Source organism: Mesocricetus auratus, unplaced genomic scaffold (genome assembly GCF_017639785.1).
Source record: "Mesocricetus auratus isolate SY011 unplaced genomic scaffold, BCM_Maur_2.0 Super-Scaffold_100038, whole genome shotgun sequence".
Classification (NCBI taxonomy): Eukaryota; Metazoa; Chordata; class Mammalia; order Rodentia; family Cricetidae; genus Mesocricetus; species Mesocricetus auratus.
Window position 1 is genome coordinate 1,568,218 of NW_024429216.1, and position 144,179 is coordinate 1,712,396.

General features: G+C 39.2%; 1 protein-coding gene and 1 pseudogene across 1 annotated transcript; one reads left to right on the forward strand and one right to left on the reverse strand.

Annotated features, from left to right (window-relative positions):
* Window positions 1-30,029: 30,029 nt before the first annotated feature.
* LOC101831195 (sulfotransferase 2A1) lies at window positions 30,030-74,269 on the forward strand. The gene is made up of 6 exons (XM_005086750.4): window positions 30,030-30,231; window positions 31,699-31,907; window positions 33,477-33,603; window positions 64,763-64,857; window positions 69,589-69,766; window positions 74,059-74,269. The coding sequence occupies exons 1-6, from the start codon at window positions 30,102-30,104 to the stop codon at window positions 74,175-74,177; spliced, it is 858 nt and encodes a 285-aa protein (XP_005086807.1). The 5' UTR covers window positions 30,030-30,101; the 3' UTR covers window positions 74,178-74,269.
* Window positions 74,270-127,112: 52,843 nt separating this feature from the next.
* Window positions 127,113-128,879, reverse strand: LOC101831460 (annotated as a pseudogene).
* Window positions 128,880-144,179: the final 15,300 nt, after the last annotated feature.

Consider the following 144,179-nt stretch of genomic DNA (forward strand, 5'->3'; position numbering starts at 1 on the left):
GAGAATTTCAAGATTCCATTGTTTTTTTTCCACTGAGTAGTACTTCACTGTGTAAATGTACCACATTTTCTCTATCTACTCTTCAGTTGTGGGGCATCTAGGTTGCTTCCAGGATCTAGCTATTATATACAATGCTGCTATTAACAAGTGGAACAGACATCCTTGTTGTGTGAATGGGCAAATTTTGGGTATGTGTCTACAAGTGGAATTGCTGGATCTTGTGGTAGACTGAGTCCCATTTTCCCGAGAAATCTCCATACTGATTTCCAAAGTGGCTGTACAAGTTTGCACTCCTACCAGCAATGGACAAGTGTTCCCCTTTCTCCCCATCCTCTTCAGCAAAAAACAGTCATTGGTGTTTTTTATTTTAGCCATTCTCACAGGAGTAAGATGACATCTCAGAATTGTTTTGATTCGCATTTCCCTGATGCCTAGGGATGTTGAACACTTTCTTAAGTGTCTCTCAGCCATTTTTGACTCCTCTATTGAGGATTCTCTATTTAGTTCAGTCCCCCACTTTTTAATTGGATCCGTTGGTGTTTTGGGGACTTGCTTCTTGAGTTCTTTGTAAATTTTGGAGATCAGGCCTCTGTCAGATGTGCGGTTAGTGAATATTTTTTCCCATTCTGTGGGTTGCCTTTTTGTCTTGCTGCCTGTGTCCCTTGCCTTTCAGGAGTTTCTCAGTTTCAGGAGGTCCCATTTATTAAGTGTCCATCTCAGTGTTTGTGCTACTGGTGTTATGTTCAGGAAGCTGTCTCCTGTAGCAATTTGTTTAAGGGTACCACCCACTGCCTCTTCTAAGAGTTTCAGTGTGGCTAGATTTATGTCGAGGTCTTTGATCCATTTGGACTTAAGTTTTGTGTATGGTGATAGACATGGATCTATCCACATTCTTCTACATGCCAGCATCCAGTTATGCCAGCAACATTTGTTGAAGATACTTTCTTTTTTCCATTGTATATTTTTAGCTTCTTTGTCGAAGATCAGATGTTCATAGAGGCATGGGTTAATATCAGGGTGTTCAATTAGATTCCATTGGTCTACCAGTCTATTTTTGTGCCAATACCAAACTGTTTTCAGGACTACAGTTCTATAATAAAACTTGAGGTCAGGGATGGTAATGCCTCCAGATGTTGCTTTGTTGAGTAAGGTTGTTTTGCATATCCTGGGTCTTTTGTTTTTCCATACAAAATTGATTATTGTTCTTTCAAGGTCTGTGAAGAGTTGTGCTGGGATTTTCATGGGGATTACATTGAATCTGTAGATAGCTTTTGGCAGGATTGGCATTATTACTACGTTGATCCTACCTATCTAAGAGCATGGGAGATCTTTCCATTTTCTGAGGGCTTCTTTAATTTCTTTCTTTAAATATTCAAAGTTCTTGTGATAGAGGTCTTTCACTTGTTTGGTTAGCATTACCCCAACTTATTTTATGTTGTTTGTGGCATTTGTAAAGGGTGATGTTTCTTTAATTTCTTTCTCAGCCCTTTTATCATCTGTATATAGTAGGGATACTGATTTTCTTGAGTTGATCTTGTAGCCTGCCACTTTGCTGAAGGTGTTAATCAGCTGTCAGAGTCCCTGGTAGAGTTCTTTGGGTCATTTATGTAAACTATCATATCATCAGCAAATAGTGAAAGTTTGACCTCTTCCTTGCCAATTTGTATCCCCTTGATCTCCTTTGTTGTCGAATGGCTATAGCTAGAACTTCAAGTACCATGTTGAAAAGGTATGGAGAGTGTGGACAGCCTTGTTTTGTTCCTGATTTTAGAGGAATTGCGTTGAGTTTCTGTCCATTTAGTTTGATGTTGGCTGTTGGTTTGCTGTATATAGTTTTTATTATGTTTAGGTATATTCCTGTGATCCCAGATCTCTCCAAGACCTTTATCATGAAGGGGTGTTGGATTTTGTCAAAGGCTTTTTCAGCATCTAGTGAGATGATCATGTGATTTTTGCTTTTCAGCTTGTTTATATGGTGGATTACGTTGATGGATTTTCATATGTTGAACCATCCCTGCATCCCTGGGATGAAACCTACTTGATCGTGGTGAATGATTGTTTTGATGTGTTCTTGGATCCGATTTGCCAGTATTTTATTGAGTATTTTCGCATCAATGTTCATGAGGGATATTGGTCTGAAGTTCTCTTTCTTAGTTGTGTCTTTGTGTGGCTTGGGGATCAAGGTTATTGAAGCCTCCGTAGAAAGAGTTTGGCAAAGACCCTTCTGCTTCTGTTGCATGGAATACTTTGAGAAGAATTGGTAAAAAACTGTTCTTTGAATTAATGGTAGAATTCTGCACTGGACCTGGGCTTTTTTTGGTTGGGAGACTTTTGATGAATGCTTCTATTTCCATAGGGGTTATAGTTCTATTTAAATTGCTTATTTGTTCTTGATTTAATTTTAGCTAGTGATAGCTATCCAGGAAGTCGTCCATTTCCTTTAAATTTTCGAATTTTGTGGAGAACCAGTTTTAAAAGTATGACCTGATGATTCTCTGGATTTCCTCAGAGTCCGTTGTTATGTCCCCCTTTTCATTTCTGATTTTGTTAATTTGCATGTTCACTCTCTGCTGTTTTGTAAGTTTGGACAAAGTTTTGTCTATCTTGTTGATTTTCTCAAAGATCCAAGTCTTCATTGCATTAATTCTTTGTATTGTTTTCCTAGTTTCTACTTTATTGATTTCAGCCCTCATTTTGATTATTTCCTGGCATCTACTCCTCCTGGGGGAGTTTGCTTCTTTGTGTTCTAGAGCTTTCAGCTGTGCTGTTAATTCTCTAGTATAACTATTCTCCAGTTTCTTCATGTGGGCACTTAGTGCTATGAACTTCCCCCATAGCACTGCTTTCAAAGTGTCCCAAAGGTTTGGGTATGTTGTGTCTTCATTCTAATTGAATTCTAGGAAGTCTTTAATTTCTTTTTTTATTTCTTCTTTGACCCAGGAATGGTGCAGTTGTGCATTATTCAATTTCCATGAGTTTGTAGGTTTTCTGCAATTTGTGTTGTTGTTGAATTCTAATTTTATAGCATGGTGGTCTAATAAGATGCATGGAGTTATTCCAATTTTTTTTTGTAGCTGCTGAGGTTTGATATGTTGCCAAGTATGTGGTTGGTTTTTGAGAAGGTTCCATGTGGTGGTGAGAAGAAGGTATACTCTTTTTTTAACGTGGATGAAATGTTCTATAGATGTCTGTTAATCCCAGTTGGGTCATTACTTCTATTAGACCATTTGCTTCTTTGTTAAGTTTCTGTCTGGAATTCCTGTCTAGTGGTGAGAGTGGTGTGTTGAAATCTCCCACTATAAGTGTGTAAGGCTTTATATGTGATTTAAGTTTTAGTAATGTTTCTTTCATGAATGCGTATGCCTTTGTATTTGGGGCACAGATGTTCAGGATAGACACTTCATCTTGGTGGATTTCACCTGTGATGAGTATGTAATGACGTCCTTCATCTCTTTTGATTGATTTTATTTTAAAGTCTAGTTTGTTAGATATTAGGATTGCTACCACTGCTTGTTTCTTGGGTCCATTTGATTGGAAAAATTTTTCCCAACCTTTAACTCTCAGTTAATGTCTGTCTTTGAGGGTGAGGTGTGTTTATTGTATGCAGCAGAAGGAATGGTTCTGTCTTTGAATCCATTCTGCTAGCCTGTGTCTTTTTATGGTGAGTTAAGGCCATTAATGTTGAGGGATATTAATGACCATTGATTGCTCATTCTTCTTCGATTTGCAATGGTTGTTGTTGGTGGAATTATGTGTGGAATTTCACCCCTTTGTTCTTTTGGCTGTTGGTAGAGATGGATTCTCTAATACCTATGTTTTTCTGGTTGTAGTTAACTTTCTTGTGTTGGAGTTTTCCTTCCAAAACTTTCTGTAGGGCTGGGTTAGTAGATATGTATTGCTTGAATCTAGTTTTGTCATGGAATATCTTGTTTTCTCCGTCTATAGTGATTGAGAGCTTTGCCGGGTATAGTAGTCTGGGCTGGCATCCATGGTCTCTTAGTGTTGGTAGAATATCTATCCAGGACCTTCTGGTTTTCAGAGTTTCCATGGAGAAGTCGTGTGTAATTCTGATAGGTCTGCCTTTATATTTTACTTGGCTTTTTCCTTAGCTGCTCTTAATATTCTTTCTTTACCCTGTATATTTGGGGTCTTGATTATTATGTGGCAAGGGGACTTTTTTGTGGTCCACTCTATTTGGTGTTCTGTAAGCTTCTTGTACCTTCATTGGCATGTCTTTCTTAAGGTTGGGAAAGTTTTCTTCTATGATTTTGTTGAATATGGTTTCTGCCCCTTTGCGGTGGTTTTCTTCTCCTTCTTCTATACCTATTTTTCTTAGGTTTGGTCTTTTCATGGTGTCCCATATTTCCTGGATGTTTTGTGTTAAGGATTTGTTGAACTTAAGATTTTCTTTGGTTGATGAATCCATTTCTCCTAGTGTATCTTCAACACTTGAGATTCTCTCTTCCATCTCTTCTATTCTGTTGGTAATGCTTGTATCGGTAGTACCTGACCATTTGCCCAGCTTTTCTATTTCCTGCCTTTCTTCAGATTGTGGTTTTTTTTATTGTCTCTGTTTCAGTTTTCAACTCTTGCAGTGTTTGAATTTTTTTCTTGCAATTTTCGATTTATCTTTTCATCCATTTGTTGCCTTAATGACTCTTTTGGTTTGCCTTTTCTTCCATTTCTTGCATTTCTTGCTTTGTTTCTTCTTCCATGTCTTGCATTTTTTGCTTTGTTTCTTCTTCCATTTACTGCCTTTTTTGGCATATTTCTTCTTCCATTTCTTTCATTTTTTGCTTTGTTTTTTCTTCCATTTGTTGAATTTTTTGCTTCATTTCTTCTTCCATTTCCTCCCTTTTTTGGTTTGTTTTTTTCTTCCATTTCTTTGAGGGATTTACCTATATCCTCTTTTAGGGCCTCTATCATTTTCATGAAAGTGGTTTTAAGGTCATTCTCTTCTGCTTTGTTTGCATTGGAATGTTAGAGTCTTGCTGGTGTGGAGTCTCTAGAATCTGGTGGTGTCATATTTGTTTTTCTGTTGCTGAGTGTGTTTTTGTATTGTCTCTTTCCCATCTCTTCTTCTAGTGGGTGCAGAAAGAGCCCCTTACTGGTCTGGTGGTTAGGGGACCAGAGTTCTCTTTTGGTGGTTCCTAGCAAGTCTAATAATCTGGTAGTTCTTCTATTCCTTGTCCTTATTCTGGTCCTGTGGTTGGAGAAGTAGAACAGGAAACTGGGGCGCTTAGCTTCCCACCTGGTCTCCTGGACCCTTTGCTGGATCCACTGGTTTCCTGGTCTCTTTGGTGGGAGAGGAGTCCTGGAATCTGGGGTGCTTGGCTCCTGCCAGGATTGTAAGCTCTGTGCAGTTCCCAGGTGATCCCCAGTCACTGGAACACAGGCCCAGATGCAGGGTCTCTTTTACCTGGTCCTCCCGTAACATCTGGTCTCCTGGTCTCCCTGGATCCACTAGTTTCCTGGTCTTGTTGGTGGGAGAGAAGTCCTGGAGTCTGGGGTGTTTGTCTCCCACCAGGATTGGAAGCTCTGTGCAGTTCCCAGGCGATCCCTAGGCACTGGAACACAGGCCCAAATGCAGGCTCTGTTTTACCTGGTCCTGCTGGAACAGCTGCTACCCTGGTCTCCCTGGATCTGCTAGTTTCCTGGTCTCAGTGGTGGGAGAGAAGTCTTAGAGTCTGGCGTGCTTGGCTCCCACCGGAATTGGAAGCTCTGTGCAGTTCCCAGGTGATCCCCAGACACTGGAACACAGGCTCAGATGCAGGTCTTGTTGTACCTGATGAAGCAGGAGCAGCTGCTCCCCTGGTCTCCCTGGCTCCTCTGGTTTCCTGGTCTCGTTGGTGGAAGAGAAGTCCTGGAGTCTGGCGTGTTTGGCTCCTGCCAGGATTGGAAGCTTGTGCAGTTTCCAGGTGGTCCCGAGGCACTGGAACACAGGCCCAGACGCAGGGCCTGTTGTACCTGATCCCAGTGCCAGTCCCCTGGTCTCCCTGGTTCCTCTGGTTTCCTGGTCTCATTGGTGGGAGAGAAGTCCTGGAGTCTGGGGTGTTTGGCTCCCACCAGGATTGGAAGCTCTGTGCAGTTCCCAGGTGATCCCGAGGCACTGGAACACAGGCCCAGAAGCAGGGCCTGTTGTACCTGATCCCGCCGCCAGAACAGCTGCTCCCCTGGTCTCCCTGGCTCCTCTCCTTCTTGATAGTCTTAAAGAGCTAATTCTTTGTCTCATTGATTCTTTGTGTTGTTTACTTTGTTTCTTTTTTATTTATTTCAATCCTCAATTTGATTATTTCTTGCCATCTTCTCCTCCTGTGTGTGTTTGCTTCTTCTTGTTCTAGACCTTTCAGTTGTTATGTGATGGAGATGCCATTCTGTAAATTTGTCTCTCTTATTGGTTGTTGAATAAAGCACTGTTGGCCAATATAAAAGCAGGATAGGTGGGACTAGGCATCGAGGAGGATTATGGGAAAGAGAGACACAGGCAGACATGATGTAGGCCATCAGAGGAGTAAGAGGTCTGGATTCTTTTCTCCAGTAAGAGAAATACTTAGATTAACAATTATGGGTTAAATACTTAAGTCAGAGCTATCAAGTAAGAAACAAGCAAATGGCCAACAGCTTCATAATTAACATAGTGTCTTGTGTGTTCTTTGGGGACTGCAACTGTGACAGGGCTCAGGTGGTTGGCAAGGAAGACTACATGTTACAGTTATGAATATTTGCTAATGTGGAACTTGCCCACTTTCTTAATGTAGGCATTTAGTGCTATGGACCTTCCCCTTTAGCCCTGCTTTTATTGAGTCACATATTTGGATATGATGTGCAGTCATTTTCATTGGATTTTCAGAAACTTTAATTTCATCCATTATTTCTTCCTTGACCAAGTTTTGATTCAGTTGAGCACTTCTCAATTTCCTTCAGTTTGTGGGTTTTTTTCAATTCTGCTGTTGCTGAATTCTAACTTTAAGCCATGGTGATTCAGTAAGATACAGTGGGTTATTCCGAGTTTTTTGTACCTGTTGAGACTTGCTTTGTTATTGTGTATGTGGTCGATTTTAAAGAAGGTTCTATGAGTGTAGAGAAGAACACATTTTTGTGTGTGTGTGTGTGTGTTTGAGTGAAATGTTCTGTACATGACTATTAACTCCATTTGAGTCATAATATCTGCTAGCTCCTTTATTTCTCTGCTAAGTATCTGTCTGGAAGGTCTTTCACTTAGTGAGTGTGGCATATTGTGTTCTCTCACTATTTGTGTGTAGGGCTTGATTTGTGATTTAAGCTTTAGTAATATTTCTTTTACAAATGTGGGTGCCCCTGTATTTGGGGCCTAGATGCTCATAATTAAAACTCAATCTCAATGAATTTTTCCTGTGATGAATATGAAATGTCCTTCTTAATCTCTTTTGATTACTTTTAGCTTGACATCTGTTTTGTTAGCTATTAGGATATCTATACATGCTTGTTTCTTAGGTTCATTTGCTTGACAAACATTTTCCCATCCCTTTACTCTAAGATAATGTCTGTCTTTGAAGTTGAGGTGTATTTCTTGTATTCTGCAGAAGGATGGATTCTGTTTTCATACCCATTCTGTTAGCCTGTGTCTTTTTATGGGCAAATTGAATCCATTGATATTAAGTGATATTAATGACAAGTGACTGCAAGTTCCTGTTAATTTGTTTGTGTTGTTGTCAGTGGTATTGTGTATGTGCTTCCCTTAATGGTCTGAGGTTATCTATTGACTATGTTTTTGTGGGTATAACTAACTTCCTAGGGTTGGAGTTTTCCTTCAAGCACTTTTGGTAGGCCTGGGTTTGTGGATAGGTATTGTTTAAATCTGGTTTTGTCATGAATCATCTTGTTTTCTTTGTCTTTGGTGATTGAAAATTTTGCTGGGTATAGTAGTCTCAGATGGCTTCTATCATCTGTTAGTGTTGTATGACCTTCTGACTTTCATTGTTTCCACTGAGAAGTCAGGTGTAATTCTAATAGGTCTGCCTTTATATGTTACTTGGTCCTTTTTCTCTGCAGTTTTTAATATTTTCTCTTTATTCTGTATGTTAGTTGTTTTGATTATTAGGTGGAAAGGGACATGTTTTGTCCAGTCTAATTGGTCTTCTGTAAGCTTTTTGTACTTTCTTAGGCATGACCTTCTTTAAATTGGGAAACTTTTCTTCTATGATTTTTTTGAATATATTTTCTGTGTCTTTGAGCTGGACTTCTTCTGTCCCTTTCATTCTTAGTTTTGGTCTTTTCATGATGTCCCAGATTTCCTGCATATTATATATTAAGAATTTGTTGGATTAAACATTTTCTTAGACCAATGAATCTATATCCCTATTATATTTTCAGCACCTGAGATTCTCTTTTCAATGCAATCCTTTTACCACTTTAACTTACATATCTTAATGTTTATTCTTGATGTCCTTACATTCATGTGACCTGATTCTCACACTGTTGAAGCATGTAAATAATTGAAAGAATAATATTAAACATATACCTCTACACTTCCTGCATATATACACGTATTCTTTACTCATCACCAAGACTTGACATCTGACTCATTCAACCCTGAATCCTATCTCACCAATTATCCACTCTTTACATATGGGTGAAACTCCAGGTGTGTTTCATTCAGCATTCACTCTTCAACTTCACAATTATGAAGCCACACCCACAATTTACTCCCAGCATAGAAGGTGGCAAAGACATTGAGAAGTCAGATATTTCCATTCCAAGAGAGACAATTCAGAACAAAGAGAGTAGCCATAAGCCTGAAACAATCCAAATTTAGCTTGGCAAATATTTTTAAGATTTTAACACTGGAGAATAATTCTATTTGTCTTTTTGTGGTCTACTATTAACCTGTGATAGGTCAACATTCTTGACATGTTCAACATCTTTTCCAGCCATTAATGGAAGTGTATTTTGTCCTTATCATCTCAGATATATTATGGTTCTATTCATTAAATATGTTCTTTAGAGTTGAGGACTGTGATACAAGAAGCCTAACAAAACCTCACAGAAACATGTCTATTCTAATACCACCCTCTGAAATCACAAGAACCACTCCCAAAACAAATCAATGTTTGCAAAGTTCCTGAAGCCCATGTCATCACCATGGAAAGATTCCTCTGTAAAGTTGGTGAGAAACTAGGTATGATGAGCAATGATTGCTGACACATTTCCAAAAATTTCTTAAAGGTCCCATTGGAACAAAAATCTCTCAACATGTTCTGACATATTTTGGAGCTAAAGAGTTTCTCCACCTTTTCTCGTTATTAATCACATCTTTTGTGATAAGACTAAAATTGGACATGTTTTCCTTCATGGCTTTGGAGGAGCTGTACTTGAGGACCAGATATTTCTCTTCTGGCTCCAATTCATTCCACAGAAGTCACAGATCTTGTCTATCATTCTCCTTGTATCCTAAAAGAAAAAGAAACTAAAATGAGGGTAATAAACAGAGGGCTCTGAGAGAACAGATGCAGAAAATGGAACTACATATGGGTGATAAAAAGGGATATGTAGCTCATCAATTATGTTTGTGTTTGTGTAGCATAAGAATTGGGTTGAAGGTGCTATTGCTTTCTAAGGTAAGTTTTAAAGCTATGAGAATCCATCATAGATTTCCTGTCCCCCCATCATCTTTCACCTGCTTAAGAGACATGCCATCATTAAATCAGCCTTTTAAACTTATCATCAAAATCTACTGATTAATAAAAAATTAAAAACAAAAAGCAAAAGACAAAAAGGGATATGATAAAAGAAGTGGAATCATGAAATGAGAAAATATATGGGGTTTAGGGAAAACATGTTTTGTAGAGAGGGCAAGAGTCACACACAGTATTTGTATATTTACTAAGTTTGCAATGTGGTTGATCTCTGGCCCTTAAAATGCCAAGGCTGGTATTTCTTTTAGGGTGGAGAGGATATTAGAGACAGGGTATAAAATAATTGAGGCTGTTTTCAAACTTACTTTGTAGTGGATGAAGACCTTGATATTCAATTGTCATGCCTCCATTTCTGTAGGGCTAGAATCACAGGTGTGTGCCAATCCACCTACTAAAGGCACTGGAATATTTTTTCTTGAGACAGTCTTTTGCTATGAAGGGAACCTTGCTTGGGGTGATGGAAATTGCTATGGAACTCAGAATGACCTTATTCTCATAGAGATATATATATATATCACTTTGGCTATGAAGTACTAGCATTAAAGGTGTGCACCACCATACAAAACCTGCCCTCAGATATTTAAAGATACTTAAGGAAATAATTCTAGACAGTCACCAATGGAAATGATGATATGCACAAATAATTTGATGGAAATTCACGTTTACACCAAATACTACTGTTTCCTATTGGTAACTGAGAATAGTCATAAGAAATCAGAATTCTGGTATAATGAAGACTTTATTTGGAATCGAAATTTTAATAAATATTTTATGACAGAATCAGTTAATATTTAATAAGAAGGTAGATTAGTTGTAAGAATGAGTTGAATGATTGGAAAGAAGACCCTGAAAAATTCGAGGAAAAAAATGCAAGTGATATCTAAAGGCAGACCTATTAGCATTACACTGGAGTTTTCAATATAGATTCTAAAAGTCAGAAAAGCCTAATTAGACTAATTAGTCAAAGAGAACATTAAAGTCAGCAAAGTCATAGCACAAAATGTCCAGGATATCTGAGACACCATGAAAAGGCTAAACCTAAGAATAATAGGGATAGAAGAAGAATACCAGCTCAAAGGCACAGAAAATACATTCAGCAAAATCATAGAAGAAAACATTCCCACTATAAAGAAGGACATGCCTATGAAGATACAAGCTTATAGAACACCAAATATACTGAACAAAAAAGTGCTATTGCTACATAGAAATCTGTAGTTTGAGTTTCTTGTCCACTCTGGTCCCACATAAACACATAGATGTTATATTAATTATAAAATTGTTGGCCAATGATTAGGGCTTCTTATTTGCTATCTGTCTTAATTATTAATTCATTTCTATAAATCTCTGTATTTATATATGTCCTTATCTTACCAGAGAATTCCTGGAGCATCCTATCCTCCCAGTCTCTACATGGTATTTCTTTGAGGCTCCTCTCTGTCTACCTTTCCCAGACATCTCCTCATCTCCTAGTCCTGACCATCTTCCTGCCTCTTATGGCCAAACAGTATTTTATTCATCGACCAATAAGAGAAATACATATACAGAAGGTCATCTCCCATCATCTCCTCTTTTCTGCCTAAATAAAAAGAAGGGTTTTAACTTAAACAAAGCAAAATTATATATAACAAAACAGCTATAAAGTAAGAACTATAATTAACAATATTTAGTCCATTAAAATTTGGCAAAATTTAAAGAAAATATTCTATCATCTATCCTATCTTTATGAGTCTAAAGTCTTATATGTAACTTACCTTTTATCATAACTAAGAAAAATCATAACCGTAACTATCTCTCTTCAACTCCATCAAATACCCCAGAATGATAACATGTAAACTCTATAATTGACAGAGATATCTTGCTGCCTGGATAGTTACCCAAAGTTCCTTTGTAATGTTGGAGCATCCATCTTCAGCTTATAGGCCATAGTGTGTCTTGCAGACTTCTCAGCAAAGCAGGAAATTTGAAACTGTCCCAATCCTGTATTGGCAGTTTGTCAGTCATTTTTCTTTGTCCTGCATAATGTCTGGCAGACTCTTCCATGAAACAGGAACCCTGCAGGACTGTCCATCTTGTTTTGGAAAGTTCAGCAGTCACTTTCCTATTGGTCCTACATGTCCAGCTTATACAGCGCATATTCAAACAGTCCAGGAAAGTGTAGTTTCTTGGACAAATGTCTAGTCTCATCATATTGAAAACAACTACATATTGAGTTTCTTTGATGCCTATCTTCTTCTCTGATGTAATTGGTGATGCCAGGAGCAGTTGTGTCTCACTGTCATCAAAAACCCTAAACTATTTTAAATGCCATATTGTGTATTCTGTAGGCCTTTGAAACATTTGAAGACTGTCTATCCATCTCAAATATATCTCTGTATATAGGAAGTTGGGGCCCTGAGAAGAGCCCACACTCCACAAAAGGTAGTTTTTCTTTCAAGAGAAAATTTTTATTACATTTTATTAGAAAAGAGCTTGTTTCATATGTCAATACCAGCTTCCTCTAACTCCCCTCCTCCCACACCCCCTACAATCCCTCCATTCCCACCTCCCTCCACACAGGGAATATCCAGTCTATCACCTCACTCAGGGCAGGGTCCAGGCACGCCCCCAAGAGTCCAGGGTGAGAGAGCATCCCTCCCCGTGCCATGGATATATGAAGTCCATCTGTATGCTAGGGACAAACACTGATCAACTGCCCAGGGCCCCATAGGTTGCCCAGGCTTCCCCACTGACTCTTACACTCAGGGGGTCTGGATTAGTCCATGCTGGCCTCCCAGATGTCGGTCTAGGGTCCAAGAGCTCCCTCTTGTTCTGGTCAGCAGTCTCTGCTGGCTTCATCAGCCCATTCTTTGCCCATTTGCTCATTGCTCCACTCTCTTTGTCACTGTGTTCCAGTGGTTCAGGTCAGTGTTTAGCAGTGGGTGTTTGCCTCTGCTTCCATCAGTCACTGGATGAATGTTCTAGGATGGCATATAAGGTAATAGTGAAGTTCATTATCAGGAATGGGCATTTAGGGTAGTCTCTCCACTATTGCTTAGCTTGCCAGTTGGTGTCACCCTTGTAGATTGCTAGAAGTCTCACTGGTGCCAGATCTCTCCTCAAACCTATGACTCCCTCTATTATGGTATTTCTAATCCTGTTCTCCCCCTATTCTACCCCAACTCAACCTTCCTGTTTCCCCATGCCCTACTCTCTCCTCTTCTTCTACCCATCTCTTCTTCTCAATTCCTACTCCTCCACCCCCCACCATGTTCCCAATCTGTTCATGAGATCTTGCCTCATTCCTCTTCTCTGGGGTACCATGCATATCTGTCTTAGGTTCTTTCCTGTTTCCCAGACTCTCTATCAGTGGAATTGCAGACTGGCACTCCCCTGATCCATGTCTAAAATCCATATATGAGGGAGTACATATCGTGTTTGTCTTTTGTGACTGGGTAACCTCACTCAGGATATTTTCTTCTAGTGGCATCCATTCACTTGCAAATTTCAAGATTCCATTTTATTTTCCGCTGAGTAGTACTCCATTGTGTAAATGTACCACATTTTCTCTATCCACTCTTCAGTTGTGGCACATCTAGGTTGCTTCCAGGATTTAGCTATTACATAGTGCTCATACAATGCTTCTATGAACATAGTGGAACAGACATTCTTGTTTTGTGATTGTGTATATTTTGGGTATATGCCTAAGAGTGGAATTGCTGGGTTTTGTGGCAGATTGATTCCCATTTTCCTGAGGAACCTCCATACTGATTTCCAAAGTGGGTGTATGAATTGGCACTCCTACCAGCAGTGGAGGAGTGTTCCCCTCTCTCCACATCCTCTCCAGCATAAATTGTCATTGGTGTTTTTGATTTTAGCCATTCTGACAGGAATGAGATGGTATATCAGAGTTATTTTGATTTGCATTTCCCTGATGGTTAAGGATGTTGAGCATTTTCTCAAGTGTCTTTCAGCCATTTTAATGGATTTGTATTGAGTTTCTGTCCATTTAGTTTGATGTTAGCTTTTGGTTTACTATGTATTGCTTTTATTGTGTTCAGGTATGTCCCTGTTATCCCTGATCTCTCTAGGACCTTTATCATGAAGGGGTGCTGGATTTTGTCAAAGGCTTTTTCAGCATGAAGTGAGATGATTGTGTGGTTTTTACTTTGCAGTTTGTTTATATCTTGGATTACAATGATGGATTTTTGTATGTTGAACCATCCCTGCATCCCTGGGATGAAGCCTACTTGATCATGATGGATGATTTTTCTGGTGTGTTCTTGGATTCGATTTGCTAGTATTATATTGAGTATTTTTGCTTCCATGTTCACGAGGGAAATTGGTCTATAGTTCTCTTTCTTAGATGTGCCTTTGTGTGGCTTGGGTATCAAGGTAATTGTAGTCTCATAAAAAGAGTTTGGCAGGGAGCCTCCCTCTTGTATTGTGTGGAACACATTGAGGAGTATTGTAATTAGCTCTTTGAATTTCTGGTAGAATTCTGCACTGAAGCCATATTGGCCTGGGATTTTGTTTTTGGTTGGGAAACTTTTGATGACAGATGTTGTTTCCTTAAGTGCTATAGGTCTGTTTAGATTGTTTATCTGTTCTTGATTTAGTTTTGACAAGTGATACCTATCCAGGACATTGTCCATTTCCTTTAAATTTTTGAATTTTGTGGAGTACAAGTTTTCAAAGTATGTCCTAAGAATTCTCTGGATTTCCTCAGTGCCTGTTCTTATGTCCCCCATTTCATTTCTTATTGTTTTTAATTAGTGTGCTTTCTCTCTGCCTTTTGGTTAGTTTGGACAAAGGTTTGTCTATCTTATTGATTTTGTCAAAGAACCAACTCTTTGTTTCATTGATTCTTCGCAATATTTTCCTGGTTTCTACTTGATTGATTTCAGCCCTCAATTTGATTATTTCCTGGCGTCTACTCCTCCTGGGTGAGTTTGCTTCTTTTTTTCTAGAGCATTCAGTTGTGCTATTAATTCTCTAGGGTGACTCTTCTCCAGTTTCTTCATGTGGGAACCTAGTGATATGAACTTTCCTCTCAGCACTGCTTTCAGAATGCCCCATAAGTTAGGGTATGTTGTGTCTTCATTCTCATTGAATTCCGGGAAGTCTTTAATTTCTTTTTTATTTCTTTCTTTACCCAGGGATGGTGCAATTGAGCATTGTTCAGTTTCCATGAGTTTGTAGGGTTTCTGTGATTTGTGTTATTGTTGAATTCTAATTTTAATGCATGGTGTTTTGATAAGATACAGGGAGTTATTCAAATTTGTTTGTGTCTGTGGAGGTTTGCTATGTTTCTTTTTACGTAGTCAATTTTAGAGAAGGTTCTATGTGGCGCTGAGAAGAAGGCATATCCCTTTGTGTTTGGTTGGAATGTTCTATAGATGTCTGATAAAGCCAGTTGGATCATAGCTTCTACTAGTTCTTTTGTTGTTTGTTAAGTTTCTGTCTGGAGGTCCTATCTAGTGGTTAGCGGAGTGCTGAAGTTCCTACTACTAATGTGTGAGATGTTATGTTTGATTGGAGCTTTAGTAATGTTTCCTTCAAGATTGTGGGTGCCTCTGTTTTTGGGGTATAGATGTTCAAAATTGAGACTTCATCTTGATGTACATATGAAGTGTCCTTCTTCATCTCTTTTGATTGATTTTAATTTGAAGTCTAGTTTGTTAGACATTAGGATTGCTACACCTGCTTGTTTCTTGGGACCGTTTGATTGGAAGATCTTTTCCCAACCCTTTACTCTGAGATAACGTCTGTCTTTGATGTTGAGATGTGTTTCTTGTATGCAACAGAAGGAAGGGTTCTGTCTTTGTATCCATTCTGCTAGTCTGTGTCTTTTTATAGGCAAGTTGAGGCCGTTGACATTGAGGGATATTAATGACCATTGATTGATGATTCTTGTTTGTGCTTGATTTATTGTTAGTGAAGTTATTTTGTGTAGTTTCTCCTCCCTTTTTCTTTTGGTGTTTTGTAAAGTGGGATTATATATTGCCTGTGTCTTTGTGAGTGTAGTTATCTTCCTTGGATCTAGGTTTTCCTTCTAGCACTTTCTGTAGAGCTGGATTCATGGATACGTATTGTTTAAATCTGGCTTTGTCATGGAATATTTTGTTTTCTCCTTCTATGGTAATTGAAAGCTTTGCTGGATATAGTAGTCTGGGTTGGCATCCTTGTTCCCTTAGTGTTTGTAGGACATCTATCTAGGATCTTCTGGCTTTCATCGTTTTCATTGAGAAGTCAGGTGTAATTCGGGTAGGTCTGCCTTTGTATGTTACTTGGCCTTTTTCTTTAGCTGCTCTTAATATTTTCTCTTTATTCTTTAGGTTTGATGTTTTGATTATTATATGGCGAGGTGACTTCTTTTTCTGGTCCAGCCTATTTGGTGTTCTGTAATATTTTTGTATTTTCATAGGTATATCTTTCTTTAGGTTAGGAAGTTTTCTTCTATGATTTTGTTGAATATGTTTTCTGTACCTTTGAGTTATATTTCTTCGCCTTCTTCTATACCTATTATTCTCAGGTTTGGCTTCTTCACGGTGTCCCATATTTCCTGGATGTTTTGTGTTAGGGATTTGTTGGTTTTGAGATTTTCTTTGGTTGACGACTGTATATCCTCTAATGAGTCTTCAACACCTGAGATTCTCTCTTCTATCTCTTTTATTCTATTGGTGATACTTGCATCTGTAGTTCCTGATCATTTACCCAGCTTTTCTATTTCCAGCATCTCCTCATTCTGTGTTTTCTTTGTCATTTCTATTTCAGCTTTAAATCCTTCAACTGTTTGAGTAGTTTCCTTCATTTGTTTGGTTGTTTTTTCTTGGTGCTCCTTAGATTCTTTGAGAGATTTGTTTATTTCTTGAATTTTCCCCCCATTTCATGGACTTTTTGTTTGTTTTTTCTTCTATTTCTTTAAGGGATTTCCTTGTTTCTTCTTTGAGGGTCTCTATCATCTTCATAAAATAATTTTTAAGGTCTGTTTCCTCTCCTTCATCTATGTAGTGTTTTTCAGGTCTTGCTGGTGTTGGTTCCCTAGATTCTGGTGGAGTCATCTTGGTCTTTCTATTGCTGAGTGAGCTCTTATTCTGTCTTCTTCCCATCTCTTCTTCCAGTGGGTGCTGGTGGGGTCTTTCCGTCTCTACTGGTCTCCTTCCTTCCTGAAGCTGAAGCTGCGATGCTGACACTGAAGCTTAAGCTGAAGCTGGGGTTGCGGGATGTTGGTGCCTGGAAGGGCTGATGTCTTTCCTGAAGCTGGGCTCACTGGAATTTGGGGCCTGGAAGGGCTGATGTCTTTCTTGTGTGGGCGGGTCTTCTGAAGCTGGGCTTGCTGGAATTTGGGGCCTGGAAGGGCTGATGTCTTTCCTGTGTAGGTAGGTCTTCTGGATGCCAGGAGCGGCCCGGAAGATCGAGGGGATAGGTGTTAGGCAGGGGATGGGGGGTGTCCCTGCCGGAGACCCAATCTCATAAGGTGGTTTTCTTTACCTTCTTCTACACCTATTATTCTTAGGTTTGGTCTTTTCACGGTGTCCCATATTTCTGGATGTTTTGTGTTAAGGGTTTGTTGGACTTAATATTTTCTTTGGTTGATGAATCCATTTCTCCTAGTGTATCTTCCACACCTGAGATTCTCTCTTCCATCTCTTGTATTCTGTTGGTAATGATTGTATCGATAGTACCTGACCATTTGCCCAGCTTTTCTATCCAGCCTTTCTTCAGATTGTGTTTTCTTTTAATCGTCTCTATTTTAACCCTTGCAGTGTTTGAATATTTTTCTTGCCATTTTTGGTTTATCTTTTCATCAATTTGTTGCATTTTATGAATTTTTTAGTTTGTTCTTTCTTCCATTACTTGCATTTTTTGGGTTTGCTTTTTCTTCCAGTTCTTGCATTTTTTGGTTTGTTTTTTCGCCCATTTCTTTTAGGGGTTTTCCTGCATTCTCTTTTAGGGCCGCTATCAATTTCATTAAGGTGTTTTTTTAGGTCAATCTCTTCTGCTTCATTTGCTTTGGAATGTTGGAATCTTGCTGGTGTGGAGTCTCTAGTACCTGGTGTTGTCATATTTGTTTTTCTGTTGCTGAGTGTGTTTTTGTATTGTCTCTTTCCCATCTCTTTTTCTGGATCTGCTGGTTTCCTGGTCTTGTTGGTGGAAGAGAAGACCTGGAGTCTGTGGTGCTTGGCTCCTGCCAGGAATGAAAGCTCTGTGCAGTTCCCAGGCAATCCCCAGGCACTGGAATGGTACACATACTGAAAATGGATGACTTTGATTTAAACTAAAGGACAAAGTAAACTTATAATCATTAATGTTTAATGTCCCTTCCTATGTTTTAAGAGGGAAAATCCCTTGCTAATTGGCACAAATTAGTCTGAACTGAATTTCCAAATTGTGAGAGAGAACCTGACATCCCAACTCCATGCCACTGAATAGACTAATTTTCCTAGTTCCATTCAAAGGATGACACAGTCACTTTAGATGAAAGTGATTATATTTTTTTGAGAGAATCCATAAGAGTTATAATTTATTACTTTTCCATGTGAAATATTGATACACACTCAAGTGTCCTCATTCATTTGTTGCCAATGTATCCAGTCAGATTCTTTGTTGGTAACCCATATCTCATAAAAAGGCAGATATATGGAAAAGGTGGCATTCATCTCCTATTCCTTACATCCAAATGCATGAAGGCTATAAAACTTATGACAATCCTGGGTAGATAACCACATTTGAAAAGTAATATCTAGACATTTAGTTTCAGTACCCATACAAATAAGAATTGTTGTACTCCCACAATGAAATTCATGATTTACTAACCCACCTCCATATGTTTAGCACTTCCTCCTTTGTCATAAGCACCAGTTAACCAATAAGATACATTAACCATCACAGGGATATTCTCCACATATCCACAGCTTATTCCCATATCAACTAGAGTTTCAGGAATATTGGCCTAATATATGTGATTGGTCCCTATTACAGGTAGACTTAAACAGACAGCAAACAAAGGAACAAAGTTGCAGTATTCAAAGGTTCTTTTCTCATGAAACTATCCCTTCCCCTTCATCAGACAATTTAAGGGGTGCCAGAAAGGAAAATCAGCTGTCTGCTAAAAGGACTGTCCGTAACTCTTCATTCCCTGAGTCATGTCATGTATTTATCAGTCAGAGTCCATTAAACATCCCTAAATCATGCCAAATTTTATCAAGTTTGATGGTATCCACAACATTTTGTCTCCTGCAGAATAATAAAGCATAACCTTGGCCCCACTGTAACACTTTACTTGATTTTCATTCTGGTGTCAAAACATTTTTGTAGTACACATTCTGAACCAATTCACCATTTTCCACACTCCAGTGCCTTTCAGCAGATGTTATCCCTGTTTCATATAGCATGTGAAATTTAAAGTTAGAAACACATTATGCAATAGAATTTTGCGAGTCCTCATATTCCCTTTTTTCTTTTAAAATCACTTTTTCTCGAGTGTGATTAGATATTTCAAAAATTGCTTGTCCCGTGTGATTATTCAGAATCCCTGTAAGCTATTTTATGTTATAATATGCAAAAATGTTTCACATTATTTTAAAGAAAATCAGAGGCATTATCAGTTTTAATTTGTATCTGTATGCCCATTATAACCATTACATAAAATTCTTTTCAGAAATGAAAATATATGCCTGTTGAAACTCAGAATATGTATCAATAATATGATGTGTATATTAGTTTTCCAATTACTTCTAAATAAAACACATTCATTTACTAATTTTCATTTCTTTTTATACCTTTAGGGTTATTTCCTTCAGGAAATGGAATTTGATTATATAAAGAACAATGATGTCCAAGTTTTTTGTTGTAGTTGTGTAGATAATAAAGTTAATTCTGCTTTATCATGAATAAGTTCAGCTGTGCATATATTTAATACAAACTTTTCTGCATATTGAGAACTAGTAATTTTTTTTTATTTTTATTTTTATTTTTTCTTTTTATTTTATTTATTTAGGCTAGAAACAATTTTGTTTCACATGTCAATCCCAGCTCCCTTTCCCTCCCCTCCTCCCCTGCCCTCCCCACCAGGTCCCCCAGTCCCCCACTCAATCTCCACTCCAATCCCCAGGGAGGGTGAGACCCTACATGGTGGATCCCCAGTAATTGTCATTTTGAGAACTAGTAATTTTATTAAGATTCATTTAATCCTAATAAGACCACAAGAACATCATATAATTATGAATTTGTTTTTTTATTTTTATCATTTTTTATTTTAATTTTAAATAGCTTGTTTTACATGTCAATCCCAGTTCCCTCTCTCTCCCCTCCTCCCGCACTCCCCTTCCCCCCCTCCCTCCCACCCTATTGCCAAATCCTTCCACATAGGGAATATCTAGAGTCTGTCATTTTACTCTTGGTAGGGTCCAGGCACTCCCCTAAGAGTCCAGGCTGAGAGAGCATCCCTCTTTGTGTAATGGAACACGATGTCTGTTAGTATTCGAGGGATAAATACTGATCCACTGCTCAGGACCCCATAGGTTGTCCAGGCCTCCTCACTGACTCTCACATTTGGGGGGGTCCAGATCAGTCCCATGCTGGCCTCCCCACTGTCGGTCTGGGGTCCAAGAGCTCTCCACTGTTCAGATCAGCTGTCTCTGCTGGTTTTGCCAGCCCATTCTTTGCCAATTTGCTCATCACTACTCTCTCTCTGTCACTGGGTTCCTTGGGTTCAGTTCAGTGATTAATTGTGTGTTTGCCTCTGCTTCCATCAGTCACAGGATGAAGGCTCCCGGATGATTATAGACATCAAGTTCATTATCAGGGATGGGCATTCGAGGTGGTCCCTCCACTATTGCTTAGCTTGCCAATTGGTGTTATCCCTTTAGATCACTCGAGGTCACTCTGGTGCCTGATCTGTCTTCGATCCTATGATTCCCTCTTCCCCCTATTTTACCCCCACCCACTCAACTTCCTGTTCCCCTATGACCAACTCCCTTCCTCTTCACCCCCCTCTCTTCTTCCCAGGTCCCACTCGCCCCCACCCCTCGCCGTGTTCCCCATCCATTCAGAGGATCTTGTCTCCATCCTCTTCTCTTGGGTACTATGCATATATGCATATCTTTTAGGTTCTTTCCTGTTTCCCAGACTCTCTATCTGTGGAAGTGCAGACTGGCACTATCCTGATCCATGTCTAAAATCCATATATGAGTGAGTACATACCATGTTGGTCTTTTTGTGACTGGGTTACCTCACTCAGGATGGTTTCTTCCAGTGCTATCCATTTCCCTGCGAATTTCAAGATTCCATTGTTTTTTTATGCTGAGTAATACTCCATTGTGTAAATGTACCACATTTTCTCTATCCACTCTTCAGTTGAGGGGCATCTAGGTTGCTTCCAGGTTCTGGCTATTACAAACAATGCTGCTATGAACATAGTGGAGCAGATGCCCTTGTTGTATGAACCTGCCTCATTTTAATAAATGCCTAAGAGTGGAATTGCTGGGTCTAGTGGTAGAATAATTCCCATTTTCCTGAGGAATCTCCATACTGATTTCCAAAGAGGCTGTATGAGTCGGCATTCCCACCAGCAGTGGAGGAGTGTTCCTCTCTCTCCACATCCTCTCCAGCATAAATTGTCTTCGGTGTTTTTGATTCTAGCCATTCTGACAGGAGTAAGATGGTATCTCAGAGTTGTTTTGATTTGCATTTCCCTGATGGCTAAGGATGTTGAGCTCTTGGCCATTTTAGCCTCCTCTACTGAGAATTCTCTATTTAGCTCTGTACCCCACCTTTCAAGTGGATCCTTTGTTGTTTTGGAGACTTGTTTCTTGAGTTCTTTGTAAATTTTGGAGATTAGCCCTCCGTCAGATGTAGGGTTAGTGAATATCTTTTCCCATTCTGTGGCCTGCCTTTTTGTCTTTTTGACTGTGTCCTTTGCCTTACAGAAGCTTTTTAGTTTCAGAAGGTCCCATTTGTTAATTGTCGATCTCAGTGCCTGTGCCACTGGTGTTATGTTTAGGAAGTGGTCTCCTGTACCAACTCGTTGAAGAGTATCTCCCACTTTCTCTTCTAAAAGTTTCAGTGTGGCTGGATTTATGTTGAGATCTTTCATCCATTTAGACTTAAGTTTTGTACAAGGCGATAAACATGGATCTATCTGCAGTCTTCTGCATACCAGTACCCAGTTATGCCAGCACCATTTGTTGAACATGCTTTCTTTTTTCCATTGTACAGTTTTAGCTTCTTTGTCAAAAATCAAGTGTTCATAGGTGTGTGGGTTAAAATTAGGGCTTTCGATTCGGTTCCATTGGTCTACCTGCCTATTTTTGTGCCAATACCAAGCTGTTTTCAGGACTATAGCTCTATAATAGAGCTTGAAGTCAGGTATGGTGATGCCTCCTGAAGTTCCTTTATTGTATAGGGATGTTTTGGCTATCCTGGGCCTTTAGTTTTTCCATATAAAGTTGATTAATGTTCTTTCCAGGTCCTTGAAGAATTGTGATGGAATTTTGATAGGGATTGCATTGAATCTATAGATTGCTTTTGGCAAGATTGCCATTTTTATTATGTTGATCCTACCAATCCAAGAGCATGGGAAATCTTTCCATTTTCTGGTATCTTCCTTGATTTCCTTCTTTAAAGACACAAGTTCTTGATATACAGGTCTTTCACTTCCTTGGTTAACATTATCCCCAGATATTTGATGCTGTTTTTTGGCTATTGTAAAAGGTGATGTTTCTCTGATTTCTTTCTCAGTCACTTCATCATCTGTATATAATAGGGCCACTGATTTTTTTGAGTTTACCTTGTATCCTGCCACATTGCTGAAGGTGTTTATCAGCTCTAGGAGTAACCTTGCGGAGTTTTTTGGGTCACTTATGTAAACTATCATATCATCTGCAAATAGTGAAAGTTTGACTTCTTCTTTTCTTATTTGTATCCCCTTTATCTCCCTTTGTTTTCTTATTGCTGTAGCTAGAACTTCAAGTACAATATTGAAGAGATATGGAGAGAGTGGACAGGCTTGTCTTGTTCCTGATTTTAGAGGAATTGCTTTGAGTTTCTCTCCATTTAGTTTGATGTTAGCTGTTGGTTTACTGTATATTGCTTTTATTATATTCAGGTACATTCCTGTTATCCCTGATCTCTCTAGGACCTTTATCATGAAGGGGTGCTGGATTTTGTCAAAGGCTTTTTCAGCATCTAGTGAGATGATCATGTGGTTTTTCTTTCGCAGATTGTTAATATGGTGGATTACATTGATAGATTTTCTAATGTTGAACCATCTCTGCATTCCTGGAATGAAGCCTACTTGATCATGGTGGATGACTTTTCTGATGTGTTCTTGAATCCGGTTTGCGAGTATTTTATTGAGTATTTTTGCATCGATGTTCATGAGGGAAATTGGTCTATAGTTCTCTTTCTTAGTTGTGTCTTTGTGTGGCTTGGGTATCAAGGTAATTGTAGCCTCGTAGAAAGAGTTTGGCAGTGAGCCTCCTGCTTCTATTGTGTGGAATACTTTGAGGAGTATTGGAATTAGCTCTTCTTTGAATTTCTGGTAGAATTCTGCACTGAAGCCATCTGGGCCTGGGCTTTTTTTGTTTGGGAGACTTTTGATGACTGCTTCTATTTCATTAGGGGTTATAGGTCTGTTTAGATTGTTTATCTGTTCTTGATTTAGTTTTGGCAAGTGATATCTATCCAGGAAATTGTCCATTTCCTTTAAATTTTCAAATTTTGTGGAGTACAGATTTTCAAAGTATGCCCTGATGATTCTCTGGATTTCCTCAGAGTCCGTTGTTATGTCCCCTTTTTCATCCCTGATTTTGTTAATTAGCATGCTCTCTCTCTGTCTTTTGGTTAGTTTGGACAGAGGTTTATCTATTTTGTTGATTTTTTCTCAAAGAACCAACTCTTTGTTTCATTGATTTTTCTCAGTGTTTTCCTGGTTTCTACTTGATTGATTTCAGCCCTCAATTTGATTATTTCCTGGCGTTTGCTCCTCCTGGGGGAGTTTGCTTCTTTTTGTTCTAGAACATTCAGCTGTGCTATTAATTCTCTAGTATGACAGTTCTCCAGTTTTTTCATGTGGGCACTTAGTGCTATAAAATTTCCTCTCAGCACTGCTTTCAAAGTGTCCCATAAGTTTGTGTATGTTGTGTCTTCATTCTCATTGAAATCGAGGAAGTCTTTAATTTCTTTTTTTTTATTTGTTCCTTTACCCAGGATAGTGGAAACACTTGAACTTTGAATTAAGTTTTCCTGCTTTGTAGCCAGACATTCATAATTCCTTTTCCATTGGTATAAAATGTAAGAGCACCAGAAATAGGTGACATTTTTCCTTTCATGGGGAACTATACATTGTATTATTTTTATAGATTGAATTAATTTAATTTTGGGATATTTGTTGTTGATTTCTCCTAAGTAATTATTACAAGCTCTTTACCAGTCATCCTTAGTTAAACACAAGTCATAATTTCAGCATTAGTATTAGATACTAAAATTTCAAATGGATCCATTCTGGACAACTGACAAAGTTTTGTCCTTCCCTTTATAATTAGTTGTAATACTTTCCATGTAGGTTTTAAAATTTTACTATGCTTAGTGGGTAAACAAATAAATTCTAAAATAGTATCATCTGTTTCCATAATAAGTCAAGTAGGGGGATTGTTAGAAAATAACATAAATAAAATATACTCAAGTTTCATATCTAATTGATCCAGATATTCCTTTTGTAATCTTTTTTCTTTTTGGTCAATTCTATCTATGGTTCAGCTGTTAGATAACACAGACTATTTGAATCTGAATTACCATGCAAGGTTTGAAAGAAATTACTTAATTCTGGAGTAGTCATTCAAATATTGGGTCATCCTCAATTATTATTTTCCATAATGCTTGAAAATATTTAATAGTTTGCAATTGTTCTACTTTGACCTGAACCTTTGAAGTTGAACTTTCTGTTGACTTAATTTAAATTCTAATTGGTTTACATAACTCCCTCTCAGTAACATCTCAGGTGAGAATTGGTAATCCCCAACAAAGAATTTTTTTTCTGTTTCATTAAACACTTTTTCTAAGGTATCTGTATCAAAAGCATCCAACAAAATAGCATCCATTTAGTGGTAAGTAATGGATTGAAAAATTGTTTATGAACAACTTACAGTAGTTAAGGTACAAAAAAGATGACATCAAGTTGGACTGTTTAATATTTCTTTTGTAAGAATTTTTCACTAATGTCTCTTAAGTAAGCATTGTAAAAGCTAATCTCTATCTTGTTCTTGTAAATGATAGTAAAGAAAAAATGCATAAGTCAATAACTATAATAGGTCAGTAAAGAGGGTAAAGAATTCCAGGCTGTAAATATCCCATAGGATGAGTCACTTTATTAATAGCTCTTCAATTAGTTAACATTTTCCATCTTTCATATTTCTTTTTATTTCAAATATGGGTGAATTCCTGGGACTGGTATTTTCCTCAAAGAGTTTAGCATCTCACTGATTCTTTAATAGCTGCTCATGGGCCTGCAATTTTTCTTTAGTTAGGGGCCACTTCTCCACACAAAAATGCACACTAGTTAACCATTTTAAAGGTAGAGCAGTTAGTATTATAGAAGTGGTTCCTACGTCAACTTTGTGTACCCAGACCATGTTTTGCCCTGCTGCTGAAAAACCAGTATAGCCTGCTATTTTCTCAATGCCATTTATTTGCCATTGACCTCTTATCATTGATAACAAGATGTATAAATACTTTTATTCCAGTTCTTCCATATTCCCTTGACCTGCACTTTGGAGCTGCTTTATCTTTAAAATATGGGAGTAATAAAAATCAATCAACTCTATCTTCAGCTTCTACTTGCAAAGTCATTTTTTACATAAAGTACAATTTAATTTCTCCATTTTATTCTTCATCTATAATTCCTGGATATACCATAAGTCCTTGAGACAATAATCTACTCCTTTCAAAAATTATCCCATTGTCTTTGAGGGAAGAGGGCCATATACCCTAGTGGCTATTTTACAAATAAATTGTAGAGATTATGTAAATTTATTAATCTCAACCAAATATAAACTAGTAGTACTGGAAGTAGCATGCATTAATTTTCTAATACTGAGTCTATATTCTTGATTAATTTGTTAATGAGCTATTCCATTGCTGACATGATGTAAGTGACTCATAGTGTTTGTTCCCTGGCCATGAGCTATCCCCTTTATCAGGTTTCTCTGTGGTAAAGATTGGCATGCACATATTTCACTGATTTGCATTTATTAATCCAATATAATTTATGTTAAACTATTTCATCTAAAGGAGGAAGAGTAGATTCCAGTGTCTTGGTCCTTCACTTTTGCCTTACTCTAAAATATTCTTATTTTCCTATGAGACAAAATTCTCCTCTGCCAATGGAATATCCTTCTTACCTCCCTTTACCAGTATCAGTTGGGGCCTTTTTTGACTCTTCACTTTGTAGTCTCTCCAAAACATTGAGAATTAATTTACATGAATACCAGATCTCTCATAGTATAGCTTCTCTTCTTTGATGAGCTTTCCTGAAAGATCACAACACTTTCTACACTGTCAATATTATTTAAACATAAATAGCTTCCTGAAAATATCAATGCCACTTAATTAGTACTAAAATCACATTAAGTTGTTTTTATTTCATTTTCAGTACATTCCTTTTTGACAAGTATTTTAGCAACTGTACATATCACTGTGCCTGAAATGGGAAATTCCTCACGTCGATGCCCAATCTTGTCATTTCACTTACATGTGAATCATGGAGCATCAGGAACACTCATTTCTTTGAGCCCCATGGGTTGTGTGCCAAATGTCAGTAACTGTTTCATATGAGATTTCTGAATAAAGAGAGACATTGAAGGATGTATTGAAAATATGAAGATACAAGGGGAGTAATCACAGTTAATTGAAACCTGAGCAGCCTTGAAGGTGCATTTTATTAATTGTTATATAAAAATGATTTTAGAAAGTCAACTTCCACATACCAGAACCTTTGATCTGTTCTAGGAGTTGTCAGAAGGAACACATTATCTAAGAAGCTCTCAGGCATTAAATACTTCCTGGTTTGCTGTGAATATCTTGTTACTAAAATCATGAAAATATTCTAAAGCTCCGATAAGAAAAACAACTCCATAAATCTCAGATAATACACAATGCTTATTTGCAACAAAGTACTTCAAAGCCATATAAACTCTAGCTCTCAAGTATGTGATTGGGACAATGGCTCTAATAAAATTTCCACACTAGCCTGTGTGTTTGTTGTGATGTGACTCACTACTTCAAGTTTCTCTGCCTGACTTTCACACAATGATAGGCTGTATAGTAGAACTATGAGCCAAACATACCCTTTCTTGTTTAGGTTCATTTTCTTGGGGTATGTTAACACAGTACAGAAAATGAAACTAAGGCAGGTAGTTTGATCTGAGTTAATGCCCACCTCCAGCACAAAAGACCAAGAGGAAAATAAGAAGATTCCTCCAGACACTAGCTTGAATGAGAACTTCAAAAGGGGCCTCATCTCAGACACCCAAAGAATGAGGAAAGAGAGGATGTGATGATAAAGGTGGGCATAGACATCAAAAAATTTCTGACAATGGGGAGAGAACCTGCACTGAGGAATGACTTGTGCTGCTGTTTTTCCTCTTATCCAGAGGCTTAGCTGCCTGGAGATGAGATGGAATACAGGCTTTAGGGTATTTACCTGCTGTCTTTTCAGATTGGTGGCTCTCTGAATACTACACAATTGACTTCTTCTCTTCTATTGCTTTCTCATGGACAATTTGTGTTCAGAAGCTACCTAGGTTACATGTCCTGGTCACAAAGATAAGAAAGCATTAAAAATCTGTGCTAATACATTAAGGAAGAGCACTGACTGTCACCAGGCATAATGAGGTCTCAGTGTGGGCTTGGAACTGTGGGATAGGAAGGTTCTGAGTAGCTGCCTAATGAATTCACTCAGAGATGTTGTAACAACATCCACTCAAAGGCTGTTGTATTAAGCAATTGTGAAGTTATTCAGAGATTATTCTGCAGCATTTGTGAGCCTCAATTCATGACTCCAAGCTAGAAATGCAATACCAGGTGCTAGGATAGAGAAATGTGACCTAATTTAAAATGTTTTCTAATGCACTTTAGTCTTCAGATTGCTTTCAAATGTGAAAAAAAGTGAGAGCTCACATGAAACCTTGCCACATACCAGTATTTTTATTATCATGGAGTTTGTTTTGAGTAGCTCACATTGTCTTTGCTGCACTGTATGATTCCCACCCTACCCTCCTCCACTGCCTCCCTCCTTTGCCCATACTTATGACCTCTTCTATAGTTTTCATTGCTACATGTATATTCTCTCTCTCTCTCTCTCTCTCTCTCTCTCTCTCTCTCTCTCTCTCTCTCCACACACACACATCCAACTGAGTCCACTTCATTCTGTGTGTATGTGAATGCAAAGCCAAGCACTTGTGACTGGACATTCAGTATGTGATTTCCCCTTCTGAAGCAGATGACTGTGTCTTTATCTCTGATCACAAACTTATCATGAGTTTTTTCAATTTTTTTCAAACCCTAGAGCAAGGAAAAGTATACTTTTATACTAAGAGTATTATGACATGGCGAAGTGGTCTTTGTGGGTGATGTAGGATTATATCTTTAGCAACCTATTCAGGTTATAGTATCTCTTTAGATGTATAGAAGTAAAATTTAGAGTAGTATGTTTCCATATGGCTTTTCAAAACTGTATTTTAGTAATACTTATAGGAAACACTAGGCACACACACACACGTGTATGTAGAGAAGCATATTATCTCATGTATACCTAAATCACAAGTAACATATATATATGTATATATATTTATTAAAATGTATTTCAAAGATATGCCATTTGTACTGATAATATTCCCACTGTTTGCCATGGACTATATAGGAAAATGCCAGTACCATGCATGAGAAACCTTCTATCAAGTTGTTGGTCAGGTTAGTCCAAGAGACTTCCAAACCATTATCAGCTACTTCTGCCCTTGATTGTTTCACAGAGCTTGAAGATATGACTCTGTTGCAGAAGCCACAATACAATTCAGACTTAGAATTTAGAGGAATTCAACAGAAATTTACCTAGTACCTATTCCCAAAAAAGTGGCTTCAATAAAACAATAAGCTGAAAAGGGAAAGGAGCAATCACTTGACCTATCCAGATGTGATATATGTAAACCACAGCAAAAACTGGACTGGCAAGACATTCACAATGGTGCAATAGTGAAACTTTCACTTTGGGGGTTTCAAATGCTGTCTAGTTGGACTAAGGCCCACTCATCAAAAGGGAAGCCATGCCTGGTACTATAAACATTCTAATGACAGTTTCTTAAACTAGTATACTTTCTAGCTGTTTTCTAAATGCCTATTTTATACACAGGTAAATACAGTTCTGACCCCTCATCAAAGAGACTACTTTTTTGCAATATATGGAGACTATCACAAAATTTCACAACTGGTCAAAATGCAGAGAATAATTGACTAAATGGTGCCCAACCACAATTGATATACCTGCAATGAATCCCTTTAACACAAGGCTTGGGAAAAAACCAAAGAGGAGTGGAAGAAAGCCCCCTGAGGCACAGAATCCCTGCTAATAGTGTATATGCCCTAGATATGACAGGAAAATACACCTATTCACTTGCAGTAGTATTTTTACACTAATGAACCAGCAAAGTGGCACTTATAAGGATGGGTAAATTCTACATGGTCCTACCCACTAGATTAAGGAATATGGCAAGGCACTGGCTACTAAAAGAATCATCTGCTTTGGTGGGGGGAATCATACATTGGTTGTTCAGTCACAAGTGCTCAGCTCAGAATGCATTCAAATACACACAAAAGCAAATGGACCCTGTAGGTTATATGTACTTGTGATCATATACATGTATCAATGAAAAAATAAGGAAGAGATCGTAAATATGTGGGAGGGAGGCAAGTATTGTTAGGGGAGAGGGAGAGTGGGAGTCATACATTGCACTTAAGGAAATATTACCTTCTCATAAATGGCCAACACTCTTACAAAAGAAATACACGTGTTAAAATTTTGTATGATCTTTGCTATTTTTATGCACATTTCAAACCATTCTGAAAGCTAAACTACACTAGAAAACATTTTTAAATTATGCCCCATTTCTATGTGCTAGTACTTGTTACTGAGTTTCTAGTTTGAGGTCATGAACTCAGGCTCACAAATGTCATAGAATGATCTCTGAATGAGTTCATAGTTGCCTAATACAACAACCTTTGACTGGTTGTTTCAAAATCCCCTTTTCCCCAATCAGTATCTAGTTTTACAACAAACTATGCAGTGTTAATGATTTCTTTTGCCTGCTCTATAAATTTTACCCCTTAAGACTTGCTATAAGCTGAACAGTTGGCTACAGCTGGAATCCTAACAGCACCCACAAAGAGCACTTTGCCATGTCAGACTACTCTTGGTTTGAGGGAATACCTTTCCCTGGTCTAGGGTTTAAAACAAAAATAATTGAAGAAGCTCATAAGTTTTTGATCAGAGATGAAGACACAATCATACTGACTTACCCCAAATCAGGTAAGGAATATCAGTAAAAGTGATGCTAAGTTTTATGAGGAAGGTTAAGGCTTTGAATCTCATTCATTTGAGTGATAAAGGATGTGCTCTCTGTATCTTATGCTAAAAATGCTTTGTGAGAATGGAGAGATGTGTGTGAGTGCATTTCCACTCAAACTAAGATATCTAGACTAGTCTCTGTTGGTGGAGGATAAGTTAAGGCAAAAAAGCAATGGCACTGGATCCAAAGTCAGACTCTGGCATTGTGGATCTATGTGGAAGAGAGAGTGGAAGAGGGGGGATGATAAGAATAAACAGAAGAAACGGCATCAAGAAAAATGGTGTGGATAAAAGAATGTGTGGAGGAGGTGACACTGCCAGGTAGAAGAACTACCATGAACCTTGTCCAGGTAGTGGAAAAAGTCTTACAATTCAAGAAACCAAAACGAGGCATCATGGATGTTTTAGGGAGAGCAGTTAGATGGGTGTCAGTAGCACTGAACATTAGATAAGAATGAGATTGCTGTATAGCATGAATAATAATAAACCAGAGACAGATATTGGGGCTCAAGCTGAAGATCAGAAAAGCAAAGCTGCCAGCTAGTAGTTATTACCTATACCAAGTCTTCCCTTTGACTAGAAACTGAATCTTTCATGATATTATTTGCTTTTTCCTTATATACCTTGTATAAAACTGTGGGCTCTGTTACTCATTTAGACTGATTCACTCTAGTGTGGCACATTGTGGTCTTGGACTCACAGAGATTCATTTACCTCTGTCTCCTGGGTCCTGGGATTAAAGGTGTGTGCCACCACTTCATGGCATCTATGGTTGACTATTGTGGATAGACTGACCTTTTGATCCCAGTTAAGCTTTATTAATTATAAGCAATATATTGCCACATTGTTGACATCAAAAGTTCAATGACATGGAAAAGCCAAGGGTGTTGGAATACATGAAAAGACTCAGTTACAAGTCCAGAGAAAGAAGCTAGAGAAATATCCATTGAACAAATGAGCATGAAAAGAGAATTACAAGTGTGCATGGTAACTAGATTCAACAGGACTTATTTGCCTTAAAAGAAGCAATACTCATACATAAACTGCAGCATGGATGTATCTCAATAGCATTTTATTTAATAAAAGGAGCGAGTCTCAAGGACAAATTCCATGACTGCACTGCTGGGAAATATCTGAGATAGTCAGATTCCCTGCATCAGAATGTAGAATGATGATGACCCATGATAGAGGGATATACAATAGGTAGGTGGAGTTTATTGAGTATAGATTCTCAGTTTTTCCAATTTAAGCACTGAGGATGTAATGGATTAATATACTTTGTACTTACACTGTGTGGACCCTGTGAACACCACATGTTTGTGTGCTTGATAGAAGTTGCACTATCAATTGTATGGGCATGTATTCTACTTGAGGCTTTTTCACATGTACTGTTGAAGTGAGTTACCATATCTTTTCCTTCTTGTTCAGGAACTAACTGGCTGATTGAGATTGTCTGCTTGATTGAGAAAAAGGGGAATCCAGAGTGGGTCAAATCTGTGCCCATTTGGGAACGCTCACCCTGGATAGAAACTGAAATAGGATATAAAATGCTAAATGATAAGGAAGGACCTCATCTGATGAGCTCCCACCTTCCCTTCCATCGTTTCCCCAAGTCTTTCTTCAGTTCCAAGGCCAAGGTCAGTGTCCATTCATTGAGAAATCGTGACCAAATGCTCATTGTGCTTATTCTACTAGAGCTCTGCCTGAAGTGCAATCTGATTGTGGAGGTTGTGGGAGGTAATCTGGGATTCTCATGCACTAGGTGATACTGATGTGTCCCCTCCTCAGAATACATCAGAGTGCTAGGATGTCAACCACTACATAGTGGTCAAACAGAGTTCAAACTTTTATGTAAAATGAATACTACTTTTTTTGATGTCATCAAAGTCAATTAGCTAAAGTTTTGATTTTACATAAACCCCATGGATATTGGGTGAATCGCTCAAGGTGGAGTTGCTCATAGGGGAATCAGCCAGAACAGGCACCAATGGTTTAGTCATGGGCATTGCTCAAAGGATATGGGTCATATGTACCCACTGTGACTTGTGTCTAGCTGTCCATTGAGAATGGTAGCCACAAGAATCACCTACATCACTCATAGATGATCCCCAGAAGGGATTAGAGATAGCCAGGTTGTGATATATCATAGCATCTTGTTAGTTAGAAGGTTCTTTGGAAATTCACCCATCACAGAACCTAAAAATATTTTATTCTTAAACTACAAAGGTAAACTCAGAGAAATTATCTGTCTTGAAATTATCACAATAAAGTTATATCCTATATGTCTCAATTTGGAAACTCTTGGCTGGAGAAATTGAGGCCTAAGGACATGAATTCTAGAATAATGTCAAAAAGAACATTGGTACAAAATACAGATATTATTTAATTAAAATTATTATTTTTTCAATTTATTTATTCAATTTTTTGAGATATAATTACACACATCATTTCTCCTTCCTCTTCTTCCCTTCAAGTTTACCCATATGCCCCTCCTTTGTCTCCTTTAAATCTATGGTCTCTTTTTTTATTAATTGCTGTTACATGAAACATGATCTATATATTTCTCAATATTTAAATACAACTTGCTTCGTTTATACAAGGTCAGTTGTATGTATGTTTTAAGGGCTGTGGATTTAACATTATATAACCCATTGCTATGCTTTTCACAGGGGATGTTAATTCCTCTGACTCTACATTTCTTCATTGCCTGAATGCCTTGATGATTACCATTTGGCAATGAAACAAGCAATAGCTTTATGCTATGCACCATTATTCTTTTGAGAGATATATTTGATAGTTAAACTTACAGAAACCAACTGGCTTGCCATATTGAAGATAGACTTAGCACAGTACTCATTGCCCTGTGTAAATAAGATGTTCTTTCATAGCAGATGCATGGTCTTTTACTCTGTAATATATTAATCTTTACTAATATAGAGTCAATAATCTTGTATTTTTGTTATAATTGTTTTTTTACAGTATTAGTGATCTCAATCTTGCTGTTCCATTTTATAAACCAAATAAAATTGTATATAATAATTCTGTCTATAAATATTTTGTACTTACATATATATTTTGCCCAAATTAAAATAATAAGTGTTTTTAGAAACCTACTGGACATTTGATTGACATTTCATATAACTTGTGCTAGTTAAAATGTAGGGAATAACAATATTGACCTTTATGTACATGTTTTTCCATTTAAGATGATATATGTCATCAGAAATCCCAGAGATGTTCTTGTGTCTGGTTATTTTTTCTGGGGTAACTCAAACCTTGTCAAGAATCCAGATTCACTGACAACTTATTTTGAATGGTTCCTCAATGGAAATGGTGAGTGCCCTACTTAATATAGATGTTTGGGAAGAATCAGAGACATATTTAAGACAAGGTGAGATATAGCTTAGGCAGGTTTTGAACACTCTATATAGTCAGGGATGACCTTGGAGCTCTCTTTATTCTGAATCTCCCTCTTGAGCTCTTGAACTATAAATACCCACTGTCATGTTCTGTTAGTTTAATGTTGGGGATCAAGCTCATAATATCAAGAATGTTATCTAACTTGGCTACATTACTAGGCTTTAATATATTCTATTGTCTTCACTTGGTTCCCTATTATCTCTCTACATTCAATCAGTCTGTGGCTCTAATTTTGAATGTAATATTGAAGCCAACCTGTTCTCACATACCATTGCATAAAAGGACAAAGCCACACTTACCCCATGACACACCATCCTGGCAACAATGGTGTATCTGGTCTTCTCAATAATCATTTGTGGGTGTTAAATGAGAAATTCTCCAAAGACCATAAAATTTGAATACTTGTTTCCCAATTGGTGACACTGTTTCAGAAGTTTTATGAGGCATAACCCTGTAGGAAGAAGTATATCATTGAATGTGAGCTTTGAGAGGTTTTTAATTATTTGAAATTAAATTTATACTTTTATATTATAACCTGATCACAGTTTACTATCCCTCCTCTCATCCCATTCCTTCTTTACACCTCCCTTTCCAACCCACTCCCAATTCACTCATCTGTACAGAAAGGGGCAGGCCTCAACATGGGTGTCTACAAATCATGACATATCAATTCAAGTAGGACTACCCTCCTTTGCTTGTATTAAGGTTGGTCAATGCTACCCATTATGAGTAATATGTTCCCAAAAGTTAATCAAAGCAATATATACAGGCCTTGTTTCCACCATTAGGAGTCCCACAAGTAGATCACGCTACACAGCAATGACACATCTGTAGAGACCCTAAGTCATTTCTATGCAGTCTTTATAGCTGTCATTCCAGAGGGTTTGAGCTCCTATGTGCCCATGTAAATTGTTTCTGTGGGTTCTTGTCAGATGACCTTGGCCCCTGTGGATCATCCAATCATTTAGCTCTCTCTTCAGTGGTTGTCCTTAAGCTAGGTACAGTGCTAGGCTGTGGGTCTCTGTATCTTTTTTGTCAGCCATTGGATGAAGGCTCTCTGATGACAATGTGGGTATTTCCAATATGATTTCAGGAAATGGATAGTTAAGGCTACATGTGCACTATTGGTTACAGTCTTAGCTTTTGCCATCCTTGTACATTCCTGGGAGTGTCACTTTCACCAAGTTTCTATCTGACAACAAAATGCTCCACATTAAGATATTTCTTTTATTCCATGCCCTCAACATAATCTGTCACGTCCCCATCCACACCATTTCCCAGTCAAACCATGAGATCTGTTTCATTTTCCTTTCCCAGGCATAACCATGGATCCCAGTCCTCATTTGGGCACTCCTTGTTATCTAACCTGTCTGAGGATATGTATTGTAGCATGCTATACTTTACTCTATTTTAGTATTCATTTATGAGTGAGTACATATCTTGTTTGTCTTTCTGCATCTGGGTTACATCACTCAGGATGATTTTTTGCAGTACCACCTGTTTTCCTTCAAATTTCATGATGCCATTTTTTGACAGTTGAGTCATACTCCCTTGTGTAAGTGTACCCCTTCGCTTTATCCATTCTTTGGTTGAGGGCTCAATAAGTTGTTTAAATATTCTGGTTATTATGAAAAACACATAGTTCAACAATTGTCTTTGTGGAAAGATCAAAAAACCTTTGGATATATGCCCAAGAGTTGTATAGCAGTGTTGCAGCAGACTGGTTCTCAGTGGAGTTCTTCATTGGTCTAGTAATAAAAACCAGGATTCTGCACCCCATCTTTTTTGGATTGTTTGGTGTTTTGGTGGCTAGCTTCTTGAGTTTATTGTATATTTTAGAAATCAGCCCTCTGTTAGATGTGGGGTTGGTGAAGATCTTTTGCCATTGTGTGTGTTCCTGTTTTGTCTTGCTGACTGTGTCCTTTGCCTTACAGAAGCTTCTCAGAAGGTCCCATTTATTAATTTTCGATCTCAGTGTCTGTGCTACTGGTGTTATGCTCAGGAAGCATTCACCTGTATGAATTCATTCGTTCAAGGGTACTTCCAATTTTCTCTTCTAAGAGGTTCAATGTGGCTGGATTCATGTAGAGGTCTTTGATCCATTTGGATTTAAATTTTGTACATGGCGATAGATACAGATCTATCTGCTGTCTTCTACCTGTCCACATCCAGTTATGCCAGCATCATTTGTTGAAGATGCTTTCTTTTTTCCATTGTATAACTTTAGCTTCTTTGTCAAAAATCAGGTGTTTGTAAGTGTGTGGGTTAATATCAGGGTGTTCAATTCAATTCCATTGGTCAATCTGTCTATTTTTGTGCCAATCCCAAAATTGTACATTATGGCTGTACAATAGAGTTTGAAATCAGGGATGGTGATGCCTCCAGAAGTTCCTCTATTTTACAGGGTTATTGTGGCTATCCTGGGTTTTTTGTTTTTCCATATAAAGTTGAGTATACTTTTTAAAGATCTGTGGAGAATATTTCTGGGATTTTGATGGGGATTGCATTGAATCTGTAGATAGATTTTGACAGAATTGCCATTTTACTATGTTGATTCTAACAATTAAAGAGCTTGGGAGATCTTTCCATTTTCCGTTATCTTCTTTAATTTCTTTCTTTAAGGACTCTAAGTTATTATTGTACAGGTCTTTCACTTGTTTGGTTAATGTTACTCCAAGAATGTTTATGTTCTTTGTGGCTATTGTAAAGGGTGATGTTTCTCTTATTTCTTTCTCAACTCATTTATCACCTGTACATAGTAGGGGTACTGATTATCTTGAGCTAATTTTGTATCCTGTCACTTTGCTGAAGGTATTTATCAGCCATAGGAGTTCTCTGGTAGAGTCTTTCGGGTCACTTATATAAGCTATCATATCATCTGCAGATAATGAAAGTTTGACTTCTTCCTTCCCAATTTGTATCCACTTTTGCTATTTTATTGCTCTATCTAGGACTTCAAGTACAATATTGAAGAGATATGGAGAGAGTGGACAACCTTATCTTGTTGAGTTTCTCTCCTTGTCGTGCTGAGTTTCTCTCCATTTTGTTTGATGTTGGCTGTTGGTTTTCTGTGTATTGCTTTTTATCATGTTTAAGTATGATCATTTTATCATGAAGGGGTGTTGGATTTTGTCAAAGGCTTTTCAGCATCTAGTGAGATAATCATGTGATTTTTCCTTTTCTGTTTGTTTATATGGAGGTTACATTGATAGATTTTCATATGTTGAACCATTGCTGCATCCCTGGGATGAAGCCTACTTGATCATGGTGGATGATTTTTCTGATGTGTTCCTGAATTTGGTTTGCCAGTATTTTGTTGAGTATTTTTGCATCAATATTCATGAAGGATATTGGTCTAAATTTCTTTTTCTTAGTTGTGTCTTTGTGGAGTTTGGGTACCAAGATAATTGTAGCCTCGTAAAAAGAGTTTGGCAATGCCCCTTCTTCTATCATGTGGAACAGTTTGAGGAGTAATGGCATTAGCTCTTCTTTGAATTTCTAGTAGAATTCTGCACTAAAACCATCTGTCCCTGGGCTTTTTTGGTTGGAATACTTTTGATGACTGCTTCTATTTCATTAGGGGTTATAGGTCTGTTAAAATTGTTTATCTGCTCTTGATTTAATTTTAGTAAGTGATATCTATTCAGAAAATTGTCCAGTTCCTTTAGAGTTTCAAATTTTGTGGAGTAAAATTTTCCAAAGTATGACCTGATGATTTTGTGGATTTCATCAGTGTCTGTTGTTATGTCTCCCTTTTCATTTCTGATTTTGTTAATCAGCATGCTCTGTATGCCTTTTGTTTAGTTTGGATAAAGGTTTGTCTATTTTGTTGATTTTCTCAAAGTTTCAACTCTTTGTTTCATTGATACTTTGTAATATTTTCCTGGTTTCTACTTTATTGATTTCAACCCTCGTTTGTATTATTTCCTGGCATCTACTCCTCATGGGCAAATTTCCTTCCTTCTGTTCTAGAGCCTTGACTATTCTCCAGTTTCTTCAGGCGGGCACTTAGTGCTATGAACTTTCTTCTCAGCACTGCTTTCAAAGTGTCCCATAAGTTTGGGTGTGTTGTTTCTTCATTCTCATTGAATTCCGGGAAGTCTTTAATTTCTTTTTTTATTTCTTCCATGACCCAGAATTGGTGCAGTTGCCCATTGTTCAATTTCCATGAGTTTGTAGGGTTTCTGTAATTTGTGTTGTTGAATTTTAACTTTAAAGCATGGTAGTCTGATAAGATACAGGGGGTTATTCCATTATTTTTGTTGTATCTGTGGAATTTTGCTATGCTGCCGAGTATGGGTTGATTTTTGAGACGTTTCCATGTTATGCTGTGAAGAAGGTATATTCTTTTTTGTTTGGATGGAATGTTCTATAGATGTCTATTAGACCCAATTCGGTCATAACTTCTAGTTCTTTTGTTTCTTTGTTAAGTTTCTGTGTGGAGGTTCTGTCTAGTGGTGAGAGCAGAGTGTTGAAGTCTCCTGTGTGAGATTTTATGTGTTATTTGAGTTTTAGTCATGTTTCTGTTATGAATGTGGGTGCCTTCACATTTGGATCATACATGTTCAGAATTGAGACTTCATCTTGCTGGACTTTTCCTCTAATGAATATGAAATGCCCTTCTTCATCTCTTTGGACTGATTTTAATTTTAAGTCTAATTTATTAGATATTAGGATTGCCATACCAGCTTGTTTCTTGGGTCCATTTGTTTGGAAAATCTTTTCCCAACGGTTTACTCTGAGGTGATATCTGTCTTTGAAGCTGAGATATGTTTCTTTTATTCAGTAGAATGATTGATTCTCTCTTCAAATCGATTCTGTTAGCCTGTGTCTTTTTATAGGCAAGTTGAGACCATTGATATTGAGGGATAATAATGAACATTGATTGTTGATTCTTGTTTCTTTTGGAGTTGCTTTTGGTAGTGTTACTGTGTGTAGATTTTCCCCCATTTTTCTTTTGGTGTTTGGTAAGATGTTTTGTCTATTGCCTATGTTTTTGTGAGTGTAATTATCTTTGTTGTGTTGTAGTTTTCCTTCTAATATTTCTGTAGGGCTGCATTTGTGGATATGTGTTATTTAAATATAGTTCTGCCATGGAATAGCTTGTTTTCTCCATCTATAGTAATTGAAAGTTTTGCTGGGTACAGTAGTTTGGGCTGTCATTCTTGTTCTCTTAGCATTTGTAGGACATCTATCCAGGACCTTCTGGCTTTCACAGTTTCCATTTTAAAAAGTTGAGTGTAATTCTGATAGGTCTGTCTGTATATGTTAGTTGACTTTTTTCTTTTGCTGCTCTTAATATTTTCTCTTTATTCTGTAGGTTTGGTGATTTGATTATCTTGAGGCAAGGGGACTTCTTTTTATGGTTCAGTCTATTTGGTGTTCTGTAAGCATCTTGTACTTTCATAGGCATATCTTTCTTTAGGTTGGGGAAGTTTTCTTCTATGATTTTGGGGAATATGTTTTCTGTACCTTCCTGCTGTATTTCTTGTTTTATTTATTTTTCAGTTTAAATTTAGATTAGAAACAAGGATGCTTCACGAGTCAGTTCCAGGTCCCTCTCCCTTTCCCTCCCCTCCTCCCGTGCCCTCCTCCCAAGCCCCCCCCATTATTCCCTCATTTCCCCAGGGAGGGTGAGGCCCTCCATGGGGGTGTCCATAGTCTGTCATTTCATCGAGAACAGGGCCTGGAACCTCCCACAAGAGTTCAGGGTGAGAGTGCATCTCTTATTGTTGGATGGGAGTCCAAAGTCCATTTGTATACCCTGGATAAATACTGATCTACTGCCCAAGGCTCAATAGATTACCTAGGCCTCCTCACTGACACCCACATTCGGGGGGTCTTGATCAGTCCCATGCTGGATTCCCAGGCATCAGTCTGGGATTCAAGAGCTAACACTTGTCAGGTCAGCTGTTTCTGGGGGTTAAACCAGCCCAGTCTTAATCCATTTGGTCATCAGTACTCCCTCTCTGTCATTGGATTTCTTGAGTTCAGCTCAGTGCTTAGCCGTGGGAGTCTGCCTCTAATTCCATCAGCCACTGAATGAAGGTTCTGTTTTCCAGACTCTCTGGTCATGGGATTGTAGGCTGGCACTCCCCAGATCTATGTCTAAATTCCGTATATGAGAGAGTACATGCCATGTTTCTCCTTTTGTGACTGGGTTACCTGACTCAGGATGGTTTCTTCTAGGCCATCCATTTGCCTGCAAATTTCAGTATTTCATTGTTTTTTTCCTGAGTAGTACTCCATTGTGTAAATGTACCACATTTTCTCTATCCACTCTTTGGTTGAGGGGCATCTAGGTTGCTTCCAAGTTCTGGCTATTACAAATAATGCTGCTATGAACATAGTGGAACAGACATCCTCGTTGTATGAATGGGCATCTTTTGGATATATGCCTAGGAGTGGAGTTGCTGGGTCTCATGGTAGGTTTATTCCTATTTTTCTGAGGAATCTCTATATTGATTTCCAAAGAGGCTGTACAACGTGGCACTCCCACGAGCAATGGGGGAGTGTTCCCCTTTCACCACATTCTCTCCAGCATAAATTGTTGTGGGTGTTTTCGATTTTAGCCATTCTGACAGGAGTGAGATGGTATCTCAGTTGTTTTGATATGCATTTCCCGGATGGCTAAGGATGTTGAGCACTTTCTCAAGTGACTCTCAGCCATTTTAGACTCCTGTATTGAAGATTCACTATTTAGTTCTGTAGCCCACTTTTTAACTGGATCCTTTGGTGTTTTGGAGACTTGTTTCTTGAGTTCTTTGTAAATTTTGGAGATCAGCCCTCTGTCAGATGTGGGATTAATGCATATTTTTTCCCATTCGGTGTGCTGCCTTTTTGTTTTGCTGACTGTGTCCTTTGCCTTACAGAAGCTTCTCAGTTTCAGGAAGTCCCATTTATTAATTGTGGATCTCACTGTCTGTGCTACTGGTGTTATGTTCAGGAAGCTTTCTCCTGTACCAATTCATTCAAGGGTACTACCCACTTTCTCTTCTAAGTAGTTTAGTGTGGCTAGATTTATATTGAGGTCTTTGATCCAACTTAAGTTTTGTGCATGGAGATAGACATGGATTGATCAGAATTCTTCTACATGCCAGCATGCAGTTATGCCAGCACCATTTGTTGAAGATACTTTTTTTCCCTTTGTATATTTTTTAGCTTCATTGTCAAAGATCACATGTTCATACATGTGTGGGTTAATATCAGGGTTTTCAATTTGATTCCATTGGTCTACCTGTCTATTTTTGTGCCAGTACCAAGCTGTTTTCATGACTACAGCTCTATAATAGAGCTCGAAGTCAGGGACGGTGATGACTCCATTGGTTGCCTTGTTGAACAGGGTTGTTTTGGCTATCCTGGGTCTTTTGTTTTTTCCATAGAATGTTGATTATTGTTCTTTCAAGGTCTGTGAAGATTTGTGCTGGTATTTTAATGGTGTTGCATTGAATCTGTAGATTGCTTTTGGCAGGATTGCCATTTTTACCATATTGATCCTACCTATCCAAGAGCATGGGGGATCTTTCCATTTTCTGAGGACTTCTTTAATTTCTTTCTTTAAAGATTCAAGTTCTTGTGATACAGGTCTTTCACTTGTGTGGTTAATGTTACCCCAAGGTATTTTATGTTGTTAGTGGAAATTGTAAAGGTTGATGTTTCGCTGATATCTTTCTCAGCCCTTTTATCATCTGTGTATAGTATGGCTAATGATATTCTTGAGCTGATCTTGTATCTTGTCACTTGCTGAAAGCATTTATCAGCTGTAGGTGTTCCCTTGTAGAGTTTTTTGGATCACTTATGTATACAATCATATTGTCTGCAAATAGTGAAAGTTTGACCTCTTCCTTTCCAATTTGTGTCCCCTTCATCTCCTTTTGTTGTCGTATGGCTCTAGCTAGAACTTCAAATACAATATTGAAAAGGTATGGAGAGAGTGGACAGCCTTGTCTTGTTCCTGATTTTATCAGAGTTGCATTGAGTTTCTGTCCATTTAGTTTGATGTTGGCTGTAGGTATGCTTTATATAGCATTTTTATGTTTAGGTATGTTCCTGTTATCCCAGATCTCTCAAAGACCTTAATCATGAAGGGGTGTTGGATTTTGTCAAAGGCTTTCTGTGTGTCCAGTGAGATGATCATGTGATTTTTGTTTCTCAGCTTGTTTATATGGTGGATTACACTGATGGATTTTAGTATGTTGTACCATCCCTGCATCCCTGGGATGAAACCTACTTGATTGTGGTGAATGATTGTTTTGATATGTTCTTGGATCCGATTTGCCAGTATTTTATTGAGTATTTTTGCATCAGTGTTTATGAGGGACATTATTCTGAAGTTCTCTTTGTAAGTTGTGTCTTTGTGTGGCTTGGGTATCAAGGTTACTCAACCCTCATATAAAGAGTTTGGCAAAGACCCTTCTGCTTCTATCGCCTGGAATACTTTGAGAATAATTGGTATAAGCTCCTCTTTGAATTTCTGGTAGAATTCTGCACTGAGGCCATCTGAACCTGGGTTTTTTTGGTTGGGAGACTTTTGATGACTGCTTCTATTTCCTTATGTGTTATATGCCTATTTAAATTGCTTATCTCTTCTTGATTTAATTTTGGCAAGTGTTAGTGATCCAGAAAATTGTCCATTTCCTTTAAATTTTCAAATTTTGTGGAGTACAGGTTTTCAAAATATGACCCGATAATCCTCTAGATTTCCTCCTTGTCCATTGTTATGTCCCCTTTTTGTTTCTGATTTTGTTAATTGCAATGTTTACACTCTGCTTTTTGGTAAGTTTCGACACAGTTTTATCTATCTCTTTCTTTGTATTGCTTATATTTGCTTCTTTGTTATGTTTCTGTCTGGTATTCCTGTGTTGTGGTGACAGTGGGGTATTGAAGTCTCCCAGCATAATTGTGTGGGCTGTATATGTAATTTGAGTTTTAGTTGTGTTTTTCATGAATGTGAATGCTTTTGTAGTTTTTTCTTTATTGTTTTCAGCACACAGTTTGATTATTTCCTGTCATGTACTCCTCCTGGGTGAGTTTGCTTCTTTGTGCTCTAGATCTTTTAGCTGTGCTGTTGATTCTCTTGTGTAAGTATTCTCCAGTTTTTTTCTTGTGGGCACTTATTGCTATGAACTTCCCTCGTAGCCCTGCTTTAAAAGTGTCCCACGAGCTTGGGTCTGCTGTGTCTTCCTTCTCATTGAGTTCGAGGAAGTCTTTGATTTCTTTTTTATTTCTTCTTTGTCCCAGGAATTGTTAAATTGTGCATTTTTCAATTTCCATGACTTTGTAGGGGTATTTGCAATTTGTCTATTTGCTGAATTCTAATTTTAATGCATGCTTCTCTGATAAGATGCATGAATTTTTTCCAATTTTTTGTACCTGTTGAGGTTTGATATGTTGTCAATTTTTGAGAAGGTTCCATGTGGTGCTGAGAAGAAGGTATATTCTTTTTTATTTGGTTGGAATGTTCTATAGATGTCTGTTCAATCCATTTGGATCATAACTACTATTAGTTCCTTTGCTTCTTTGTTAAGTTTCTGTCTGGTATTCCTGTCTACTGGTGAGAGTGGGGTGTTGAAATCTCCCACTATATGTGTGTGGGGCTTTTTATGTTGTTTGAGTTTTAGTAATGTTTCTTTCATGAACATGAATGCTTTTTTCAGGGGGGCATAGATGTTCAGAATTGAAACTTCATCTTGGTGGATTTCTTCTGTGATGAGTATGCAATGACCTCCTTCACCTCTTTTGATTGCTATTTTAAAGTCTAATATTAGGATTGTTATCCCTGCTTGTTTCTTGGGTCCATTTGATTGGAAAATCTTTTCCCAACATTTTGCTCTGAGGTAGTGTCTGTCCTTAAGGCTGAGGTGTGTTTCTTGTATGCAGCAGAAGAATGGGTTCTGTCTTCAAATCCATTCTTTTAGCCTGTGTCTTTTTATGGGCAAGTTAAGACAATTAATATTGAGGGATATTAATGACCATTGATTGCTCATTCTTCTTTGATTTGGAATGGTTGTTGTTGTTGGAATTATGTGTGGAATTCTACCCTTCTTCCTTTTGGTTGTTGGTAGGATGGGATTATGTAATGTCTATGTTTTTCTGGTTGTAGTTGACTTCATCGGGTTGGAGTTTTCCTTCCAGGACTTTCTGTAGGGCTGGATTAGTGGATATGTATTGCTTGAATCCAGTTTTGTCATAGAATAGCTTGTTTTCTCCATCTATAGTGATTGAAAGCTTTGCTGGGTATAGTTGTCTGGGCTGGCATCCATGGTCTGTTAGTGCTGGTAGTACTGGTTTCCCGAGTTTCCATGGAGAAATCATGTGCAATTCTGATAGGTTTGCTTTTATATATTACTTGACCTTTTTCCTTAGCTGCTCTTAATATTCTTTCTTTATTCTATATATTTGTGGTCTTGATTATTATGTGGTGAGAGGACTTTTTGTGAACCACTCTATTTGGTGTTCTGTAAGCTTCTTGTACCTTCATTGGCATGCCTTTCTTTAGGTTTGGAAAGTTTTCTTCTATGATTTTGTTGAGTGTATTTTCTGCCCCTTCGACGTGGTTTTCTTCACCTTTTTCTATACCTATTATTCTTAGGTTTGGTCTTTTCATGGTGTCCCATATTTCCTGGATGTTTCGTGTTAGAGATTTGTTGGACTTAAGATTTTCTTTCGTTGATGAATCAATTCATCCTCTTGTATCTTCAACACCTAAGATTCTCTCTTCCATCTGTTGTATTCTTTTGGTTATGCTGGAATCTGTAGTATCTGACTGTTTGCCCAGCTTTTCTATTTCCAGCCTTCCTTCAGATTGTGATTTTTTAATTGTCTTTATTTCTGTTTTCATCCCTTGTACTGTTTGAATTGTTTCTTGCAATTTTTGCTTTGTCTTTTTGTCCATTTTTTGAATCTTTTGGTTTGGTTTTACTTCCATTTATTGCATTTTTTGGTTTGTTTTTTCTTGTATTTCTTGCATTTTTGGTTTGCTTTTCCTTCCGTTTCTTGCAGTTTTGGTTAGTTTTTTCTTCCATTTCTTTGAGAGTCTCTATTGTTTTCATGAAGTTGTTTCTGCTTCATTTGTATGGCAATTTTGGAATCTTGATGGTGTGGAGTCTTTAGAATCTGGTGGTGTCATATTTGTTTTTCTGTTGCTGGGTGTGATTTTGTATTGTCTCCTTCCCTTCCCTTCTTCTAGTAGGTGCTGAAAGAGCCTCTTCCTGGCCTGGTGGTTGAAGGACCAGACTTCCCTCTCGGTGGGTGCAAGCAAGTCCAATACTCTGGTAGTTGTCCTCTTCCTCGTCCTAGTCCTGGTCCGTAGGTAGAGAAGAAGATATGGGATCTGCGGTGGGTAGGCTTCCACTGCAATGGGATACTCAGTGGCAGTTTCCAAGCACTGGAGCATGGGCCCAGAAACAGACCCCGAATTCCCTGGTCCTGTGGGTGGAGAAGATCAAGAAACTGGCGTGCATATGCTCACGCAGGGAGGGAAGCTCAGTGGTGGTTCCCAGGCACAGGTCCTGTTGGCGGAAAAGAAGATCAGGAATCTGGGATGGGTAGCCTCCCTCCAGGAGGGGAGGCTCTATGACAGTCCCCAGGCACTTTAAGGCAGGCCAAGATACAGGGTCTGGTATACCTGGTCCTGTTCATGGAAAAGAAGACCAGGAATCTGGGGAGCATAGGCTCCTGCCAGGAGAGGAGGCTCTGTCCAAGCTCTTTTATTATTGTAGCTCTACAGTAGCAAGTCAAGGCTGGTTATGCATCCAAAAGTTCCTTTTTTTGTAGAGGATTGTTTTACTTATTCTTGTCTTTGTTGTTTTTCCACACGAACTTGAGTATTGTTCTTTTCAGATTTCTGAAGTATTGTGCTTGGATTTTCATGGGGATTGGACTGAATGTGTAGATTGCTTTTGGTAGGATTTCCATTGTTAGTATGTTGTTCCTATCTAGACAAGAGCATTTGAAATCTTTTCATTTTTGATATCCTCTTCAATTTATTTCTTTGGGACTTAAAATTCTTGTCATACATGTACTTAACTTTTTTGGTTCATATTATCACAAGCTATTTTATAATTTTATTTATTGTAATGGGTGTTGTTTCTCTGATTTCTTCCTCATATGCTTTATCATTTGTATTTGTTAGTGCTACTGACTCTTTGAGTTAATCTTGTATCCTGCCACATTACTGAAGGTATGTATCTGCTGTAGGAGTTCCCAACTAGAGCTTTTGAATCATTTATGTAAACTATTTTATAATATGTAAATAGTGAAAGTTTCCATTTTTCCTTTCCAATTTGTATTATCTTGATACCATTTTGCTGTATTATTGCTATAGCTAAAATTTTGAGTATAATATTCAATAGAAAATTATAGAGTAGACAGCCATATCTTCTTCCTGGTTTTACTAGAATCACATTAAGTGTCTCTCCATTTGCTTTGATCTGGCTCTTGGCTCGCTATGTATTGCCTTTATTATGTTTAGGTATGTTTTTTAAATCTATGTCTCCTCAACACCTTTATCATGAAGGTGTGTTGGAATTTTGTCAGAGGCTTTTTTCAGAATCTACTGAGATAATAATATGCTATTTTCTTTCGGTTTGTTTAAATGGTGGATTACATTAACAGATTTCCATACATTGAACCAACCTTGAATCTCTGAGCTGAAGCCTATTTAGTCATGTTGAATGGTTTTTTTGATGTGTTATCAGATTTGGTTTGCAGTATTTTATTGAATATTTTTGCATCAATGTTCTTGTGGGAGATTAATCTGTAGTTATCTTTCTTTTTGCATCTTTGTGTGGTTTGGGTATCAGGGTTACTGTTGCCTCATAAAAGGACTTTGGCAATGTTCTTTCTGTATCTATTGTGTAGAACAATTTCGCAAGTAGAGGTAACAGCTCTTCTTTGAAGTTCTAGTAGAATTCTGGGCCAAAACATCTGACCCTGGGCATTTTTTAACTGGAAGACTTTTGATGATAGGTTGATTTACTTATGGTTTATAGGTTAGTTTAAGTTGCTTATCAGGTCTTTATTTAGTTTTAGTATGTGGTACATATCCAGAAAATTGTACATTTCTTTTAGATTTTCCAATTTTGTGGAGTATATGTTTTCAAAGTATGACCTGATGATTGTCTGAATTTCCCCAGTGTCTGTTGTTATATGCTTCTCTTTTTAATTTATGATTATCTTTTTGATGTTGTCTTCCTGTCTTTTGCTTAGTTTGGAGAAGGGTGTGTCTATCTTGCTGGTTTTCTTAAAGAAACAACTTTTTGTTTCATTGATTCTTTCTATTGTTCTCTTTGTTTCTAAGTTATTGATTTCATCCCTCAATGTGATCATTTCCTGTCATCTACTCCTCCTTGGTGAGTCTGCTTCTTTTTGTTCTAGAACTTTAAGGTGTTCTGTTAATTTGCTACTGTGGGATTTCTCTAATTTCTTTATATAGGTGTTTATTGCTAAGGACTTTCCTCTTAGTACAGCTTTCATAGTGTCCCACAAGTTTGGCTATATTTTACATTCATTTTCATTGGATTCTAGGAAATCTTTAATGTTTATTTCTTTCTTGACTCAGGGGTGACAAAGTTGGGCATTATTCAGTTTCCATGAGTTGGTTGCTTTCTAGAATTTGGGTTTTTGTTTAATGTTAATTTTAAACCATGCAGGTTTATTCCAATATTTCTGTATTTGTGAGATTTGCTTTGTAAATGAGTATGTGGTCAATTTTAGACAATGTTCCATGTGGCACTGAGAAGGAGGTATATTCTTTTGTGTTTGGGGGTAATGTTCTACAGATGCCTGTTAAGCCCATTTGAGTAATAACATATGTTAGATCCCTTATTTCTCTCCAAATTTTCTGTCATGAGATCTGTCCCCTGCTGAGAGTAGGGTGTTAAAGTCTCTCACTCTTGGGGTGTGGGGTTTGATGTGTGATTTAAACTTCAGCAGTAGTTTCTATGAATGTGTGTGCCCTTGTATTTGGGACACATACGTTCAGGATTGAGACTTTTTGCTGGATTTTTCCTATGATGAATATGAAATATCTTTCATCACCTCTTTTGGTTACCTTTAGTTTGAAGTCCATTTTGTTAGCTATTAGGACAGGTATACCAGCTTCCTTCTTAGACCACTGTGATTGAAAATTCTTTTCCCATCCCTTTATTATAATGAAATGTCCATCTTTGACTTTGAGGTGGGTTTCTTTTTTTTTTGGTTTTTATGAGACAGGGTTTCTCTGTATTGTTTTGGAGGCTATCGGTCCAGCCCGGCCTCAAACTCACAGAGATCCGCCTGCCTCTGCCTCCCGAGTGCTGGGATTAAAGGCGTGCGCCACCACCGCCTGGCTGAGGTGGGTTTCTTATATGGAGCAGAAGTTTGGATCTTGTTTTTTTTTTATCTGTTCTGCCAGTTTTTTTTTTACAATTGAGTTGAGTCCATTGATATTAAGGGATATCAATTATCAGTGATTGTTGATTCTGTTATTTTTTTTGGTGGTGGTGGTGTGTTTGTTTCCTTTCTTTAGAATTTGATGGTATGTGTTCATTTATTGCCTGTGTTTTCCTGAGTATATCTAATCACCTTGAGTTGACATTTTCCTCCAAGTGCTTTATGTAGAACTGGATTTGTGGATAGGTATGTTTAAATCTGGTTTTGTCACAGAATATCTTGTTTCCTCCATCTGTGGTAATTGAACGTTTTGCTGGGCATGGTTGTCTGGGTTGGTATTCATGGTCTATTAGTCTCCATAGTGTCTGTCCAGGACTTTCTGGCTTTGAGCATCTCCATTGATAATTTAGGTGTTATTCTTATGGGTCTGTTGTTATGTGTTACTTGAGCTTTTTCTTCTGCAGCTCTTAATATTCTTTCTTTATTCTGTATATTTTGTGTTTTGAGTATTATGTGGTTGGAAGAATTTTTTTCATCCAGTATATTTGGTGTTCACAATCTTCTTTTATCTCCATAGGTATTTCCTTCTTTAGGTTGGGAGAGATTTCTTCTTTGATTTTGGCGTATATATTTTCTGTGCATTTGAGCTGGTATTCTTCTTCTTCTCTCACTATTCTTAGGTTTAGTCTTTGTGTTTATCTCCTGCTAGTTTCAATGTACTTTATTTTTTAATTATCATATTATGTTGGGACATTCTCTTCTGGTTGTGTCTGTGTCACATCATAAATTCCTCCTGTATCTGAATTGGCATCTGTTCTAGCAAAACCCACTTTTAGAAAAAAATGGATTATTTTGTTTAAAACTCCCTGTTTCAGTGTGTTTTGATGAGAAGTCTTGACAGGAAATTACAGCAAATGTTCACAGCAAAGAGCAGAAAGTCAATTATGTCTACCCTTGCTTTCTTTCCCTCCATGTGTTTCTCTTTCTTTATGCTTTTCTGGACTCCCAAGAGTAGTGGAGGTTACTGCCGACAATGTGATTCTTTATTGCTTAACAACCCAATCTTTCAATGACATGCCTACAGGTAATATGATCAAATGATTCCTCATTAAAACCCTCTTCCAAAATGATCATAGGTTGGTCAAGTTAACATTAGAAACTATGCAACACAACATCTGCTTTCCTAACTATGGGACATGATTTTTCAGATGTTTTCTATGCCTCTGAGCTTTAGATTTGGTGTTTTCATATAGTCACAGATACCTTGGAATTCCAACTCATATGTTCTTATTTTGTTATCTTTGTTCTAGATTGATTGTCCCATATCTTTCATCCAGAATTAATACTGTGATATTTTTCTTTTAATATATCCCATTTATTATAATCTTGTGCACATACATACATAAATGTCTGTGTAGGTACACACATGTCACAGAACTTTTGTGAGAACCTGAAGACAATTTTGTGGAGTCAATAGTCCACTTCTAATTTATGAGGGTTACAGATTGAGATTTATAGGATAAGCATTTTTACCCACTGTCTTTTCATAACCCCATCATTACTTTTGGTATCTCATTTTAATTACAATTTATTGTGTAAATTATTTTGTGCTGGTTTATATTTTTATTGTGCAATATAAGTTACTCTTTAAATTTATGTCTTTAAACTCTCGAGAGATGGCTCAGTGGTCACAAGTACCTGATCCTTCTTAAAGGAGGTCTCTTTGTTTCCCAGCACCCACAGAGAATGGCTCACAACAATTGGAGGGGAGCTACAGTCTTTTATTGTTTCTGCAGGCACACACAGACACAGACCCATACTCACATAAAACACACAAAAATAAAATGGAGTAAATCTTTTAAAAGTTATTTCATTAACCACAAGTTTCTACGGCCTTGCATATCTTCTGAATATTCACATATAAAATCTTTCTTTCTCCCTTAATTTTTAAAACTTAATTCTTGGGCCAGTGAGGGGGGCTCAAATGAACTCTCTGGGACTGTAATAAATGGAAAAAACATATGCATATCTTTAGTGTTTTTACATCACTTTCTCTCTCTGTTGTTCTTCTTTATCTTTTATACCTTATATATCACAACAAAATCTTTCAGGCAATACAACAATTATGATGTGGTATCATTTTAGTTTTCAAGTGAATGGTTATAATGAGTATAAATAAAACACATTTTTCATTTCCCTTATATGATTAAACATCCTATTATATATGAAAAACAAAATACTCCAAGAGTCCACGTATGATATCTAAACAACTTATTACATATTTTTTCTTAACATACTATGTGTTATAGATTTATTGTACATATATTAATGACCTTTAAAATCACTCTGTGGGATAGAATATCCACAATTTAGTCAATATACAAATATGAACATGCTTTCTAAGAAAATCAATAGCCACAATATGGCATCAATGGAATACCACCTGTTGCTGGTCGGTCATGGTTCATAAAGGGCCTGCCATCTTTCTCCAGACCATATTTTTTCTAGCCATTATATAAACTCTTTAAATGACAATAGATACTCTCAAATATTAGAAATTGTGGAATGAGTAGGTCTATCTCACAAATTAAATACCCATCCTCTGTAAGAGTGGTTCTCAATCTTCCTAATGCTATGACCCTTCAATGTAGTTTTTCATGTTGTGGTGATCACCAACCACAAAATTATTTTCACTGATATTTCAGATCACTATAATTGCGATCTGAGAAGCTCAGAATTATTTTTTTAAACTTTTAATTTTTTCATTTGTATCTGTTAAATCTATAGTTTGAATTTAATTATTTTGTGTGTTCTACCTCTCTCCACCTTTCTTATTTCTTTAGATGATTAAAAAATACAGTACATAGACTAAATAAATTGTTGGTTATAAAACAGATCATTAAGTATTGAAATGTTAATTATCTAACAAATGAAAAAGAAATGAAAGTGGTCTAAATGAGGCTGAGAAAGAAGTTGAAGTAGGTATTTTATCAGTGGTCCATTCTCCTTAGAGCACAAGTACTCTGACCTGTCACTCAGAACACATATTCAAATAGATCCTTGACAAAACTGCCTGTTAGCAAATTAATTAGAAACTAATTAAAGTAACTCAAATTGCACTTGAGCATTTCAGACCTCTGGAAAATTTCCATTTCCAATGTTTATTCAACACAAGGATGTCAAAATTTTTATTATTATTTAAAATTTAAAAAATATAATTATATTCCCTTCCCTTTTATATTTCCAAATCCTCCAGTGTATCCACCACTTGATCTTCCTCAAATTCATGACATCTCACTTCTTTTCCTCTAATTGTTGTTACATATGTGTATACATACATGTGGGGTGTGTGTGTATGTGTTCCTTGATTGCCTATAGTTCTTTTTCTGTGGGTGGGGCTTCATAAGAAGTTCCCCCCTTCCATTATAGTATATCTGTTGGTATTGTCCTTCCTCAGGTCTTGTTTAGACAGCCATGAGTTGAGACTTCATGAGTACACATTTCTCTGTGACATAACCTCATAGTGGATACCCTGTTCCTCTGACTGAAACAATCATTCCACTCCTTCCATATTGTTCACTGAGCCATAAGTGCAGGATTTGTGTTGTTGATTGAGAGATCAGTTCTGGTTTGGCAACACAGTATCACTTGCTCTCTGTTTTTGATCACATCTGTTGTAAAGATAATGTTATTTCTTGACATACATTTATTTGTGCATATAAATATTTAGAATGCAGTTAGATTTCATAAACTGACAGCTGAAGCTCCTGATAGTTAGTTTTATGTCAACTAAACACAAGCTATAGACATCAGAAAGGAGGGAAACTTAAATGAGAAATTGTCTTCTTAAAATGGGTCTGTCAGCAAGCCATATAGCACTTTAAAAATTAGTGATTGATGTGGGAGAGTCCAGTCTGCTGTGGATGGGACCACACATATGTTGGTGGTTCTGGATTCTAGTAAGCCATGAGGAGGAATCCAGTAAGCAACATTCCTATATGGCTCTGTATCAGCTCCTGATTCCTGACCTGACTGAGTTCCTGCCTTGACTCCTTCAGTGACTTACTATGAAATTGTAAACCAAATAAACTTCCCTCCCCAACTTGCTTTTGGTCATGGTGTTTTATCATAGCAAGAATAACTTTAATGAAGACAAAGTTCTCCCAGGTGATCTATGACCTCACTAGCCCTGGTTAGTTAGATAGGTTTCCAGCACCAGGTATGACTTTTTCCCTCTTGCTAAGCAGATCTTGAATTCAATTAATGAGACATTGGTTGCCATCAAGATATACATGACAAATAATCTTGAAACATATTTTTCTTAGACATTTATAACCAAAGAAATTGATGCTAGGTACAATGCATTTCAGAAAATTCTATCTTAACCAACACAAGAACTTCCCTGGAAATGAGCACAGTGAACCAGTAAGATTAAAAGCATGCCAAGCATAAATTGGTTCCTCAGAAAAAGAGTAAAACAGATTAGACACTTGAGAGATAGGTACAATGCCAAGGTCTGCTGGATAGAGCACCCTGAAAAGGAGGTAAAAACTAAATTAAAAGCAACATGCCTATAAAACAGCACAATTCAAGGTCCTCCTCACTTAAAAATCTACAAACATAAGTCATAGGCATCTGATTCATGCAACAAAACTTTGATCTCTTATTTTTTCACAGTGAATGATAATGTTAAAAGTTAAGGTAAAATAAATAAATAAATACATAAATAAATAAAGTTAAGGTAAAAAATGACCTGTCAAGTTAAAACACTAACAGTAAAGACAGTGTTAACGAGTTCATATTAAATGAATGCTATAATCCAGTGGCTTTGCAAATATAAACCTGTTTCTATGCACTGTCACATATGTACTTTGAATGATCCACTTCCCTAACACAATAAAATTCAGTTTGCAAGAGTGGCTTTGATTAGAGTTTAGTCATCTGACATCAAGAAGTATGAGTAGATGTAACAGAAACATTATGCCAGGGGTGGTGGAGCACATGTTTAATTTCAGAACTCAGAAGGCAGATCCAAGATCTCAAGTAGTGAGTTCCAGACTGCTGATTGTATGGTAAGACTGTCTCCAAACAAAGAAACATACAGGTAGCATTATATAGGTTTGACAAGATAATATTTATGTATTTAGGAATATCTATATTATAAGTGTGTGTGTGTGTGTAATAACAAAAAAGAGACAATGAATTTGCAAAAGAATAAGGGGGTATGGAGATGATGTTATTGTAATTTCAAAAATGAAAATTATTATAAACAATCAAAAATCACCTAAAATGAAAATGAATGTTATGCATGTAACATAAATTTCAAAGATTCTTTTTACTATCTGCATTCCAATCCCATTTTTAAAGATTTTAATTAAAAATCACTTTCTTACTTGTTGCAATTTGAATATAAATTTTTGCAATTTATATACATTGTTTCTTTTTATTTCTGTTCAAATGAGTTAACATCCTTCCTATACCTCATGGTATAAATTGTCTAAATTTAGGACTATGTCCTCTTGAGTCCTTGTTTTTTTAACACTTTTTAATTATATATTTAAATTAGAAGCAAGCTTGCTTCCCATGTCAGTCCCAGTTCCTTCTCCCTCCCCTCCGTGCCCTCTTCCCCACAGCCCCCCAAGCAATCCCCACTCCATTCCCCAGGGAGGGTAAGGCCCTCTATGGGGGATGTCTAACGTCTGTCATTTCGTTCTGGGGAGGGTCCAGGCACTCCCCCAAGTGTCCAGATTGAGAGAACATCCCTCATTGTGGGATGGGCACCGAAAGTCCATTTGTGTGCCAGGGATAAATACTGATCTACTACCCAAAGCCCCATAGATTGCTTAGGTCTCCTCACTGACACCCACACTCAGGAGGTCTGGATCAGTCCCATGCCTGCCTGTCAGCCATAAGTCTGGGGTCTAAGATCTCCCAGTTGTTCAGGTCAACTGTTTCTTTGAGTTTTACCAGCCTAGTCTTGACCCCTTTGCTCATCACTCCTCCCTCTCTGTCACTGGGTGCCAGGAGTTCAGTTCAGTGTTTAGCTGTGGGTGTCTGCTTCTGATTCCATCTGTCACTGGAAGAAGGTTCTAGGATGGTATATGAGATAGTCATCAAAATCATTATCAGGGAGGGGCATTTAAGGTAGTCTTTCCACTATTGCTTACTTTGTCAGTTGGTGTCATCCTTGTATATCTCTGGAGATCTCACTAGTCCCAGATCTCACCTCAAATTGAGTACTACTGAGTAGTACTCCATTGTGTAAATGTACCACATTTTCTCTATTCACTCTCTAGTTGAGGGACATCTAGATTGCTTCCAGGTTCTGGCTATTACAAATAATGTTGCTATGAACATAGTGGAACAGACATCCTTGTTGTATGAATGCACATCTTTTGGGTATGTGCCTAAGAGTGGAATTTCTGGGTCTTGTGGTAGACTGATTCTCATTTTACTGAGGAATCTTCATATTGATTTCCAAAATGGCTGTACGAGTTGGCACTCCCACCAGCAGTGGAGGAGTGTTCCCCTTTCTCCACATCCTCTCCAGCATAAACTGTCATTGGTGTTTTTTATTTTAGCCATTCTGACAGGAGTAAGATGGTATCTCAGAGTTGTTTTGATTTGCATTTCCCTGATTGCTAGGGATGTTGAGCACTTTCGTAAGTGTCTCTCAGCCATTTTAATCTCCTTTATTGAGAACTTTTTCCATTATTTTTTATTGCATTTTTTAGAAAAGAGCTTGCTTCACATGTCAATACCAGCTCTCCCTCCCTCCTCCTGCATGCCCTCACCTTCCCCCCCAGCCTCCCACCATATATCCCCACTCCCACATAGGGGATAATCAGAGTCTGTCATTTTATTCAGGACAGCTTCATTAGAATTTTTATAGCTGGGTATGGTGGTTCACACCTTTGATCCCAGGACTCAGATCCTAGCACTGCAAAATATTAGCTTTCCTCTTTGTTTGTAGTCCTTGCACCAATGTGGTTCATTCTCTTCCACTTGTCTTGTTTGTCCACTTTTTAATTGGATCCTTTGGTGCTTTGGAGACTTGCTTCTTGAGTTCTTTTTAGATTTTGGAGAACAGCCCTCTGTCAGATGTGGGGTTAATGAATATCTTTTCCCATTCTGTGGGCTGCCTTTTTGTCTTGTTGACTGTGTCCTTTGCCTTGCAGAAGCTTTTAATTTCAGGAGGTCACATTTATTAATTGTCGATCTCAGTGTCTGTACTGCTGGTTCAAGAATCAGTCTCCTGTACCGATTCGTTCAAGGGTGCCCCCCACTTTCTCTTTTAAGAGTTTCACTGTGGCTGGATTTATGTTGAGGTCTAATCCATTGTGCATGGTGATAGACATGGATCTATCTGCAGTCTTCTACATGCAAATATCTGGTTATGCCAGCACCATTTGTTGTATAATTTTAGCTTCTTTGTCAAAAACCAAATGTTCATATGTCTGTGGGTTAACATCAGGGTGTTCAATTCGATTCCATTTATCTACCTATCTATTTCTGTGCCAATATCGAGCTGTTTTCAGGACTATAGCACTATAACAGATTTTGAAGTCAGGGATGGTGATTCTTCTGAACATTGCTTTGTTTATTAGGGTTGTTTTGGCAATCCTGGGTCTTTTGTTTTTCCATATAAAGTTGAGAAGTGTTCTTTCAAGGTCTGTGAAGAATTGTGCTAGCATTTTAATGGGGATTGCATTGAATCTGTGGATTGCTTTTGGCAAGATTGCCATTTTTACTAGGTTGATCCTACCTATCCAAGAGCATGGGAGATCTTTCCATTTTTTGGTGTCTTCTTTAATTTTTTTCTTTAAAGACTCAAAGTTCTTGTGATACAGGTCTTTCACTTGTTTAGTTAGCATTATCCCAAGGTATTTTATGTTGTTAGTGGCAATTGTAAATTGTGATGTTTCTCTGATTTCTTTCTCAGGCCTTTTACCATCTGTATATAGTAGATTGACTGATTTTATTGAGTTGATATTGTATCCTGTCACTTTGCTGAAAGTATTTATAAGCTGAAGGAGTTCTCTGGTAGAGTTTTTTGGATCACTTATGCATACTGTCATATCATCTGCAAATAGGGAAAGTTTGACCTCTTCCTTTCCAATTCGTATCCCCTTGATCTCCTTTTGTTGCTGTATTGCTCTAGCTAGAACTTCAAGTACAATGTTGAAAAGATATGGAGAGAGGACAGCCTTGTCTTGCTCCTGATTTTAGAGGAATCGTGTTGAGTTTATATCCGTTTAGTTTGATGTTGGCTGCTGGTTTGTTGTACGTAGCTTTTATTATGTTGAGGTAAGTTCCTGTTATCCCAGGTTTCTCCAAGTCCTTTATAATGAAGGGGGGTGTTGGATTTTTTCTGTTCTTTTTTATTACTTCAATTTTAAATATCTTGCTTCACATGTCAATCCCAGTTCCCTCACCCTCCCCTCCTCCCCCAACCCCCAGCATCCCCGCCCAGCCTCCGACCCTATCCCTACTTCCTTCCACATAGGGGATATCTAGAATCTGTCATTTCACTCAGGGTATGGTCCAGGCACTTCCCTAAGAGTCCAGGTTGAGAGAGCATCCCTCTTTGTGTTATGGACACATGAAATTCATTTGTATGCCAGGGATAAACACTGATCTACTGCCCAGGGCTCCATATGTTGCCCAGGCCTTCTCACTGACTCTCACAATCAGGGGTCCTGGATCAGTCCCATGCTGGCCTCCCAGCGGTCGGTCTGGGGTTCAAGAGCTCCCCCCTTGTTCAGATCAGCTGTCTCTGCTGGTTTTTCCAGCCCATTCTTTGCCAATTTGCTCATCGCTCCACTCTCTCTGTCACTGGGTTCCATGGGTTCAGTTTAGTATTTAACTGTGGGTGTTTGCCTCTGCTTCCATCAGTCACTGGATAAAGGTTCCAGGATGGCTATAGGTATCAAGTTCATTATGAGGAATGGGCATTTAAAGTGGTCTCTCCACTATTGCTTGGCTTGTCAGTTGGTGTCATCCCTTTAAATCATAGAGGTCTCACTGGTGCCTGATCTGTCTTCTAACCTATGCCTCTCTCTTACCCCTTTTCTACCCCCCACTCAACCTTCCCGTTCCCCCATGACCTACTCTCTCTTCCTCTTCTCCTCCTCTCTTCTTCTCAGCTCCCACTCCCCGCCCCCACCCCTCGCCGTGTTCCCAATCTGTTTAGAAGTTCTTGCTTCATTCCTTTTCTCTGGGGTACAATGTGTATCTCTCTTAGGTCCTTTCCTGTTTCCCAGACTCTCTGTCAGTGGAAGTGCAGACTGGCACTATCCCGATCCAGGTCTAAAATCCATATATGAGTGAGTACATACTGCGTTTGTCTTCTTGTGACTGGGTTACCTCACTCAGGATGGTTTCTTCTAGTGCCATTCATTTACCTGCGAATAACAAGATTCCATTGTTTTTTTTCTGCTGAGTAGTACTCCATTGGGTAAATGTACCACATTTTCTCTATCCACTCTTCAGTCGAGGGGTATCTAGGTTGCCTCCAGGTTCTCCAGGTTCATATCAGCTTTATTTGTAATTTGTATTTATTACAAATAAAGCTGATATGAACACAGTGGAGCAGATGTCCTTGTATAAATTTTCATCTTTTGGATATATGCCTAAGAATGGAATTGCTGGGTCTTGTGGTAGATTGATTCCCATTTTCCTGAGGAATCTCCATACTGATTTCCAAAGTGGCTGTACGAATTGGCACTCCCACCAGCAGTGAAGGAATGTTCCCCTTTCACCACAACCTCTCCAGCATAAATTGTCTTCGGTGTTTTTTGTTTTAGCCATTCTGACAGGAGTAAGATGGTATCTCAAAGTTGTTTTGATTTGAATTTCCCTGATGGCTAAGGAAGTTGTGCACTTTCTTAAGTGTCTCTTGGCTATTTTAGCATCCTCTATTGAGAATTCTCTATTTAGATCTGTAACCCACCTTTTAATTGGATCCTTTGGTGTTTTGGGGTCTTGCTTCTTGAGTTCTTTGTAAATTTTGGAGATTAGCCCTCTGTCAGATGTGGGGTTAGTGAATATCTTTTCCCATTCTGTGGACTGCCTTTTTGTCTTATTGACTGTGTCCTTTACCTTACACAAGCTTCTTAGTTTCAGGAGATCCCATTTGTTAATTGTGGATGTCAGTGTCTGTGCTACTGGTGTTATGTTCAGGAAGAAGTCTCCTGTACCAACTCGTTGAAGAGTATCTCCCACTTTCTCTTCTAAGAGTTTCAGTGTGGTTGGATTTATGTTGAGGTCTTAGATCCACTTGGACTTAAGTTTTGTGCAAGGCAATAGACATGGATCTATCTGCAGTCCTCTGCATTCCAATACCCAGTTATGCCAGCACCATTTGTTGAAGATGCTTTCTTTTATCCATTGTATAGTTTTATCTTCTTTGTCAAAAATCAAGTGTGGTCTGCCTTTCTATTTTAGTGCCAACACCAAGCTATTTTCAGGACTATAGCACCATAATAGAACCTGAAGTCAGGTATGATGATGCCTCCTGAAGTTCCTTTATTGTATAGGGTTGTTTTGGCTATCCTGGGCCTTTTGGTTTTCCATATAAAGTTGATTATTGTTCTTTCAAGGTCTGTAAAGAATTGTGACAAAATTTTGATAGGGATTGCATTGAATCTGTAGAGTGCTTTTGGCAAGATTGCCTTTTTATTATGTTGATCCTACCAACCCAAGAGCATGGGAGATCTTTCCATTTTCTGGTATCCTCTTTGATTTCTTTCTTTAAAGACTCAAAGTTCTTGATATACAGGTCGTTCACTTCTTTGGTTAATATTATTCTCAGATATTTGATGCTGTTTATGGCTATTTTAAAGGGTAATGTTTCTCTGATTTCTTTCTCAGCCACTTTATCATTTGTATATAAGAAGGCTACTGATTTTTTTCGAGTTATCCTTGCATCCTGCCACTTTGCTGAAGGTGTTATCAGCTCTAGTCGTTCCCTTGTGGAGTTTTTCAGGTCACTTATTAAACTATCATATCATCTGCAAATAGTTACAGGTTGAGTTCTTCTTTTCCTATTTGTATCCCTTGATCCTCTTTTGTTGTCTTATTGCTTTAGCTAGAACTTTAAGTACAATATTGAAGAGATATGGAGAGAGTGGATAGCCTTGTCTTGTTCCTGATTTTAGAGGAATTGCGTTTGCAGGACATCTGTCCAGGATCTTCTGGCTTTCATTGTTTCCATTGAGAAGTCAGTTATAATTCAGATAAGTCTGCCTTCATATGTTACTTGGCCTTTTTCTTTAGCTGCTCTTAATATTTTCTCTTTATTCTTTAGGTTTGATGTTTTGATTATTATATGGCAAGGTGACTTCTTTTTCTGGTCCAGCCTATTTGGTGTTCTGTAAGATTCTTGTATTTTCATAGGCATATCCTTCTTTAGGTTAGGGAAGTTTTCTTCTTTGATTTTGTTGAATATGTTTTCTGTACCTTTGAGTTGTATTTCTTCGCCTTCTTCTACACATATTATTCTCAGGTTTGGCTTCTTCATGGTGTCCCATATTTCCTGGAGTTTTGTGTTAGGGATTTGTTGATTTTGAGATATTCTTTGGTTGACGACTGTATATCCTCTAATGAGTCTTCAACACCTGAGATTCTCTCTTCTGTCTCTTGTATTCTATTGGTGATACTTGCTTCTGTATTTCCTGATCATTTACCCAGCTTTTCTATTTCCAGCATCCCCTCGTTCTGTGTTTTCTTTATTATTTCTATTTCAGCTTTCAATCCTTCATCTGTTTGAGTTGTTTCCTTTATTTGTTTGGTTGTTTTTTCTTGGTGCTCCTTAGATTCTTTGAGAGATTTGTTTATTTCTTGAATTTTTCCCCCATCTCATGGATTTTTTGTTTGTTTTTCTTCTATTTCTTTAAGGGATTTCCTCCTTTCTTCTTTGAGGGTCTCTATCATCTTTATAAAATAATTTTTAAGGTCTGTCTCCTCTGCTTCATCTATGTAGTGCTTTTCATTTCTTGCTGGCATTGGGTCTCTAGATTCTGGTGGAGTCATGTTGGTCTTTCTATTGCTGAGTGAGCTCTTATTCTGTCTTCTTCCCATCTCTTCTTCCAGTGCATGCAGGTGGGGTCTTTATGTCTCCACTAGTCTCCTTCTTTCCTAAGGCTGAAGCTTGGGACCCTGAAGCTGAAGCTGGGGTTGCCAGAAGTTGGGGTCTGGAAGGACTGATGTCTTTCCTGTGTAGGCGGGTCCTCTGGATGCCAGGAGCTGAAGCTGGTGTTGCTAGAGGTTGGGGCCTGGAAGAGCTTATGCCTTTCCTGTGTGGGCTGGTCCTCTGGATGCCAGGAATGGCGGGGGTGTTGAATGCTTTCAAAGTCATTTTTAGCATCTAGTGAGATGACCTTGTGTTATTTCTCAGTTTGTTTATATGGTGGATTACATTGATGTATGTTGAACCATCCTTGGATCCCTGGAATGAAATCTACTTGATCATGGTGGATGTTTTTCTGATGTGTTCTTGGGTCCAATTTGCCAGTATTTTATTGAATATTTTTGCCGCAATATTCATGAATGGAATTGGTCTGACGTTCTCTTTCTTTGTGTGGCTTGGGTATCAAGGTTATTCAAGCCTCGCAGAAAGAGGTTGGCAAAGACCCTTCTGCTTCTATTGCATGGAATACTTTGCGCAGAATTAGTTTAAGCTGATCTTTGAATTTCTGGTAGAATTCTGCACCGAGGCCATCTGGACCTGGGTTTTTTTTCTTGTTGGGAGACTTTTACTATTTCTTTAGTGGTTATAGGTCTATTTAAATTGCTCATCTGTTCTTGATTTGATTTTGACATGTGATATCTTTCCAGAGAATTGTCCATTTCCTTAAATTTTTTGAATTTTGTGGAGTACAGGATTTCAAGATGACAAGATGATCCTCTGCATTTCCTCAGTGTTTGTTTTTATGTCCCCCTTTTAATTTCTGATTTTGTTAATTTGCATGTTCACATTCTGCCATTTGGTGAGTTTGGATAAAGTTTGGAAAATATTGTTGATTTTCTTAAAGAACCAACTCTTCATTATATCAATACTTTGTATTGTTTTCCTAGTTTTTACTTTATTGAGTTCAGCCCTCAATTTGATTATTTCCTGGCGTCTACTCCTCCTGGGCAAGTTTGTGTCTTTGTGTTTTAGAGCTTTCAGTTGTGCTCTAATTCTCTAGTGTTACTATCCTCCAGTTTATTCATCTGGGCACTTAGTGCTATGAACTTTCCTCTTAGCAGTTGTTTCAAAGTGTCCCATAATTTTGGGTATGTTGTGTCTTCATTGTCATTGAATTCTAGGAAGTATTTAATTTCTTTTTGACCCAGGAGTGGTGTAATTGTGCATTTTTCAATTTCCATGTGTTTGTAGGGTTTCTGCAATTTATGTTGGTTGAATTCTAACTTTAGGGCTTGGTGGTCTGATAAAATACATGGAGTTATTACAGTTTTTTTGTACTTTTTGAGGTTTGCTATGTTGCCAAGTATGTGGTCTATTTTTGAGAAGGTTACATGTGGCACTGAGAAGAATGTATATTCTTTTGTGTTTAGCTGGAATGTTCCATAGATGTCTGTCAAAGCCAATTGGGTCTTAATTTCTATTTGTTCTTTTGTTTGTTTGATAAGTTTCTGTCTGGCATTCCTGTCTAGTGGTGAGAGTGGGGTGTTGAAGTCTCCTATTACAAGTGTGTGGGGTTTTATGTGTGGTTTGAATTTTAGTAATGTTTCTTTTATGAATGTGGATGCCTTTGTATTTGGGGCATCTTTGTGTTTGGGCATAGATGTTCAGAATTGAGACTTCATCTTGGTGGATTTCTCCTGTGATGAATATGAAATAACCTCTGTCATCTCTTTCAATTGATTTCAGTTAAAGTCTAGTTTGTTAGCTATTAAGATTGCTACCCCTGGTTTTTTCTTGGGTCCATTTGATTGGAAAATCCTTTCCCAACCCTTAACTCTGAGGTAATATGTGTCTTTGAAGCTGAGGTGTATTTCTTGTATGCAGCAGAAGGATGGAGTCTGTTCTAATCCATTCTGTTTGTCTGTGCTTTTTTATGGGTGAGTTAAGTCCTTTAATATTGAGGATATTAATGGCCTTTGATTGCTCAATCTTGTTTGTTTTGGATTGGTTGTTTTTGTTGGAATTGTATGTGGATTTCCACTCCTTTTCTCTTTTGGTTGTTGTTAAAGTGGGATTATCTTTTGCCTATGTTTTTCTGGTTTTAGTTAACTTCCTTGGATTGGAGATTTCATTTCAGAACTTTCTGTAGGGCTGGGTAAGTGGATATGCATTGTTTAAATCTAGTTTTGTCATGGAATATATTGTTTTCTCCATCTGTATTGATTGAAAGCTTTGCTGAGTATAGTCGTCTGGGCTGGCATCCATGGTCACATAGTGTTGATAGAATATCTGTCCAGGCCCTTCTGGCTTTCAGAGTTTCCATGGAGAAGTCAGGTGTAATTTTGATAGGTTTGGCTTTATATGCTATTTGACCTTTTCCCTTTGCTGCTCGTAATATTCTTTCTTTATTCTGTATGCTTTGGGTCTTGATTATTATGTGGTGCGGGGACCTTTTTTGTGGTCCACCCTATTTTGTGTTCTGTTAGCTTCTTGTACCTCCACTGGCATGTTTTTCTTTAGGTTGGGAAAATTTTCTTCTATAATTTTGTTGCATATGTTTTCCGCCCCTGTGAGATGGGTTTCTTCACCTTCTTCTATATCTATTATTCTTAGGTTTGATCTTTTCATGGTGTCTCATATTTCTTGGATATTTTGTGTTAGGAATTTGTTGGACTTAAGATTTTCTTTTGTCAATGAATCTATTTCTCCTAGTCTTTCTTCAACACCAGAGATTCTCTCTTCCACCTCTAGTATTCTGTTGGTCATGCTTGCATCTGTCATACCAGACTGTCTCCCCAGTTTTTATGTTCCCAGCATTCCTTCAAACTGTGTTTTTTAACTGCCTCCATGTCAGCTTTCAACCTTGCACTATTTGAATTGTTTCTTGTAAATTTTGCTTTGAGTTTTCCTCCCTTTCTTGGATTTTTGGTTTGTTTTGTCTTCTATTTCTTTAAGGTATTTTCTCATATCCTTTTTGAGGGCCTCTATCATTTTCATTAAGTTGTTTTTAAGATCATTCCCTTCTACTTCCTCTGCATTGGGGTGTTCAGGTCTTGCTGGTATAGAATCTCTAGACTCTGGTGGTGACATATTTGTTTTTCTGTTGCTGAGTGTGTTCCTCTTTTGGTTTTTCGAGACAGGGTTTGTCTGTGTTGTTTTTGAGGCTGTCCTGGAGCTCACTCTGTAGACCAGGCTGGCCTCAAACTCACAGAGGTCCACCTGCTTCTGCCTCCCGAGTGCTGGGATTAAAGGCGTGTGCCACCAACACCCGTCTTCTGTTGCTGAATGTGTTCTTATATTGTCTCTTTCCCATCACTTCTTCCAGTGGGTGTAGAAAGATCTTCTTCCTCTCCCGGTTGGTAGGTGACCAGTGTTCCCTTTTGGTGGGTGCAAGCAAATCCAATACTCTCTGTCCTCTGCTGTCTGTCCTCTGCCCTGAGTGTGGGTGGGAGTAAAGTAGACTGGCTCTATATGCAGTGTCCTGATCACTTGGAAGTCTGGTGGCAAGCCAACCTGGCTGTGGTACCCAGGCCAGGAGATGTGACATAGGGTATGTGGGAGGAACTTGGGTCTAAGATAGGGATCTGGATCTCACCTCTGTCCTTTGCCCTGAGTGGGGGTGGGAGTAGCAACTTATTACATATTAATAGAGTGTAAGCAAGCAAGGTATTTTCCCAGCCAGTTCTTTTACTAATATGCTGCATTTTTCAGTTAAAAAGAAAGGATTAATTACTTCCTTTCTTATATCAAAAGATAATCTTAGAAAATTTAAGGAATCACAAATCTAAACTCATATATAGAAAATACTCATCTTTATTTTAGTTCCTCATAATACATACCCATGCACCCTGTTCATCGACAAATTTTTATATCAGGAAGTTGATGGCATAATTCATAGCATATTTGATAATCAACCCATCCTAACAAAAAAGTCACATTAGCTATAATAAATTGGCTGCTTATTTCTTGTTCCTTCACATCAATGATTCCCGCAACAGCTATGTACTTTTCTAAACTTTGGACTATTTCTCCATGTTTTTCACCTCAAAACTATTAACAATAACATTTTAACATTAACTTAAGTCATATTTATAACTTACTTTTAGCTATGATGCACAAGGAAAGCCATGAACACATCTCTCAACATTAAGATTAAAGAAAACAACCATTAGCTAACTTAGCTTCTGGTTTGCAATTGTTTTCTTAACAATTAACTTAAGACATAGTCTATATTTCTCCTCAAGAGAAAAGAACTGCCTGATAATTCCTTGTTCTTATTTTCTATCTTCTGTAGCCCCTGCTGTATCACAGGTAGGGGTAAAACCATATGTTGATTTTATCTACATTAATATTTCCATTAAGCTTTGCTTCCTGTGGTCCATTGTCCTGAAATTTTATTGCCATCTGATGTTCCTGTGACATGGCCATCAGCAAAACATCACATTGAATACTGTAAATGCTGGATTGATTTTTTCATAGTGAAACTATCTGACAATTGCAGAAAAGTAAAGACTATCAGGTAGAAATCACTTTCATTTTTTGTAAACAACTCTTTCTCCCTTCACTCAGTGGCATATGGATCATGGTTTGAGCACACCCGTGCCTGGCTGTCCATGCGAGAAAGGGAAAACTTCCTCCTGCTGAAATATGAAGACATGAAAAAGGTAACTCCCATTCTTAAAGCAACCATGCATCCTCTCACCTACTCAACCCACACAGCATACCACATTCCTCCATATCCCCATTCCACTTACTTTGTTAGGATTAGGCTCAAGAAGAATTCTTAAAAGTGAGATGATGCCCTATATCCTTTTATATCCTGAATGTGGCATTTCCTATCCAGCCTACATGTCCATCACCCTCATCTTATATCCTACTCAACCCTGAGTCAGGGTGGGATAGTTCACACTCTCACTACAGATTTTTTAAAAATTCTGTGTATGCAACACATTCCATACATGTGATAGCCCCAGTGGTGTGTGACAAATGGGTAAAGCAGGGTTGTTCCACACTTGTGTCCATATGTATGCTTTCACACTTTGACCACAAGTAGAAGCACAAAGTCATGAAATCCATCTCTGAATTCTGGGAAAGTACAAATGCTGGATATAAAAGGAATCTTTTTCATTGAGAGAAGCCTTTCCACCAGCCTGGTTCTAGAGCCACATCAGTCCCAAATAAACACACAGGAGGCTATATTAATTATGAAGCTGTTGTCCTTGCTTGTTTCTTACTGGCTACCTCTGACTTAAGTAATTACCCCATAATTGTTAATCTAAGTATTTCTCTTACCAGAGAATGGTTCCAGGCTTCCTACCCCCATCTTGACTACCCCCATTACATCTTGACTGTACTGTGTTTCTCCTTCCCAGAGTCCTCCTGGACTCCTAGTCCCTCCTATCTAGATTCCTATTGGCTCAACAGTACTTTATTGACAAATGTACAGGACTTCCCCCATCAGCTGGAGTCACATGGACAGTACTGAGTGAGTCTCAAATCTGACCAGGTGTGCAACTAATCAGGGAAGATGGTGTCCTGTGCTGTTCACTACAGAGGGCTCTGCATGGTAGGCTAGAATACACTGGAGTTTCAAAAGTTTTATCAAAGAATATAAAAAAATGTTTCATTATCACATAATGGCACATGTCTACATAGGTTGATAGGCTATACTCTTATCTGATCATGGTGAGTTTCATTTAACTGAAATTTCTCACAGAATGTTAGAAATATGGTTAAATACTGAGTGTATGACTCAAATGTCTCTTACTTTAAAAATTAAAAATAATCTTGGCAGGGTGCTGTATGACTGAGAGATAGAGACAGATTCAGGAGTTCTATGTCATGCTTGTTTGTGTGGTGGTCTTGAGGTCAACCTTTGATATGGACATTATTTCAAAAGACAATTAAGAAAAAGAATTTTTAAGTTCAACTGTGTATTTCATTTTCATTTAGTTAAAAAATTTTCCTCTAATGATGGAAATGTAATGACAACAAACAAAAAGAACAAAAATATTATTATTTGATCAGCAGCTCAAATTTAAGTAGCTTGGAAGTTTTGGGTGAAAGGTAACCATCATTTACATATCATCGATAAAGGTATCAATTTTGCTTCTAAATGCAAAAGAAAAAATGCACTAAGCATACAAACTGACAGAGAAGCACTAGCTCTTTGTTATAAGTGTTTTAAAAATTTATCTATGGAGGATAAGAAAAAGTCTTACAGCTATTGCTTACCTTATAAAAGTAGACTATGGTGATGATGGTTACTGATAACTGTGCATTCTTTGTGTTTTTCTTTTTTCCTATTACATTTTTACTATTTAAAACAATTTTTAAATGTAAACTTTTATGCTCATATTATTTCCCTTCCATGATTTCTTCTAAATCTTATCCAATTCCTTACCCACCCACCTTACATTCTTTCTCAAATAACAATCTAAAACCCAATAAAGCAACCCTGTCCCCCCAAATAAAACTCTGAAACAGAAAAAGTTAAGACACTGAACTGTAACCAAATAAAAGGGCATAAAACCGTGGAGTCTATTATATTTTGGTAAACTAACACTGACCATGAAGACTTCCCTGGAATGGTTGATATATCCAGTGTCACTACATTGGAGAAAACTGAGTTTTCCTCTCCCAGTAGGTATAAATGACAGTTCAGTTGTTAACCTTTACCACAGTGGTTATATTTCCATCCATTCATTTTAAAAATTATAAAAAAATAAGATGTAATATGATGGAACAATATTGTCACCTCAACATTGGACAAGACAAAAGTGCAGAAATAAAAGAGTGAAATAAAAGGCACAAGTAGGAAACCACATGTTCACACATTCAAGAAGCCGAGAAAACACTAAGCTGGAAACCTAATTTCTAAACAGAGAAGTGGTACAGGCTGGTGTCACTCTGTGCATATTGCTCCAGTTTGTGGGTTCATACTAGCTTTTTTCATGTTGATGTGGAGGACCTTGTTTCTTTGGTGTCCTTCCTCCTCTCTCACTCTTGTCTTCTTCTTCTTCTTCTTCTTCTTCTTCTTCTTCTTCTTCTTCTTCTTCTTCTTCTTCTTCTTCTTCTTCTTCTTTCATAGGGTTCTCTGTGTTCCAAAGGGAGGGATTTGGTAGAGACACACCGTTTAGGACTGATTGTTCAAAAGTATCTCACTCTGTGTATTGTCTGGATGTGGGTCTCTACAGTTTTTCCCTACTGCTTTGGGAGAAAGCTCTGATGATGGGTGAATAAGCACTAATCTGAGCTTAGCAGAATATCATTAGGAGTCATGTTGTCACTAATTATTTTATGCCAATATTATTTGGCTTCAATTGAGGGTCCGAGTCTATCTAGTCTTGCTTGCACTACACCATTGTAGAGCAAAGGATTTGTGGCTGGTTTAATGTTTACATTTGATAGTGTGCAGAGCACCTTCCTATAACAAAGAGGTTCAAAATATGGGTGAAAGTTGTATTCAGTCACAAGCCCATCATCTCCATGTTGAATGAATTATGCAGGTGTTGTATTCAGCAGTGGGGCCTTGCTGTCAGTTTTTCTAGGATAACCTGTCATCTTAGCAGTAGCTTATGTTATTTAGAGCTTCCCATGGGATACATTTGGCCAACAACTCATTGAGATGTACCCAGTCTCAGTACTGGAAATATGGCCATTTGGGACACCATCTCCCCATCAAATTATATTATTAAATTGACTTCATATGTGTGCATGTGTGTATACATCTATATTTATGACTTTTCTAATATTTTGGGTTTTATGTACATTCCTTCAAATATACATTAATTTTGACCATCTCTTTCTGTATTCACTCCCTAAATCTCTCTTATTTTCCCCTCCTCATATGATCCTCCCATTTCAGCCCTTGTCAATACTTCAATAACTTTTCCTCGGATTTAGGTTTTTAGTTACTATGAGCTGAGGGGACTTTCTTTCCCTACTCAGTCTATTTGGTGTTTTGTATGCTACTTTTACCGTGATAGGCATCTCCTTCTTTAGGTTAGAATATTCTTCTTCTTAGATATTGTTGAAAATATCTTCTGTGCCATAAACATTTGTTTTACTTCTTTCTCTATTCCTTTTATTAAATTTGGGATTTTCATAGTGTCCCAGAAATCTTGAATATTTTTGAGAGGAATTTTTTGGATTTCACATACTATTTGATAAATGTATATATTTTTTCTATGTTTCCTTAAATGCTTGAGATTCTCTTGTTGATCACTTAAATTCAGTTCATAAGGTGAGATCTGTGGTTACTTTTCTAGTTCCTAATTTTTTCCTTTGCAGATTTCCTTCAGTTTGCATTTTCTTGATTAATTCTATTTCTACTTTCTGGTCTTAAATTGTTTTAGTAATGACTTTGCATTGTGCTTTTATGGATTTATCTATGGGTTTTGTCCATTTCCTCTTTAAGGACCTCTGATAGCTCCATACAGCCTACATTAAGGTTCTTTTCTTGTTTGCTACCTATACTGGGATTCTTGGTGTCTACTGTAGTAGGGTTTCTGGGCTCTGTTTAAGACATCCTGTCCTGGATATTATTGATTCTATTTTGGGGAAGGGTGGCATGTAGTCATCTGTGATCAGGAAAATTGTAATTCTAGTTGCTCACATTGTAATTCTAGTCCTGTCTTTGTTGGATTACTGCTTTCTTCCTTATTTTCTGTTTCCTGTGTGTTGCTTTGGGGAGTATTGTGGCTGTGTGTTGCCTGTTAGCAAATTCTTCTGAGATCATGATAAGTGAGGCCACTGGCATTTCAGGTAAAATGTTATTTTGGATATAGAAAGATGACACTAATGAACGGAGATGCAATATGGAAGCATAATTAGGTCCACAAGAGGGAGGGATTCAGAATTTCCCTTAGGATTTGCTTAGTGATTAACATGTGAATGGGACCACAACTGAGGACATGCCACAGCAGGTTTGATATAAAGCTGTTGATGATATTTAGGACTGGAATTGGAAGAATGCAGGGAGAGCTGAAGATGTGCAGTTAGCCTAACTGCTTTCCTATTTTGAATGGCCTGTGGGTTCTTAGGGGGTGTCTTCTGTAATTCAGGTCCAGGACAGAGCAATGAGTAGGGAAAAGAAACTTTAGACAGAGAATTTTGGAGGAGGGAGGCTGTACCAGATGTTCTATTCAGAACTGTGAATGAGACTAGAAGACTGGTTTGGGTGAGCAAATTGAGAGGTGAAGATCTGCATTTAGTATACCTTATTCTGTGCCCACTTGTATCTATGAGTTCTCAAGGAAGGCTTTCTCATTTCATGGTGCCATTTCATTCTTCATGTCCCTTTCCCCATCATCCATTCATAGTGCCCATCTTTGAATCTGTTCTCTCAAATGTTTCTTTTTCTTAACCCCATTTTTGTTTTTTTCTTCATTTAGGACCCAAGAAGAACAATAGAGAAGATCTGTGACTTCCTAGAAAAGAAATTAGAGCCAGATGAGCTGGATATGGTCCTCAAGTACAGCTCCTTCCAAGCCATGAAAGAAAATAACATGACCAACTTTAGTATCATCAATTCAGATGTCATTCCTAGTGGTTTAAAACTCATGAGAAAAGGTAAATAAATTTTCTACCTTCAAAATATGTCAGAACATCTGTGGGGCTTGTTGTTCCAAGAAGAGTTTAAGAAAGAGTTGGGAATGTTTCATAATTCATTGTATTTCAAATCAGAGTTTCTGAAAGGCCTTATATAGGAGGATGTTTTCCATGGGGATCTTGTGGGCTTCAAGAACTCTGAAAATATTGATTTTTTTTCTTGGAGAGAACTTAAGGAATGCAGAGGGTCGTGTCCAATATGTTCAATAGCAAACAAAATTGTAGACCTATTGCAATGAGGCTTTGTAAGGTTCTCTGTATCTTGACCTCGACTGAAAAGAAAATGTTTAATGCGTGAGACCACAGAAAGTACTTCTAATAGCAGCTGAAAAAGATGATGAACATGTCAGAGATTGCTGACCCACACTATAAAGACTAAGTGAAATTTTGACCAATGTTTTAATCTGGTGGTATTTGGTAACCTAAATTTGGATTGCTTCATTCTCAGAGCTATTCTCCTTTTTTTCTGAATTGTCTCACCTGGAATGGTCATATCCATCTTATCTATGTCTGTGCTGGTTGAAGTTTGTCGTTGTGGTTTCATAGCTGCAATATCGAGGAAGTGTGTTGCCAGAATGAATCACACCGGGAGTCTCACCTGCATGTAATTAGCAAACAAATGTTGGTATAGGACTCAGGGTGGAAGAAGAAATGTATCAGATGTCATGTCTTTTTGGATGAGTAAAAAAGTGGGGTGTAGAGGCAGGATGTGGAGAGCCATGGGTTTATTTTCTTCTCTCAATCATTTACATGTTTCAGGCTTAACCTTTACTCCTTCTCCACTATAGAGTGTAAGGATCACGTCCTAGTATTTAAAGACATGAAGAGTGTAAACTGAAATAAATAAGTTAAAATTGTCAGTAGGTTATTTTTAATACATTACTCCTGATATCCTCCCAAGAGGAAGTTTGGACTCAGATTAGAGCACACATACATGTCACTTCAAGAATATGGTCATCTGTGCACTAAGGACTGAGGTCTTTGGAAGAATCCACTGCTGGTGACAGATAACCTCCTGTGTTCCAGACTCTGTGGAGACAGAGTTTTCTAAACTAGAACTGATGTTCTCACTTTGAAGAGGCAGTTCCCCATTATTGGATTTTCTGTAATGTACCAGAAACTGACAGAAGTAAAAAAGTATGTATTCATAAAAGCTGCAATGAAATGCCAAAAGGAATAAAGTGACTTGTTTAATAGCAGTCTATGGAAAGTAACAAGCAAAAGGTTTATCAGAGACATACAGAAGCAGATGCAATAGAATTTAGGACACACTTCCATGAGGACAACTCTCAATTTTTCCAGTTAGATTCTTCCAGGATGAGACCATGATGGGGTTTTAGTTTAATCTCTTTCAAAGCATAGTATTTTTCATGTGCCATATATGTTAGGAGAGGATACATAAATATAGTCATTCTGTAAAAAAACTTGATCTGATTCCATAAGTCATATATAATTCATTTATCATAGTGATTATATGTGACATCCATTTCTTTTGCATTTTGAAGGTAACATACTTTAGAGGACTGTTTTCATTGTATTAAAACTCATAAGTCATGGGTCTTACTAGAAACTGGATCATTGAAGGGAGCCTCCAAATTCATTACCCATCCTTCCCTGATTCATGACTTTAGGATAGAGGATGCTGATATGGATATGCTGTAAAACACTGTTTTTTGTTTTTTGAGACAGGGTTTCTCTGTGGCTTTGGAGCCCATCCTGGAACTTATTTTGTAGGCCAGGCTGGTCTGGACCTCACAGAGATCTGTCTGCCTCTGCCTCCCGAGTATTGTGATTAAAGTAATGTGCCATCATTGCCCAACTGCTGTGAAACACTTTTGAAAAATAAAATGCTTGAGGATACTTTTGGTATTTTCAAATCTTGCTTGAGATTTGTTCCTTCTTTTCAGTCTAGAAGACATGAGAAGATCAATGTTTAATTCATTTCTTACCATTACATACCTAATTCCCCAAAGAATAAGGCATGAAATGCTGTGTTATGTGTTATGCTGAACTTAGCTAGGAGGCATTCTCTAGCTCTATTTTCATTGTGCTTTAATTGCTCTACTCAGGATACAAGAAAAATTCCTTGTCTTGCCTCTGAAGAATTACTTTTTATCTGTGAGACTTAGTCAACTGCCTCGTTAGGATTAATATGATTTAATCATCAAGCAATAATTTTCCACAATTTTGATCATTATGATTCCATACTTAGATGCTGCAGAAAATACTGACCAGAGAGATGTTCATCCTAATTTAGACACTGTGTAGTTGACAGAACTTTTGTGATGACATTTTTATAATCAAGACATGTGAGAGGAAATGTCTTCTGACAAACTTCAAATGTAGTGAACATCATTAGTTCACAATGCTGTTTCCAAGACAGAGTGTTTGAGTCATTAAACATTTACACTGGTTTCCTGAGAAGACATTAATCTGAGACACAGAAGGAAGAAGACCTATGTAGAAATCCACTATCTTAAGACCAAAAAAATCCAGAGAAGGTCTACACAACAAAATTTTGCAGGAACTGATACCTCCAGAACTATGAGGTAGTTCATTCCTAAAAAATGTTACACCACCATGAATTAGGGTTATTCTGTCCCCTGACACACCAGAATTTGAGGAGATTTTAGGAAGAAGGAATGCTGCACAGGATTTTGACATAGCTGGACTTAGAACTTCGTGTGTGTACCTGTAAAGACAAGTTTCCCCAATATGAACTGATTTAGTCCAGTAGGCAGCCATATTGAGTTTGCTGATATTCTGGTGGCTTGGCTTCCAGTCTGTCTTGTCAGGAGCCAGGCATGCTGTGAGAAACAATACCAAAATTTATTCTAACAATGATAATAATAATGAAGCTGAGAGTAGCAATGTATATTAGAATTACCCATCTTAACAAATGACAATCTTATAGTCATATCAATTAGTGGTATTTTACTTGCATATGCTGTGTCAATACTCGCCATTTAATTATGAATACTTTATATTTTCTTTTAATACCACTGGGGATTTGACGTTAACTTATATGATACAAAAGAAATCTAATGAGGAAAGCATGACTTCTATTGCCAGTCCTTTTGACTTCAAATCCACATCTATCACTATCATTTTGGGTAACATCTCAAGGACTAATTTTCCTCATCAGCCAAGTGGGAAAAAGGCCATTGCCTAATTCACTCATTCATGAATGCTTTCAGCAATAACATATTGAGAATATACTGTATTTCTGTCATGATTTGATAAGGAAGCCTTTAGTGTTTTAGGAACATTTTACTTTTTAAATATATTAGATACACATTTATGCTTTTATACAAAAAGGAAATGTGTAAAAGTTTCATACCTATGAAATAAAATAAACAGGCATGTGGGTTTCAGAGTTCTAGTTGGAAGGAAGATAGGAAGAAGGGATCACAGTGTCATTAATAAGGGAAGAAAAGTACAAGAAGTGACTATATGGATAATATCAGCATTCTAGGGTGAAGAAACACACAATGCAATGTGAGCAGTTACACAATTTGACATCTCTATTGTCAAAACTAAAGACATACTAGAATGGAGTGATGAGAGCCAACATATTGTAAGAGGCATGGTAAAAATATCATGTAGATCTTCATGCATCACCAAACACCATATTGACTGAAACAGATATATTTACAAGTTCTCAGCTGGCAGTAGATGGGTCTCCTGAATCTGATGGAAGGATCATATGATTAGCATTTATCTCAGAATAGTGTGTATCTCCAGCTTTGGTGGATCTGATACCATCAGAGACACATGTATTCATGTTCACCTATGCATACATAATTAAAATTAATGATAAAAGATGTTTTAAAGGCTTATTTCATTCTTTGCAGAACTTTTATAAGTAAAAACTAAAATGTAAAAAGAACAACTAAAATCTGCTTTGATAGTTGATGTAAGAAACTCTGCTGGGTTGGATAGTATGAAGGAAGCAGGTGTAAGGGGATGCAGGAATAATCTGGACATATAAAAAGGTAGAGCCAGTTTTTATGCTGTTAGATTGTATAATTGATATGCTGGTACAGAAGAAGGTAAGACATTATTTCCTCACAGGTAAAAGTCAGTTTGTATATCATTTCTAGGCATAAGAGAATTTCTCCAGCAAGTAATTGTCAGTTCCACTATTAACTATGTTTCTTGTTAAGCAGATGCTAAGAACGTTTGAAGGAAGGATGGAGATCAGTATTAAGATCATCATTAACCCATCTATGCATCTGCTTCACATTTTCTAGGCACAACTGGAGACTGGAAGAATCACCTTACAGTAGCCCAAGCTGAAGCATTTGATAAAGCATTCCAGGAAAAAATGTCCGGTTTTCCTCCAGGACTTTTCTCATGGGAAACATCCTAAGACTTCATATATAGACAGTCAATTTTATTTTCCTGTACTTGTCCATATGAATGACATGTGAATGTGGTCATAGAATAAATCCTGTTACTGAATTGTGGAGTTGTGTTTTTTAAAAGATATTAATAGTAGCATTAGAAGTAGTGGCAGTAGTACAGCAGTAAAGGTAGTTCTAATGTGTGTGTGTGTGTGTGTGTGTGTGTGTGTGTGTGTTTACATTTCTTCATGGGACAGAAGAGTTCATTGGTTCTCAAAGAGTTGCAGTTACATGTTCTGTAATGCTCCTGCTTTGTGTCCAAGTAACTAAACTCAAATTCTCTACAAGAGTACTACAGTGCTCTAGACCTCTGAATCATCTCTCCAGTCCTGAACTTAGAGTCTTGAGTCATCAGATATTTGTTTCTTTTAATACTGGTTTGGTATGCATCTCTTAATACTGGTTTGGTATACAACATTAGCTGACACTAAAAGGTTTCATGGAATTTCAGCTTAAAAGCAGTCCTTGTAATATTTTAAGAATAAAACACAGTATGAGAAAGTAAGTAATTTTTATTCTGTGACATTTGGGCAAAAATAACCATCAAATGAATTTTATTTAATTTATTGATTGTGAAACCATATTCAAATAACCTACAGTGTCAGACATTGATAACTTAACATGTCTGCTCAGTATTTTATGTTTGTATTTCACTTTTTATTTTTTTGTAAATTTCTGAAGTTGTAAAAACAATGTGCTTCATATTGAAACTTTGATGCATACACACACATCATTGTAATTTACTCAATATTGCTTCTCTACTGCCCAGTCCTGTCCATTTGCTTCTGTTAGTAGTTTCTCCTCCAACAAACTCCTGCTCTGTTTGCATGTTATAGAGATGCACTTATATTTAAGTCAGAATTTTCTGAATGGAGAAAGAATATAATATGGTCTTTTCTTTTATGATTAAGCAGGAATTCATTATGATGGATAATACAGCCAGTACTATCTGGAAGTATTAGACTGAACATGGCCTTCAGAAGATGTCAGACACCATGAGGTGTGGAGCAAGAGAGGAGGACCGACAGAGAGAGCTGACATATATGTGTGTGTGTGTGTGTGAGAGAGAGAGAGAGAGAGAGAGAGAGAGAGAGAGAGAGAGAGAGGGGGGGGGGCCAGGAAGTCCAAGAGGACCAAGACGGTGCATGGTCAGACTGGCAGGGTATTACAGGAACCAGAAGCTGGGGACGGGAACCCTGTGATCTGCAGATATTTAGGGTAGATGCTGGGTGAGAAGAGTCGAAATTAACCATCATATGGATTCCCATTTGGACTCAGTAGCAGGTACTTGCTCATGGAGCTTGGAGAAATGCTTGCACTTTGGTATGGCAATAGGCCCCACAGCTTGCCATTTGCTCTGAGTTTCTTTTGGGCCTGGCATCTCACCCTTTTTGGTGATGAAAATGTCAATGTAATCTATTCTGTAACTCCTTCATAGCTGAAATTAGGATATCCTCAGGACCTAGGAAGTCTGGAATGCTGACCAAAGGATAGGAGGAAGGAATGGAAGGTAGGCTTCCCAGAGTCTGTGTTAGCAAAATGCAGAGCTCTTTGGAGCAGTCTGAAAATTCTGGTTAAAAACAAGACTCTGGTCAGTTAGGTAATTCCATTGGCAGCATTTAGTTTACATTGGTTTTTATTTATCTAGGGCTGTCTGCTTTCAGTTTGGAGAAGTTTACAATCTTTATGTGATTAGAAAACTGATGGGATAGAAAAAGATGAGAGAAAGAATATGTAATGTTAAGGAGTTTATTGGAAAATATATTTCTTGACTATGTCATTTAAACTTCCTGACCTGTACTCCTGGTACTTTGCATGTGGATGCAGTCTTAATGGTAGGGGTAGCAGAGAGGGAAAGTGAGAAAGAACCCACTATACCCAGTAGATAGGTGGGGAAGTTTAAGCAGCTGATTGACGGTACATATCTGCAGTCTGTTTCATCTGTGACAGGTGACTCTAAGTCATGACTCATTGAAACTTACATGATTTCTTTTAAGTTTACAAAGAGATAAACATTTTGGATACATAAGCATTGACACTGTTTATAATTTGTGCTGAAATTCTCACTGTAGAGAAATAATTAACAGTCATATAAATCAGCTATAGTGGACTCTACTAGACACATGCCTTAATGTCATACCCAAAACTATGGTTTTTGGTTAAAAGCAGGAACAATTTTTCCTCAATCCAGAGGTATGGATATATAAAGATTAGAATGAGACCTTTTCAGTACAATAAGAGGCACTATAAATCTATACCTTGAAAAGAAAAAAAGGAATTTAAAATTTTTTGTGTTGCTGGTTTCTTTCCAGGCTGGTCCCACCATCCTTTTCAGCCCCAAGTAAACATAAAGAGACATATATTAATTATAAAACAGTTGGCTGAAGACTAGAGCTTCATATTGCTTAGCACTTTTTGAAGTATTAACCCATTTATATTAATCTAAGTATTTCCACATGGTCTTACCTTACTGGAGAAGAGTCTGGACCTCTAACTCCTTTGGCAGTTACTTGTCATCTCTTTGTGTAGGGTTTTCTCTGCCTACCTTTCCCAGAATTCTCTTCTTCTTGTCTTGCCTATCTCCCTGCCTTTATTTGCCATAGTGTTGTATTAATCAACCAATAAGAGAAACATATACAGAAGAACATCCCCCATAATTTTCGAGCTTGTCACTATGACAATAGTTAGTATTTTATCAGGGCTAGATTAATCGTTTATCAGAATTCCTTTGATTAATGTTTAAACTCTAAACCTTTAGCAGAGAAAGACAGAGGGTATATGAATCATCTCTCATTTTCCACACCATTTACACTCCATAAATCACTTGCTTAGATGCTCCCCACTAAAGCTTTCACATACCCAGACATTTACACACTTGAATTTACTTCCTTAGACGTTGTTTCTGTTTCTGTGAAGAGATACTATAATCATGGCACCTCTTAAAAGGGAAAGCAATTACAATTTCATAACATTAGTCCATTATCATCATGGTGGGAAGCACAGATGAATGCAGACAGATATGGTGCTGCAGAATCAGCCAAGAGTTCTCCATCTTGATCTGTAGGAAAGAGGAAGTAAACTGTCTTCCACACTGGGCATAGCATGAGCATATAAAATCTCAAACCCTCCTCTCATAGTGAAACACCTCCTCTAACAAAGCCACACTTCCTAATACCTCCACTCTCTATAGGGCATATATTCTGAGGAGGTTTTCTAGCCTGAAGGCTTGAAAACTGCTAACAGGGACTGAATCCTGCTGGTGCCTGTGCAAAATTTCAACCCAAGAGGCAAACTAACTAGGCTCCATGAGAATCATTTTATGGGTAATATAGTCTCACAAGTTTGAACTAAGTAAAATCAGAAGCCATTCCTCCAATAAAGTAAGTTCCATATCACAACATAATGAGGGAAACAAACCAGCAAGGGAAAGACATTATTTTTGTTGTAGTTATTTTGTTTTTTTTTAAGTTTAGTTTTTAAATTTCATTTTGCATTCTGACCACATTTATCCCTTCAACTCTTCCTACTGCCCCCTTGCATCTCACCCTCATCCACTCCTCCCAAAGGCTAAGGGTACCCATGGGGTGTTGATAAAGCCTGGCCCATCAAGTTGAGGCAAGACCAACACCCTTTCCCCATGCATAAAGGCTGAGCATAACATCACAAAGTAGGGAATGGGCTCCAACAAGCTAGCTCAAGTACCAAGGATAGATGTTGTTCCTACAGTCTAACTGATGTTATTGTATTTTTAAATTTTTCATTTGCTTATGTCTCATAAACCTTTTTTAGGTTAGCATACAGACTGGAGCATTTCAGATGTTCTCATACATGTGTGCCACTGTTATTTATTTTTTTGTATGTTATTATTAACTTAAAATTTTTAAATTATGTGTGAAGCAGTCAGTGTGGGGTACTGTCCACATGAGTGAAGTGGCCATCGAGGCTAGAAGTGGTAATCATATCCCTTAGAAGATAAAGTTACACGTGATTTATAAACTACATGATGGAGTTGTTGGGAAGATAATTCAGCTATTAGCTCTTCTTTCATAGTTTGGTAGAGTTGGCAGAGCTTGGCTTTTCTTTGTTGGGAAACTTATTTCTATATCTTGCTGTTTGTGGAGAGCAATTAAGGCATAAGATACCCTAAAATAGAGTTGCCCGTTGGAGTGTTTTCAATAAAATAATGTTCCTCAGGCTCATAGGAAGGTGCAAAATTAGAAAGTGTGGCCTTGTTGGAGTAGGTGCGGCTTTGTAGAAGGAAGTGTGTCACCGGGGATGGGCTCACAATTTCAAGTCCTCAAGCCAGGTCCACTGTCACTCTCATCTCTTGATGCCTGCATATCAGGATGTAGAACTTTTAGCTACCTCTTCAGGATCATAACTACCTGTGTGCCATCATGCTTCTTAGAACAAAACCAATGGGATACATCTTGGAAACTGCAAGCAAGCTTCAATTAAATGTCTTCATTTATAAGAGTTCCTGTATTCATGGTGCCCATTTCATAACAATCAAAACCACACCTAAGTGACCTGTTGTGGGCACTGGAAACTTGGTCCAGATCCTCTGCCAGAATGGCAAATCTCATGTCTGTTTGTCTTGCAGTGATTATGTTGGGAGTGTGACGGTTTTTGAAAGGGTAATACAAGTATCTAAAATAAATCAATACAGCCTGACTTAAGGATGCCTCACCTACTAGATATAATTGGAATTTCCTGAGTAGTGGTACCTAAGCCAGGTCCCTTACTGTGTCCCCAAATAAATAATATGTATGCATGAAAATATCTCTCAGGTGGTGGTGGCTCACTCCTTTATTTCTAGCACTTAGGAGGCTGAGGTAGGCAGATCTTCTAGTCCAATGCCAATCTGCTCAACAGAGGGAGTTCTAGGACTACCAGTGTTACAGAGAGAAATCATGTCTCAAAAAGCTGAGAGGGAGGGAGGTGGGGGGAGAGAGAGAGAGAGAGAATAAATCCTTACAAAGCCAATTATTTGCTAGTGAATTTATAAAATGTTAGGCTTGCACAGAGACCAGAGCTTCCAGTAGTAGAACAGGAAGAATTTTCTGTTGAATAGAAGAAATGAGTCTTTACTGCTACTGTTACATCTCCTCACTGAAGAGGTAACACAAATATCTCTTAGGAACAAGATAAGACATCTAAGACAGCCTTTGAAAATCTCTGACATCTAGCAAGTTTAAAGCTGCCAAAGGCCTAAGACTCATGTTGAATGACATAAAGAGTGGTTGGATCCTCCCTGAAATAAAAGTAAAAAGTACACACAGAGCAAGACAGCATGGAGCTAAGCATGCAACTTGTGAAATAAATGGCCTAATTTTTTTTCTGTACCTAGGAAGGAACAACGAACAAAACAAAAATGCTGCAAATGTGATTCAAGGTGTCAAGTTTCTATCCCAAACTGGCCTCATACCTTGGCAATGATATCCATGTCATGCTGGATTTAGAGTCATGCAGAGTACATGAACAAAAATTTTGTGAAATCGTCCCACAATTTTTCAAAGAGCACCGTGTCCAGCCTTGTGGCAGGGGAGTATATAGGTGAAGGCCATGAAGGGTCATAAAGGCTATAGAGACCATTTAATGTTGCTGTGAAGGTAAAGTGAGGGGGCTGAATTTCAGACACAAGGATTTTGGAGATGCCAGAGCTGTGGGATACCTGCCAAGGAGTGCTGCACACAGGTATTGTAACATTCCTGTGAAAGAATTGTTTTCTTGCAAGCAGAAAAACCAGGAGTTTTGCTGACATGAGACATGGAGATAAATGATTTGGAGTTTACCCTGCTCAGTTCCAGTCTTCCTTTGGTTCAGTATTTCCACCCTACACTTCTGTCCTTGTCAGTGTTTTCTATGCTTTGAAAAGACACGTGACTGTGAGGAGCCGCCCTCGCTATCGCTATCGCCATTAGAAGATGGCGCTGACATCCGCTGTTAGTTGGAGTTCACCGTTTAAGCTGTGCCTCTCCCGTGGCATCATCTGGGCTGATGAGCAAACCACCAATCTCGGCTCTACACGTCTCACTCGGAGCTCCTAGGCTTATATAAGGGGCTGGGTTTCTTAGCTTGGGGTCTCCCTCTCAGAAGCTGATCATCTATCCCTCAAGATGTATTAAAGCTTTACTGCAGAAGGATCCGAGTGTCCTGCGTCATTCTGCTGGCGAGACGGTAGCGCGGGACATCTGGTGCCAAAACCCGGGAACTCTTCAACATCGCTGGCGCCGCGGGAGACCCCTCGGAAGACGGGGCGGATTCAGAACTGCAGGGACGTAAGTTCAGAGAGCTATGCTTGATCCTGAACACCCCTTTTCTCGACTTTGGCCTTAGTTTGTCATCACCGTGGGACGGGTCAGTGGAGGCTTTGGTGCTAGTCCTGTTTGTCCTTCTTCTTCATCGTGGCTGGTGCTGACAGAACGGTGCTGTCAGTCTGGTAAAGGAGTCGAGCGCCGTTTTTTAGATAAGCCGCTAGCGCGATGGGGTTGTCACAGTCAGTGGTTACTGCCCTACAGACTGTGCTAAAACAAAGAGATCTCAAAATTGCACCACGAACACTTCAAAATTTTGTGAAGGAGGTAGATAGAGTGGCACCATGGTATGCTTGTTCCGGGTCCCTCACTGTGGCCTCATGGAACAAGCTAGGTAAAGAACTAGACAGGAAGCATGCAGAAGGAGATCTCTGCTTAGGTACCAAAGCCATTTGGAAGCTAGTTAAAAACTGCTTGGAGGATGAGGCCTGTCACCCTGCTATAGTAGAAAGTCAGGGAACCTTAGAGGAAGTTCAGGATAGCATGTCAGAAACTGAACGGAGTGAGAGAATGGGAGCTCGCAAAAGGAAAGACATGTCTAAGAAAAAAGGCCCTCCCCAAGAAGTTAAAAAGGGGGAGAGAAAGAAGGGAGTGATCATTCACCCCCTAACAAATCTAAGAAAAAGAAAAAGCCAGAATCTAGCCTATACCCTACGGTAGAGCTAGAAGCCTTGGAGCTAGATAATTCCGATTCTGACACTCTGGATTCTAGCGAAGAAGGTGGTCTAGAGGAGGAGGTGGCACGGTATGAGGAAGAAAGATATCACCCTGATAGACACCGGCCGCTGAAAACAAAAATGAATGTGAGGCCACCGCCTATAAATCCGGCGGGCTCACGCCCTTCGGCGCCTCCGCCGTATGAGTTTCGACTGAATACTGGTACTGACTCCTTTTTACCTTTAGAGGAACGGAGAAAAATACAAATGGCTTTTCCAGTATTCGAGAATGCAGAAGGCGGAAGAGTACATACCCCCGTAGATTACAATCAAATCAAAGAATTGGCCGAATCCGTTCGTAATTATGGGGTCAATGCTAGCTTTACCACAATACAGGTGGAAAGGCTTGCTAATTTTGCCATGACTCCCACTGACTGGCAGACGACAGTGAAAGCAGTGCTTCCCAACATGGGACAATACATGGAATGGAAGGCTCTCTGGTATGATGCAGCCCAGGCGCAAGCTAGAGTTAATGCCATGGCTGAAGATGAGAATCAGAGGCAGTGGACATTTGAAATGCTGACAGGTCAGGGTCAACATGCCCTTAATCAAACCAACTACATCTGGGGCGTCTATGGTCAGGTGTCGGCCGCCGCTATTAAAGCATGGAAGGCCCTCACAAAAAGGGGAGAATCCAGTGGACACCTTACAAAGATTGTCCAAGGACCCCAAGAGCCATTTTCAGACTTTGTGGCCAGAATGACCGAGGCCGCCGGTCGTATCTTTGGTGATGCAGAACAAGCTATGCCCCTGATTGAGCAACTTGTCTATGAACAAGCAACCCAGGAATGTCGAGCGGCTATCGCCCCCTCGCAAAAGCAAAGGTTTACAAGATTGGCTCAGAGTGTGCAGGGAGCTGGGGGGGACCCCTAACCAATGCAGGACTAGCTGCCGCCATTTTACAAACGCACAGGCGTAGAGATTTATCTAGTCGAAAAGCTTGTTTTAATTGTGGGAAAATGGGGCACCTTAAGAAAGATTGTCAAGCCCCTGAAAGAACAAGAGAACTGGAGCTTTGCCGTCGTTGTGGTAAAGGTTATCATAGGGCTAGTGAATGCAGGTCAGTCCGGGATATGAAAGGGAGGCTTCTGCCCCCTATTGAAGAACCCAAGGTACCCCAATCAAAAAACGGGTCACGGGGCAGGGTCCCAGGGCCCTCAGAAATATGGGAACCTATTTCAGAAAAGCAATCAAGAGGAAGTAGAGGCTTCCGAGGAACCCCCGGAATGGACTTGCGTGCCGCCTCCCACTTCTTACTCATGCCCCAAATGAATGTTCAACCGGTCCCAGTCCATTCCCCTGGACCTTTGCCCCCTGCCACCATTGGGCTTATTCTGGGCCGTGGCTCCTTAACTTTACAGGGACTCATTATATATCCTGGGATTGTTGACCCGTATCATAAAGAGGAGATTCAAGTTCTCTTCTAGCCCTCGGGGTGTATTTTCTATAAACCAGGGAGATAGAATTGCACAACTGGTGTTGCTGCCCTCCCTCGGGGATGGAGAAACCTACACTTTACAAAAAAGGGCTATGGGATCTTCTGGAAGTGATTCAGCCTATCTGGCTATACCCCTAAATGAGAGACCTACAATAAAACTGTTAATTAATGGAAAAGAATTTGAAGGGATAATGGATACGGGAGCAGACAAAAGCATTATTTCACTCCATTGGTGGCCGAAGTCTTGGCCCACTGTTGTTTCATCTCATTCTCTACAAGGTCTTGGATACCAGTCCTCTCCTGCCATCAGTGCCTCAGCCTTAACCTGGCGGAACGCTGAGGGCAAACGGGGATGTTTTACCCCCCTATGTGTTGCCATTCCTTGTAAATTTATGGGGACGGGATGTGTTACAAGCCATGGGCATGACCCTAACTAAAGAATACTCCCCCCAGGCATCAGCCATTATGGCAAAGATGGGGTATACAAAGGGTAGAGGCTTGGGTAGGCAAGAACAAGGCAGACTAAAACCCATTACGCAACACGGAAATCGGGGTAGAAAAGGACTGGGTTTTATTTAGGGGCCGTTGAGGCTTCACGACCCATACCGTGGAAAACAGAGGAGCCGTTATGGGTCTCTCAATGGCCTCTATCCTCTGAAAAATTAGATGCTGTCACAAGATTAGTGCAAGAACAGGAACGGCTGGGGCATCTAGAGCCTTCTACCTCCCCATGGAATACACCAATTTTTGTTATTAAGAAGAAATCTGGGAAGTGGAGATTATTCCACGACCTGCGGGCCATTAACAATCAGATGCATCTTTTTGGCCCTGTTCAAAGAGGACTTCCTTTGCTTTCTGCACTTCCTCAAGATTGGAAGCTTATTATTATAGATATTAAGGATTGTTTCTTCTCTATTCCACTTTACCCACGGGATAGACCAAGGTTTGCCTTCACTATCCCTTCTCTTAATCATATGGAACCAGACAAGAGATTTCAGTGGAAGGTACTGCCACAAGGCATGGCCAATAGCCCAACAATATGTCAGCTGTATGTGCAGGAGGCTTTGGAGCCAATTAGGAAGCAATTTACATCTTTAATCATGATCCATTATATGGACGATATTCTTATTCGTCACAAAGAGTTAGATGTTTTACAAAAGGCTTTTCCCATGCTGGTGGCTGAATTAAAACAGTGGGGATTAGAGATTGCCTCAGAAAAGGTTCAAATTGCAGATACAGGCCTCTTTTTGGGCTCAATGATTACTCCCAAAAATATAGTTCCTCAGAAAATAGAAATTCGCAAAGACCACTTACAAACATTAAATGATTTTCAGAAACTTCTGGGAGATATAAATTGGTTGAGGCCCTTTTTAAAAATTCCATCTGCTGATCTAAAACCCCTCTTCGATCTCCTGGAGGGTGAGCCTCATATCTCCTCACCCAGAAAATTTACCCCTGCTGCCCACCGAGCCTTACAGATGGTGGAAGAGGCCTTACAGGAAGCACAATTACAACGTATTGAGGAGTCACTACCTTTTAATCTGTGTGTTTTTAAGACAGCTCAATTGCCAACTGCAGTCCTGTGGCAACATGGACCATTACTTTGGATTCATCTAAATGCTTCCCCTGCTAAGAATATTGACTGGTACCCTGATGCTGTTGCACAGCTCGCGCTTCACGGAATAAAAGCAGCTGTTACGCATTTTGGCAGGGATCCTGATTCCTTGATTGTGCCTTATACTGCTGCACAAGTTCAGGCCTTGGCAGCCACATCTAGTGATTGGGCAGTTTTAGTTACTTCCTTTTCAGGACAAATTGATAATCATTTTCCAAAGCATCCAATTTTACAGTTTGCCCTAAACCAGGCTATAGTGTTTCCACAAGTGACAGCTAAAGACCCACTCCCAGATGGGACTGTGGTGTACACTGATGGATCAAAAACTGGTATGGGAGCTTATGTGGTCAAGGATAGGGTTATATCTAAACAATATAATGAAACTTCACCTCAAGTTGTAGAATGTCTGATAGTACTGGAGGTTCTTGAGGCTTTTCCAGGACCCCTCAATATTGTATCAGATTCCTCTTATGTGGTTAATGCAGTTAATCTCCTTGAGATAGCTGGAATAATAAGATCCTCCAGCAGAGTTGCTAACATCTTTCAGAAGATACAAGCTGCCTTGTTAAATAGGAGATTTCCTGTTTTCATTACCCATGTCCGAGCACATTCTGGACTCCCAGGTCCCATGTCCTTAGGGAATGACTTAGCGGACAAGGCTACAACGCTGGTGGCTGCTGCCTTGTCTACCCACGCACAAGCAGCAAAAGAGTTCCATCAGCGCTTTCATGTGACGGCTGAGACCTTGCGCCGTCGTTTTGCTCTATCCAGGAAAGAGGCTAGGGAAATTGTTACTCAATGCCAGAATTGCTGCGAATTCTTACCTGCTCCCCACGTGGGAATAAACCCACGTGGCATTAGACCATTGCAGATGTGGCAGATGGATGTTACTCATATTCCCTCTTTTGGAAGGCTTCAATATGTTCATGTTTCTGTTGACACCTGTTCTGACGTAATGTTCGCCACGCCCCTAACAGGGGAAAAGGCCTCATATGTGATTCAACATTGCCTTGAGGCCTGGAGTGCTTGGGGAAAACCCAGAATTTTAAAAACAGACAATGGACCAGCATATACCTCTCAAAAATTCCGACAGTTTTGTCGGCAAATGGATGTTACCCATCTAACTGGCCTACCTTATAACCCTCAAGGACAGGGCATTGTGGAACGTGCCCATCGTACACTCAAATCATATCTGATTAAACAAAAGGGGAGTATTGAGGATGTTCTACCCTCGGTACCAAGAGTTGCTGTGTCCATGGCACTTTTTACCCTTAATTTCTTGAACTCTGATGCCCAAGGCCACACTGCGGCCGATCGCCACAGTTTAGAGCCTGATAGGCCAAAAGAAATGGTAAAATGGAAAGATGTCTTGACTGATCTCTGGAAAGGCCCGGATCCTATTCTTCTAAGATCCAGGGGAGCTGTGTGTGTTTTTCCACAGGAGGAAGAAAACCCCCTGTGGATCCCTGAAAGACTCACTCGAAGAGCTCCTTCACAACTCCAGAATAAGAAGGATGGAGGCCAATTGGGTGATGAAGACTCTCCTACTCGGGATGATGGTTCCTAGTATGATGGGAGAGTTACGGTGGGCCATCATGTCTACCTTCCCCCTACCGATGCCAGTGATGCATAATGCCCAGGAGTTCCCTAGATTTTTCACAACTAATAGAGAATTGGGGCTTGCCTTTTTGCCTTTAGATCCTCAGATACAGAGTTTTCAGGATGAGAGAACCTTTTCATTGGTAGGAAACTTGTGCTTTACTGTGATTTCTTCATTAAAGGATAATTTTATTCATATGGATCCAGAAAGATCTAATGCTAATCCTTTTGAATTAATGGAAGCTGTACTGATCTTTCTCCTATGGCAATGATTGCTGGAGGATATAGTGAGAAGGGACAGATTACTTTTGATTGGAAAGGGGCATTAGGCAACCTTCTGAGTGAGGGACAGAGCTCTGGATCATCTGATTGGTCCTCCTCCAATGTTAAGTATACCCCTTTTAAGAGAACTAATTATTCAGCTGCTCCAATTTGTGTTTGGCTGCCCTTTCTTTGGGTTGTGAGTAATGATACCTTAGGTAAGAATCAGAAAGAAATAAATTGCTCTGCTTAGAATTGTTTTTATGCATTATGCTGGGATGCTATTAAGCACCCTTTTGCTTTGGTAATGCGCATGCCTCGATTTGTTCCAGTTCCTGTTCAGGTGCCAAGTAGTTTGAGTTTGTTTAGGGAAAAGCAAGATTTTTGGGATCTCTGCTATTATTGTGGGCCTGATTGCCACCGCCGCGGTTACTGCTTTGGTTACCGCCTTGGCCCTTGCACTTTCCGCCACTGTGCAGACAACTCAAACCATTAATGAACTATCGGCCACTGTGACCATGACCCTAGATAAACAGGCCACTGCCAATTCTCAGATACAAGGAGGCCTGATGTTGGTAAACCAACAGATTAATTTGGTTCAGGAACAATTGGATATATTGTGGCAGATGGCCCAATTGGGATGTGAACAAAAGTTGCCTGGCCTTTGTGTCACTTCAGTACAATATGAGAATTTTACAAGAGCAGCTAACCTGTCAAAACCTCTGTCTCAACATTTATTACAGAATTGGACTTTTGAGTTTGAGCAGACACTCCGTGAGTTGAGAGTGGCGATCCTGCAAGTGAATTCGACGCGTCTGGATCTTTCTCTGATGGAAGGCCTCTCCTCCTGGATTTCATCTGCATTTTCTTATTTTAAGGAATGGGTGGGGGTGGGATCATTTAGCCTAGTTCTCTGCTGTGGAATAGTGTTGATGCTTTGGATGGTGTGTAAGCTCAGAGCCCAAACAAAAGAGACAAAGTGGTGGTGGCACAAGCACTTGCTGCCTTAGAACACGGAGCCTCCCCTGACATTTGGTTAACCATGTTAAAGCAATAGGTCGCTGGCCTCCCGGCTCTTGCACCCCACGAGGCTAGTCTCATTGCACGGGATAGAGTGGGTAGGCTTCAGCAGCCCAAGGAGTTGCAAGGCTAAGCACTGCACAGGAGAGGTCTGCGGTATAACGACTTTCTCCTGGGAGATAAGTCATCTTGCATGAAGGTTCTATGTCATGATCTCCTTCCCCCAGAAAAACGACATCAGGACTGGTCAGGGCTCCCTCTGGGGATAAGACCCTGGAGAGGAGCTTTGTACATGTTCCAAATTTGCACATGGGGATTTGACCTCTATCTCCACTCCAAAGTTGTGGGTGTCCTATGGCTTCAAAAATAAATGAATAGGGGGGAGATGTGAGGAGCCGCCCTCGCTATCGCTATCGCCATTAGAAGATGGCGCTGACATCCGCTGTCAGTTGGAGTTCACTGTTTAAGCTGTGCCTCTCCCGTGGCGTCATCTGGGGTGATGAGCAAACCACCAATCTCGGCTCTACACATCTCAGTCGGAGCTCCTAGGCTTATATAAGGGGCTGGGTTCCTTAGCTTGGGGTCTCCCTCTCAGAAGCTGATCATCTATCTCTCAAGATGTATTAAAGCTTTACTGCAGAAGGATCCGAGTGTCCTGCGTCGTTCTTGCTGGCGAGACGGTAGCGCGGGACACTTGACCACAGCAACTCTTATAACGGAAGACTTTTATGTAAAGTGGCAGATTACAGTTTAGAGGTATAGTCCATTATCATTATGGAGGAGAGAATGGTGGTGGGCATGCAGATGTAGTGCTGGACCTGAAAGTCCTAAATCTTTAAGTCAGCAGGAAACTTACTGGCTCACTGGGTGGTATCCTGAGCATAGGAAACTTCAAAGCCTTTCCCCAAAATGGCACATGTCTTCCAATGAAGCTTATACCCACTCCAGCAATGCCCCACCTCCTAGTAGTGCCACTTTCTATGAGAATATGGGGACCAATTATATTCACCTCTTTCAAACCTTTCATTAGAGTTGTAATATATACACTGTGCCACTGTATGTTCAAAGCATGTAATTTGCTTTCTGATTCTACATGGAGTTATACTGAAGAAATTCCCTATAAAATTAGAAAGAATATTGAATTTTTACACAGTATGGAAATGTGAATTATTATGGGTAACTTTTAAGTTGAGATAGGTGGTTTTTTACCATCTTTTTTAAAATTTAACTTTTTACACATGTTACTCCCACTTTTCTCTCCCTCCCCTTCTCCCCCTTCCTCCCAATATGCCCCAACACCCCACTCCATTACTCCTCTGCTCCCCAGGGAGTGTAAGGCCTTCTAGGGGGGATTTTCAAAGTCTGTAATATCAATTCCGGCAGGGTCTAAGCCCTCCCTCATGTGTCCAGGCTGAGAGAGCCTCCCTCCATGTGGAGTGGGCTCCCAAAGTCCATTTGTGTGCCAGGGATAAATACTGATCTACTATCCGTGGTGCCCCTAGATTGTTGAAGGCTCCTCTCTGAAACCCAGGTTCACAGGGGTCTGGATCAGTCCCATGCTGGGCTCTCAGTCATTATTCTGGGGTCCATGCATTCCCCCTTGTTTAGGTCAGCTGCCTCTGTGGCTTCACCAGCTAGGTCTTGATTCCTTTGCTCCTCACTACTCTTTGCAGCTGGGTTCCAGGACTTCAGTTTGGTTTTTAGATGTAGTTTTCTGCCTCTACTTCTGTCAGCCACTAGGTGAGGGTTCTAGGATTACATATAAGGTAGTCATCAATCTCATTATCAGGGGAGGGCATTTAAAGAAGCCTTAATGCCAGTAGGTGTCATTCTTGTAGATCTCTGAAAATCTCATTAGTTGCAGATCTCTCTTCAAATCTATAATGGCTCCCTCTATTATGGTTTCTCTTACCCTGCTCTCCTCTGTTCTTACCCTGACTCAACCTTACTTCTCCCCCATGTTCTCCTCTCCCCTCCTCTTTTCCCCTATCTTTACCCCATCTCTCTCTCACCATGCAAATCTCTCTTAGGGTTCTCCCTGTTTCCCAGACTCTCTGACAGTGGGACTGTAGGCTGGCAATCCCATGCTCCATGTCTAAAATCCATATATGAGAGAGTACATGCCATGTTTCTCTTTTTGTGACTGGGTTACCTCACTCAGGATGGTTTCTTCTAGTGCTATCCATTTGCCTGCAAATTTCAAGATTCAATTTTTTTTTCGTCTGAGTGGTACTTCATTGTGTAGATGTACCACATTTTCTCTATCGACTCTTCAGTTTAGGGGCATCTAGGTTGCTTCCAGGTTCTGGCTAATACAAATAATGCTGCTATAAACGTAATTGAGCAGATGTCCTTATAGTATGAATATACATCTTTTGGGTATATGCCTAAGAGTGGAATTGCTGAATCTTGTGGTAGACTGATTTCCATTTTCCTGAGGAGTCTCCATACCGATCTCCAAACTGGCTATACAAGTTGGTACTTCCACCAGCAGTGGAGCAGTGTTCCCCTTTCTCTACATCCTCTCCAGCATAAACTGTCATTAGTGTTTTTGATTTTAGCCATTCTGACAGGAGTGAGATGGTATCTCAGAATTGTTTTGATTTGCATTTCCCTGATGGCTAAGGATGTTGAGCACTTTCTCAAGTCTCTCTCAGTCAGTTTAGATTCCTCTACTGAGAATTCTCTATTTAGTTCTGTAGCCCAGTTTTTAATTTGATCCTTTGGTATTTTGGAGACTTGCTTCTTGAGTTCCTTGTAAATTTCAGAGATCAGCCCTCTGTCAGATGTGGGGTTGGTGAATATCTTTTCCCATTCTGCGGGTTGTTGCCTTGTCTTGTTGACTGTGCCCTTTGCCTTGCAAAAGCTTCTCAGTTTCAGGAGGTCCTTTTTGCTTATTGTTGATCTCAGTGTCTGTGTTACTGTTGTTATATTCAGGAGGCAGTCTCCTGTACCAATTTGTTCAAAGATACTTCCCACTTTTTCTTCAAAGTGTTCAGTGTGGCTGGATTGATGTTGATGTCTTCGACCCACTTGGACTTAAGTTTTGTTCATGGTGATAGGTATGGATCTATCTGCAGTCGTTTACATGCCACAGTCTAATGATGCCAGCACCACTTGTTGAAGATGCTTTCTTTTTTCCATTGTATAGTTTTAGCTTCTTTGTTCAAAGATCACATGTTCAAAGCTGTGTGGGTTAATATCAGGGTCTTCTATTCAATTCCATTGGTCTACTTGTCTATTTTTGTGCCAATATCAAGCTGTTTTCAGAACTATAGCTCTATATTAGAGCTTGAAGTCAGGGATGGTGATGCCTCCTGAAGTTCCTTTATTGTACAGGGTTGTTTTGGCTCTCCTGGGTCTTTTTTTCATATAAATTTTACTATTGTTCTTTCAAGGTCTGTGAAGAATTGTGCTGGGATTTTGATAGGGATTGCATTGAACCTGTATATAGCTTTGGTAAGATTTCTGTTTTTTACTATGTTTATCCTACCAATACAAGAGCATGGGAGATCTTTCCATTTTTCTGATGTCTTCTTTAATTTCTTTCTTAAAAGACTCAAAGTTCTTGCGATACAAGTCTTTCACTTATTTGGTTAGTAGCAGCAAAAAGAGTTCTATGGTTGGGATTCTCCAAAACATGAGGAATGGTAGTAAAGTATCTCAGCATTAGGAAGGTTGAGAACACTATTCCAGATGAAAACCTGAGGGAAATTCATGACAGAGAATGTTAAATGGTAGGTGAGAAAACAGGATTTGTATAGGGAATTAAAAAGGGAAGTGACCTGAGTGGTGGTGCATGACTTCAATCACAATATGCAAGAAAATTTCTATTGAGTTTGAGGCTCTCCTGGCTAACATATTCTATCCAGGACAGCCAGACCTATACAGGAAATACCTGAAACTAGGAAAGGACACTGTTGGAGAATATTTATTTAACTATGTGAAGGCATGTTTCACATGTTTAATTAAGTATCTAGTTCCAGGCACGTCTGAGACATACAGTGAGATGCTGTTTCACAAAACAAGAGGTAAAGAGGAATGGAAGAGTTGGATATTTGAAGGAGAGGCAAAAGTTCCAAGCCTTCAGGCAAGTTCCTTGAGCTTAGTGAACAGCCATCTTAGTAACTCCCCAAGTTGCTGAAACTGACCAGATCAATTATGCTCACTCATAGTAGGGATAAGAAGCACATATAAAAAGTAAAAAAAAACTACTCAGAGACATTCAAACCAACCAACCTTTCTGGAAGAAGTTGAAATCACCAGACACAACAAATGGACACTGCTGTAGAATACGTGTTTAACTATGTACACATATGTTACAGTTTTATTTTGCCTGTGTAAGGTACTTGATCAGTCTAATAATAAGTTGAACAGCCAATGGCAAGAGAGGAGGTATAGGTAGAACTTCTGGGCAGGAAGAATATATAGTAGTAGGAAATTAGGCTCTCAAGAAGGAAGAAAAAATATTTCAGGGGCCTGCCAGCCAGAAGTGGAGGAAACAGGATAGTAGGACATACAAAATGAAGGAAAGTTAAGAAGACCCAAGGCAGAACACAGATGAATAGAAACAGGATAAATGAAAAGAGTTATTGGGACAAAACTAACCAAAAGCCAAGCATTTATTATAATAAGTCTGTTTGTCTTTATTTATGAGGTGATTGACGGCACAGAGAAAGTTGCAACTACAGGAAATACTTCAACTTGTCATGGACTGCCTGTAAGCTATGCAGTGCACTCCAGGTTTTCAATTTTTACAAGCTGTATCCTTGCTGGAGTGTGCTTTGGTGATATAGTTGTCTCCAAGTTTTGAGTGATTTCTGCTCTTGTAAGAAAACCCTTCACCCATATTTTTGTGCATATCCCCAAGAGAGATCCTTGTTAAATCATGCTAGCCTTTGGTGATATCTGTACTTTAGTAATCTCCTCCTACCTGCCTGGGTTGAAGAAACATTTGTTCACATCTCCTCAGTAATAGTGTCACATAATGAAATCATGGCAAGACATTCCTAAGGCTGAATTAGTGACTCTTAAAATGTAGAAGAACCAAGCAACCATGTAATTGGACATAAGGTCTGCACAATAGGAGGGAATTATTGCCTGGGTACTTTAAACCTAACTATTGGTCTGAAGCTGCTGAGTTCATGGACCCTAGGAGAAGGAATTGCTGCTTCTTTCCTAATCCAATAGGATAACTAACTGCAATTTAAGTGTTTATACTGTCAAAAATGTATAGCCTCTACCTCTCAAGTGTTTTAAAACTAATAGAGACCTCTACAGAAAAAAACCCACCCATTAAAAATGCAGGTATAAAGTAATCATATAGTATCCAAGAACAACTGAACCATCTATAACACAACTACTACACCCAATGTCCAGGGAACATTGCAGACTGAGACCTTTAGTGAATGCCACAAGGGGTCAAATATAGATAAAAAGGGACAATCGAGTGCCCCACTCAATAAGTATATCACACCTATGTAAAAGATAGAATTGAATTTAATGGTACATGACTGTGAATAATAAAATTCAACAAAATTCAACATCATTTTAAATACCAGCCAGGACAAGCTTTAGCAATTATACAAGCTATAAAACCCCAGTTTTGAATGGCACGACATTAACCTCTTGAGGAAACCTGCACATGAGCACTTGGTACAACTCTGTCCAATATGATCAGCAAGAAAATCACCTGTTGCCAGCAACTTAGTTACTGGTCCTAGAAATCCAAGACCTTATTTATGTGATCTCCGAATGTAAGTAGAACATTAATGGCCAAAGATTAATAAGGACTGGAGCAGAGCTATGAAAGCAGCCAATAACCACATGAAGGAGGTTGGAAGCTGGTGGATTAGGAAACATGAACAAAACCAGGACTTCACCTGGAATCCTCAGAACTAAATAGGTAACAACCCACAACTACTAGTATAAGATAGAGAAATGTCATGGGCCCATATTTTTACTATGATACCTCTAATTTTAATAGCACTGTCTTCTCAAGAACCAAATAGATCCTAGAAATAATCTCTGGGTGAGTGGGCCTCGACAAAGTAGGGAAACAACACACTTGGGAAACAATACATTATCTAGGGAGATGTTGAAGATGTTGACTTTCTAGAGGCCATAAACCAAGAAGTGGTCAGGAAATGCAGATTGCTGTGAGCATCATCTCAAAGTAGGGAATTGGCTGGGTCTGCAGCCTTCACATTTGGTGGCAGCTTGAGCTGCGGCTGAATCTACAAGAAGAGGTACAAGAGCTTTGGCTGGGACTGGATTTTGTCAATGGAGCTGGCTCTGTTGTGTCTTGAAATGCTACTGATTGAACTGGGTCTGTGGTTTTTTAATTTTTATTATTAAAATTGAATGTAAATTAGAAACAAGGTTGCTTCACATGTCAATTACAGGTCCCACTCCTTTTCCCTCTCCTCACACACACTCTCTCCAACCCCCTCCAATATCCCCTCATTTCCCCAGGGAGGGAAAGGCCCTCCATGGGGTGTCCATAGTCTGTCATTTCATCCAGGGCAGGGCCTAGACCCTCCCCTGAGAGCCCAGAATGAGAGTGCATCTCTAATTGTTGGATGGGTACCAAAAGTCTTTTTGTATACCCGGGATAAATACTGATCTACTACCAAAGGCCCAATAGATTACCCAGGATTCCTTACTGAGAACCACATTCAGGGGGTCTTGATCAGTTCCATGCTGGATTACCAGCCATCAGTCTGGGATTCAACAGCTAACCCTTGTCAGGTCAGTTGTTTCTGGGGGTTAAACCAGCCCAGTCTTAACCCCTTTGCTCATCAGTCCTCCCTCTCTGTCACTGGATTCCTTGAGTTCAGATCAGCGTTTAGCTGTGGGAGTCTGCCTCTGCTTCAGTCAGCCACTGAATGAAGATTCTGTTTCCCAGACTCTCTGGTCATGGGATTGTAGGCTGGCATTCCCCAGATCTGTGTCTAAAATCCATATATGAGAGAGTACATGCCATGTTTCTCTTTTTGTGACTGGGTTACCTCACTCAGGGTGGTTTCTTCTAGTGCCATCCATTTGCCTGCAATTTCAGGATTCCATTGTTCTTTTCTGCTGAATAGTACTCCATTGTGTAAATGTACCACATTTTCTCTATCCACTATTCGGTTGAGGGGCATCTAGGTTGCTTCCAAGTTCTGGCTATTACAAATAATGCTGCTATGAACATAGTGGAGCAGATGCCCTTGTATTAATGTGAAGCTTTTGGATATATAACTAAGGGTGGAGTTTCTGGGTCTTGTGGTAGGCTTATTCCCAATTTTCTGAGGAATCTCCATACTGATTTCCAAAGTGGCTGTACAAGTTTGCACTCCCACCAGCAGAGGAGTGTTCCCCTTTCACCACAACCTCTCCAGCATAAATGTCTTTTTATTTCGGTAGCCCAGGTTTTAATTGGATCCTTTGGTGTTTTGGAGACTTGCTTCTTGAGTTCTTTGTAAATTTTGGATATCAGTCCTCTGTCATATTGCCATTAGTGAATATCTTTTCCTATTCTGTGGGCTGACTTTTTGCCTGCTGACTGTGTCCTTTGCCTTACAGAAGCTTCTCAGTTTCATAATTGTTGACCTAACTGTCTGTGTTACTGGTGTTATGTTGTTTAGGGAAGCAGCCTCCTGTACCAATTCGTTCAAGGGTACCACCCAATTTCTCTTCTAAGAGGTTCAGTGTGGCTGGATTTATGTTGCAGTCTTTGATCCATTTGGACTTAAGTTTTTTACATGGTGATAGACATGGATCTATCCGCATTCTTCTACATGCCAACATCTAGTTATGGCAGCACCATTTGTTAAAGATGCTTTCTTTTTTCCATTGTGTATTTTTAGATTCTTTGTCGAAGATTAGATGTTCATACATGAATGGGTTAATACCAGGGTGTTCAATCGGATTCCATTGGTCTACCTCTCTATTTTTGTGCCAATACCAAGCTGTTTTCAGGACTACAGCTCTATAATTGAGCTTGAAGTCAGGGATGGTGATGCCTTCAGATGTTGCTTTGTGGAGTAAGGTTGTTTTGGCTATCTTGGGTCTTTTGTTTTTCCATACAAAATTGATTATTTTTCTTTCAAGGTCTGTGAAGAATTGTGGTGGGATTTTAATGAATTTGTAGATTGCTTGTGGTAGGTTTGCTGTTTTTACTACATTGATCCTACTTATCCAAAAGCACGGGAGATCTTTCCATTTTCTGAGGGCTTCTTTAATTTCTTTCTTTAAAGTCTCAAAGTTCTTTCGATACAGATCTTTCACTTGTTTGTTTAGCATTACCCCAAGGTATTTTATGTTGTTTGTGGCAATTGTAAAGGGTGATGTTTCTCTGATTTCTTTCTCAGCCATTTTGTCATCTGTATGTAGTAGGGCTACTGATTTTCTTGAGTTGATCTTGTAGCCTGCCACTTTGCTGAAGGCGTTAATCAGCTGTAATTCCACCCCTTTTTTCTTTTTGCTGTTGGTAAATTGGGGTTATCTAATGCCTACATTTTTCTGGTTGTAGTTAATTTCCTTGGGTTGGGGTTTTCCTTCCAGAACTTTCTGTAGGGCTGGGTTAGTTGATTTACATTGATGAATCTAGTTTTGTCATGGAATATTTTGTTTTCTCCAACTATAGTGATTGAAAGCTTTGCTGGGTATAGTAGTCTGGGCTGGCATCCATGGTCTCTTAGTGTTGGTAGAATATCTATCCTGGACCTTCTGGCTTTCAGAGTTTCCATGGAGAAGTCAGGTGTAATTTTGATAGGTTTGCCTTTATATGTTACTTGGTCTTTTTCATTAGCTGGTCTTAACATTCTTTCTTTATTCCGTGTATTTGGAGTCTTGATTATTATGTGTTGAGTGGACTTATTTTTGTGGTCCACTCAATTTGGTGCTCTGTAAGCTTCTTGTACTTTCATTGGCATGTCTTTTTTAAGGTTGGGAAAGTTTTCTTCTATGATTTTGTTGAATATGTTTTCTGCCTCTTTGAGGTGGTTTTCTTCACCTTCTTCTATACCTATTATTCTTAGGTTTGGTCTTTTCATGGTGTCCCGTATTTCCTGGATGTTTTGTGTGAGTGATTTGTTGGACCTAAGATTTTCTTTGTTTGATGAATCCATTTCTCCTAGTGTATCTTCAACACCTTAGATTCTGTCGTCATCTCTTGTGTTCTGTTGGTTATGCTTGTATCTGTATTACCTGAATGTTTGCCCAGATTTTCTATTTCCATCCTTCCTTATGATTGTGTTTTTTATTGTCTCTATTTCAGTTTTCAACCCTTGCACTGTTTGAATTGTTTCTTGCAATTTTTGCTTTGCCTTTTCATCCATTTGTTGCATTTTTGAATTTTTTTGTTTGCTTTTTCTTCCATTTCTTGCATTTTTGATTTGCTTTTTCTTCCATTTCTTGCATTTTTGGTTTGTTTTTCTTCCATTTCTTACATGTTTTAGTTTTCTTGTCTTCCATTTCTTGGTTTGTTTTTTCTTCCATTTTTTGCATTGTTTGGTTTGTTTTTTCATCCATTTCTTTGAGGGTTTTTCCTTTATCATCTTTTAGGGCCTCTATCATTTTCATAAAGTTGTTTTTAAGGTCATTCTCTTCTGCTTTATTTGCATTGGAATGTTGGAGAGTTGCTGGTGTGGAGTCTCTAGAATCTGGTGGTGTCCTATTTGTTTTTCTGTTGTTGAGTTTGTTTTTGTATTGTCTCTTTCCAATCTCTTCTTCTAGTGGGTGCAGGAAGAGTCCCCTACTGGTCTGGTGGTTAGGAGACCAGAGTTCCCTTTTGGTGGGTGCAAGCAAGTCAAATACTCTGGTAGTTCTCCTCTTCCTGGTCCTAGTCCTGGTCCTGTGGGTGTAAGAAGCTCAGGAATCTGGACTGTAGTCTGTCACCTGGTCCCCTGATCATGTCGGTGGAAGAAATGCCCTGGTGTCCGGGGTGCTTGGCTCCTGCCTGGATGGGAGGTTCTGTGGAAGTCAATAGGCAGTCTCCTGGAAGGCAGGCCCTGATGTGGGACCTTGTTTACCTGGACCTGCTGGTCCCCTGGTCTTGTTGATGGAAGAGAAGAAATGGTATCTGGTGTGTGTGGCTCCTGCCAGGTTGGGAAGCTCTGTTGCAGTCCCTAGGCAATCCTCAGGCACTAGAAGGCAGGCTCTGATGCAGGGCCTGGCTTACCTGGTCCCACTGGTCCTGCTGCTCCTGCTGGTCCCACTGGTACCCTGGTATGTTTGGTTGAAGAGAAGTCCTGGGATCTGTGGTGCTTGGCTCTTGCCAGGCCAGGAGGCTCTCTGGAAGTCAGTAGGCAGTCCCCAGGCACTGGAAGGCAGGCCCAGATGTGGGGCCTTGTTTACTTGTACCTGCTCATCCCCTGGTCTCGTTAGTGGAAGCCTGGGGTTTTTCTTGATAGAAGTGGGCCAGTGGTTCCTGGAGCTGTGTCTTGGCCAACCAGCCCCATACCTTTAGTTTTTGCTAAAGCTTGATCAAAATGATGGAATGCCTAAGGCAATACTAGAGGGGCTCGTTTTTTATGAAGGTAGCCAACATCTGATAGGGCTGATCATACAGGACCACCAGTGGTGGGGCACTGATGGAGACATGAACACTTGTTCTGATGCACTGACAGCTAGCTTCTCATCCTTTATTCCCTGGCATTTCTAGATGTTCTTGTGGATGTTGCTCAATCACACCTGTTGGAAAAAGAAGGGCAGAGGTTATGGAAAGTGGTATAACACACTACTCTATGCCCCAGATATGATACTTCCAGGCTGGTTGAGTTGGGAAATGGAGTCCACAATGGATGTGCCTGGAGACATGGACTTTGCATTGGCAGAGATAAGGACAGATAAGTTACCATGACAATAGTTTGACCAAGCAGCAGTTTTAGAGTTTCTCTGGCTGTCCTTGAACATTCTGTGGCTTCTTCAGTTTGTATCTTGCACAATGGTTCTTAAATCAGTTCTGCAAAGACAAAGAAGATGTCCGAAGAAGACTGGTGTGCTTAATTGAACATGCTGTATGGAAACCTTGTCTCTAGCAACTATCACATAAACACAGATGCATGGGCCTATAAAGGAAGGCAGGAAGGTAGAAGCTTTATTATCTGACACAAAAGGACTAGGGAATATTTAGTTAGATTATCTGAGGTTTTACTAGGGTCCCTAATGTAGGATCCCTGAGAACCTGCCAAAGTGATAATGCAATTCTGGAATAGTAACCAGATTAAGGAGGAATAACCAGGCCCAGCCATGGGAGCACATAAGTCCACCATTCACAATTGTCCCAAGGTGCCCCAAGCATTGAGGTGTTACCAAGGGTGTAGGATTCTGATAATTGTAGAGGTACCATAACTATTTTTGCTGTGTGAGAAAGAGACAAGAGCAATACAGACTTGGATCTCTTGCTCAGTCACACCAATCATTAGTGCCAGCTCCTTGCGTTGATCAAAGCATGATTATATGCACTGATCAAAATGTTCTTGGAGGAGCAGCTTTTGATCTTTGAAGTAAATGGTGCATTTTCTCCGTTCGTTCTCTGTAGGGGCACAGCAAACTTGCTTGTCACCATATCGATGGGAAGGAAACAAAGAGCTCATGGTATTCTCCCAAGCACTCACTGAGGAGCTTGAGAGCATCTGTTGATTGGGGTACACTAATCCAGTTGCCAATGTTGGGGAACTTTGATGCACTGGTTGTCTTGGTTCTTGTGATGGTCCTGCAATCACTTGGGGAAACTTGTTTGCATTTTATTTCCTTGAGGAAGTAGGGAACTATGTAAGACTCTGTTTGCTTATATAGGATGGATGATTTTGAAGGCTTGATTGCACTGGAACTCCTGAGTGCACTAGGCGACTTTGAGACATAGGCAGACTTAACTTCCTTGCAGGATCTGGAGGCATCTGGAAGCCTATTTCTAATTGTGCATATGAAGATGGTCATAAATATGAATGCAATTTAGGGACCTGGATAATATGGGAGCATAAGTTTCTTGAATTGACTGGATCTGTTTGAAGAACTCCAGGCACTGGCAGATGTGGAAGCATACTGGGATTTGAGTCTACTGAAGGGCTGTATTCTACTGGGAAACCTAGGAGGAAGAAAATTCATAGAATAGTTCCATAATCCCCAGGTTTTCCTCATCATGTCCTCCTAGCATTTGCAAATTTGTTCCAAACTTTCTGTGCATCAAGGATAGTGCCTAATATTTTCTCTCTACCTGTCATGCTGTTTCCTCAGGCTCCAACTTTTCTAAACAGTGGAATAAACATATCAATATCTTCCATATTAATACAAGACTGTCAGTCCAGGAAAGTTGGTAATGAAGAGGAACCTTACCCAGACTATAGAAATCCCAGGTCTTCTGTTCTTTTCCTTGTGCCCTCTTTCTCCAACCAAGTAGTAAAGGGCCCTGGGGCAGGAAGCACAGGTGTTTCTACCTAAACTTCACCATTAACACAGGAGCCTTTTGGTCAATTCACTCTGGGTATCAGCAGTCTCTCCCATAATGACTAGATTCTTCCAGGTGAGGGAAGCTCTATTCCAAGAACCAGACCTTGAAAGTCTTCTCCATACAGGTCCTTATGAGTCTCTCCACCCATTATCTTCTCATATCCAGCAGACACTCACACATTGTGGCCACAACAATATGGATTTATTTGAGGACATCTTTTCATATTGGGCAGAAAACTATATGTCAGATTCCTAGCTTGCTTTCTAACAGGGTCTTGTCCAAAGCATGGGACTGGTGACCTCTTTGGACTGCAGTCCAGGAATAAACTGGCCCCCCTTGCTTCTATCCTGCTCAGTAGATATGTCTCTATTTAGTTTGCTTCCCAGGGGTCTTCTGCTCTCTGTCCTACTGCTGTCATTCCATCTTTCTTTCTCTTGATCACTTCCTTACTTTCCTACTTTCTTTTGTTATTTCTCTCATTTTTCCACTTTATAATTTTCTTATTTTAGAAACAATCTTATTTTACATATCAGTCCTCCCATTCCCTCAACCTCCCATCCTCCCATGCCCCTCACTGACTCTCCCAAGTCACCTGCCACCCACTCCCCAAGGATAGTGAGTCCTCATTTCTCTCATTTTTGCTTGCTTGCTGGATAGCTTATTGCTTTCCTACTTTCTTCCTTCCTTTATTTTATTTGTTTAATTGATACATGTTTTCTATATATAGCACTTGTTGTCCTATGTATAACTTACTCTATAGATTAGGTGGAACTCAAACTCAGAGATCCCATGGTCTCTGCTGCCTTTGTGCTGAGATTGGTATCCCCATTTTGATAGTGAATGGGGTGATCAGCTTTAGACTTTCCCTTCTTGTTTGTCACACATTCAACAATGGAGACAACACCCAGTTCATCTACCTGGGTCATCTTGAGCCTCACTCTGGTCCCACAACTATACTTTTATCAAGTACACAAAGTTGCCCCCAAGTACTAAAGGCATAGACCTGATGGTGGCTTAGTATATGTTTACAGATTATCCTAGGCTAAATGGATTTTCAGTAGGCAGGGCTGATCTTTTTGTGTCAGAAACTAAACAGCATTTCATCAGTACCAAGGAAACCTCAGTTTGCTTCCCAATGTCCTGTCACTCACAGCTGTATAAATAGAGAACATCCATCTGACCCTTTACTTGTTCAGGAAGTCTGTCTCAAGCAAGGACTCTGATTACTGGACCAAGTTCCAGGAAGCTTTGTGGATATCTATGGGCAATGTAATTTACCTTCTAAATAGAATGCAAATTTAATTGAGCAGGTACAGGTGAGGCTTTATTGATAGGTTTTTGAAAGCCCCTGGTTTCAACACCCAACACTGGGTGATAAAAAGAAATAAAGGAAATAGATAGAAAAATGTTATTATCTGTCTTCTGTTGTATGTGTATTTGGTCACAAGCCTACCAGGGCTCACATGTGGAGACAAACAGAAAACATGTGGGAAATGATTTTGCCCTTATACCATGTGAAACCTAGAAATAAAACTCAGATACCAAGGGCTTCTTATGTGCCCTCTGCCAAGCTTCAGTGCCCTTGAAGGCACTGGAAAGTGTAGAGGCTGGTCCCAGTCTTCTCATTTGAACTACAAACTTAAAACTCGAATGGCCTGTGGGTACTTACAACTAATTTTTTTTACAATTAATAGTCAGATCCTGAAAAAATCAGTAGTTAGGCCCATTTAATGGCTATACACATCAGGTTGTTACAACACATCTGTATTGCCCAAAGTGGAGAAAGGACTGTATTAGGCCAGCCTTGACTACACAGCCACTCCAAAGACTGCCTGGATTACAGGAAACCCTGCCTGAAAAGAAAAAAATACATCAAGAAACTCCAGACAAATCTGTACATTACCTAGATGCTTGAATGAGAAGAATAATCATAAACTCTTAACCTTATCAAAAGCTACTTAAGAGCCAGACCTGGGAGCACAGACTTGTAATACCAGGTACTTGGGAAACTTCACCTGGAGAAGTGTAAGCTCAAAAACAGACTGGACTATAGAGTGATTTTGAGGTCAGCCATGAATATGTGACCAGGACTTTTCATTTGAAAAAAAGGGGATGGAGAGAAGAAATTTATATGAATAGGGCATCACTTTCCATTTTTACTATGAGCCATTCTCTGGTTCAATCAGCATTCTTGAGGAGACAAAAATATAGGAAAGAAAATGTGGGCAAATGTCTAGTATGTGTAGACATGAAGCTTTAGACATTAACCTTACTCTCATGAATGCAACATAGCCTCAGAGAAACACTCAGTACAAGAAGATTACATTAACCTTTTAAAATTATGTCTTATCTCATGTGAGGTTTTCAGAGTTACAAGTGAATGAAAGTGAACAAGTTATAATTTTTTTCTACAAATGTCTTTAGCTGGTCAGCTAAATTTTGTGATACATGGAAAAGTTATTACTGGCTTTTGAGAAAATTATTGGATATAATATATTTTAATCACCTTGCATAGGGCCTACTTTTAGTCCTAAGCTTCAAAATGTAGGGACAGTAGGATCTGGCTGACTTCCTGATTACACATATGAATACAACACTTTCTAGGACAGGTGGAATCACACAAAAATGTCTTGAATATTTAAGTATGCATTTATGGATATATATAAACACACCCATATATATATGTATATATATACTTTCATAATTTCATATTCTTTCCATTCCCCACATCTTCCCCATGTTGTGATCATGCATCCTCAGGTTTTATTCTTTCATAAAAATAGATAAGCAGGTAAGTATGAATTAATGTCACATATGTACATATGCAAACTAATATAGAGTGCACTTAAGCCAATTATTGATTACCTGAATATGGGGTCTATACTATAGTGTAGTATATTTTCCAGGTATATCAACCTGTATGGACCAGATGGTAGTCATTAATTCCTCTAGTCTCAGCACTCTGGAGGCAGAGATAAGCTGATCTCTGAGTTTCCAACCACTCTTGTATAGAGAGTGAGTTCCAAGATATTCAAGGATCTACAGAGAAACCCTCTCTCTCTCTCTGGGGAGGGGAAACACTATTTTGGCTGTTAAGATCACCAGGTGCTCTTGCAGAGGATCTGGGTTCAATCCAAGTACCCCAAATTCACCTCACAACTGTTGGTAAATGTAGTTCCACTGATCAGACACCCTTACCAAGACACACACACACACACACACACACACACACACACACACACACACACACACAGAGGAAAAACACCAATGAACATAAATAAATTTTTTTAAGATAGGTAAAAATAAACCTGGCAGGAAGCCCTAAAAAAACTCATGGTTCACAAGTTGGCCTCTGGGGATATTGGTTCTTTTATTCTGTCACTGGTTCTCTAGAGTAGATATTTGTTTGTTGCATCTCTACAGGAAAAGTTTGACCACAAAGCATGATCCAACAGTGGAGAAATATCTATAATACACATCACAAAAAATTAAATGAACTGAAAGTACAAGCATCCCTAAGAGGGTGTCATGACACACTCAGCTTTAATGCTAGCATTAAAGACAAAAAGGCAGGTTTATCTCTTAGCGCTAGGGCAGCCTGGACTACCATGTTGTTCTATATGGTCTATGAGTTCCAGGAAAACCATGTATACCAAAAGAAATCTGGTAAAATGAATAAATGAAAGAAAACCATTAATAAACATTTTAAAAATGGAGTATGCAACTGAAGACAAATTCCCAAAAGATAGAACACAAATGCCTGAGCAACTGTTTTGGATACTCTTAAACATTCTTGAATGGTAGCTTACTACTTTAATCCCAGCACTCAGGAGATAGACAGGAGCTTCTTTGTGAAAGTCAACCCAGTCTGATGAACACAAAGAACTTCAAGACTGCCAGATCTATTTGGAAAGAGACATCAACTCAAAATGCAAACAAATAAGAGACTGGGCAGTTGTCATTCAGAAGACAGAGGAAGAACTATTTCTGAGTTTAATTCCATCCAGAATTACTTGGTTTACAGACAGCCAAGGCTACACAAAGAACCTCTACTCCCCTAAAAATATACCTACATCATATTTAGCAATAATGCCAATACAAATTAAAACTACTTTGAGGTTTCATTTTACCTAGTCAGAGTGTCCAAGATCAATAAAACTGTTAAATCTTATGCTGGTAATAATGTGGGCTAAGAGGAAAACTTCTTTTTGCAGGAAGAACAAACTGATCCAGCCACTACAGAAGCATTGTGGATATTCCTCAAAAGCTGACAAAACAAGACTTGTGTTACAGGCTTACAAGGTTTAACTTTATTAAGAGTCTCAGAGTGTCACTGTGCAATCAAATAGTTCACAACATACACACATGTGCATATACACATACATTAACATGTGCACACATGCACACAAGCACACACACACACATGCAATGACAATCAAAAGTCTATGAATGTGAAAAAGATCAAGCAGTGGTATATGGGAGGGGTTTTGAGAGAGGAAAGGAAATTGGGGGATGATGTTATTATATTATAATCTAGAAAATAACAGAAAAAATATCCAGGATTTGAGCTGTAGCACAGTGATAATACATTTGGATTGAACACATAATGCTCAGTGTTCAATATTCAGCCTCCTAAAATAAACAAATAAAAATGCCATCTGGAAGTGACAGTAATGAGAGTGCAGCATTAGAAATGGCTGGAGAGATGGCTCAGTGGTTATAAACACTGGATGCTATTCAGGAAGTCCTGCGTTTAATTCTCAGAAATGCCATGGTGGCTCATAGCCATCTATAATAAGATCTGGTGCCCTCTATACATTAATTTTTTTTTGTTTTTACGAGACAGGGTTTCTCTGTATTGTTTCGGGGGCTATCGGTCCAGCCCGGCCTCGAACTCACAGAGATCCGCCTGCCTCTGCCTCCCGAGTGCTGGGATTAAAGGCATGCGCCACCACCGCCCACTTTGGACTCCCATAGAACAATGTGAGGTGCACTCTCACCCTGAACTCTTGGGGAAGGGTCTAGGCCCTGCCCTATATGAAATGACAGACTATGGACACCCCCATGGAGGGCCTCACCCTCCCTGGGGGAATGAGGGGATAACGGGGGGGGTTGGGGGGAGGGCACGGGAGGAGGGGAGGGAATGGGAGAGGGACCTGGAACTGACTTGTGAAGCAACCTCGTTTCTTATCTAAATTTAAACTGGAAAAAAAAGTAAAAAAAAAAAAAAAGATCTGGTGCCCTCTTCTGGTTCCAAGCATATATGCAGGAAGAACACTGTATAAATAAATAAATAAATAAATAAATAAATAAATAAATAAATAGTAAAAAGAAATGGCTGCAGAAAGATGTGTGCAAGGAAGGTGGGAAGAGTTTGAGGGGGGATGAAGAAACCAAGAGGAGGAGGGGTCACAGGGGAAGAATATGTCTTGACTAAATATGAAAATAACATATTGAGGGGCTGTAGAGAAGGCTAAGTGGTTTACAGCACTGATTGTTCTTCCAGAGGACCTGGGTTCAATTCCCAGAGTCTACATGACAACTCATGTCTATCTGTAACTCCAGTTCCAGTGTATCTGATACCTTTATACAAATGAACATAAAATAAATAAAAGAGGAAAGAAAATAAACTATCATAATGAAAATATTACTTTGTATTCTTTTGTTTTCTTGTATTGAAACAATCTGTTACCATATAGCCCTTACTGGCTTGAAGCTATCTATGTATATAGGCTGTCTTTGAACTCAGAGATCTTTACATCTCTGCCTTTCAGATCCTGAAATTAAAGGCTGAGACCATATCCAGATCCTTTTTATCCAGTAACTCACTAAATCCAAATAGGCTGTCAGTATGTTAACGGTGTACACTAAATTATTAAATACATAATTTAAGATGAGCCCTGGTGGTGCACGTCCTTAATCCCATCACTTGGGAGGCATAAGTGGGGGATCTCTGTGAGGTTGAAGACAACCTGGTCTATAGAGCGAGTTCCAGGATAGGCTCCAAAGAAATACAGAGAAGCCTTGTGTCAAAAAACCCAAAACCAAAAAAAAAAAAACCAACCAACGAACCAACCAATCATTCAAACAAACAAACAAAAACCCCATAGATTAACCATAAAATAATGTAGTGGGGATCATCCGGGGCCGCTCCTGGCATCCAGAAGACCCGCCCACACAGGAAAGACATCAGCCTTTCCAGGCCCCAAACTCTGGTGATACCAACATCAGGTGAGCTTGGGGCTCCAGGGGGATACACCACATTCCCTGGCCAACACCCTTCCCCTTGATCTTCTGGGGCCACTCCTGGCATAAAGAAGACCCACCCACACAGGAAAGACATCAGCCCTTCCAGGCCCCAAACTCTGGCGATCCCAACTTCAGGTGAGCTTGGGTCTTAGGGGTGGGACACTCCCCATCCCCTGCCCAACACCCATCCCCTCGAGTTTCCTGGGACTGCTCCTGGCATTCAGAAACCCATACACACAGGAAAGACATCAGCCCTTCCAGACCCCAACCTCCGGTGACCCCAGCTTCAGCTTAAGCTTCAGTGTCACCGTCCCGAGCTTCAGCTTCAGGAAGGAAGGAGACCAGTGGAGATAGAAAGACCACACCAGCACCCACTGGAAGAAGAGATGGGAAGAAGACAGAATAAGAGTTCACTCAGCAATAGAAAGACCAACATGATTCCACCAGAATCTAGAGAACCAACGCCAACAAGACCTGAAAAGGACTACATAGACAAAGCAGAGGAGACAGACCTTAAAAATTATTTTATGAAGATGATAGAGACCCTCAAAGAAGAAATGAGGAAGTCCCTTAAAGAAGTAGAAGAAAAAATAAACAAAAAATCCATGAGATGGGGGAAAATTCAAGAAATAAACAAATCTCTCAAAGAATCTAAAGAGCACCAAGAAAAAACAACAAAACAAATGAAGGAAACAACTCAAACAGTTGAAGGATTAAAAGCTGAAATAGAAACAATAAGGAAAACATAAATGAGGGGATGCTGGAAATAGAAAAGCTGGGTAAACGATCAGGAACTACAGATGCAAGTATGACCAATAGAATACAAGAAATAGAAGAGAGAATCTCAGGTGTTGAAGACTCATTAGAGGATATACAGTCGTCAACCAAAGAAAATCTCAAAACAAACAAATCCCTAACACAAAATATCCAGGAAATATGGGACACCATGAAGAAGCCAAACCTGAGAATAATAGGTATAGAAGAAGGTGAAGAAATGCAGCTCAAAGGTACAGAAAACATATTCAACATAATCATAGAAGAAAACTTCCCTAACCTAAAGAAGGATATGCCTATGAAAGTACAAGAATCTTACAGAACACCAAATAGGCTGGACCATAAAAAGAAGTCACCTAGCCATATAATAATCAAAACATCAAACCTGAAGAATTAAGAGAATATATTAAGAGCAGCTAAAGAAAAAGGCCAAGTAACATATAAAATCAGACCTATCGGAATTACACCTGACTTCTCAATGGAAAAGATGAAAGCCAGAAGATCCTGGACAGATGTCCTATAAACACTAAGGGAACTAGGATGCCAGCCCAGACTGCTATATCCAGCAAAACTTTCAATTACCATAGATGGAGAAAGCAAAATATCCCATGACAAAGCCAGATTTAAACAATATGTATCCATGAATCCAGCTCTACAGAAAGTGCTAGAAGGAAAACCTAGATCCAAGGAAGATAACTACACTCACAAAGACACAGGCAATATATAATCCCACTTTACAAATCGCCAAAAGAAAAAGGGAGGAGAAACTACACAAAATAACTTCACTAACAATAAATCAAGCACAAACAAGAATCATCAATCAATGGTCATTAATATCCCTCAATCAACAGCCTTAACTTGCCTTTAAAAACACATAGACTAGCAGAATGGATACGAAGACAGAACTCATCCTTCTGATGCATACAAGAAACACATCTCAACATCAAAGACATATGTTATCTCAGAGTAAAGGGTTGGGAAAAGATCTTCCAATCAAACGGACCCAAGAAACAAGCGGGTATAGCAATCCTAATATCTAACAAACTAGATTTCAAATTAAAATCAATCAAAAGAGATGAAGGACATTTCATATTCATCAAAGGAAAAGTACATCAAGATGAAGGCTCAATTTTAAACATCTATGTCCCAAATACAAAGGCACCTACATTCGTGAAAGAAACATTAGTAAAGCTCAAATTGCACATAAAATCTCACATACTAATAGTACGAGACTGCAACACTCTGTTCTCACCACTAGACAGGACCTCCAGACAGAAACTTAACAAAGAAACAAAAGAACTAATAGAAGTTATGACCCAACTGGGTTTAACAGACATCTATAGAACATTCCACCCAAACACAAAACGATATACCTTCTTCTCGGCGCCACATGGAACCTTCTTTAAAATTGACCACATAATAGGAAACATAGCAAATCTCCACAGATACAAACAAATTTGAATAACCCCTTGTATCTTATCAGACCACCATGCATTAAAATTAGAATTCAACAATAACACAAATCGCAGAAAACCTACAAACTCATGGAAATTGAACAATATACAATTGCGCCATCCCTGGGTAAAGGAAGAAATAAAAAAGAAATTAAAGACTTCCTGAAATTCAATGAGAATGAAGACACAACATACTCAAACTCATGGGACACTGTGAAAGCAGTGCTGAGAGGAAAGTTCTTGGCACTAAGTGCCCACATGAAGAAACTGGAGAACTGTCATACTAGAGAATTAATAGCACAGCTGAAAGTTCTAGAATAAAAAGAAGCAACCTCACACAGGAGGTGCAGACACCAGGAAATAATCAAATTGAGGGCTGAAATCAATGAAGTAGAAACCAAGAAAACATTGAGAAGAATCAATGAAACAAAGAGTTGGTTCTTTGAGAAAATCAACAAAATAGACAAACCTCTGTCCAAACTAACCAAACGACGGAGAGAGAGCATGCTAATTAACAAAATCAGGGATGAAAAAGAGGACATAACAACGGACTCTGAGGAAATCTAGAGAATCATCAGGGCATATTTTGAAAATCTGTACTCCACAAAATTTGAATATTTAAAGGAAATGGACAATGTCCTGGATGGATACCATTTGCCAAACTAAATCAAGAGCAGATAAACAATCTAAGCAGGCCAATACCCCTTAATGAAATAGAAGCAGTCATCAAAAGTCTCCCAAACAGAAAAAAAGCCCAGGCACAGATGGCTTCAGTGCAGAATTCTAGCAGAAATTCAAAGAAGAGTTAATTCTAATACTTCTCAAAGTATTCTATACAATAGAAGCAGGAGGCTTACTGCCAAACTCTTTTTATGAGGCTACAATTACTTTGATACTCAAGCCACACAAGGACAAAACTAAGAAAGAAAACTATAGACCAATTTCCCTCATGAACATCGACGCAAAAATACTCAACAAATACTAGCAAACTGGATTCAAGAACACATCAGAAAAATCATCCACCATGATCAAGTAGGCTTCATCCCAGGGATGCAGGGATGGTTCAACATATGAAAATCCATCAATGTAATCCATTATATAAACAAGCTGAAAAACAAAAATCACATGATCATGTCACTATATGCTGAAAAAGCCTTTGACAAAATCCAACACCCCTTCATGATAAAGGTCTTGGCGAGATATGGGATAACAGGAACATAGTTAAACATAATAAAAGCTATATATAGTAAACCAACAGCCACCATCAAACTAAATGGACAGAAACTCAACGTAATTACCCTAAAATCAGGAACAAGTCAAGGCTGTCCACTCTCTCCATATCTTTTCAACATTGTACTTGAAGTTCTAGCCAGAGCCATACGACAACAGATGGAGATCAAGGGGATACAAATTGGGAAGGAAGAGGTCAAACTTTCACTATTTGCAGATGATATGATAGTTTATATCAATGACCCAAAGAACTCTACCAGGGAACTCTTACAGCTGATTAACACCTTCAGCGAAATGGCAGGATACAAGATCAACTCAAGAAAATCAGTAGCCCTACTATATACAGATGATAAAACGGCTGAGAAAGAAATCAGAAAAACATCACCCTTTACAATTGCCATGAACAACATAAAATAACCTTGGGGTAACGCTGACCAAACAAGTGAAAGACCTGTATCACAAGAACTTTGAATCTTTAAAGAAAGAAACCCTCAGAAAAAGGATAGATCTCCCATGCTCTTGGATCAATGTAGTAAAAATGTCAATCCTGCCAAAAGCAATCTACAGATTCATTGCAATCCCCCATTAAAAACCCAGAACAATTCTTCACAGACCTTGAAAGAGCAAATTTGTATGGAAAAACAAAAGACACAGGATAGCCAAAACAACCCTGTTCAACAAGGCAACGTCTGGAGGCATCACCATCCCTGACTTCAAGCTCTATTATAGAGCTATATACCTGAAAACAGATTCGTATTGGCCAAAAATAGACAGGTAGACCAATGGAATCAAATTGAAAACACTGATATTAACCCACACACGTATGAACATCTGATCTTTGACAAAGAAGCTAAAAATATACAATGGAAGAAAGAAAGCATCTTCAACAAATGGTGCTGGCATAACTGGAGGCTGGCATGTAGAAGAATGCAGATTGATCCATGTTTATCACCATGCACAAAACTTAAGTCCAAATGAATCAAAGACCTCAACATAAATCCAGCCACAATGAACTTCTAGAAGAGGAAGTGGGTGATACCCTTGAACAAATTGCTACAGGAGACAGCTTCCTGAACATAACACCAGTAGCACAGATAGTGAGATCAACAATTAATAAATGGGACCTCCTGAAACTGAGAAGCTTCTGTAAGGGAAAGGACACAGTCAGCAAGACAAAAAGGTATCCCACAGAATGGGAAAAATATTCACTAACCCCCATCTGACAGAGGGTTGATCTCCAAAATTTACAAAGAACTCAAGAAGCAAGTCTCTAAAACACCAAAGGATCCAATTAAAAAGTGGGCTGCAGAACTAAATAGAGAATTTTCAATAGAGGATGTCTGAGAGGCACTTGAGAAAATGGTCAACATCCTTAGCCATCAGGGAAATGCAAATCAAAACAAATCTGAGATACCATCTTACTCCTGTCCGAATTGCTAAAATCCAAAACACCAATGACAATCTATGCTGTAGAGGATGTGATAAAAGGGGAACACTCCTCCACTGCTGGTACAGCCACTTTGGACATCAGTATGGAGATTCCTCAGGAAAATGGGAATCAATCTACCACAAGATACAGCATTTCCACTCTTAGGCATATATCTAAAAGAGGCAAATTCATACAACAAGGGCATCTGCTCCACTATGTTCATAGCAGCATTATTTGTAATAGCCAGAACCTGGAAGCAACCTAGATGCCCCTCAACTGAGGAGTGGATAAAGAAAATGTGGTACATTTACACAATGGAGTATTTTTCTGCAGAAAAAAACAATGGAATCTTGAAATTCGCAGGTAAATGGATAGCACTGGAAGAAACCATCCTGAGTGAGGTAACCCAGTCACAAAAAGATAAACATGGTATGTACTCACTCATATATGGATTTTAGACCTGGATCAGGATAGTACCAGTCTTTACTTCCACTGACAGAGAGTCTGGGAAACAGGAAAGAACCTAAGAGATATGCATGGTACCTATGAGAAGAGGAATGAGACAAGATCCTCTGAACAGATGGGGAACACGGCGAGGGGTGGGAGAGAGTGGGAGCTGGGAAGAAGAGAGGGAGAGAAGAGGAAGAGAAAGTAGGTCATGGGGGAACAGGAAGGTTGAATGGGGGGTAAAATAGGGGGAAGAGGGAATCATAGGTTAGAAGACAGCTCAGGCACCAGTGTGACCTCTAGTGATCTAATGGGATGACACCATTTGGCCAGCTAAGCAATAGTGGAGAGACCACCTCGAATGCCCATTCCTGATAATGAACTTGATATCTATAACCATCCTGGAGCCTTTATCCAGTGACTGATGGAAGCAGAGGCAAACACACACAGTTAAACACTGAACTGAGCCCAAGGAACCCAGTGACAGAGAGAGAGGAGGGATGAGCTGAAGGAGTTGCCCCCAACACCAAGAGTGGCTATTGCCATGGCATTGTTTATTATGAATTTTTAAAATCTGGATGATAAGGGTCAAAATGCAGCAACAAGGCATTGCTCGGATCTGCAAAGACCCAAAGAATTTGTAAAATGGAAAGATGTGCTAACTAATGAATGGAAAGGCCCGGATCCTATTCTAATAAGATCCAGGGGAGCTGTTTGTGTTTTTCCACAGAATGAAGAAAATCCCTTTTGGGTCCCAGAACGACTCACCAGAACTGTTATGGAGCAAAAGGATGGCGAGACATTCCCGTGACAAAGAGGAACAACTTGACATTGATGGCACTAATTGCAATGAATTGGACCTATAATTGAGGGTCGCCATTGTTCAGATTAATTCTACCTGCCTTGACCTGTCCTTCATGGAGGGATTGTCTTCATGGATTTCTTCAGCTGTTTCATATTTCAAAGAATGGGTGGGGGTGGGATTGTTTGGAGCAGTCCTATGCTGCGGAATAGTGTTTGTTCTCTGGCTGGGCTGCAAGCTCAGAACCCAAAACAAAAGAGATAAGGTGGTCATAGCACAAGCACTGGCTGCGCTCGAGCAAGGGGCGTCAACCAATATCTGGTTGACTATGCTTAAGCAATAGGCTGCTGACTGAACAGCTCCTGCAACCCGGAACTTAGGTTCATTGCACAGGGTAGAGTGTTTAGTCTGGCCTCCCAAGAGGGGTGTTGAGCAAAGGCATCGCACAGAGAGTCATTTTCCTCTGAGAGACATGTTGTCCTGCATAAGGGTTACCTGCTGTATTTTTTCCCTTTTCCCAGAAAAAGGCAGAGGACAGGTCGGAAGCGTCCCGGATTTTGATGAATCTAGGGATAGGTTTCGTACACGTCTCACTAATTTTGTTCTTTGGGAAGTTCAACCACTGTCTCTACCCTCTAATGTCCTGGGAGAGCCTGTTTGCTATTAAAACAAAAAGGGGGAGATGTGGGGAGCCACCCCCACATTCTCCGTTACAAGATGGCGCTGACACCCGTTGTCAGTTGGAGTAAACAACCTTGGTGCGCACGTGCCTGGTACTTTTCCATCCCTTACTCTCTGCCTCTCCCGTGGCGTCATATGGGCTGACGAGCAGGAGCCAGTCAGGAGATGACACGTCCGAGGCAGGGACTGCTGAGCTATATAAGGGTGGGGCAAGAACGACGCGGCACACTTAGGATCCTTCTCCAGAACAGCTTTAATGCGTCTTGAGAGGGAGAGCATAAGCTTACAGAGCAGAGACCTGGGGAGCGAAAAGCCCCACCGCCATCAACTGTTCCAAAACAAACAAGAATGAGCAATCAATGGTCATTAATATCCCTCAATATTAATGGTCTTAACTCGCCCATAAAGAGACACAGACTAACACAATGGATTCGAACACAGAACCCATCCTTCTGCTGCATACAAGAAACACACCTCAGCCTCAAAGACAGACATTACCTCAGACTTAAGGGTTGGGAAAAGATTTTCCAATCAAATGGACCCAAGAAACAAGCTGGGGTAGAAATCCTAATAGCTACCAAATTTGTTTTTAAAGTAAAATCAGTCAAAAGAGATGAAGGAAGGCACTTTATACTCATCACAGGAGAAATCACATTGTTGGATGGGAGTCCAAAGTCCATTTGTATACCTGGGATAAATACTGATCTACTGCCCAAGGCTCAATAGATTACCTAGGTCTCCTCACTGATACCCACATTCAGGGGGTCTTGATCAGTCCCATGCTGATGCCTGGGAATCAAGAGCTAACCCTTGTCAGGTCAGATGTTTCTGGGGTTAAACCAGCCCAGTCTTAATCCCTTTGCTCATCAGTCCTCCCTCTCTGTTACTGGCTTTCTTGAGTTCAGCTCAGTGCTTAGCCATGGGAGTCAGCCTCTTCTTCCACCAGCCACTGAATGAAGGTTCTGTTTCCCAGACTCTCTGGCCATGGGATAGTAGGCAGGCACTCCCCCGATCTATGTCTAAAATTCATATATGAGAGAGTACATGCCATGTTTCTCTTTTATGACTTGCTCAGGATGGTTTCTTCTAGTGCCATCCATTTGCCTGCAAATCTCAGGATACCATTTTTTTTCTGCTGAATAGTACTCCATTGTATAAATGTACCATATTTTCTCTATCCACTCTTTGGTTGAGGGGCATCTAGGTTGCTTCCAAGTTCTGGCTATTACAAATAATGCTGCTATGAACATACTGGAACAGACATCCTTGTTGTATGAATGGGCACTTTTGGATATATGCCTAAGAGTGGAGTTCCTGGGTCTTGTGGTAGGTTTATTCCCATTTATCTGAGGAATCTCCATACTGATTTCCAAAGTGGCTGAACAAGTTGCCACTCCCACCAGCAATGGAGAAGTGTTCCCCCTTTTTTAAAATTTATTTTTCTGTTTAAATTTAGATAAGAAACAAGGTTGCTTCACAAGTCAGTTCCAGGTCCCTCTCCCATTCCCTCCCCTCCTCCCATGCCCTCCTCCCAACCCCCCCATTATCCCCTCATTTACCCAGGGAGGGTGAGGCCCTCCATGGTGGTGTCCATAGTCTGTCATTTCATATAGGGCAGGGCCTAGACCCTTCCCCAAGAGTTCAGGGTGAGAGTGCACCTCACATTGTTCTATGGGAGTCCAAAGTCCGTGTGTATACTTGGGATGGGTACTGATCTGCCGCCCAAGGCTCAATAGATTACCTAGGCCCCCTCACTGACCCTCACATTCAGGGGGTCTTGATCAGTCCCATGCTGGATTCCCAGGCTGATGCTTGGGATTCAAGAGTTAACTTTTGTCAGGTCAGCTGTTTCTGGGGGTTAAACCAGCCCAGTCTTAATCCCTTTGATCATCAGTCCTCCCTCTCTGTTACTGGCTTTCTTGAGTTCAGCTGAGTACTTAACCAAGGGAGTCTGCCTCTTCTTCGATCAGCCACTAAATGAAGTTTCTGTTTCCCAGACTCTCTGGCCATGGGATTGTAGGCTGGGACTCCCAGATCTATGTCTAAAATTCATACATGAGAGAGTACATGCCATGTTTCTCTTTTTGTGACTGGGTTACCTCACTCAGGATGGTTTCTTCTAGTGTCATCCATTTGCCTGCGAATCTCAGGATTCCATTGTTTTTTTCTGCTGAATAGTACTCCATTGTGTAAATGTATCACATTTTCTCTATCCACTCTTTGGTTGACGGACATCTAGGTTGTTTCCAAGTTCTGGCTGTTACAAATAATGCTGCTATGAACATAGTGGAACAGACATCTTTGTTGTATGAATGGGCATCTTTTGGATATATGCCTAAGAGTGGAGTTGCTGGGTCTTGTGGTAGGTTTATTCCCATTTTCTGAGGAATCTCCATACTGATTTCCAAAGTGGCTGAACCAGTTGGCACTCCAACCAGAAATGGAGGAGTGTCCCCCTTTCACCACATCCTCTCCAGCATAAATTGTCATTGGTGTTTTTGATTTTAGCCATTCTGACAGGAGTGTGATGGTATCTCAGAGTTCTTTTGATTTGCATTTCCCGGATGGCTAAGGATGTTGAGCACTTTCTCACGTGTCTCTCAGCCGTTTTAGAATCCTCTATTGAAAATTCTTTATGTAGTTCTGTAGCCCACTTTTTAACTGGATCCTTTGATGTTTTGGAGTCTTGCTTCTTGAGTTCTTTGTAAATTTCGGAGATTAGCCCTCTATCGGATGTGGGGTTAGTGAATAATTTTTCCCATTCTGTGGGCTGCCTTTTTGTCTTTCTGACTGTGTCCTTGGCCTTACAGAAGCTTCTCAGTTTCAGGAGGTCCCATTTATTAATTGTTGATCTCACTGTCTGTGCTACTGGTGTTATGTTCAGGAAGCTGTCTCCTGTACCAATTCAGAAGGGTACCACCTACTTTCTCTTCCAAGAGGTTCAGTGTGGCTGGATTTATGTTGAGGTCTTTGATCCATTTGGACTTAAGTTTTGTGCATGGTGATAAACACGGATCGATCTGCATTCTTCTACATGCCAGCCTCCAGTTATGCCAGCACCATTTGTTGAAGATGCTTTCTTTTTTCCATTGTATAGTTTTAGCTTCTTTGTCAAAGATCAGATGTTCATACATGTGTGGGTTAACAACAGGGTTTTCAATTTGATTCCATTGTTCCACCTGTCTAGTTTTGTGCAGATACCAAGCTGTTTTCAGGACTATAGCTCTATAATACAGCTTGAAGTCAGGGATGCTGATGCCTCTGGATGTTGCCTTGTTGAACAGGGTTGTTTTGGCTATCCTGGGTGTTTTGTTTTTCTATACAAAATTGATTATTGTTCTTTCAATGTCTCTGAAGAATTGTGCTGGGATTTTAATTGGGATTGCATTGAATCTGTAGATTGCTTTTGGCAGGATTGCCATTTTTACTACATTGATCCTACCTATCCAAGAGCATGGGAGATCTTTCTATTTTCTGGTGTCTTTTTTAATTTCTTTCTTTAAAGATACAAAGTTCTTGTGATACCAGTCTTTCATTGTTTGTTTAGCATTACCCCAAGGTATTTTATGTTGTTTGTGACAAATATAAAGGGTGATGTTTCTCTGATTTCTTACTCGGCCCTTTTATCATCTATATATAGTAGGGCTACTGATTTTCTTGAGTTGATTTTGTAGCCTGCCATTTTGCTAAAGGTGTTAATAAGCTGTGAAAGCTCCCTCTTAGAGTTCTTTGGGTCATTTTTGTAAACTATCATATCATCTGCAAATAGTGAATGTTTGACCTCTTCCTTCCCAATTTGTATCCCCTTGATCTCCTTTTGTTGTCATATGGCTCTGGCTAGAACATCAAGTACAATGTTGAAAAGGTATGGAGAGAGTGGACAGCCTTGTCTTGTTCTTGATTTTAGAGGAATTGCATTGAGTTTCTGTCCATTTAGTTTGATGTTGGCTGTTGGTTCGCTGTATGTAGTTTTTATTATGTTTAGGTATGTTCCTGTTATCCCAGATCTCTCCAAGACCTTTATCATGAAGGGGTGTTGGAGTTTGTCAAAGGATTTTTCAGCATCTAGTGAGATGATCACATGATTTTTGTTTCCCAGCTTGTTTATATTGTGGATTACATTGATGGATTTTCCTATGTTGAGCCATCCCTGCATGCCTGGGATGAAACCTTCTTGATCGCGGTGAATGATTGTTTGGATGTGTTCTTGCATCCGATTTGCCAGTATTTTATTCAGTATTTTTGCATAAATGTTCATGAGGGATATTGGGCTGAGGTTCTCTTTCTTAGTTATGTCTTTGTGTGGCTTGGGGATCAACGTTATTGAAGCCTCATAGAAAGAGTTTGGCAAAGACCCTTCTGCTTCTATTGCATGGAATACTTTGAGAATATTTGGTGTAAGCTGTTTTTTAATTTTCTGATAGAATTCTGCACTGAGACCATCTGGACCTGGACTTTTTTTGGTTGGGAGACTTTTGATTACTGCTTCTATTTCCATGGGGGGTTATAGGTCTATTTAAATTGCTTATCTTCTTGATTTAATTTTGGCAAGTGAAAGCTATCCAGGAAGTCATCCATATACTTTAAACGTGGAGTACACGTTTTCAAAGTATGACCTGATGATTCTCTGAATTTACTCAGAGTCCATTGTTATGTCCCCCTTTTCATTTTTGATTTTGTTAATTTGCATGTTCACACTCTGCTGTTTGGTAAGTTTGGACAAAGGTTTGTCTGTCTTGTTAATTTTCTCAAAGAACCAACTCTTCATTCCATTGATTCTTTGTATTGTTTTCCTAGTTTCTACTTTATTGATTTTAGCCCTCAATTTGATTATTTCCTGGTGTCTACTCCTCCTGGGGGAGTTTGCTTCTTTGTGTTCTAGAGCTTTCAGCTGTGCTGTTAATTCCCTAGTATAACTGTTTTCCTGTTTCTTCATGTGAGCACTTAGCGCTATGAACTTCCCCCGTAGCACTGCTTTCAAAGTGTCCCATAGGTTTGGGTATGTTGTGTCTTCATTCTCATTGAAATCTAGGAAGTCTTTTACTTCTTTTTTTATTTTTTTTGACCCAGGAATGGTGCAGTTGTACATAATTCAATTTCCATTAGTTCTTAGGTTTTCTGCAATTTGTGTTGTTGTTGAATTCTAATTTTAAAGCATGGTGGGCTGATAAGATGCAGTCAGTTATTCCAATTGTTTTGTGGCTGCTGATGTTTGATATGTTGCCCATTATGTGGTTGATTTTTGAGAAGTTTCCATGTGGTGGTGAGAAGAAAGTATATTCTTTTTTATGTGGATGAAATGTTCTATAGATGTCTGTTAATCCCAGTTGGGTCATTACTTCTATTAGAGCCTTTGCTTATTTGTTGAGTTTCTGTCTGGTTTTCCTGTCTAGTGATGAGAGTGGTGTGTTGAAATCTCCCACTATAACTGTGAGGTGCTTTATATGTGATTTAAGTTTTAGTAATATTCCTTTACGAACGTGGGTGCCTTTGTATTTGGGGCATAGATTTTAAGGATAGACACTTCATCTTGGTGGATTTCGCCTGTGATGAGTATGTAATGACCTCCTTGATTTCTTTTGAATGATTTTAGTTTGAAGTCTAATTTGTTAGTATTAGGATTGCTACCCCTGTTTGTTTCTCGGGTCCATTTGATTTGAAAATTTTTACCCAACTTTTAACTATGAGGTAATGTGTGTCTTTGAGGTTGAAGTGTGTTTCTTGTATGCGGCAGAAGGAAGGGTTCTGTCTTCGAATCCATTCTGTTAGCCTGTGTCTTTTTATGGGTGAGTTAAGGCCATTAATGTTGAGGGATATTAATGACTATTGATTGCTCATTCTTCTTTGATTTGGAATGGTTTTTGTTGTTGAAAGCATGGGTGGAATTTCACCTGTTCTTTTGGCTTTTGGTAGAGAGGGATTCTCTAATGCCTATGTTTTTCTGGTTGTAGCTAACTTCCTTGGGTTGGAGTTTTCTTCCAAAACTTTCTGTAGGGCTGGGTTAGTGGATATGTATTGCTTGAATGTAGTTTTTTCCATGGAATATCTTGTTTTCTCCATCTATAGTGATTGAGAGCTTTGCTGGGTATAGTAGTCCGGGCTGGCATCCATGGTCTCTTTGTGTTGGTAGAATATCTATCCAGGACCTTCTGGGTTTCAGAGTTTCCATGGAGAACTCAGGTGTAATTCTGATAGGTTTGCCTTTATATGTTACTTGGCCTTTTTCCTTAGATTCTCTTAATATTCTGTCTTTATTCTGAATATTTGGGGTCTTGATTATTATGTGGTGTTGGGACATTTTTTGTGATCCACTCTATTTGGTGTTCTGTAAGCTTCTTTTACCTTTATTGGCATGTCTTTCTTAAGGTTGGGAAAGTTTTCTTCTATGATTTTGTTGAATATGTTTTCTGCCCCTTTGAGGTCATTTTCTTCATCTTCTTCTATACCTATTATTCTTTGGCTTGGCCTTTTGATGGTGTCCCATATTTCCTGGATGTTTTGTGTTAGGGATTTGTTGGATTTAAGGTTTTCTTTGGTTTATTAATCCATTTCTCCTAATGTTTCTTCAACACCTGGGATTCTCTCTTCCATCTCTTGTATTCTGTTGGTAATGATTTTATCTGTAGTACGTGACCATTTGCTCAGCTTTTCTATTTACAGCCTTTCTTCAGATTGTGTTTTTTTTTCATTGCCTCTTTTTCCATTTTCAACCCTTGCACTATTTGCAGTGTTTCTTGCAATTTTCGGTTTATCTTTTTTTCCACGTGTTGCAGTTTATGAACTTTTTGGTTTGTTCTTTTTTCCATTTCTTGCAGTTTTTGGTTTGCTTTTTCTTCCATTTCTTGCATTTTTTTGGTTTGCTTTTTCTTCCAGTTCTTGTAGTTTTTGGTTTGTTTTTTCCATTTCCTGCCTTTTTGGCTTGTTTTTCTTCTATTTCTTGCATTTTTGCTTTGTTTTTTTCTTCCATTTATTGCATTGTTTGCTTTGTTTTTTTCTTCCATTTCTTGCAGTTTTTGGTTTGTTTTTTCTTCCATTTCTTGCATTTTTGTTTTGTTTTTTCATCCATTTCTTTGAGGGATTTTCCTATATCCTCTTTTAGGGCCTCTATCATTTTCATGAAGGTGGTTTTAAGGACAATTTGCTTCAATTGCATTGGAATGTTGGAGTCTTGCTGGTGTGGAGTCTCTAGAATCTGGTGGTGTCATATTTGTTTTTCCGTTGCTGAGTGTGTTTTTGTATTGTCTCTTTCCCATGTCTTCTTGTAGTGGGTGTAGAAAGAGCCCCTTACTGGTCTGGTGTTTAGGGGACCAGAGATCCCTTTTGGTGGCTGCTAGCAAGTCCAATAATCTTGTAGTTCTTCTATTCCTCATCCTCGTTCTGATTCCGTGGGTGGAGAAGAAGACCAGGAATCTGGGGTGCTTAACCTCCCACCTTGTCCCCTCCTCCCTTTGCTGGATCTGCTGTTTTCCAGGTCTCATTGGTTGAAGAGGAGACCTGGAATCTGGGGTGCTTGGCTCCCGCCAGGATTCGAAGCTCTGTGCAGTTCCCAGGCAATCCCCATGTACTGAAACTTAGGCCCAGATAAAGGGCCTGTTGTACCTGGTGTTGCCGGACCAGCTGTTCCCCTGGTCTCCCTGGATCTGCTGGTTTCCTGGTCTTGTTGGTGAGAGAGAAGCAATTTTTACATATTGCATACATTTAGTGAAGAATTTGTACTCTGATGTCTAAATTCTCAGATATAAAATGTAACAACAAACTTGTGGGAATAATAGCAGGGAATTCCTGAGTATTAAATGCCTATGGAGTTTGAATTTTGTCTCAACAAAGGAAACCAAAGTGTATGTGTTAGCAACTGCCTGTGATCTTTATACTGTGTTACTTGATGGCAGGAATGTCAGGACCGTCAGTATCAACAGTTGCTAATAGAAGTCAAGTAGTGAGAAGTGCTCAAAGAAGTAGGTTACTACAAGTGCTCTAGAGAAGCATCCAATTCAGAGTTATTCAGTAAGGAGCTGTATGGCAATGGAGCCTTGACCTTTATCTATGCTTGGAATGGTGTTAACTGATTGAGTTCCCCTAGTAGTCAAGCAGCCTTGGTGCAGATTCTGGAGGTGTCTTTAAAGCTGTGCTGAAATCAGGAGCTTGGGTTGAGACTATAGCTTGTGCTGGAGCTGGTTGTGCAGATGATTCTCAGTCTGCTGACTAACATGCAATTCTGTCTCTCCCAGCTGGGGCTTGGCAAATATGTCCACTTCAGGGATTCATATAAGAGACATTCTTTGGTCTTTTCAATGGAAAAAATGGAATCCATTTCTGGGAAAATACTTGCCATGAGTGGAGGAGGAGAGTCAACACTGGGTGAGCTATATTACATGGAGAAAATGAATTCTGAGTCTTAAGAAGTAATGAAGAGACTGACCTGTGGAGGAGAACTGACACCTGACTGTCTCTGGAACATGGAAACCTCACAAGTTGAGGAAATGAGAAGGATAGTGCCATTGGCACTGGCAGATTAACACGGGAATCCTGGCCTCCCTTCCATAGTAGTTCTCTAGTCTTCTTCTGTTGCTTCTGTTTCCTAGATCTCTTATTCTTTTTGTAGATCTCCTCAAAGACCTGATAAATTTTCAAGAAAATGAATGCCTGGTCTAGTGAATTATTCAGGGTGTGAAATTGAGGTGGAGAGGTCACAAGTGATGGTCACTGACATGTGGGTAAAATGGATTCCGAGTGTGGGTCAATATTCAAATGGCTGCATCCAGGAGGAGGACTGACACTTGATTGTCTCTCACACATAGAGTTCAAGTTGGCTGACACAGCCAGAATTCATATGGAATTCTTGGGTCTTTCTCTGATTGACTGTAGTTATACTGTTCTTGAACCATATCCGGAGAAATAAAGGAAAGAGATCAGGGGATGCCAGGAGCCCCATCTAGGACTCAAATTTGAAGATGCTGGATGAAAAGCCTGGACCTCACTATTTTCCCAGAACCTATTAGAGATTTCTAAGTTTAAGGGACACAAGCAGGGTGAAGGCAGGATAAGCTGGATCTAAAAAAAGAGAATATGGAAAGTTCTAATGCAAGGAGGATGTTTCAATGGAAGCCTTTTTGTTGAGGGCACTAAGTCACTTTGTGACACCATTATCCCTCTGTGTGGCACCACCATTCTTGTACCACCTGCACTACTTGACTATTGATTATTGTATCAATGCCTGGAGATTCAAAGAAGACACAAGACAGTGACTCATTTGTGAAGTAGAATGCTGCTTATTGCAACATAATGGGTGCCTTATATACCAGTCAGCAGGCACAGTGGAAAGCTACCTATGCCGGAAGTTTACATTTCCAGGCCCATTTGGCAATCATGCATGGGCACATAACAGGAACTTGCAGTCAGACCTTCTCAGAAGGAGGGGAACAGGATGTTTTTGCTAAATAAGCTCTTAGTAACAAGCTGGTCAGCAGATCCGTTGGGGGGGTCAACACATTCTGTATTTGGGGATTAAGAGAATGAGGATCCAACCTTCGATATACTTTCATCTCTATTCTATGATGTGATACTGGGCTTTGTAGCCACAATACTTGAGGGTAGCAATAAGTGCACGAGTCAGGGAAGTGTGCAGATAGCTGCTGGAGGAGAGGCTGTCTGATGAGAGTAAAGGGAGACACTGGAGAGGCCATACCTTGATATGGTGCTTATCTAAGCCAAATCTTTGAGCCAGTGCTATGCTTTCCTCCTTCTTCTGGTATATGCACTTATCAAAATGTTCTTGCAGTACCAGATTTTGATCCTCAGTGAACACTCTGAACTTCTGCTGCCTCTTTGGATCATTGGAAGATACTTGTGACTTTAGAGGGACTCGAGAAGCCAGGAACTTGTGGACATGGTGGACCAAATGTACTTGCAGAACCTTGTGTGACCGAGTTCACTGGAGAGCTAGAGGATTTGTTACTTGGAAGTACAACGGGCCCTCCTATCATTGTAAGACCAAGTGGATGTGGTAAATTTGAGATACTGAGATCACATGGGAATTTTGTTTCATTGTGAGATCTTCTTAGATTGGAGAGGATAAGGTTAAAAACAGAAATAAATAAGAAATGCCCTTCAGTCTCTAGCACCTCGACCTATGCCTCCCTATGATCTGCTGCAGGCTTGATATACAACACCCTGTTTAGGTCTGTGATGTGGCTGGGAAGATAGTAGAAAAGCATTCAGTGTGGACCAGTACCCTGGGGTCTCATCAGCACTCTTCCTCTTTCTGCCCCATATTCTGCAAACAGCTGATTCTCAACTTTCACATCTACAAGGTAAACCTGCAAACAACTCCCGAATATTCACAGGACCTTCTACCAATTAAGCTGGGAATACACTTGATTTCAAACTCCAAAAACACATAAATCTCCATAGTGTTACCAAGGATGTCACTATTTTATCTCCAAATCAAGACATCCCTTACAACCTACCTATTATACACAAACTTCCTTGAGGCCTCAGCTCACCAAGAAATCATTAGGTTGTTGCACCTTGCTCAGACCCCTCTCTGCATTTAACCACTACTCTAGAGACCAATGCTTAAATATCTTCTCAAAACCCAAAAATCTCCACCCATTCTTTGGCCCCTTCCACCCCACTGATACTCAAATCCATTACCCACACCCTCCCTTGGTTGCCACTCATATTTCAATCACACTCCAGAGAGTTCTTACTTATTCAATCATAATTGTTTTGTTTGGTTTGTTGTTGATGCAGGATTTCTCTATTATCCTAAGCTAATCTGGAATTCATTATGTGTGGCACCCGTGCCAAAAGCATGTCCGAAGTATCAAGACATGAAAGACAAGATTTCCAGCTGTTTGTGCTAAGAGAATGTGTGTGCTGCCTTAATTGCCAGGAGAATGCCTGTGTGTGTGTGTGTGTGTGTGTGTGTGTGTGCCTTTATTGCAAGTGCTTAGAGGTCTGTCTCCATCATAGAGAGGGAGTAGCCTTATATACAGGTTTACAGCACAGTGGAAAAACCCCAGGTTGAAGAGATCGTGTTTTCCTCATGATAGATGTTGATGTTAGTGGGGCCCGGCTGGGGCAGTAAGCCAGGACTAGAAAACAGGATACACTTGTTGACTGACCAGAGACTCATAGAGACCATGTGGGGGCTGGGGCTCAACATCTCCCCTCCCCCCATATATATATATATGCCTGTCTCAGGTGACTAGGACATTAATGCCAACCTTACCTGTCAATGGAGAAATCACCCAGGCTGCATGACCCTCTGGTCTTAGGTTGGCTGGCATCCCCTTAGTCTCACCTGTCATTGGCCACACAATTTTTCTGTAGGCTCAGCCGTAGTTGAGCAGAGGGATTCTCTGTGGTCCTCAAGTGACAACTTGAAGCTGGGCTTGTCTAGTGCCAAGGCACCTTAACCAAATGAAGCATATGATAATAAGTCCTATGGCTACAAGTCCCATAGATGGGGACCCAGCCCATTCTTTGATTAAATGGCCTGCCATCTGGGATTCCATAAGGATGATCTCTCCAGAGGACAGAGGATCCCAGGTCTCATTCATCCTAATAATTTGATTGACCAATTGATGATTATAGACTTTGGCAGGGGTAATACAAATGTGCACTAGGGTAGGTGAACAGGTTTAAGGATGTAAAATTCCTACCTGGACTAAGGTATTTAAAGAGCTCTGAGTGTTGAGAGTCTCTGTTTTTTCCCCTGATGGTTTATCCACTCTGCTGGCTGTGGTTACAGACTGTGAGATGGCAGTCCCGGAATCAAAGGCTACTATAGCAGCAACAGCAATAGCTACAATTACCCCAGCAGTGATGCCAAAGTCTTTTTTTCTGCATTATGGCAAGTTGCATTTCTCCAGAGAAAACCACTGTCATAGGCATGAATCCAGGACCATGAACCATCAAGGCTGATATTTTAATTGGCTATGTCCTGTTCAAATAATGAAAAGGGGCTTTTGTCGCTCATCATTGTCCATACAAGTGTCCTATTATTTTAAATGGGTCCTTTTTTCTACCAAAGGGAAAAACTGGCAAAATGAATTCTGTGTATTAAGGTATGTCAAGGGTAAACTGCTAATCTTCCAGCTCTTTGTTGGCTCCCGGATGAAAACTCACAGGCCCGGGAAGTTGATGCAGCAGGCCTGTTGAGAAACTGGGAATCTCGAACAGACTGTTTCCTTTCTTTCTCGGGCTGTAGATTCGATTACATCAAGAGTCAGAAACACTGGTTCAGGGGATCTCACTGGAACTGGTTTGGGCAGCCTCCCATGGTCTCTGGTCTAGTTTTTCTCTGCTCCATTCATCTCACCAAATGTTATGGCAGCCACTAAGCTTTATTCTTTTTCTGCAATAAAACACAGACACACCTTTGACCCCACATTAGGGCATAATTGGTTCTTCTCCACTGTCTAGTGCATGGATAGCTCCCTTTGACCTGAGCAAAATTTACTCAAGTTCCATCATGCCATTTTCTGTCTGCCACAGATTGTTCACAGGCATCCATCCACATTTAAAAATTCTAAAATGAGGAGTGCATGATTTAATGAATCATGTGGGGTCTGGGGAAATTACTCTCCCCCCTTCTTTTGACACATGTATGGTGGCTTTTCTAGTTTATGCAGTGACTATCAAGAATCCTGAATACCTATCAACTGTCATTTTATCTTGCCAAATTCTGTAATATGAGTAACAACCATTTGCCATAAATGATTAAGAAGTGAGCCTCGAGGGTTCATTTTTTAATTAGTCACATATAAATATTGTGGGTGTACCTTATTGTTTGACAGTTTTGATGAGCAGTCTCTCTAGTTAAACCAAATTGCTTTCTTAGACTCCTGTTATTTTGATGAGGAAAGTTATGAGACTGCAGGGCTCTCTCTACCTAAGATAAAGTGACCAATTTTGTTTGAATTGTTTGCTAACATCTGTTGATGCTGGACTAACAGTAGAGTTACTTGTCTACCCTCCTTAGTTAACTGTCTAGGTGAATTGGGATCACTATCTAAATCACTGGTAGATGCCCTTAAAACAGCACATAACCATTGATTATTTCCCCACAATTTCTGAAAATCACTGAAAGATTATAAACTATACTATGTTCAAAATAACTTTTGAAAATTATTTGAAGTTTGTGAGTACTTAGCTCTCACTAACTGACAAGGCCTAATTTGTATATATACTGAATCCTTTGTAAGTGGGGTCTAACAGGGCAGCAGTTTTTCTGAGACTTCTTCTCAAAAACCTTTCTTTTCTGTAGATTTCTTTTTATAACCACAAAATGTTAGGAAAATTTCTGTATCATCTCACCTGCTAAATTCTATATAATCATCCATACAGATTTCTTTGACTCTCAGACCATGTTGTAGGCTTCTGTTATTTTTTCACTGACTGGCTCTGAGGACTCAAATCATCAACTTTTCCTGTCAAGTCATTGACTGGCTGGATGCTCTTTTTGGTAGCTTTTTAACTGTATCCAAAGCAACTTAAGTATCATTTTAATAATATCCAAGGCAATTTAAGCAGTTGTTTTTATTAGCATTCACACATTCATGCATTCACAATCACATATCATACATACTGGTGTGGCCACAGCACACACACAGAACATACATACATTTTTTAAGTTATCCTTTTTCCCTAGGTCCTGATTAGTTTGTTGAAATGAAACTTCCTTAATTGAAATCTCTTGTGACAGAACAGCTCCAGTAAATCCTTGAATTAAAACAAAAGATTGAAAAAGGTCCTCATGACCTTCACCATCTTTCCATTTCCAATCATCAATATTCTGTTGTAGCTAGGCAATTTGAGAGGAGTTGCAAGGGGTAACACTAACATCATGTCCTATGCTAAAGATTTGTAATCTTATCTTATATGCCCTAAGAATAAGCTGTAAGATGCTACCTAAGGCTTGCACTATTTTAATGAAATTTCTGCCTTCTTTAGTAAGGGTGTAGGAAGAAGCAAGATCAGGGTATCCTTGCAGAATATCAATCAAAGGACAAAGTTGCCCAGTGGAAACTCCAAGGCTAGGTCGTATCCAATTGATATATCCAAGCAGTTTCTGAAAATCATTTAAAGGTTTTAATTTGTTCAACCCTAAAGTAATGGAGGGCACACTAAAGGCAAACTGTACAATTATTAGGATGCAAAAACCAATCTTTCAGAATTCCTACCAGAGTGAGCAAACCTGCTTGTGCGGCACCCATGACCATCACAGTTTTACAGACGTCTCTCAAATCCTGTAACAGGTGTCACTTTCCTATTTATTTCTTTATAACAAAAATAGGTGTATAACAAGGGGAGGTGGAAAGTTCAATATGTCCAGCTCATGTTGGGAAGGAATGGAGAAGGAGGTGACAAAGAAGAGCCAGCTCTGAGCAGCTGTCTTATGGCCCTTGAGCTTGGTGGCCACCTTTATCACCGTTTGGCACCCTTGGAAGGTTTTGAGGACTGCCACATATCTGTCCACTCCTGTATGGTGATCTGTAGTGCCTGTGTCTTATCCACTTGGACACAATTTACCTTCTCACCTGATGTGACAGATGATGTAGATGGCTTGTAGTGAGCCCAACTGGAAGTCTAGGGCTAAGTAATCCACATTTCTAGTAGGCTGTTAGTGCCACTCGGGACAGGGAATGCAGATGCTGAGTTTTGCATAGAGACATAGTTCTTGCTGTCTCCAGAGTCTGTGCTGGTGATGTTTTGTGTAGAGATGGGATGGCAATACTGGGAGGAGCTGGAGTTAAAGGCATGGTTGACCCTGGACCAAGACTTTGTGACAGGTGATTTGAAAGGGAGCTTGTCGATGGCAGTGTTGTTTCTCAGGTCAAAAGGGTGTTGGGTTTGCTTTCCAGTCAGTCATGTGTTTGCGATTGACTAGGGGTGGCTGGATCTCACTTCCTCTGCTGGGGCATCTATGAATAGGAAGGGCAGTGGAAGGGTAACCTAGTGGGTCAAAGTGATGGGGCCCTGGGCTCATGGGCCCATAGTTGTCATCAGAGCTGGCACTGTCTGATCAACCTATGATAGTTTTCCCCAGAGATTCAGCAGACCATCTGGTGCTCCCTCTGCCTCGTGTTGGGTAACTGTAGGTCTCACAAGAAAAAGCTTGGTGGAGTTGGCTGTTGTCCATTGCAGGGAGGGCATTGCACTAGGGGATAGTAGCAGCTACAGACCTGTTATTTTTGCTGACTGGAGGTCTTTGCTGACGGCTGTCCCACCGAGGTGTTTTTGTCTGACTTGCCTGACTTGGCTTGGGGGGCTGAGGTAGGGGACCTATGGCTGAGTCTCCAGGAGTGGCCATTGTGTCCAGTGTGAATGTTTTATGGATCTGGCAGGCTGAGAGTGGGGTGGTTGGAACCTCCATATTGCCCACTAGGAGATTTCCAAACTACTAACACAGGTGTTGTTGGGTGTCTTGAAGGTGTACACATCCTCATTATCTGACTCAGACCCTGTGATGTTGCCCTTGGTGTGACTGTGTGAAGCCAGACTATAGGGGAAGGTCATAAATACTGTCCTTGAATTTTTTATTGTGTCGGCTTGTCTTGGGAATGCTATAGTAGCCATGGACTTGAACTCTGACTCTGTTGATACAGTGTCCATTGCCCTGGGCAAGTTTTTGTATGGCTGTATCACTCTTCTGTTGAGTGCCCTGAGAGAAGCTGACACTCCTTGAATTTTTTGTCTTTTGGCTTATGCACTGGTACAAGTAGAGAAACTTTTGAGTTGCACTGATGGACAAGGCAGGCTGTATGTGGCTTGACACATGGGGCTCAAATGTGAGTAAAGTGGGTTGGGTAGAGTGTGAAGGGTCTGAGGTCTTCTTTTTGAAGCTGCAGATCTGGCAGATGCTCTGGACCCACTTATTCATGCCGGCCTCTGTCTCAGTACCAGGTAAAAAGTATGCTCACTGATCTTGATATCAAACACAAAACTATCTTGAAGCTCTTTCTTGTTGAAGGTCAGGCCTGTATCTACCTGCTCACAGAAGTTTAGGTTGATGATCCACAGGGGTTTCTTGGAGTGTTTATTCTTGTAGTATTCTGGAACATCTGGGTCACCATCCATCCAGCAGCTCTGCAGGATAAACCAGAGTTTCTTCCAGGCATAGTACCTCAACTTCTTCTCAGGAGGTGATTTCCTCAGCCCCCTGGTGCACACCACGTTGTTGCCACCCACTCATGTCACCAGCTGACTGGAGCCCACTGCTGGCTTCTGGTGTTCAGCTCAAAGAGGAGGGGATCAGTAGACAGGGGGTCATTATCTGGATGGCCAGAAAAGGCAAGGTAAGGATAAAGCTGTATTTCACTCAATGCCGGTACCTTGTCTCTTTAGCAATTCTACTAACTGTTCTATTAATACAGTCTTAGAAGCTGAGGTACCTATTTTCCAAATACACCCTCACAAATTCTTACCTGCTGGTCAGCCTCTGAGGGCATCTCTCAGGTTCCTCTTTCTTTCCTGACCTTGATGTCAGGTGAAAGTTTGAAGATTTAACCTTGTACCCCTGACTTGGTACTCCTTTCCAATACACCCTCAAAACCTTACTTGCTGGCCAGCCCTTGAGGACAATCTTTCTTTTCTGATCTTGGTGGATTGGGCAAAAGCCTCGAGATTTAATCCAATACACCCTCCAACCAAGGGTGATCTCTCATGTTCCCCTTTCTTTCCTGACCTTTGTGTCAGGCGGAGGCCTGGAGATTTGATGAAATCCAGTCTCCTAACCGCTGAGGTTATCTCTCAGGCAAAATCCTGGATATTTAACCATTTAATTTTACTGTTAGAAGTTGAGGTATCTGTTTTCAATTCCTTTCTTTCCCGGGTCTCTCCTTTCCTGAGTCTTCTTTATTTTTCCAATCTCCTGTCTTTCCTGATATTTCCCAATTTTTCCAATTCTCTCCAGATCTCGTTGGGACCTCCAATTGTGGTGTCCACACCACAAGCAAATCTGAAGTATCAGGACATGAAAGACAAGACTTCTGGCTGTTTGTGCTAAGAGAATGCATGTGCTGCCTTTATTGTGTGTGTGTGTGTGTGTGTGTGTGTGTGTCTTTACTGCAAGTGCTAAGAGGTCTCTCTCCATTGTAGAGACGGAACAGCCTTATATACAGACTTACAGCACAGTGGAAAAACCCCAGGTGGAAGAGATCATGTTTTCCTCACACCAGATGTTAATGTCAATGGGGCAAGGCTGGGGCAATAAGTCAGGACAAGAGAATAGGATGAACTTGGACTGGAAAACATGATGCACTTGTTGGTTGACAAGAGATTCACAGAGACCTCTTTGGGGCTGGGGCCAAACAATTATGTTGATCAGCCAGTCTTTAATCTCAAAGATATTATTGTGCTAACATTAAATGTGTGCCTAACCTGGGCTACACAATGTTTGATCACTGTTTGAAAATGAATATAGAGTGACAGGATTGTTTGTAAAATGGAAACTAAGAACATTAGCACAGCATCCTCACTACTAAATATTGGAAGAAATTGAAGCTTAAACTGATGTCCAGTGTGTTGACCTCACAATTTAATGGCAATCCTTTGAATGATTGTAGCATTTATGACCATTTCTTGCTTGCACATGTCACATTGGAACAACTGACCTGTTTGATCTTAGTGGAGAAAGCAGGATCAGAAGTGGAAGGTCAGCCTATACTAAGTACACAGTAGCTCCAAATCTTGCCTTTGATACAGGAGACCCTGTCCCAATAGTAAAAGAACCATCAAGTAACATCAGACAAAATTTCTCCATGATTCTCTAGGTGTTCAAAGGAGAAGAATAGTTGTACACGCTTATTATCACCAGAAGGCACATCACAGCCAGACCCAGGGAAAAGACCTGTAATCCCAGCTACTTGGAAAACTTTACTTGAAATCTGTAAACTCAAGGACAGAGGGACTTTGAGGTGAACCAGGAATATATGATTGGAACTTTTCTGAAATGTTAGACTAAATAATCTTAATCAATAAAAACTGTCGAAAAGGGGCAGAAACCTGTCTCCACCTACTTTACCACTCTCTCCACTTTTTATATGCTGGCATTGAAGGTGTGAGCCACCATAGCTAGGATTAAAGAAATGATTCAAGAGTAAAGTATTTAAATATGTGTGCTATCACTGTCCAGGTTTTATAATTAACTAGTGACTAGCTCTTTTCTCTGATCTCCAGACATTATTATTTGTCACAACATAAAATATCACACAGCAGTTTTTATTGGAATAAAACAGGGGATGCATACTTGAAATTTGCCTAAGAGTGATTTATACTTCTTTCCAGTTTTTACTATGACCATGATCTTGATAAAAATCTCTGGTCTTCAGAAGAGAAGTAAACACAGGAAGAGAGAAAATGGCAAGACGCAAGTGAGATGAAATGTCTCATGTGCCTGGAGTTGAGCATCATTTTTGATCCCATGCAAGTACCCTAATATTCAGTAACTCACACATTCCACAAAGTTTTTTGTAATTATTTAGAATTACTTTTTAAATTACATTTTATGTGGTGTGAGGGTTATAGAGTCACATGTGGGTGTCAGTAGACAACTCTCAGAAATCTATCAGTCCCATGCTGGATTTGCAGCCATCAGTCTGGGACTCAAGGGGTAACCCTTGTCACATCAAGGTTTCTGTGTGTTAAACCAGCCCAGTCTTAACCCCTTTGCTCATCAGTCCTGGGTTCCTTGAGTTAAGCTCAGTGTTTAATTGTAGGAGTCTGTCTCTGCTTCCATCAGCCATTGAATGAAGGTTTTGTTTCCCAGACCCTCTGGCAGTAAGACTGTAGGCTGGCACTCCCCAGATCTATGTCTAAAATCCATAAGTGAGAGAGTACATATCATGTTTCTCTTTTTGTGACTGGGTTACCTCACTCCAGATGGTTTCTTTTAGTGCCATCCATGTGCCTGCAAATTTCAGGATTCCATGTTTTTTTTCTGCTGAATAGTACTCCATTGTGTAAATGTACCACATTTTCTCTATCCACTCTTCAGTTGAGGGGCATCTAGGTTGCTTCCTAGTTCTGGCTATTACAAATAATGCTGCTATGAACATAGTGGAACAGATGTCCTTGTTATATGAATGTTCACCTTTTGGATATATGCCTAAGAATGTAATTGGTGAAACAAGATGCAGTAATTCACAACCAAGAATGAGTCTGAGCCCTGAGAATTCAGGCAAGGTGAGGGAGCAGGTAATATATGAGTGAGGGATGTCTATATCATGATGGAGAAATCTACAGAGGCAGTTGAAACAAGCTGGTGGAAACTCATGAATTCTAGATGTACAACTGTGGAGACTCCAGTGGACTGAACAATTCCTCCATATGTGGGAGACAGTTGTGAATCTTCGACTAGCTGAATGTGCCCTGGAAGTAGGACCATGATAAAAACCTGGTAAAGTAGCTAGATTTTGGAACTCACTACTTAGGTGCTTCCATACCATGCTCAATAGTAGTAGGACCATAATATAATCCTAGTACATGAACTAGTTTTTTGAGTCAATTCCTTATTGTAAGATGCCATGTTCAGTGTTTATACATGGGAGAAGGGCATGGCCCTGCCCCAACATATTGTGCCAGACTATATTGACTCCTCATGGTAGCCCTTACCTGTGAGGAGAAGTAGACTGGGGTAGTCTATGGGTAGATGAAGGGGAATGGGAGGAGGCCAGGGATGAGTGTGAGGGAGAATTGTGCTTGGAACATAAAATCAAATTAAAATAAAGAAGGAGTAACCAAATAATCGCTTTCTTCTGCTAAACTGCTTCTGGTAAGAGAATTTTATCATAGAGTATAGAGCAAATTAGAAACAGTTAAACAAGAAAACAGCTTGAGCCTCTTGCCAAAATGAAAATTATAAGAACCAATAGTCACCATTCAGTAGTAACTGAATAATAATAGTGAAAAATTCTTAATTAAAATTACAGGTTAGAAGACTGAGATTAAAAAGCAGGAGGTATTTTGGAGACTTGCTTCTTGAGTTCTTTGTAAATTTTGGAGATCAACCCTCTGTCAGATGTGGGATTAGTGAATATTTTTCCCATTCTGTGGGCTGCCTTTTTGTCTTGGTGACTGTGTCCTTTGCCTTACAGAAGATTCTCAGTATCAGAAGGTCCCATTTATTAATTGTTGATCTCACTGTCTGTGCTACAGGTGTTATGTTCAAGAAGCTGTCTCCTTTACCAATTCGTTCAAGGGTACCACCCACTTTCTCTTCTAAGAGGTTCAGTGTGGCAGGATTTATGTTGAGGTCTTTGATCCATTTGGACTGAAGTTTTATGCATGGCGATAAACATGGATCAATCCACATTATTCTATATGCCAGCACCATTTGTTGAAGATGCTTTCTTTATTCCATTGTATATTTTTAGCTTCTTTGTCAAAGATCAGATGTTCATACGTGTGTGGGTTAATATCAGGGTTTTCAATTCGATTCCATTGGTCTACCTCTCAATTTTTGTGCCAATACCAAGCTGTTTTCAGGACTATAGCTCTATAATAGAGTTTGAAGCCAGGGATGGTGATGCCTCCGGACGTTGCCTTGTTGAACAGGGTTGTTTTGGCTATCCTGTGTCTTTTGTTTTTCCATACAAAATTGATTATTGTTCTTTCAAGGTCTGTGAAGAATTGTGCTGGGATTTTAATGGGGATTGCATTGAATCTGTAGATTGCTTTTAGCAGGATTGCCATTTTTTACCACATTGATCCAACCTATCCAAGAGCATGGGAGATCTTTCCATTTTCTGAGGGCTTCTTTAATTTCTTTCCTTAAAGTCTCAAAGTTCTTGCGATACAGGTCTTTCACTTGTTTGGTTAGCATTAGCCCAAGGTATTTTATGTTGGTCGTGGCAATTGTAAAGGGTGATGTTTCTCTGATTTCTTTCTCAGCTCTTTTATCATCTGTATATAGTAGGGCTACTGATTTTCTTGAGTTGATCTTGTAGCCTGCACTTTGCTGAAGGTGTTAATCAGCTGTAAGAGTTCCCTGGTAGAGTTCTTTGGGTAATTGATGTAAACTATCATATCATCTGCAAATAGTGAAAGTTTGACCTCTTCCTTTCCAATTTGTATGCTCTCCCTCTGTCTTTTGGTTAGTTTGGACAGAGGTTTATCTATTTTGTTGATTTTCTCAAAGAACCAACTCTTTGCTTCATTGATTCTTCTCAGTGTTTGTCTGGTTTCTACTTGATTGATTTCAGGCCTCAATTTGATTATTTCCTGGCATCTGCTCCTCCTGGGAGAGTTTGCTTCTTTTTGTTCTAGAACATTCAGCTGTGCTATTAATTCTCTAGTATGACTGTTCTCCAGTTTTTTCATGTGGGCACTTAGTGCTATAAACTTTCCTCTCAGCACTGCTTTCAAAGTGTCCCATAAGTTTGTGTATGTTGTGTCTTCATTCCTATTGAAGTCGAGGAAGTCTTTAATTTCTTTTTTTATTTGTTCCTTTACCCAGGGATGGTGCAATTGTGCATTTTTCAATCTCCATGAGTTTGTAGGGTTTCTGCGATGTGTGTTACTGTTGAATTCTAATGTTAATGCATGGTGGTCTGATAAGATACAGGGGGTTATTCTAATTTTTTTGTATCTGTGGAGATTTGCTATGTTTCCTATTATGTGGTCAGTTTTAGAGAAGGTTCCATGTGGTGCCGAGAAGAAGGTATATCCCTTTGTATTTGGGTGGAATGTTCTATAGATGTCTGTTAAACCCAGTTGGGTCATAACTTCTATTAGTTCTTTTGTTTCTTTGTTAAGTTTCTGTCTGGAGGTCCTGTCTAGCGGTGAGAGCAGAGTGTTGAAGTCTGCTACTATTAGTGTGTGAGATTTTATGTGCATTTTGAGCTTTAGTAATGTTTCTTTCACGAATGTAGGTGCCTTTGTATTTGGGGAGTAGATGTTTAAAATTGAGACTTCATCTTGATGTATTTTTCCTTTGATGAATATGAAGTGTCCTTCTTCATCTCTTTTGATTGATTTTAATTTGAAGTCTAATTTGTTAGGTATTAGGATTGCTACACCCGCTTGTTTCTTGGGACCGTTGATTGGAAGATCTTTTCCCAACCCTTTACTCTGAGATAACGTCTGTCTTTGATGTTGAGATGTGTTTCTTGTATGCAGCAGAAGGAAGGGTTCTGTCTTCGTATCCATTCTGCTAGTCTGTGTCTTTTTATAGCCAAGTTGAGGCCGTTGACATTGAGGGATATTAATGACCATTGATTGGTGATCCTTGTTTGTGGTTGATTTATTGTTAGTGAAGTTATTTTGTGTAGTTTCTCCTCCCTTTTTCTTTTGGTGTTTTGTAAAGTGTGATTATATATTGCCTGTGTCTTTGTGAATGTAGTTATCTTCCTTGGCTCTAAGTAAAACCTCTAAAAAGTTTGCAGTGTGTTTAAAAATATATGTATGCTTGGCAGAGAAAAAGAAACAAGATAGTGATTAAAAAATAGAGTAGCTGGATATGGTAGCACATGCCTTTAATCCCAGCACTTGGGAGGCAGAGACAAGCAGATCTCTGTGATTCCAAGACTAGTCTGGTGTATAGAGTGAGTTCAAGGGCAATCAATGTCTCATAGACAAACCCTGTCTCTTAAAAGAAAAAATACAAGTAAAACAAATACAGTGGTAATAATAAAAAATAAATAAGGAAGCCATGTACAGACAGAAAATACACAGAGAATCTGGATACTGTATGCTATTGTGTTGTCTTTGAATTGCTAAATTTCCAGGGAAGGAGCAACAACTGCCAAAAGACATTTGATTATCAATGCAGATAAATTAATCCAATTTATACATTTTAAAATTCTTTTACTTCTAAATTTAAATATAAGGACACGTTACTTGGGAGAAGTGTTTTTGTTTTTGTTTCCACTACGGATTCCTTCCAGACTAATTAGGATTGAGGAAAAAGACCCCCAAAACAGTGTCCCAGATGTTCCAAATTCTAAAACAGCTGAGATGATGCAGCCTTACAGCCGACAAAAAGGACTTAGCAAGATTTCAGTGTTTTCTTTTGTCATGGTCCCCATATTATACACAGTGTCCCCAACCAGCAGGCAGCAGTTTGGAATGAACAACCCTCCAATTACCAAATATTGTTTATAAATTTTCATTTTCATTTAAATAGGATAGGTTAATGATCACAACCAATCTCTTTTTAAAGGTAAGGGGACATTATGGTATAGAAATAAATACTTTATCTGGGAATGGATTTTCATTTATTAATACAAATTTAAGATCAATTTTATGATATATATTTCTCCTATTGTTTAGTTATTGTGTTTATATGGCTGTTTTAAAAATGTAATATATAATTAAGTGTAGATTACATGTGGTTACCTATAATCATCAACACTTGTAGTTATGTTAATTGGGTTTTCTAGATACACTGAGATGTATTTGAGATGGTTAGACAGTCTCCAAATCTTTCAAAGACATTTAGAGAATGGCATTTAAAAAGGATTAGAGTTTTTCTTGAAAATGAGAAATGTCTACTCCTGGCACTACCAATCTAGTTTAGAGCAGATGATGAACATTGGAGAAGCTCATTATGGAGTTTATTTCAATATGGCAAAACTAGCCATTTGGACAAGAAACTGTCCTTGCCTGGACTGCTTGTTTGTTGCTGTATAAACTGGACATACTGAACTCACAGGAAAGTGACTGCTGAACTTCCAAAATAAGATGGACAGTAGTCCTTCAGGGTTCATGCTTCATGGAAGAGTCTTCCAGACATTCTGTAGGACACTGAAAAGTGACTAAAAAACTGCCAATGCAGATGGACTGTTTAAAATTTCTTGTTTCACAGAGAAGTGTTCTAGACATCCAGTGGCCTATGGGCTGAAGATGGATTCCCCAACATTTCAGAAGAACTTGGGGTGACTGTACAGGTAGCAAAATGTCTCTGTTAATTTTAGTGTTTATATATTATCCTTATATGGTCTTTGATAGAGTTGAAGAAAGATAGTTATAGTTATAGCTTTCCTTAGTTATGATAAAAGATAAGCTAGATATAAGACTTTAGACTCACACAATTAGGATAGATGATATAATTCTTTCTTTAAATCTTGTTAAATATTGATGAACTAAATATTGTAACTACAGTTCTTACTTTATGACAGTTTTGTTATATATTTTACTATGTTAAAGTTAAAACACTTCTTTTTATTTAGACCATGAGGTAGGGAGCAAGAGAGGAAAACCAACAAAGAGAGAGCTGAATTATGTATGCATGTATGCATGTATGGCGAGAGGATAGAGAGATGAGAGAGAGAGAGAGAGAGAGAGAGAGAGAGAGAGAGAGAGAGAGAGAGAGAGAGAGAACCGAGAACCAAGATGGGTTCATGGTCAAATTGGTAGGGTATTATAGGAACCTGAAGCTGGGTAAGGGAAGCCAGTAATCTGCAGATATTTAGGGTATATGATGGGTGAGAAGGGCTGATGTTAACCAGCATAACGATTCCTGTTTGGACTCAGTAGGGGTATTGCCAATGGAGCTTGGAGAATAGCATGTACTTTTGTATGGTAATAGGATCCACACCTTGCCATTTGCTCTGAATTTCTTTTATTCCTGGAATCTCAGTCAGATACTAGAGACTGACAGCACTCTAGCACCCTGATGCCCCTGATTTTGTGGCTCATTTTCATCCCCCTCTTTAACAAAATCATGGTCAATAAATTTTGTAATAGCAATTCAGAATTTTTAAAATTCCACTTGTACTAGAACAATCATCTGTGACAGATCTGTGTTTTGCGGTACACCTGTACTGCCTGCTAGCCAAACATAGACACTGCAGGTAAAAATACATACCTTAGTCTGAGAATACAAAATCATTAAAGGTAAACATCACATTCCTGTGGTTTAAGACAGTAATATTAAATAAAACTAACTGCTCTATGCCAATGGCAGAGCATTAGCAACATTTTTGCTTTTATATGGAAGGTATCTTAGAAGAGGATTATTACTTTCCAAGAATATATCCATATTTAATACTAGTGGCCAGCTTAATAATTAATGTAATATTCCTAAAGAGAGGATTTGATAATAGGGCAAAGGATAAAGAAGTTATGAAAACAAATGGTAAATTATCAAGATCTCAGTGGTGCTCAAAAATTAATCTCAAATTCAATGGAGGGCTTCATGGAGGGTAGAAGCAAAAGCTCCCAAGCTTCAAGGCTTAAAAAAAGGTTTTGGCTGGGTGGTGGTGGCACATGCTTTAATCCCAGCACTCAGGAGACAGAGTCAGGCAGATCTCTTTGAGTTCGAGGCCGGGCTGGACCGACAGCCTCCAAAACAATACAGAGAAACCCTGTCTCGTAAAATCAATCAATCAATAAATAAAGGTTATGAAGCTCCCCGAGGCAAGATTGTTGGTATGGGTGATTATGCCGAACAACAGGCTCAGGCTGCATATGATGAACACATCTTGTCTTTATGCCATGTAGCAGCCTTGAATGCTTTGGATAAGGTCCATGAACCTGGAGAGAAAATAGAACCATATTCTGAATTGGTACAGGCACTAAGAGAATGGTTCATTGAATTCTTAGAATGATTATCCATATCAATAGAATTAGAGGCAACTGATTTAGATTCTAGGTGACTACTTATAGAATCTCTAGCTTATGAGAATGTGAATTTTCAATGCAAACAGGTACTTTGGCTACTAAAGATCTGATTAGTACCATTGGAGGAATGGATTCTCTATACAATAACCTTGACAATCAAGATCAAGGTACAAAACTCTGCTGAGCCCAGCTTCAGATGAGATTGGTTCTCTGGTGGGGAGACCCCACATCCCCTGCCCAACACCCATCCCATCGATCTTCTGGGGCTGCTCCTGGCATACAGAAGGCCCACCCACACAGGAAAGACATCAGCCCTTTCAGGCCCCAACCTCCCACAACCCCAGCTTCAGCTTAAGCTTCAGTATCAGCATCCCCAGCTTCAGCTTCAGGAAGGAAGGAGACTAGTGGAGACAGAAAGACCCCACCAGCACTCACTGGAAGAAGAGATGGGAAGAAGACTGAATAAGAGCTCACTCAGCAATAGAAAGACCAACATGACTCCACCAGAATCTAGGGAGCCAACACCAGCAAGACCCGAAAAGCACTACATAGACAAAGAAGAGGAGACAGACCTTAAAAATTATTTCATGAAGATGATGGAGACCCTCCAAGAAGAAACGAGGAAATCCCTTAAATAAATAGAAGAAAAAATGAACAAAAAAATCCATGAAATGGGGGAAAAATTCAAGAAATAAACAAATCTCTCAAAGAATCTAAAGAACACCAAGAAAAAAACCAAAAAATTAAGGAAACAACTCTAACAGTTGAAGGATTGAAAGCTGAAATAGAAACGATAAAGAAAACACAGAATGAAGGGATGCTGGAAATAGAAAAGCTGGGTAAACGATCAGGAACTACAGATGCAAGTATCACCAATAGAATACAAGAGATAGAAGAGAGAATCTCAGGTGTTGAAGACTCATTAGAGGATATAGAATCATCAACCAAAGAAAATCTCAAAACCAACAAATCCTTAACACAAATTATCCAGGAAACATGGGACACCGTGAGGAAGCCAAACCTGAGAATAATAGACATAGAAGAAGGCGAAGAAATACAACTCAAAAAAAAAATAAACAAAAAAGATCAAGGTACAGAAGCTTTGGTTGGAGAAGCAATTGCTTAATGTTTGAAGAGGCACCAAGATGCCAAATACTTTAACTGTGGTGACAAAAAAGCTTTGGTAGTAAAAGCAGTCTCTGAGATTTAAAAAAAAAACTTTTAATTCCAGATGTTTTAATTGTGGTATAATAGGACACCTAAGAAGAAAGACAAAGCATTTGTGTAATTAATGAGAAGAAGAAGAATTCCAAATCAAAGGCACAGCAAAGATGTGTGGCAAAATCGTAGAAGAAAAGTTCCCCAATGTAAAGAAGGCCATGCCTATGAAAATACAAGTGGCTTACAAAACACCAAAAACTGGGCCCAAACAAAAACTCCCCTTGCCACATAGTAATCAAACTATAAACATACAGAATAAAGAAAGAACATTAAGAGCTGCAACAGAGAAAGACCAGGTAACCTATAAAGGCAGATCAATCAGAATTGCACATGACTTCTCAACAGAAATAATGAAAGCCAGAACTTCCTGGTCACTTGTTTTGCAGACATTCATAGACCAGTGATTCCAGCCCAGGCTACTTTACCCAGAAAGTCTTTCAATAACCAAAGATGGAGAAAGCATTATATTCCATGATAAAAACAACAAATACCTACCCAAAAATCTAGCCCTACAGGATGTAGTAGAGGGAAAACACTAACACAAAGGAAATCTCTCATGCCCACAAGAACACAGAAAATAGATGAGCTTACACCAGTAAATCCCAAAGAAGGGAATCGAACGCATAATAGTTTAAACTCACCTATGAAAGGACACAGGCTAACAGATTGGCTATAAAAACAGATTCCATCCTTCTGGTGCATACAAAAAGCATACCTCAAACTCACAGACAGACATTAACTCAGAGTAAATGCTTGGGGAAAATGTTTTCAATAAATTGTACCTAAGAAACAACCTGGTGTAGCTATCCTAGTATCTAACAAAAGAGACTTTAAATTAAAATAAAAAATATAAACATGGTCATTTAATATTCATCACAGCAAAAATTCATGATGAGGAAATCTATTCTCCAAATATAAGGGCTCCTGCATTTGTAAAAGCTTAAATCACAAATTCATCAAGAGGAAATCTCAATTCTGAACATCTATGCCCCAAACACAAGGGCTCCTAAATTTGTAAAAAACATATTACTAAAGCTTAAATCATAAATCAAACCTCACACTTCAACATTCCATTCTCAACACTTAACAAAGAAATAAGGTAAAATATCAGAAGTTATGACTCAAATGAACTTAACTGACATATACAGAACATTCCACAGTAACACAAAAATAATATAATTTCTTTTTATCACCTCGTGGAACCTTCTTAAAATTGGTCATTAAGAGGACAACATCAAGAGATACAAAAAATTGAAATATACCCCTATACCCTATCAGGTCACCAAAGGTCAAAGTTAGAATTCAACAGCAACATTAATTTTAGAGAGCCCACAAACACATGGAAATTTAACAATGATCAGTTGAACCACCACTAGATAATGGAAGAAATAAATGAAATAAAAGAATTCCTAAAATTTAGTGAAAAATGTCTGCACAACATACTAAAACTTATGGGACACAATGAAAGCATTGCTAAGAGGAAAGTTAATAGCACTAAATGCCTAAATTAAGAAGTAGGAAAAATCCCACACTAGTGAATTAATAGAACAGCTGAATGCACTAGGACAAGAAGAAGCAAACTCATCCAGAAAGAGAAGATGGCATGAGATAGTCAAACTGATGGCTGAAATCAATAAAAAAATGCAGAAACGAATGCAGTGAATCAATGAGACAAAGATTAGGTTCTTTGAGAAATTCTAACAAAACGGATAAGCCGTTATGCAAACTAACCAAAAGACAGAGAGTGAATATCCAAATTAACAAAATCAGAAACCAAAAAGTGGGTGATGGGGAAGTCCTGTGTATATGTCAATAAAGCACTGTTGGCAAATAAGGAAGCAAGATAGGTGGGACTAGGAGTCGAGCAGGATTCTGGGGAGGAGAAACACAGGGAGTCATCATGTAGCTGCCATAGGCGTAAGAAGCCCAGACCCTTTTCTCCGGTAAGATAAATACTTAGATGAACAATTATGGAGTAAATACTTATGCCAGAGCTAGCCAGTAAGAAACAAGCAAAGCCAACAGCTTCATAATTAATACAGCATCTTGTGTGTTATTTGGGGACTACAATACGGCAGAGTCCAGGCGATTAGTGGGAGAAAACCAAATTGGCTTTTCCTTAAAAAGCTTTGCTCAACATAATGGTGTCAGCATGTGGGATTGAATTTCCAAGTAGAACGACAAAAGCTTTAAAGGAATTTTAGAAACAAAAGAACAGAGAAGAGCATGTGTTCTTGGTAGCAGCATTTTTCTCAGGTGGGCACTGTTTTGCTAGAGACAAGCAGAGACTCACGCGGCTTGCTTAAGGGAGTCTTCCTGACTCAGAATAAGCAAAAACAACAACAACAACAACAAAAACCCAACAAGGTTCTTTTAAGAGGCTCTGCTAACAATTGAAAGGTGTGTACATAGAGCTGGAAGTGGTAGTGACCACATCTCTAAGCCAGCAACTTTTGCTGGATGTCAGCATAATGAGACAGTGAGCTAGAGTCATGCTTATGCCTGCCATCTTGGAAAAACTGCAGTTTAAACAGCCACAGTTTTAACAGATAAATAAGACATATGGCCAGAAAAACATAAAGACTTACAGTAAAGTCAGACTTGGATAAAGAAAAACCTCTAAAGTTTTACACTGTTTTGAAAATATATATAATTGAGAGAGAAATAGAAACGGTGTAGTGGTAAATAAATAGAGAAGCTGGCAGTGGTGGCACACACCGGTAGGATTTGCTCCAGAGGTAGAGGCAGGCAGATTTCCAGAGAAACCCTGTCTCAGAGAAATAAATAAATAAAGGTAAAAGAAATAGAGTAACAATAATAGATAAATAAATAAGCCACAGAAAGGTAGAGAATACACAGAGAGTCTGGATACTGCACGCTATTGTGTTTTTCAATTTTTTTGATTGCTAAAGAAGGAAAAGACTGCTTGATTATAAATGCTTCTGAATTAATCCAACTTGTATATTTCAAAAATGCTTTGACTTCTAATTTTATTATAAGGACCAGTTACTTGGGAAAAGAGTTTTTGTTTTTGTTTCCACAGAAAATGAAAAGCTGAGGATTCCTTTCAAGCTTCTGTGGCTTGATGAACCAAGACCTCCAGAAGCAGTGTGTCAGGTATTCCAACAAATGAGACAGCTAAGATGATGCAGCCTTACAAACCCCCATAAAAGGACTTATACAGGTTTCTGAGTTTTGTCATGATCTCCATGGTATAAACAGCGCTCCCATCCAGCAGGAAGCAGTTTGGAATGAGCGACATCCATCCCCATATTGTTTATAAATATTTGTTTTTATTTGAATGGGGTTGCTTATAATTGGTTAATGATCACAACCAATCTCTTTTTAAATAAAAGGGATTATGGTATGGAAATGATTATTTTGTATTGGTATGGTTTTTAATTTATTGATACAAAATCAAGGGTAATTTTGTGATGTGTATATTTCTCCTCTTGATTAAGTATTGTGTTTATATTGCTCTTTTAAAACATAATGCATAATTGAATAATACTATAGATAATTACTTATAATAGTCAGAACCTAGGTTAGTTATGTTTTCTAGATATACAGAGATATATTTGAGATGGATAGATAGTCTTCAAACCTTTCAAAGACCTTCAGAAAATGGCATTTACAATGGTTTAGGGTTTTTCTTGACAATGAGAAATGTCTGCTCCTGGCAGCACCAATTATGTCTGAGAGGAAGATGGACATCGAACAAACTCGATATGGAGTTTGCTTTCAATGTGGCAAGATTAGGCATTTTGGCAAGAAACTGCTCTTTCCTGGACTGCTTGGCTGTTGCTGTATAATCTGGACATGCAGGACCCACAGGAAAGTGACTGCTGAACTCAAACAGTCCTACAGGGTTCCTGCTTCATGGAAGAGTCTGCCAGACTTTCTGCAGGTCACAGAAAAATGAATGACAGACTGCCAATGCAAATGGACAGTTTGAGACTTTCTGCTTTGCTGAGAAGTCTTCCAGACACTCTGTGGCCTATGGGCTGAAGATGGAAGCCCCAACATTACATAGGAACTTCAAGTGACTGTCCAGGAAGCAAGATGTCTCTGTCAATTCTAGTGTTTATATATTATCCTTCTGTGGTCTTTGATGGAGTTGAAGGCAGATAGTTATCATTATAGTTTTCCTTAGTTATGATAAAAGATAAGCTACATATAAGACTTTGGACTCATACAGATAGGATAGATGATAAAATACTTTCTTTAAATCTTACTAAATGTTAATGAACAAAATATTGTAACTATATTCTTACACGATACCTGTTCTGTTATATATAATTTGACGATGTTAAAGTTAAGACCTTTGTTTTTGTTTAGACATAAAGAAGAGATGATGGGGGAGTCCTGGGTATATGTTAATAAAGCACTGCTGGCCAATAGGGAAGTAAGATAGGTGGGACTAGGAGTTGAGCAGAATTCTGGGGAGGAGAAACACAGGGAGTCATCATGTAGCTGCCATAGTGGTAAGAATTCCGGACCCTTTTCTCCGATAAGAGACTTACTTAGATTAATGACTATGGAGTAAATACTTATGTCAGAGCTAGTCAGTAAGAAACAAGCAAGGACAACAACTTCATATTTAATATAGCCTCCTGTGTTCATTAGGGACTCATGCGGCTCTGGAACCAGGCTGGCGGGAATGCTTCTCTTTATAAGTGGGCATAACAACAGACACTGGGGAAATCAAGA

Bases quoted from the DNA above. Each gene is read 5' to 3' on its own strand.
- LOC101831195 (XM_005086750.4), top strand. From the start codon at position 30,102: ATGTCAGACTACTCTTGGTTTGAGGGAATACCTTTCCCTGGTCTAGGG. The intron at 31,908-33,476 runs GTCAGTGTCCAT...TTTCCATTTAAG, and splicing joins TCTTCAGTTCCAAGGCCAAG to ATGATATATGTCATCAGAAA. The intron at 69,767-74,058 runs GTAAATAAATTT...CACATTTTCTAG, and splicing joins TTTAAAACTCATGAGAAAAG to GCACAACTGGAGACTGGAAG.